Source organism: Antechinus flavipes, chromosome 3 (assembly GCF_016432865.1).
Source record: "Antechinus flavipes isolate AdamAnt ecotype Samford, QLD, Australia chromosome 3, AdamAnt_v2, whole genome shotgun sequence".
NCBI classification, from domain to species: domain Eukaryota; kingdom Metazoa; phylum Chordata; class Mammalia; order Dasyuromorphia; family Dasyuridae; genus Antechinus; species Antechinus flavipes.
This window is the reverse complement of record NC_067400.1, coordinates 66703659-66847837: the sequence shown is the minus strand read 5'-3', so window position 1 is coordinate 66847837 and position 144179 is coordinate 66703659. Positions and strand designations below refer to the sequence as shown.

Genomic DNA, 144179 nt, shown 5'->3' with positions numbered 1-144179 from the left:
TCTGATGCTCTAATTATAAGGCAAGCTAACACCCATGTGTTGGAGTGGGGCCTTGAGGGAGGGGTTGCTATCGTGAAATTGAGGACACAGACTTCATCAATGTCACAACAGAATGACCAGTTCAGTCCACATGAAGGCAAGTCTTCCACATGAAGACAAACTCAGACAGGACCCACTTGCTAATTGGAAGAGACATGTTTTTTCCCCACTCCAGTCCCATGGGTGAGCATTGATTTAGCTTGTTGCCAGAGACACCCGAGATGGGTGACGTCTTCTGGTTTTGAAAGAACTCAAGAAACTGGTTTTTCTCAATGCAGCCAAATCCTTCTCTAGAAGAGTCACAGAATGTTCTGCTCACTTCCGTGGCCCCTGGGGTCTTGGGAAGATTTGGGATCATTTAGAGGTTTTAGGGACAGGAAAATGCTTCATGGGGAGGAGGGAAGATGTTGAAGAAATGAGATCTAAGAAAAGAAAGGCTGTAGGGGAAGAGAAACAAGATGAAGGGAGTCCAGGACACGTAAAGGATGAAAGGGAAGGACAGAATTCAAATATCATAAGAATCATTTTAACCTCCAAGTTTAGCAAAAAGTAACCCATTTCCTCAGTGAACCTCTTGTTCCCCAAGTGAGGAAGTTCATGTGATTGTAGATTTGTAGAGTGGAAATGAACCCTGTGACAGATGCCAATTATCTAAATCTCTATTTTCAGGCAGAAATATTCTTACATCTGCCTAAACTTATTTATTTCACTTTTCTCCAAACTATAGGTAAAGAATAGTAGTAATTCCGGGCAAGATGGACAATGTTGTGCTAAAAAAAATGATCACCAGTAATATAAGAAGCTGGGACACCATTAAGCAGAAGAGGTTTCTCTTTTTGTGATGTAGATATAATATTTTAGGATTCTATGGAAATTAGCTTTTCTTGAGACATCAGAATCCAGAAACTGTGTCATCACTTCCCAGTCTAGGAAGAGGACAAGAGTGTGTGTATTCATTAGGTTGGGGGGTGGGAGGAGAAGTCAGATGCAAATGAATGTGGAAACAGCAGAAATGACTTGTAAATTCACTGAGTGTTATTTGTTCAGGTGCATATAGTGGAATGACTTGGACATCACAATAGAATTTCAGTCCAGGTTAATGGGGTGCCAAAGCCAGATCTGTTGCCACTAATTTTCATGGGAATAGAGGGAAAAGCAGATGAATCTGCTGCCACTTCCTCTTGCCCCTACCACACAAAAGAAAAGGGGATGGGGGAAATAACTTATCACTGAATGTTTTTTTTCCCCATTCCTACAGAAAAAAAATTGAACTTAAGAAAAAATTTACCAACTTAAATTACATCTCACAAAACCTTTATCGCATTTGTGCATTCTCACCAGGACATTTAATTAGCTTAACTCAGTTAAGCTAATTAACTGCATTTTACCTATTATAATTGTCTCCTTTTAACAAGTTTTTGTTGATATCTTTTGTTTTCATATCATCTTAATTTCCCAATGTTTCCTTTTTTCCACCTTCCACTCAAATTATCTCTTATAACATATAATAGAGAAGAAGGGGGAAAAGGATAATTATGAATTTCTTCAGAGCATGGACCAATGAATATCTTCCTACTCCTTTTTTGGGAGACCTTAGCTATTAGCAAAATCTAAATTTCAAGTGATTTTCCCTAGGTTTTCTGGTAGGAGTACAAAGTCAGAGACAATAAGAAAAGAGCCTCATTCCTCTCTTTAGAGGAGAGTTTGTCCAGATTGACCTCTATATCCGTATGAATACAGCACTCTGTGGTCAAATGGCATGGAAATTTTAGTCACTCTCTTGGCAAAGTTCCAAATTATTATTTTTTTTTTGAATAGTTGGACTAATTCATAGTTCTTATAATAACTTACTAAGTGGTCTCCTTTTTTCTTATCTTTTTCCTTTCCAATTTATCTTCCTTCCACAGCTGCCAAAATAATCTTACCAAGGCATCAGTCCAACCACATCAACTTTTAGCACAAAAATCTTCAGTGGCTCCCTATGACCTCTAAATTAAAATATATACTCCTCAGCCTGACAATTCCTTCACAATCTTGCTGTAACTCATCTTTCTATCTTTATTTCATACCTCTCCTTTTCACAGATACCATATTCCAGCCAAAAGAGATGACATGCTTTCAGCAACATATATTCCATCTCCCATTTCCACATCTTTGCATGTACTATTTCCATCCCAGAATGAACACTTTTCTCCCTTTTCTTAGAATTCTTAAACTTCAGAGCTCAGTTGAAGTGCTATCTCCTATGGGAAGTCATTTTTGATCCCCTCAATGTTAATTCTCTGTTTCTATCTCTATTTCTGTCTCTGTCCCTCTGTCTTTTTCTCTGTCTCTCTGTTTGTCTCTCCCCTTCCCCCCTTCTCTGCCTTTCCTCCCTTCCCTTCTGTTCTCTTCCCTTCTCTTTTCCTTTTCTCTCTCCTCTCCCTGTCTCTGCCTATGTGTCTGTCTCTATCTTTGTATGCATGTTATATTCTGTAGTAGAATATAAGTTCTTTGAAAGTAGGAATTTGCACAGTGCCTTAAAACTAGTAAGTGCAAGTTTAGTTGACTAATCCTTGCAACCAATCAGCCTATCCACCCATGTATCCATCTAGTTTCAGACATTGTAATGAGTGCTGGGAAAAAAAATAAAAATGACACAGTCCTTGTTCTCAAGGAGCTTACACTGAGCTAGGGAGACTTTTTATTCACAAGGCTTCTGAGGTAGATAATACAATTATTTTGCAGATAAGAAAACCAAAGATCTGAGATGACTTTGTTATGCTTTCATAGTACCATTAGTAAGAGTCAGAACAAGTTCAAGGTTTCTTCAACTTTCTCCATTACCATGAAACACTAGGTCTAGAGAGGCTATAGAATCAACTACTTTTCCTGGATCCTTTCCATTCTTAGAGATATCTCATCCTCCTGTGCTAGCTGGAGTTAGTAAAATTACTAACTCTTTCATACATTGCCTCTCAGTTGAGAGACTATAAGATGATTACCTGTTTATTTGGGGCTGCATTCTTTTGTTGTTTAGGAACACAAACCTAAAGTGTTTGGGGATGGGGGAATGGGAGTGGAGAGGGAAGGTAAATAGTGGAAGGAAATGGCAAGGAAACAGCAGAGAAGCAGGAAAATAAGGGGATTTTGATCATGAGCTGCTCTTGCCTAGTATGTCTCTAGCTCCTGCTACAAATTTGAGGGGAAGGGCATGTGAGAACAGGCTGAGGACTGCACTGACTTGAACTCTCTGCTTCAAACATGTTGAGCTAAATTCAATTTGCTCCCAAAAATTTCTTGATTTTTAGACAAAGATCCTTTTCCTATTACTTTCCTAATCTGCCCTTTGAAGTGATTAACAGTTCAGATTTCATTTCTACCTGTGTGACCTTGCCCAATGCTCTTCACTTCTCTCATTCCTCAATCTCCCCATCTGCAAAATGAGGACTAGATGATTTCTAAGTTTCAGTTGATAGTCCATGATTTCATGAGCCTATAACGCGTTGTACTTATGCATTTATTATTTATTATTATGAATTGTGGCTATTGGTGCATGTCTGTGTCTTATCCCTTTACGATACTACAAATTCTAGAAGGACAAGTCATTCTTATCTAAGAATTCATTTCCTCCCCTCCTTCAAAACATTTCCTAAAAATTCATTTATTTCATGAAGTTTCCTGGACATCAATGCCAACAAACCTATCTCAACTCCTTTATCCTTGACTACCTCCAAGCATATGTTTCCTTCCTACCTCATACTATAGGGTTCTGTTAGTGGGTACTTGTTATATGAATCACAAACCAGTAGTTAAGTATATGAAGGTGGGATGGGGAGAAAGGATAAGCATTTATAGAGTATCTACTATGTACCTGGAACTGTGTTAAGTACTTTATAAATATTATCTCATTTGACCTTAAAACATAAAGATCTCTTGATTCCAGAGCTACGAGATCTTTTTGCCCACCTAAAAAACCTTCTTTTTTTTAAACCTTATTTATATTTTGTATCAGTTTATCTGATAAATATATCAGATTTATTGATATAAAATAAATGTGTAAGATAAAGCAAGATGAATAAAGCCAACTGTGAATATGACCTAAAATGCAGATCTGATACATACCCAATATTCAGATTTCACTGAGGCCAGGAATCATCTTGCTTTTGTCTTTGTATCTGCAGTACCTAGCATAGTGCTTAATAAATGCTGGTGGTTTATTAATTAATTAACTGGTGTTGTGGCAAGAATATCATTCTAAGACTCAAGAAATCTTGAGTAGTTTCACCTCAGTCCCTTTAGCTCTACAGTGAGGGAATGGCATTCACTCTTTTAAAAACATTTCTTCCAAAATTCTAAGAGGCTTCAGAGATTTCTGTGACTTGCTTACTATTATTTCATGAGGAATTATTTCCCTCTTTATCTCTACCTTCTCTAGCTCCCTTCAAGACTCAGTCCAAATCCTACTTTTGCAAGAGGCCTTTCCATGTCTCTCCCTTCCTTACCTCCTCAGTTAGTGCCTTCCTTCTGAGATTACTTCCAATTTACAATGTCTAGATCTTGTTTGTTCATCGCTAATTGCATATTGTCTCCCTGTAGGACGGAGATTTCCTTGAAAGCAGGGATTATGTCTGTCTTTGTATCCCTAGCATTTACCATACTTGGTATACAATAAGGATTTAATAAATGTTAGTGGACTAATAGACTAAAATATTTTTTACCTCGAGGCTAGTATCAGAAATACAAAATTCATTCCTGAATCCAGAAAAGCAGGAAAGGCTGCTGGGAGGGGAAGAGGGGTAAAATGAGAGGAGGGCAGAGTATTTATTTCTTCCAAAGCTTTTATTCTTATTTTGAAATTTTTAAGCAAGCCAATTTTAAAATTCCTATCCAATCTATGTTAACATAATTTCCCTGGTACAAGCTTCCATCGTGTGTGTGTGTGTGTGTGTGTGTGTGTGTGTGTGTGTGTTTGAAAGATTCAGAGAGACAGAGACAGAGAGAAGGAGGAAGAGGAGCAGGAGAAAGAAGAAGAAAGAAAAGAAGAAGGAGGAGAAGAAAAAAGAAGGAGGAGGAGGAAAAGAAGGAAGAGGAGGAGGAAGAGAAGGAAGAGGAAGAGGAGGAGAAAAGACAAGAGAGAAGAGAGAGAGAGAGAGAGAGAGAGAGAGAGAGAAGAAGGGAGGGAAAGAGGAAGAGGAGGAGAGGGAGAGGGAAAGAGAGAAGGAGGGAGAGAGGGAGAGGGAAAAAGAGGGAGAGAGAAAAGAATAGGAGGAAGAGAAGGAGGAAGAGGAGGAAGAAGAAAGAGAAAAGGAGAGGAGACAGAAGAGAAACAGAGATAGAGAAAGAAAAAGAGAGAATAGAAGGAGGGGAGGAAAAAAAACAACCCTTGACAAATATTTTCTGTTAATACATTCCATTTTGCTTCTAAAAAGTTTGCCAACTATCTAAGCAGGAAAAATATTTTGCATACCCCAGCAAACTGTTGCTGAAAGGTTACTCTGGCCTGCCCTCAACAACTGTTTCCATAACCTTTACAGGAGGCAAGCCAGAGGCCCTTGTGGTCTTTCCCAAAGGAGGGATGAACAATTATTCTTTTCCCAGTAGGGGACCCAGGAAAACTCTGAAGTGTCCATTGCCTGACTTGTGGAGAAGCTCACATGGCCCCATTTCAATCCTATCTCTCCTTGGTTCTCTTGCTCTCCCCCTACCAAGAACTGGAATTGTTTTAAAGGAACAGCTTTAGCCCCAGCATGTACTGGCTTATCCCACCACCCCAAGAAATAGAAATTCCTCTACTGTCCTGTTCTCTCCTGTTTTGTCCTGTCTTGTTCTGTCCTGTCCTGTTCACTCTTCTCCTTTCTCTGCTATCCCCCTTCTATTTCTCTTGCCCCTTTTCTTAATTTTTCTTTTCCTTCTTCTATTCCTTTCTTTCTTCCCTCCCTTGTCCTTTCTTCTCCACAGTTCCTAAACCAGGTGGCTATTTTGTCCTTTGGGAGAAAGAGTCTTTTAATCTCCTGTTTGGTACTGCTCACTGATGGACCTTTCCCATCACCCTTCTCTGCTCCCAGGTACTTGCAAATCTGAATATTGGGTGTGTATCAGATCTGCATTTTAGGTCATAGTCACAGTTGGCTTTATTCATCTTGCTTTATCTTGCACATTTAGAACTGAGGTCTCTTAAGGATCAGGCAAGCCCATTAATGCTACAACTCATGGCCTCCTAAATGTTTGGTCACCTCCTTATTTGGGAATATTTAGACAAAAGGGCAGCATTTGTTAATAAATATCTTTTTTTATAGACCTGGAGAGCAGAATTAGGCACAATTAAAAGTTTGAATGACCAGTGGCTTCATCAAGGTTTTCTCTGAAGCTAGGGTGATGTAGGGACACTATTCCTGGCTTGGGTATCAGGATACCTGGTCTCTAGTTTGACTTTTGCTGTTAAGTGGAAATCTCTCTGAGGCTTGGTTTCCTCTTTTGTTGGAATAAATGATCTCTAAGGTCCTTTCTGGATCTAAAGTTTTATAATTTTTTTCTTGGACTGGTGTCCTGTCATGACTGAACTCTTCTCTGCCATATTTAGAGGGAATCTGGTTTTCATAGCACTCTCCTCCCCTCTCATTTCTATTATGAAATAGAAGAATCTTGAATAAGCTGTTCTGCCTAGAACATCTAACAAGGTTTTTCTCATTTAATTTTCCCATTTAGAAAGATTGGTCTGGGAAATTCAGAACCACCTTTGGAAGTTTTGAAGGGATTCAAGAATTAAAAAGGTCATAGAATAAGAGCATGCACATTCAAAAACATTGAGTCAGAAACTTTTGAAGATTCATTTTATCTCCCCCCTCTTCCCCACTCCCTCAGGCCAGAAAGTTGATTTTCTTTTATTCAAAAATATTTTGAGGTTTGGAGATACTACAATATTTCCTGTTTTTCATATGTCTCATTAAAAAGAAGTTTCTACTAAACTCTGGCATTCTATTGGCCAGTCATGGAAGCTCTTCCCTGCCTTCCCTGCCTCTCTTTGTTATCTCTACTCAGAGTTAACAAAGACAAACTTCTAGGGTATTCTTGGGGGAAAAAATGCACCTTCAATCTTACTGGTTTCTTTTGAGACCAAACCCTTTTGCTGTCCTTAAAAACTACATTTGGGACTGAAGCAAAAGAAAGGCAGATAGCCTGGATTCAGTCAGATTGCTTGATAATTAAGAGTTTGGGGTTCCTTTCTTTAACACTGTGTAATTGTGGGAAGGGAGGTAGTTGTGAAAGAAAAAATTGTCTTATTCATCTGATTTGTCTGAGGCTCCAAGTCATTGCATCATTACAACAGGAGAAAAAGAAGGGGGTGAGAAAGGGAAGGAGAAAGAAATGGAAAGAGAGAGAGAGAGGGAGGGAGGGAGGGAAGGAAGGAGGGAGGGGGTGAACAAAGACAGAGAGGGACACAGAGAGACACAGAGAGAGGGAGGGAGGAAAAATGAAGATAAACAAATCAAGCCTGAATTAGGGATAGACCAGAAGAGAGACAAAAGGGGCTGGAGAAAGAGAGCCCAGGAGAGTGGAAGGAGGAAAGGAAAGGGAGTGATGGTGTCTATCAGTGGAGACTTGCAAGTGAACTTAGGGCAGGTCACTCCTGTGCTAATCCCAGATTCCAGGCCAGGAAAGCCTCTTTAGGAGGTTTAGAATTCCTTGTAGCTCAAGTGTGCGGTGTGGCCTCTGGCCTATAGATTCCTGTCACCCCTCAAATCATGAAAAGGCTGAGAAGTAGAGCCTATGGGGAAAGATCAAAGAGACTGGAATTGTTCTGCCTGGAGGAGGGGCCTAGAAAGGACTGAAGCCTTTCCTTAAATGAAAGGCTATTGAATGGAAGATAATAGTTAACCATTTTCTATCTCTACTGAGGAGAAAACTGGAAGAAATGAAGATGAAATGATAGCCTGAAGGATTGGGGCTGGACATCAGAAAGCACCCTGTAGCTCTCTGAAACAGCTGTTGTAGGTGTTTTCCTAAGGCACGAGTCTGATCATGTCACACACACTCCTCCCACCCCCCACCCCAATTTAATAAGCTCCAGTGGTTCTCCATTGCCTCTAGGCGAAAATATAAAATGTTCTGTTTGGCATACAAAGCCCCTCTCATCTCTCCAATCTTTTTATACCTTAATTCCCCAATTCTTCAATCCAGTGACAATGGCCTCTTGCCTGTTCCACAGGATACCCCATCAATTCTAAGCATTTTCTTTTCTATTTTCCCCTCCCCTTCCCCGACCCCGGGAAGGAATAGAGATATAAGTGACTTGCCCAGGATTCCATAGTCAGTATCTACGGTTGGATTTGAATTCAGATCCTCCTGTTTCATCTGCTGCACCACCTAGCTGAGCCCTCCAAGCATTTTCTCTGCTATCATCCATTCCTGATAAGCTCTCCTTCCTTCTCTCTGTCTTGTACCTCCCTGATTTCCTTTAAGTTCCAACTAAAATGCCACTTTCTACAAGGAGCCTTCCCCAAAACCTCTTAATTCCAGTGCTTTGGCTCTTTTAATTATTTCATATTTTTCCTGTATTGGGGAAACTAGGTGGCACAGTGGATAGAGTGCTGGGTCCTGGAGTTGGGAGGACCTGAGTTCAAATTTGGCCTCAGATACATACTAGCTGTGTGGTCTTGGGCAGGTCATTTAGCCCTGTCTGCCTCAGTATCCTCATCTGTAAAATAAACTGGAAAAATAGCAAATTATTCTAGTATCTTTGCCAAGAAAACTCCAAGTGGGATCACAAAGTCAGATAGGACTGAAATGACTGAATAACAATTTATCTTGGTTATATAACTTTGTATATATTTGTTTATACATTATCTCCTCCATTAGACTGAGTTTGAAAGGAGGAAGAAAGAGACACAGAGAGAAAGAGACAGACAGAGAGAGAGAGAGAGACAGAGAGATACACAGAGAGAGGTAGAGACACAGAGATAGACGAAGACAGAAATAGAGAGAGACAGAAACAGAGACAAAAAGAGACACAGAGACAGAGACAGAGAGAGGAGAAGAGAGAGGGAGGGAAAGAGAGGGAGAGGAAGAGACAGAGAGATGCACAGAGAGAGATAGAGACACAGAGATAGACAAGGACAGAAATAGAGACAGAAACAGAAACAAAAAGAGACACAGAGAGACAGAAACAGAGAGAGGAGAAGAGGGAAGAAGGGAAAGAGAAGGAGAAGGAGAGACAGAGACAGAAAAAGAAAAACAGAAAGACAGACAGACTTTGTCTCTTTTTGATCCCCAGGGTTCAGTATAGTGCCTGGCACAAAATAGGTACTTAATAAATGTTTATTGATTTGCAAAAGTAAATGTTGAAAATTATTTATACATATGTTTTGAAAATAAAAATCTTTCATTTAAAAATAAATGTTTATTGAATAAATGAATGAATGAATAGAAACCTTTGAAATAGAATTGGAAAGGAGTGCAGAGTAATACAGTTCAACTCCCTCGTTGTACAGATGAGAAAATAGAGGATCAGAGGAGCTAAATGATTTCTCTGAAGTTATACAAATAGTGAATGGCAAAGCTAGGATTCAAATCTGGGTCCTCTGAGTCCAAAGTCATTTTTGATGCATCAAGATTTTCTTATCTGACTGGAGACCAGTATCCTGTCAGTAATTGGGAAATGGAGCAATCTCCATTTAAAATGTCTCATTCCAGTAAGAATGAGGATGAGGATGAGGATGAAAGGGATGAAGAAGAGGATGATGATCATAATGATAATTCCAACCACAATGGAGAGAGAACTGGTTTTGGAGATGCAGTAACTTTAATTAGATGGTGAACTTCTTCAGGACAGGATACATGTTTTGCCTTTCTTTTTAAATTTCCTTTCTTTTATCTCTTTTAAATCTTCTTTTTTCTTCCCAATACTTAGCACAGCACCTGGAATACAGTATGTGCTTAATAAATGCTTTTTGATGACTTCAAATTCCTGCCCTCCCACTGCGCAAACTTGGTTGGTCATTCACCTTCTCTGAGCCTCATTTTTTTCTTTATCTATAAGATGGGAATGGAGGAATGATGGTGAGACTAAATAACTGAAGTTCCTTTCAATTCATAGTGTTTTACAGTTTGAAAAGTAAGTTTAAGACAATAATTGAAATGGAATGCTGTGATGGGAGTCTTTTAGCATTCATCCCTTGAGGATAACTTTTCCTATACAGATCCCATGAAATAATGGGTGATGCTCAAATAGTTTTCTAAAAGGGTCTCTCCCTGCCGAGCTTGTCTGGAGGCCAAGGTACCCAGAGGCAAGCCTGCCAGTGGTACTTTTTGGAGGGAGGGCTAACTTCCTCTGGGGATATCTCAACCTTGCTTTTTATGGCTACAGGCTGCATTCCTGCTTCATGCATGAAGAGTCAGGCATGTGTACTCTTGTCTCTCCTATGAGCAAGAGGCTGTCTTGGGTGATGGCCTCAGGGTGAGGGGAGTGGAGAGTGGAGAAGGGCAAGGAGGAGAAAGGAGAGGGGGGAGGAGAAGTAAGACAGGGAAAAGGATTGTTTATTTAACCCAGGGGAGACTAAACTTTGGTCCCAAGGTCAGACACTCATTTTTGACTCAGTCTCTGAAACCATAAATGAGATGGAGAGAATCTTTGAGAGAGATTCTTCAAGAGGGGATTGGGGAGAGTAGAGGGGAGATGGTCTTGCTCTAGTAGTCACAATGATTGGACTCTGCCCTTTATTTCTAGGCAGCCTTTAAATCACAGATTCCTGAGTGTCAGGCCCCCCCTTCTGTTTTAAGTGGGACTTCAGCATTGAATGTCCAAAATAGTGGATACTGCTACATGATCTGGCTTTTTTGCATTTGCATTGATGTCATTTCAGGGTATACAGGAATCCTTGATTTTCAGAGAATGACGTGGAGTGAATCTGAAACCATCCTAAAATCACCCTATTTCCTTTTAAAAAACTAGAAACCCTACTAGATCCAGAGCTAGTTAAAAATAGACCCCCAAGGGGCTAGTTTATGCTCTTTTTGATGGAAAGGAGGCAAAGCAGAGGGTAGAGGAGAGATCCTAATTAGCCCTCTCCAATTGTGCTACAAATCTTTTTCTGTTGTAGTATCCTGTGGCCATCTAATTGGTTCACAGGTTTGCCTTCTCCTTAGAAAGTCAGGGTAGAGAAAAATTGTTGTCGATGTTATTGTTTGTCCTTCATTCTTGAAGATAACCAATGACACCAGGAAGGCAATGTCTTAACTTACAAGTGAATTGGATTTAAGTGAAACAGAGCTGTGCAAAGTCATGAGCCTCTCTCTCTTCTCCAGAGTTATCAGAGTTCAGTGGCAAGACATAAGTCAAAATGACCACTGATGGCTTTGGATATAGTGGGAAACCAGTAGAGAAAAGTGGAACAAGAGGAAAGGATGAAGAAGGGGTGAGGGCAAAGAAGGGAAGAGAAAGTCAGGCATGGTGGTGGTGATGGTATATACCTGTAGACTTGCTACTGGGAAGGCTGAGGCTGGTGAATCATTTGAGCACTGGAGTTCTGAGATTTAGCAGGGCCAAAACTGATTGAGTATCTGCATTATATCCAGCACCAACATGGTGGTGGTGTAGAAGAACCAGGTTGCCTAAGGTAGGAAACAAAACAAGTTAAAGTTTCTATACACATCAACAGTGGGGTAGAATCAGTGACAATCCACTGGAATTCCAGCCTAGGTTAGAGAAGGAAATCTAAGGAAAAGGAAAAGGGAAAAAAAAGAGAAGGAAAGGGAGATAGAAAGGACAAAAAAAAAAGAAGGGAAAGAAGAAAGTAAAGAAGGGAGGAAGGAAAGCTGGAAGGAAGGAAAAGAAGAAAGGTAAGGAGGAAAAAAGGAAGGAAGGAAGGAAGGAAGGAAGGAAGGAATAGACAGAAAGAACTAGACTTCTAGATCTGAGCTGCTATATGACCTTGAATAAAGTCTCTTAGTTCAATTTTTTTTTTTTTTGGTCCTCAAGAAGTTTATATTCTAATGCTTTTTAAAAATATTTTATTTTATTTTATTTAATAATTACTTTATATTGACAGAATCCATGCCAAGGTAATTTTTTTTACAACATTATCCCTTGCACTCGCTTCTGTTCCGATTTTTCCCCTCCCTCCCTCCACCCCCTCCCCTAGACGGCAAGCAGTCCTATATATGTTAGATATGTTGCAGTATATCCTAGATACAATATATGTTTGCAGAACTGAACAGTTCTCTTGTTGCACAGGGAGAATTGGATTCAGAAGGTAAAAATAACCCGGGAAGAAAAACAAAAATGCAAATAGTTCACATTCATTTCCCAATGTTCTTTCTTTGGATGTAGCTGCTTCTGTCCATCATTTGTCAATTGAAACTCAGTTAGGTCTCTTTGTCAAAGAAATCCACTTCCATCAGAATACATCCTCATACAATATCGTTGTCCAAGTGTATAATGATCTCCTGGTTCTGCTCATTTCACTTAGCATCAGTTCATGTAAGTCTCTCCAAGCCTCTCTGTATTCATCCTGCTGGTCATTTCTTATAGAGCAATAATATTCCATAACATTCATATACCACAATTTACCCAGCCATTCTCCAATTGATGGGCATCCATTCATTTTCCAGTTTCTAGCCACTACAAACAGGGTTGCCACAAACATTTTGGCACATACAGGTCCCTTTCCCTTCTTAGTATCTCTTTGGGGTATAAGCCCAGTAGAAACACTGCTGGATCAAAGGGTATGCACAATTTGATAATTTTTTGGGCATAATTCCAGATTGCTCTCCAGAATGGTTGGGTTCGTTCACAACTCCACCAACAATGCATCAGTGTCCCAGTTTTCCCGCATCCCCTCCAACATTCATCATTATTTTTTCCTGTCATCTTAGCCAATCTGACAGGTGTGTAGTGGTATCTTAGAGTTGTCTTAATTTGCATTTCTCTGATCAATAATGATCTGGAATACTCTTTCATATGAGTGGTAATAGTTTCAATTTCATCATCTGAAAATTGTCTGTTCATATCCTTTGACCATTTATCAATTGGAGAATGGCTTGATTTCTTATAAATTAGGGTCAGTTCTCTATATGTTTTGGAAATGAGGCCTTTATCAGAACCTTTAACTGTAAAGATGTTTTCCCAGTTTGTTGCTTCCCTTCTAATCTTGTTTGCATTAGTTTTGTTTGTACAAAGGCTTTTTAATTTGATATAATCAAAATTTTCTATTTTGTGATCAGTAATGGTCTCTAGTTTATCTTTGGTCACAAATTTCTTTCTCCTCCACAAGTCTGAGAGATAAACTATCCTATGTTCCTCTAATTTAACGGCCATACCACCCTGAACGCGCCCGATCTCATCTTAGTTCAATTTTAACAAATATTTTTTTAAGTGCCTACACTGTGCTAGGTGCTGAGTGAGGCAGAGAAAACAATCTTTATTTGCAAGTTACTTATGGTATTACAGTAAAACAAGAGAAGGTTGAATTAAAAAAAAACCCAAACAAACCAGAGAGCAGGACTAAATTTTATTGTGCAGATTATAAATGGGAGATTATCGAGGGCCAGTTCAGACAGGAAGGACTTCATGGAGGAGGCATATCTTGAATCAGACCATGAATGGGTATATGCAATGAGGCTAGTTGAAAAGCAAGGAAGGAGATAATGCACATTTGGATAGTGCCTACTTTGTGTCAGGTACTGTATTAAACACTTTTTACAAGTGTTATCTCTTTCAATCCTCACAACAACCCTGGGAGGTAGATGCTGTCATTATATTTTATATTTGAGATAACTAAGGCAAACAGAAATTAAATGACTTTGCCCAATGTCATCCAGCTAGAAAGTGTCTGAGTTTGGGTTTGAATTTAGTTCTTTTTGACTCCAGGCCTAGCACTCTAATCCACCATCAGGTGCCTCTAAAAGTCCTGGGAAGATGCTAAAATGATCATGAGAAGGGATTTAAAATCAAGGTGTGAAGGGAGGGCAGATCTCATCCATTACTCAGCCCAAGTCCTTGTGGAAGAAACCATTTGATTTGATTTGAGTTCACTGAATGATGGGAGGCAATGGGATTTTATGGGTGGAGAAGGGATGTATTTTTGAGGGCGTTGGTGATCAAACAGAATTGTCAAGATCAAATGAGATCATGTGTAGCAGTAGTGTGAGAAAGCACAACGTTTTCTGTGAGGGTTGATTGTGGGATGTATCTAGTGTGGAAATGTACCTATTTGGAGATAACTAATCTTTAATTTATTGGAGGCATGGGTTATTGTTGTTTTGGGGGAAGTTAAGTTTAAAGACTACTCTGCTCTTAGGGTCTTAGAAATGATTCTCTGTGGATTGGCATCCCCTGGGCTCTGCCCCTGGCCACCTGTGACCTCTAACCTGACATAGGTTGGACAGACTCTGGGGGGGAGGGGGAGTCTCTCCAGTCTGTCACATGGAAAGTAGGAAAGCTTTGCTCAGGAAAACTTAGGGAAAAAAATTACACAGGTCTTGCCAAGGAATGAGAGAACATTGTCTGAGGCAATAGTCCCCAGGGAAATTGAAGGGATGGGCTGGGAAGAGCTTGGCTAAAACTCTAGAACATTTTGCTCAGGGCAATTCAATTTACCCCCAAGGTTTCACTTCTTACTGTACAATCATTCCAGACAGACAGAAGCTAAAGAACAGATTCTGCTGAAGAAAAAAATCACGTGGGATACTGTCACTGTACAGAGCCTAGTGATGAAGGAGGAAAGCTTGGACAAATCCTCTGTGCTCCTGTCTCCTCCCCAATCCTTGTCCAGCCTCCCGGATGGGAAGGAGAGGCCAAAGGGAGGAAGTAGGGAGGAGAAAGACAGAGGACAATTAAAGCAGAGAATTAGAAGTAAAATGATCTGGAATGGAAAGTATAGAAGAACATTTGATGGTCTGTTCTCCTTTTTTTCTGCAAAACTGATGGCTTAGATTAGAAGACCCTGGGAGCTAGAAGTGATCATTATCTATATTTTATAGTTGAGGAAACTGAGGCAAACAAATTATGTGGCTTTCTATTTAGCACAGTGCCTAGCATGCAAGTAGAAAGGAAGAAAATAAGCATTTATTTCATTTCATTTATTTATTTCAGGTTAGGCTTTTATAATCATGATTTCATTTGATCCTCACAACCTCGGGAAGTAGGTGATAGCACCTATTATTGTCCCCATTTTACAGCTGAAGAAATGGAGGCAGATCGAGATGAAGTGTTTTGCTAGAATGGCATGAAGTGTCTGAAGTTGGATTTGAACTCAGGACTTTAATTCTGGCTTTAGTCTCAGTCCTCTACCTACTGTGTTATCCATCTACTTCTAGAAGGGGACTGAATTCATTTTACTGAACTTAAAAAAAAAAAAAAAAAACATGTGAAGCTAAATCCACAAGAAGTGATTTGCCTGACACTCCCAGAAGAAGGTAAGCTCCTTAAGGGAGGGTCTGCTTTTACTGTCTTTCTAACCCTAGTACCTGGCACAAAGCAGGTGCTTAATAATGTTTATGGGATTGAATAGATCGAAACCTGGGGGCAGGGTGGTCCTCCCATTTTCTAAATAGAGGTCAATTCAAAATCTTTATATAATCAAACTTTTCTGAGGTACTGTAATAACCTGCTTCTTTCCAGAAATATCTGGTTCAACTCTTGCAAGATAACACAATTTTAATGGCCTCTTGAATTCCCTTGTAATTAATGCAGGAAAACAGAAAGGGCTTCAAGATGCCTAGTGGACCAGTCAGAGGACCCAAATCTGTGAAGTGATTCTTAGTCATAGAAATCCCATAGAGTCCCTTTAAGTTGGGTTTGATTGCCTCTTGGGAGTGTTGGTAAGGAGCTACCAAAGCCCCATGAGAGATGGACAGATAAGTCATTTTGGAGGGCCCAATGGACCTCTTTATTTTGGCCAATGTCCCTTCTTTTATCAACAGGCAGTGGAGTCAAGCCAACAGAGAACCCATAATGGAGCCAGCTTCTCAGCTGGATTCCACCCAAACCACAGCTGGACTTTGATGCTATCTCAGTCCCTTCCACAGTGCCCAGTCTTTTTCTTGTTCCTTCTCAGGACTTAGGAGATATTATTCCTCAGGCACTCCAGGAGGTTGGAGAGAGATATTCACCTCCTATCAGCCATGGAATTAGGGAACGAGATTGTGTCGCAGCTAGTCTAGTTCAGGAAAAATGAGTTGTATCATCATAGATGAGAGAATGGTGGGTTCCCCAGGATTCCCCCCCTTCTCTGAAACAGCTTTTACTTTCATCAAATCTTACATTATCCAATCATTATTTGATGTCTCTTAAGCTTGAATCTCCAGCTGGTCCAAATTTTTCTAGATTAAGCACATGTCCTAATTTTTTTTTTTTAATAACTCCCTCACCTCACCCTCCAGTAGTTAGGCCAGTCCACCAAGGGCTTACTTAGTTAATGTTCTTTAACAATTAATTGTTCATATTAACATTCATTAATAGTTAATGTTTAATATTTATGTTCATGACTGTCATTGCTCTTGCCACTGTGAAGATCAAGAGAAGATGAGGGTATTGTGTGGGGATAGGATAAGGTTGGTAGTCTTTCTGAACCAATCTACAAAACAATAGTAAAATTTCATAAAACTCAGTAACAGTGGGTAGGGAATAAAACTGAAAAATGGTTTGACCAAATGGGTGATTAAGATAATTTGATTTAGAATTGGAAGAACTTAAAACAAAAAACAAAAATCTTTGATTTAGAACTTAAGCATTATTTAGTCCCTCATTTAATAGGCTAGAAAACTGAGATCCAGTGTTCTGAAATCACACAGGTGACAAGTAGTACAATAAATATTTGAAACAGGGTTTTCTGCCTGTTGGTAAGAACCAATGGTCTTAACAACCCTCCATGTTGCCTTGAATAGCTTAAACTGCAGTGAAGAAAGGAGAGAAACTGAACCCCCCCCAGTGGGGTCCTTGGATGAGTGATGAGCTTAGATCCGAAGCATTTTAATACTCGCAAAACATTGTAATAACAGATACTTCTGTTGTACCTCTTTTCTCCAGCTATCAATCCAAAATAGCATAGAAGATATAGATCAGAATGAGTGGAGATGGGAGAGAGAGACACAGACAGAGAAACAGAGACAGAGACAGAAATAGAGACACAGAGACAGAGACAGAGAAAGATAGACACACACACACACAGAGGGAAAGACAGAGAAAGACAAAGAGACAAAGAAAGAGACAGAGACAGAGAGAGAGACAGAAACAGAGACAGAGTTAGAAAGATAAAGACAAAGAAAGAGAGACAGAGAAAGACAAAGAGATATAGAGACAGAGAGACAGGGAATGACAAAATGAGAGACAGAGAGACAGACAGACAGAAAGAGACAGAAAGACAAAAAGAGACAGACAGGGAAAGACACACACAGAGAGAGACAGAAAGACAAAAGGAGAGGCAGAGACACACAGAGAGAAGACACAGAGAAACAGAGAGACAGAGACAGAGTAAGATATGAGAGACACACAGAGAGAATTTAAAGAAGGTCTATCTTGAGAGTTTGTAAAAGCAGACACATTAACAGGCAGCTCGACCTCCAGGGAGGACTGACTGAGGTATTAACAGCACCAGAGAATGGGGTGATGAATACAGGGAATCTGCAAGTTTATCCAAAAAGTCTCAAGTTGGGAACATTGTGATCCTACCCAAGTTGTCCCTCAGACAGATGCAGGGTGAGAGAGAGCCCTGAGAATGACTATGACCCCAGTGAAAGTTTTTAAAAGTGCAGGCCATTCTTTTTCCATCTTAGGTGAGATTTCTCAGACCACTGGTAAACCTTCACCATCTCTCTGGGTTTTATGTACCTCTGCTTCTAATGGTTAATGAGTAAATGAATGAAGAAAGGCTTTTTATTAAACTCAACCTGTGCAAAGCACTGTACTAAATGCTTTGGAATGCAGTTGTTTGTTTTCAATGAGACAGCCTGTGCTCTCAAGAAGCTTATATTCTAATGGAAGAGATAGCATACATAGAGCAGAGGTATCCAGAGAAGGGAATTATGGTCTGGAAAAACACAAAGACAGCAAGTGAAACAGTAGGGCATTCATTGACAGAAGGCAAGGACAGTGCTGATTAGATTACATTTCACAGAGGAAGAGGTGGAAAGGGAACCTCAGTAGGATAGAAATGTCCAGGTGAAGAGGAAATTGCTTGATTCCAAGGAGAATTTAATTTAGGAGCTTTAACTCCTAAGAATGATTTCTAAAGGCAGGAGAGGAAGTGGTGTAGAAAAAAGGAATTAACTCAGAAAGTTTTTTTCCTTAATTTTTTTCTAGTTACATTTGAAAAACGAGGATTTCCACTTTAACATTTGTTTTTAAATTTTTGAGTTCCAAATTATGTTTGTTCCCTTCCCATTTCTTAAGAAAGCAAGCAATTTAATGTAGTTTATACATGCAACAACAATTTTCTTTTTTCTCCCTTTCTCTATTCCTTTCTTCTCTCCTTTCTTTCTCTCTTCCTTCCCTCCTTTCTTTCTTTCTCTCTTCCTTCCTTTCTTTCTCTTTTCTACTGGGATTAAATAACTTGCCCAGGTCAACTTGGCCTTGCTCAACAGTATCTAAGGCTGGATTTTATCTCAAGTCCTTCTGACTTCAGGGCTGATGCTCTGTCCATTATACCATCTAGCTGCCCCGTAACACAGCAATTTCCAAAGGTTTTTGGGAGAGTGCCTACTTTGGCATCAGTTCTAGGTTCTTTCCTCTAGATATTGTCTGGTTTTGGGTCTATTTTCCAGTGGCTGCCATTATAGCCTTCTTATTACAGATCTGACCATCTTATTCCCCCCTTTCAAAAATCTTCAGTGATTTCTTCTAGTCCTGAGGATGGAATACAAACTTTTCTGCCCACTCTTCAGGCCCTCCACAGTTTGAACCACAATATCCAACCAGAATTTCCAACTTTATATCACATATTACTCCTTGAAGCACTCTATATTTCCCCCATTCCCCACCCCAAACTGACTGCTAGCCATTTTCTGGTCTTGCTGTATTATGTCCCGCCATTGTACATTTGCACAGGCTAACCTCACACCTGGAATGCCCTCCCTTCCTATCTCCCCACTTGAAATCTTCCATCAAACCTCAATTCAGCTGCTTCCCCTTCTCATCCATCCAACTGAAAGTACTCTTTATCTCCTTAGATTTTTTTTTTTTTAACAGCACTTGGCTTTCTTTGTTGCCTTTATCCTACTCAGCATTGTCTTACACTTCTTTGTGGATTCCAACAACCTTCATTTTACAGATAAGGAAACTAAGGCTTAGAGAGATTGCTCAAGTTCATTCAGGAAGTAAGTGAGAAAGGAGAAAATGATTTCAAAATCCCAACTTCAATGCATTTGCATTTGATTGTCTGCAGCTATAATTGTATATCTCTTTCTATCACGGCCTCTAATATGTATTTTGCAAAAAGTAGATGTTTAATTTTTTAAATACATTCTATTCAATTGAATGGAAATCCTCTAGTTGAAAATAATATAGGTTTTTTTTTTTTAGTATATCAACCCAGATCCCAAGTGGACCATCGATTTCAGCACCTTTGCCTTCAGACATTTCTTTTAATTCATAATTTTTATGCTTAGTTGTTTTTAGTCCCTTCTTTTTTCATAACTTTACTCTGATGTCTTTTCCCTAGATGGAGATATGTGAGTTTGGAATGCTTTAGGAGCAGGGGCTGCCTCATCAGAGCCAAACTCTAAGATCCCTTCTGAATCCTATGATCTCATAAAACTTAGACAAGAAAGAAAAGAAAAGAGGGAAGCAAGAAATGAATAAGAAAAAGGGAGCCTGGAAATAAGAGAAAGGGAAAAGACAAGCAAAAAGACAAAGGACAAATACTGATGGGGAGATGAGGTATATAGTGTCATCAATACACCTGTTCACTCAGAGAGGCAAACCTTTATCTTGAGAAGATAGCATGTGGCAGAGAAGGATGGAATCCCAGGCTGAGTCAACATTATGAAAAATAATATCTAGTCCCAATGCTTCAGGGAATTCAGGGATCATCCTGATATGGCTCCAGGAGAATTATAGAGGAATATAATACTAAAGCTGGAAAAGACCTTCAAGGCAGCAAAAAATGGGGGTCGGGGAATCTTGACCTCTGGATTAAATAATCTCAAGGAGATCTTTTAAGGCTTTTCCTAAGATTCCAAGTCTATAAAATGCCTTCCCTGCTCTTGTTCTCACTCTGTCTCTGTTTATCTGTTTCTCTCTCTCTCTCACTGTCTCTGTCTTTCTGTTTCTTTTTCTGTGTCTCTCTCCCTCCCTCTCTCTGTCTCTGATTTTGTCTCTTCTCTCTCTCAGTATGTCTTTCAGCCTCTTTCTATGTTTCTCTTTTTCTGGATGCAAACAAGGGCATTCCTGTCTGTGCAATTGTATGTGCATGTGCGTGTGTGTGCACGTATGTTTAAAAGATTCTGCCAGTGTGAACCCAGTGTCAGAATAAAGCTGGGATCTTTTTATTTCCTTCTTGGGCTCATGACCATGGATATCAATGTTCTTGGAAAACTTGACTTCCAGAGTGAGGAAAGGGAGATACTGCTGTCTCTGATTGGTTGGCTTCTCTTTCTGAGGAGGCTTTTGGGACTCAACCAAAGGCGAATGATGGGGAGATGCTTAAAAAAAAAAAGTAGAACCAAGGAGAAAGAAAAGGACAAGGGCTATAAGCTCAAGTAAAAGAGATGTAGCCAGGTTTGAGAGGAAGGGACAGAGAAAAATGGAGGTCAGGGAGAGAGGCAAGCAGAAGGAGGGTTAAGAGGGCAGGCTTGGGAAGGATTTTCAGACTCAGGTACCAATGCCTTCCCATTTGGATTTAAGTAGGTTTTTCATTGGTGAGATAGTATAACTTTCTCCTGAAAACTCTATGATGATGGAATCTTTCTTCCAGGTCATTAAAACATACAAACAAACCATAACAGGTCTATTTCTCCATCTTCTTTAATCACAGTCGTTCCTCCAATCAAGACTTTATACCTTTTTCCATGAAGCCTTTTTTGAATACTCTATGCTCCTTTGGTCAGCATTAATAATGGGGGCACTCAGTTCAACACTTCATTGTTAACCTTATTCTCTATGAAATTCTCTAGTTGCTCCATGGATCTTACCTTTGTTAGTTGAAAATACCTGGACCTTAATTTTTTTTTTAACCTGTAAAATGGGAGAGTTGGAATAGATGACTGCAGAGTTCTCTTCTTGCTTTATAATTCTTGCCACATTATTTGGGCTGGACATCTGAGGGTTTGACCTCTATTCTGGCTCTATAACAACCTCCCTTGATGGTAATCTAGGGTTAGACTAGTCATCTCAGTCAAATACGGAGAATTGGTCTTCCAGTTCTAACTTCCTTTGATTCTAGGAAAATAAAAGCAAAAACCTTGTAATGAATATGCAGCCAGGCAAGATGATTTTCTCCCTTGGCCATGTTCAAAAACATGTCTCATTCTGTACCCTAAGTCCATCATCTCCCTGTCAGGAGAAGAGCAGCATGCTTCATGAGTCCCCTGGGACTTTGCTGGTTGGTCCTTGCACTGGAGCGTTCGAGTCTTTCAGAGTTGTTTGTCTTAACAACGTTCTTGTAACTGAATAAATTGTTCTACTGGTTCCACTCATTTCTCTCTGTATCGGTTTATACACAAAGGTAACTTAGGCGATTGAGCCAACCCAGCCTTCCTGTCCTGTGACTCATGCCCCTGCTTTTCCCCCTCCTCCCCAGTAAAGAACCTCTGCCTTCTCAGGAAGAAACTTGTTTTCAAGAGCCAAGCACCAGATCAGGAGTAAGGGAAGACTGGGGGCTGGGTATAGAGGGAGAAGTGAGAACAAATATTTAAAGAATGTTAATGACAATAAAATTAAAGATGGATACCCAGCAGCCAGTTTCCTTGAACCCCATGAATCTCTTCTGTCCCCCTCAGGGACAATTTGTTTTTGTTTATCCCTCCCAATGTTATTTGTCTGTCTGCACTTCTGTTGAGTACGTTGACTTAAAGTCTTTTCACTTTTTTAGAGGTGATTATGTCTCTGTGTATTTCTTTATCTTTTACTGTATACTTCCTCCTTTACCTTCCTCTTTATTTTCTGACTGGTTTAAGGATGATCACCACAGAGTTAATAACTAGATCTAGAGTCCCATTCTATCTAGGATCAGATTACTGAAGTGGGATAAATCGGTCTACAATGAAGAGATGATGTCCATAGGTCCTTTCTTCATTGAATCATAGACTTAAGGCTGGCAAGGATTTTCCTATTTATACTGTTTGTATCTTATATGAATGATTTTTTAAAATAAATTATTTCCCCTGTTAGAATGTGACCGTGATTTTTATTTCTCTTTGTATCTCCTATGCTTAGAATAGTGCCTGGTACAGAGTAAGTGCTTAATAAATTCTTGTCAACTTGACTCCATGTCCAGTGCTTCATTCATTACAACTACTTGCCTTCATGCCAGCTCCATTCTTATCATCGTGATCGTGGTAAAGTTTTTGGGCCTTGCTTTTCTTATTTTCCCAATGATGGACTTGATTTCTAAGGTCTCGTATAGCTTTATTATTCTATGCTTCTGTGAAAATACCAATACTGTCAATTGCTTCTGGCCCTAAGCTTTCTAGCATACCTTGCTATTCTAGCTCACTTAGAGACATGTAAGATATATAATATAGAAAGGGAAGGACCTTGCCAATCCTAAAACTATGATTCTAATAAGAAAGGACCCCTTGTTTCTTCTGAATGGTCAATCTGTGCTTTGATATCATTTCTTTTTTTTTATAAGCTCTGACATATCACTCTAGTAATCTGATCACTATATCCAGCATTATGGGAGAAAGGGACCCAACTCAATAAAAGCTTATGATGATCATCCTTAAACCAGCTGTATACAACATATAACAATATTAATGCTATGCTATATATAATAGCCATTTAAATAGCACTGTCAAGCTTTTGAAACATGTTTCATACATTATCTAATTTCAACTTTATCCTGTGTGGTAGGTAATGCTAGCATTGTTATTCCCATTTTACAGGTGAAGAAACTGAGGTAGCAATTTACCTATGGTAACAAGGAATTACATCTGTATTTTCTGGAATTCGATCATTGAATGCTCTCCATAAAGTCATCTTCCTGGCATTATGAATGGAATTTCCTTAGCAGGGGGGAGGATGAGGGAAAATATAAAATAGAGATTGTTATTGAGATAATGAACACATACTAGTTTTGAAGTTCTATCTTCTGTGTGCGATAGCATTACATTCTAATGTGTCCAATAAGTACTTATTCAGATGTGTACATAAAGTCATTCATTATTTATTAAATGCTTACTATGTTCCAGGCATTGTACCAAGTGCTGGGATTAAAAGAAATGTAAAAGGACAATTCCTACTCTCAAGAAGCTCACAATGTAGTGGGGGAGATGATTTACAGAAAAGTATGAACAAACACATTGTATATAGGAAAAACTGGAGATAAGAAACAGAGAGAAAACATTATGAAGGGGGATCAGACTTCTTGTAGAAGGTAACATTTTTGCTTGGATTTGAAGGAAGATGGGAGAGCCAGGAGGAAGTGATAAGGAGGGAGAGCATTCTGGGCATAGTGGACAGATAATGAAAGTGTCTGGAACTGGCTGATAGAATTTCTTCTTTGAAGAGCAAACAGCAAGGAAGCCAGTGTTATTGGGGCTAGATTGGGCTGGACTGAGCTAAATAAGATATAAGAATTCTGAAAAGGTAAGACTGTGACAGCTAGAGAATTTGATATTTGATCATGAAGGTCATGGCTATGTGTTTTCTCTTATTGACTAAGAATACTGGAGCATAAATGAAAATGAATCAGCAAAAAATCATAAAAAACAACCACCAAAAGCCCTTCCTAAATTCACCAGCTGTCAAGCACAATTGTTTATGGAAGTAAGTCTTGGATACTAATTTCATTTTTAAAAATCCAATGACGATGGACAAACACAATATTTTAGCAAAAATGAGAATTGGACTCAGAGGCAGAAGATTTGCTTTTGAGTCTGGCTTTGAAGCTCATTGGGTCATCATGGTTATATTATTGGAATTCATGGGACTTAATTTTTTTCTCTGGTGAGTTTTCAGTTCATAGAATACCTAATTTTTTTTAATCTATGGAGTTTGGCTTTACCAGGGAGAAAACAGAGGAAGATTTAAAAATAAAAGCTTTTGGAAAGGACATAGGTCAAGAATTGGGACTCCTGGATTCTATTATTGGTATTACCATTGCTCTGATATTGAATGATTCAGGACTATAAAAATAGTGATTCCAAGTTTCAAAATCCTTTATATGCATGATATAACTAGATCTTTCCAACCACCCTATGTAGGTAGCATATCACATACTTTAAGTTACATTTTAGAGATGAAGAAATAAGCTCAGAGGGACTGAGAGATATGTCAGAGGTCACCCAGATACCCAATGCCAAGATAGAATTTGAGCCCAGCTCTTCTAACTTTGAATTCAAAGCTCCTCACTAAATCACCCTGCCTTCTTCCAAAAGAAACCAAGGCTTGTATGTTAAAATGTTTAAGATAAAATAAAATGTGCGAGTTTTGAAATTTAAATATAAAACAGAACAGAGACCATCTGAAGGAAGTAGCAAGAGGAGATGTTTTCAGACACCTGAATGGAACAGATGATCTCTTTTGAGCAATGAATTTGGCTCCGAGTTTCCTGGCAGTTACATATTCAATTTAATTTCTCTGGAAAGAGCAATTCTGACAAAAGCATCATTAAAAGTAACATTCCCCCTTTCCACTCCCTCCCCAGCAGTAGATATAAATCCCCAAAAGAATTTAGCATCTGGCTCCTTAATTAAGGGATATATCAGTAGTAGAGTGACCAATGCCTTTAGCTATAGTTTTACATGACACAAATTGCTATTTATCTGGACATTTATTTTAAGAATCTTTGTAGGAATTGTGCATATGCTATTGCTATGGATTATAGTTATCTAACTATGCTCTATGGCCTACTGCCAGGCTACAAGTGCTGTGAGGGCAGAGACACCATCTTATTTATATTTTACATCTCCTGCAGCTGTTTAGTTCAGCAATGCCCTGTATTCAGTGGGCACCTTATACATGTTTGTATTGAATTGAACCCACCATAAAGAGAGGTCATAATATTGAATCATACTCAAAGAAGGCATTTCATGAGAGAAGGGCACCATTAAGAATATAGGTACAGATGCTTTGTTTCCTGATGTTCTCTTAACAGAGCAATAGAACTTGGAAGATTTAGATGGATGATTAGATAACACAGCTGTTAGACAATGCTTTTCTCAAATAGCTGTATGATAGATCCTAGGACTCAATGGATTCACCATCAAATCCTCTTGCAAAATCCTATAAGTATAGAAAGGCTGTTTTCTTTGAAATGGGAGCCATATCTTGTCTATAATAGAAGTAAAAGAAGTATAGCTGACATTCTGTTATGAAAGACTAAGGACTGGATGTATATTCTTGCCCAGATAGAAGTCCACCTATTTCATTATGATCACAGGAATCAGAAATCGATAAAGGTATAAAATGGATGGACACTTCATCTTCTCTTTCTCTCTTTTCTTTCTCATTTTCTTCCCTCCTCCCCAAATCTCTCTCTCCATTCCTCTCCCTCTCTATCTCTCATGTCTCTCCCTTTTCCCCCTCTCTTTCCCTCCTTCACTTCCTTCCTCTATTCTTTCCTTCCTCATTTTTCCTCCCTCTCTCTTTTCTTTCTTTCTTCTCCCCTCTTTCCCTCTCTCTTTTTTATTCTCCATCTTTCACTGTTTTTCTGAGATTTGAATCTCCTCAAGCTCCCCTCTTGGTGATTGATTGAAGTAATTAACTTTATTACCTGAAAGAAATAACAACCACTCATTTTTGTATGCAATGCTGGAATGAGGACCTGCATAAAAATTTCAGGATGTTCTCACTAAAATCTCGGTCTCATGTCAGAGAATTTCAATATCTATCTTGTTTGTCCCTCCAAAATGGCTCTCAGTTCCCTTGAATGTACTCAGGATAACAAGACATTAAAATTAGAAAAAGATTCTATGAACACAACAAAAGATAGAAAAGATTTGTAACTGAGTGCTTAGACAAGAATGTGTTCCCCCTTCCTTCCACAGGGACCTATATAATCCTAGATTATAAGACCCTGTGTGGTTCATGACTGCTAGAAAATTGGCTCCACTCACACCAAACTTAAACAGCTTCTGTGATCACAATTCTACCATCTCAAAGCAAGATGTGAGTTTGCTTGCCCAAGTCATGGTTCTAAGACTCATTGCTTTTTAGCTTCGATGCCTTCTCTGGTTCTCTTTTGCATGCTTCTCTGCTATATCAATGTTTCTTTCCATTGTAGTATTCTGTTACTCTGATGCCATTTCAACATCCCATCTGGCCCAAGCTGCTTCTCTCTGGAGGCTGTGTGGATGAAGCACTCTTCAGCACAGATTTGTCTCCAATTCTTTCTCATGAAAACTCCTGTTTTCTGCTTGCTGCATTGAATTTCACCTCCATCTGTGACTATATCTGTGCCTGTATAGCCAGGTCCACATGAAATGCCTCCTGACAACGTCTGCTTTCCCTAGCTTGATAGTGCCTTTTAAACAGAACAATCCTCCTCATCTACTTGGGCCTGGCTTGAATTTCTTTAATGATGCCCCTGCAATTTGTTTTGGTCTCAATGATGCATGACAATAATTTTGAGATCAATGTCTATAACCTACAACTATCTTCTTTGTCTATTGGCCCAGCTTCTAACTTCTTCATCCTCTAAATTAGTTCTAAATTGCTAAAGGGATGTGCCATAGCTCTGATTTCCCTGATCAAAACCCCACTGCACCTATAAATAAAGCATCAGTTTGATTGAATTCAGTTTCATTTTGCTTAAGAATACAATAGGAATACTGTGAATAGCAAGCTAGGATCCAGTCCCTACCCACTTCATCTATTTGGCTCCTGTAAAGGACTCCAGGAGAAAAGAAGCAAGTGGCAACACTGTGGTAACAGTGGCCAGGAGAAAAGAAGCAAGTGGCAACAACAAATCAAGCATGTTGGCTCTTCAGATTTAAAAGGGGATCCTAAGCAATTTGAATTTGTTCATTTTCTAATACTAGAAGGATAGAAGGATTTGTTGAGGTAGTATGAATGAGATGTAAAATGAATCTAAGGAGCTAGAATCTAAGATCTAGGTGTGCTATAGCACAGGACATAGAGTCAGAAAGACCTGAGTTGAAATTCAGCCTCAGTGAAACACAGTTACCATCTGTGTCACCTGGTTAAGTCACTTAATTTTTGTCTGCTTCAGTTTTCTCATCTGAAAAATGGGCATAATAATAACACTTCCCCCCTCAGAGTTGTTGTAAGGAATAACTAAATTCATCTTTGTAAAATATTTTACAAATTTTAAAGCACTAAACTCTAGCTCTTAATGTCTAAGTGACTTATTTCCAATTATTCCAGGAACAATCTAGGAAGATTCCAACATCTGTGATGGAAGACTTCAGAAACCATCTTACTACACTAGTTGGCCAATGACACAGTCCAGTAACCCACATATATCACCGATAGTGGGTATAAAAAGATATAAATGTATCTCAATTACTTAACTTCAAATAAAAAAGCCAAAGTTAACAACAGTATTCCAAGACAAGAATTAAAGATGACCTAGATTGTTTGTTAAGCAGCCAATAATTCTCAATGTTTAATTTATGCAATGGATATTAGATTCCTATCCAAGAGAGAGGTAAGAAAAGACTAATTTAATGGCCAGTTGGATTTAACTAATTTGAGCTATGTTATCTTTGGGACAGCTGCCATTTTCTAATAATGAGTGGAAGAAGTAGTTAGAAATACAAACTACCTAGAGAAGATGATGTGCCTTGATGACTTCATTGTGTTTAGGAAGACTCTGGGAGAACCTAGGGAAAATTTGTTAAAAGTATAGGATTGTCTTGAGGAAAATGGTCTGAAGCTTTCATTGACAAGTGTCAGTATAATAGTGCTTTTGTCATTTATGTCAATTAAGACACTGATTCAGAGATGATAGAACCACCCCTAATGTATCCACAGGACTTTTGAAATTTTGTCTAGCTTTGGTGGTTATAACAAATTGTTCAAAACAATTTGAATGACTTAGCTATTCTCGGAAATACCATGGTCCAAGACATTCCCAAAGGATTTCTGGTGAAAAAAAGTCCATCCACTCCCAGATGCTGCTGGCATCTTAATATAGACCAAAGCATACTCTTCCTTCCTTCCTTCCTTCCTTCCTTCCTTCCTTCCTTCCTTCCTTCCTTCCTTCCTTCCTTCCTTCCTTCCTTCCTTCCTTCCTTCTGTTTTTAAGCTTGATTCCCCCTCCCCAAAAAAATCACTAACAGAAATGTTTTACATGATTGCATCAATATCAGATGGCTTACTATTTAGGGGAAAGAGAAAGGAAGGGATAGAAATCGGAACCCAAAATTAAAAAAAAAGAACATTAAAGATAATTTTTAAATATAATTGGGAAATAAAATATTATTTTAAAAATCCCACTGCTTCCATTGCTAGATCTCTGAATAACCTCAGTCATTACATATATGATTGAAATCAGATTGAGATGGCCAAGAATGGTCAAATTGCTCTAAATTCTACCAAGATATTTGGAAATTGAAGGATAGACAAGTATAAATAAGCTTTCAAAGACTTGTTCAGCTGCTTCACTCTTTAATTGGAATTGGCCTATGCAGCTCCAGACAAACCCTTTGTCCTATACACAGATACAAGCCTGGAAATAATTCTGTATCTAGGGATTGATGGTCACAGAGACCAGTTCCATTGGCCATCAGATGGCTTAATGACAGTGAGATTTGCTACTCTGTACTCAAATTGAGACGCTGGCCTTGAAATGAAGTTATGGCAAAGTTAAATGACTACATGCATAAAATAAAATTGCACTTGTGAACCAAGAACAATCCTCTTACCTGTTTTCTGAAATATGCTACATTAGATGCTATTTGCTATAAATGGGTAGATGAGTTCAACATCCATTTTTGATCAGGGAAGACTAAACATGAATGGATATGTAGATACTCTGTCACAGGCAGGAGACAACTAGTTTTGATTCTTAGTCTTGCCCCTCTTACCATTTGGACTCCAGCAAGAATCCAAAGAAATGATGGAACCCAAGGAGGCAGAAATAGAGAAGCTGATACCAGGAGGGGTGATAGAAGGTTGCTTACAATTAGGACTACTGATTCCAGAGTTATGTGAATGATGCATTAATAACTCATAGTTGGGGGTAAGACCTAGACACTGCTAGACTCGATTTAGTCTGGAGACATGACAGTGACCTTCATCTTCCTTTTCCTTTTCCTGTCTCTCCTGAGAAGGCAAGTGTAGGAGAGATGTTTAAACCTAATACTTCCCTTGAAGCTTAGAAGTGATTTATTTATATGTATCTATGTTTTTTTTTTCTGATTTATCCGGTATTTGTTTGTACAAAGTTGTTGGCACACATTGTCTCTCCCACTAGACTGTGAGTTCCTTGAAAATGAGGGCTTATTTTTATTTATTTATTTAGTCTTTTCTTTGTATCCCTGGTATTTAGTATGGTGTCTGGCACATAATAGGTCCATAATAAATGCTTGTTGACTTTAAAAGTTTACTTTGTTTCTTAAACTAGAAAAAGGTGATAAAGCTGTTAATGAAATTGCTAGGCTTGTGGAAGGGGTGGGAGTAGGATATAGCAGCTAGGAGCTGCAATACAGAGAACTTTAGAACCAGAAAGATATCTTTATAAGTTCAAATCTCACCTTTAGACATTTACTGGCTGGTGACCCTGAGCAAGTAACTTAATCATATATACCTCAGTTTTTCATGTGTAAAAGGAGTAGAAAAAGGAAATAGCAAACCATTGCAGTAGCTCTGCCAAGAAACTCCAAATGGGGATTTGGAGATCACTGAATGACTGAAAAAATGATTGAACAATACTAAAAACTTCATGAGCTATGAAATATGACCTGGGGATGGTGTGGAGTAGAGGAATACTCTGATTGAGAACAACTTTGCAGGAAAGGGACATTTAAAATGTCTGTATCCAAAAGATTAATGGCTGAGCGCTCTTAGAGAAAGGAGAAAATTTTTAGCTTATTCTAACTACTTCCCAGAGCAGAGAGAATATATTCACTGTGTTTCTCTGGGTATAAAAATGAGGGAGAAATAGTGTGGCAAGCTGACTAGACAAGTCAGGAATCCACCATTACCTCTGGCATGGCTTGAAAGGAAATCATACTGAGAGAGAAGATAGGCTAAAGGAATCTCAGAGAAAAAGTCACACCCCAAGGGAGGAATAGCTCCATCCACAGAATAGATGAAGAGGAAAGTGGTTGTTGACTTTACCTGCCTACTCATTTACTTCAAACAAACATCATTTATTTTGCATAAAATCTGTATTTATTCACCTGTGCCCATCTTGTTTCCCTCCAAAGCAAGTACTGTTTCCTTCAGTCTTTGGCATGCAATAGGTATTTAATAAACACTCTTATAATTGACAAAGAATTCTAACAAAGATTTCAAGGTAGTGACTAAAAGCTTCAGATGCTGTATCTGAAGTCAACAAATCTGAGTATAAACAGTTACTGTGTAAGTTCAATTGGTTTTATTGATGGTCAAGGTTAAGCTTTTAATAAAACATTAAAAAAAGAAACTAAATCTGCCCCACACTCAGACCTACACAGAATGAAAATTAAGGCGAGAGCTGAGGAGAAAAGAGCAGGAAGAGACCTAGGTACAATTTCCTAGCAACTCACTGCATGGTAAGCGCCCACATGCTGTTTCCTTTTGGTAACTGTTTTGTTGGAGAGAATCTGGAAGACTTTCTTCCTGGCAAGCTAATCAAGTGATGATATGTCTTGTAAGGAAAGTATTGTTTTTCTTAATGGGAAACAGATCAAAAGAATTGCAGGTAGGAACAGATACAATGTAGTCTAGTTTTGTTATTATTTAGTTGTTTTCAGTCATGTCTAATTCTCTGTGATCCCATTTGGTATTTTCTTGGCAAAGATACAGGAATAGTTTGTCATTTTCTTCTCCTGGTCATTTTACATATGAAGAAACTGAGGCAAACACAATTAAGTGATTTTCCTGGGGTCATACAGCTCTTAAATATCTGAGGCTGGTTTGAACTCAGGTCTTCCTGGCTCCACATACTGAGTGCTAATAGGGAATGTTTTTTATTCATAGATAGCTGAGTTTAAGAGAGAAGAGCTCTTGCCTGGGTGTCGGAAGAACTGAAGACTGGCCTGATTCTAGATGAATAGCTTTAAAAAAAAAAAAAACCCAACCTCAACCAAAACAGACTTTTATTTCTTAGTTTCCCCATTTGTAAAGTAGGAAGATTAGAACTTTCATTATGAACCCTTAGAGATTATTGTGAAGAATGTGGACTTCCTAAATCTTAATAATAAGTTGTTATTATTGTTATATTTTATAATAGTGAATAAGGTGTTTTATGCAAATGTAGGTGCTCAATGATAAAAACAGCTATCTCTTATTAGGGAAAAAAATCCCCAACAACTGGAATTTTTAACAGGGAAGAATTAGATAGTTTCTATTATGATGACAATTATTTAAGAGAAAAGTTTACAAGATGCTTTTAAGAAACCAACCTTAAGATAATATATTTAAAGCTCAGAGGGACTTCATGTAATCAAACCCACCCATTTTACAGATTAGATAACTGAAGATCAGTGTTAATAAATGACTTGCCTAAAGTCACACACATAAAAAGTGACAGAGATGAGATTTAAACTCACCTTTCACTTCAAATCCAGTGGTCTTTCCACTCTCCTGCGCTAAATCTTTCCATGAGGAAAGGAAATTTACATACACACATACATCTATATTATGCATTTATGTATGTATGTAGATATGTATGCAGATTTGTGTACACAATGCATATATGTATATATGTATGTGCCTATATACCCATGCACATATGTATGTATATATACATACACACACACACACACACACACACACACACACTAAACAACAGACTGGCTTCTACTTTTCCAAATAACTTCCTAACAGCTTCAGACTTTTGTGATGTAAAACTGGGGTCTTTATTTTGCATTTGCTGGAGGCTGGCTGCTTTCCATCCCTAAGCTTCCAGGTTGGTGCACATTGTTAGCAGAAAACATTCTGTCCGTAGACTTTAATAAACTGATGATAACTTTATGTAACAGGAAAAAAATTTTTCATTTAAAAATCAAACCACACTGTGTACTTTGTCTGGGGACATAGAGGTCCATTGTTGCAGTTTGGGGACTTAAAGGACATTTTCACTAAAGAATCCGAGAGGGCTTATTGCTTTGTCATAGTGGGTTTGTAGAATTAGCAAGCTGGACCTAAAGTAAAAAAGGCCTGGATTCAAATAATTGTCTCAGATATTTACGAGCTGCATCACTCTGAGCAAATAACTTAAACCTCTCTAAACTTTACCTTTATTTCTCGAAAACACAGGTTTTGGACTTGACCTCTAATTATGGCTTAAGAAAGGTTTAAATTTAAATGAGACATTCAGGGCTGGGGGAGCACAGTTGGGTGGGAACATGGAAACAATAGCAAGGGAATTGAGTAGAGCCAGGGAGCTAATGGGCGTCTGATACATTTGTCTTCAGATTTTGGAGGAGCAAGCACTTAGCTTATTCATTTCAAGAGAAGCAGAGGAGAAAGAAAAGAAAAAAAAGCAAGGTTTAATTTGCAATGTGCAGATCATTGCATAGAGATCAAATGAAATTTGATCAGATTGTGAGAGGTCACACACACAAACACCATGGACAACTAAATACTTTTAAGCAGTATTTTTAGACTTTGCTTATGAGTGAATGAAATAAAGGGGGAGTACAGGAATTACATTCACTCTATGAGATGGTTCATGGGTTTAATGTTCAGAATTAATTACTGGAGCACAGTGACTTCTAAGACACATGGAGCTATCCTAGAAAGTGAATCAGCTATAATTATTCATGACTTGATGTACCCTTAGTTTAAAATGGCAATGCTTCCAGAAACAAGGCCCCTGTGATAATTCACAAAAATTTTCTGGTTTGGGGAACCTTTATAAGACCCATAAAGCTTCTAACAATAGACTGCTTCTGCTTAATGCATGGATCTTCATCCTACCTAGCATCTCTGGTCTTTTCTGAAAACTTCCATATCCCATGCCTATATAGTAAGCAACAAGTATGTATTGTGTATGTATAATGTATTATATATGTATACATTTCTTTTTATTCAAATGTATTCTAAACAGTTTGGTAGTGGAGTGGGACCAATTTGAAAAATTGGAGTATTTAGTAAAGAAATCCCTGTCAATGGAAATTAGGCATTTGTTATGAAGGAAAGGGGAATTGAGTAGATAAAGTGATGGTTACTATGGTTACTACTACTCTTTCTGATTAAAAGGAGATCTTGAGCTTTTCAAAAAATATTTTGATGTCTATATTTTAATTGGCTTCCTTTTATTTTGCATTTTAAAAAATACATGATTTTGAAAATGGGTCTACAGGCTATCAAAAGGGACCATGACACACAAAAAAGATGAAGAATCCTAGTTTCATACAGACTTGAGGGAAATACTTTTGTCTTTATTTTTTCTTTTTCTTATCTAAAAGATAAGATGAAAAAATATCCTCATTAGAGCTTTCCCTGAAAAGCTAGTTTTTTTCCTAAAAGAGAAGACATAAAAGGAATAAAACTCACACTAATACCTGAGGCTTTTTAGCATCAAAAGTATTTAAGCAGATAGATCATGCCTATATGCCTAGCCTTTTTCAATTATGCATCCTTAGAGAAAGCCTGATCAGGTAGCCAATATGATCAATGACCAAGCATCACTGTTCACCTATTGGCAGTTTTTTAACCTATAGGCTTAACACCAAGAAGGAAATAATCTCTCCAGTCTAGCTTTATAATATCAGACCTATAGAATCATAATAAACATCATATTATGCCTTATACAGTGAAACATAAAAGTCAGTGTTCAAGATATTTAAAATCATGTTTATTTTTTCTATTTTGTATTGTGAGATGATAAAATAAAAGATGGTAAATGAAGAGTTAAATAAGGAAGGCAAAGAGAAATCTTAGTTTTGGCACATAGCAACAAGATAATTATAAAGATAAAATAATATATTTTAAAAATACTCTCCATATTTTTACACCTCTCAAAAAAAAATTATGTCAAATAAGTCTTTTGAAACAAACAAGAGAAACATTTTAAGAACCATTTGCAACAATTGCTTAACAATAACATTGTAATTTTAGAAAAAATGAAACCCAAAATTATCTGAGTATCTTAAGGTATATAATGATCAAATATTGGCTTATATGAAAAAAAACAACACCTTTTTTTTTCAGTCAAAAGACTTTATTTTCTCTCCTTCCTAACTCTCTCCCACTTTAACAGCCATTGGAAAAACAAAGATAAATAAAATCTCTGTAACCTCTATCTATATGCATCAATATTTGTAGTTAATTGTCACATTGGCCAAGTCCAAAAATATGTCTCACTTTGCCAATTGAGTACATGTTGGGAGGTGAGTAGCTTGTTTCATCTTTGTCCACTGGAATCATGATTGGTCATTGCATTGATCAAAATTTGTAAGTGTTTTATAATTGTTTATTTTTATACTATGTTCTTAAATGTTTTTCTTGCTCCCTTCACTCTGTATCAGGTCATATACACTTTTCCATTTTCCTCTGCAACCATCTCAGGTCTAGGTTTATGAGGCTTTATAAACTTTATATTGCTATAGGAAGTAATTGTGACACATTGAAAGAAAAATTGTCATCTCTTGGGACTTCAGTTTCCTTATATATAAAATGAGACAGTTATACTAGATAATCTCTAAAATCTCTTCAGTGCTATAATATAATTTCAAGTTCCTCAATATAAAGAGAAATTTAAATTTTATACCAAAAAAAGTTTAAATCTAGACCCACAATACAGATAAATAACTTTGGACGTTTTATGTCTACTACAAAGACAGAGAAAATAGAAATCAGGAAGAGTCATTTATTGCATAAATAGAAGTGAAATGAAGTTCAGGCAACCATTACTAGAAAGAATGTTTAATGGAAATTTTTTGAGTATGAAGACTATTTTCTATTTCTGTCTTATTACAACCGTGCCTTGCATGTATTAGGCACAAAATACATGCTTGCTTAAATGATTATGTCTTTGAATTGACATATACTCTGAGTGATACATGTAAACTTTTTTTTTTAATTGAAAGTCCCCATTTAGAATTGTAGAATCTGTGTATGTTCAGGGAATTTGATAAATGTAAAAGTATGTGTGTGATTGTAGAACTTGGGTTTTCATTTTGTAATATTTCTCTACTACTTTTGATGATAAATAAAAGGTGTTTCCCCTCCCTTAGCCATTATAGATGTTAGTTATTGCAGAAGACAATTAATAGTATCAAAATACTTGTAAAAAGCCATCCACAAGCCAATGTATTAACTTTTTTTTACCTTAAGTAAAAAATGGTAAAGCAAAGTGGAACTGCACTGCAGGTAAATATTCAATAACCAGCTTTCCCTTTCCAAAAACATATGTATAATATACTTCAAAGCCTAATCCACATTATTAACATGTTTGTCATAACTTCCCTAAATCTAGATGACCAATAAAATAAATCAAGTCCTGATTTTTATTCTTTACCAATTTAAAAAACCCAAACGATCACTGAAAATTTAACACTACTCACATGAACTTGTTCAAGCTAGATCTAACATGTGCGGGAATGCATATTTGAAAAGGTTCAGAAAGGAGCTAAAAAGTTGGGACAGAAAAAGTGGGAGAAGGGAAAGGCTGTAGGAGGATCAAAGAAAGATTCGGATTTTCTTTCTTTTGACCATGCGACAAAATGTCTTGAGTTGTCTTTTTAGTAGACAGCAAGTAAAAATCAGTAATTACTTGCAAACTATTAACAATGACATAAAGAATTCTCCAAACTTCTTCTAACAATAAGAGAAATTAAAATAACAATAACTCTAAGATTTCATCTTAAGCTGAACAATATGGAAAAGATAAAAGATGGGAATAGTTAATGTTAGAGGATTGTTGTAGAAAGACAAGCACATTAATGCATTATTGGTAGAACTGTGAACTAGTAAATCATTCTTGAAAGTAATTTGGGATTAGATAAATAAAGTGACTAAAATTTACATATTATTTGACTTAAAGAGTCTACTAGGAGGCATATACTCCAAATAGATCACTGACAAAAAGAAAGGTCCATTATACATATAAATATTTATAGCAGCACTTTTTGAAATCACAAAGAACAGGAAATAAAGAACATAATCCTTGACTGAGGAGTGGAAACAAATTGTGGTTCACAAATGTAATGGAATTTCACTGTAGCATAAGAAACAATGAATATGATGAGTGCAGAAAGTTATGAAAAATGTGCATGAAGTGATGCAAAGTGAATTAAAAAGAGCCAGGAAAAAATGTACACAATGACTACAACAATGTAAACAGAACATTTTCTGTTTACCACAAAAATGTGAAATGGAATATTGTGAAATTATTTAAGAGCAAGTTTTAATCAGAAGACAATTAGATCACATACCTTTCACAGATAAGGGTGGGTGATGTATTAATCACAAGAGGTAAAGGCAATTGTTAAAGATAATATTGAAAACTTTGATTACATGAATCTGAAAAGCCCCAGCATAAACAAATGAATACCTCTTGAATAAGAAAGGAATAATGGAAGAGGGGGGAAATTATTTGTATCAAAGGACAAATATAGCTTGAAAGAAAAACTATAAGGAATCACCCTCTCCCCCATCACTTTGTAGAGGTGGAAGGTCCAAAAGTATTCTATATTTCCCACATCTTTGGAGTGTTTTTAAAAAAAAATTATCTCTTTTTTGTTTGTTTTTGTTTTAGTCTTTAACAAATACTCTTTGATAGATGGGATTGTTTTCTGGGAGGAGAAGGGGAAATATACTTGGGGACATTATGGTGATTAAAAAAAAAACCACATTATCAATGAAAATAATTTAAAAAGAAAAAAGAAAAAAAGTTCAAATAAACAAAAATGTAAGTCAAGCTGGGCTCCAAAGAGGAGATATTAGAAGACACCTTTCCTTGCCCCTTTTCAGTGGTTGGCGTTCACAGGGTTAGAGCATTGCATATAACATCAGATTTTATTAGCTGTGTGGATGGTTTTTATTGAATTCCATCTCTCTCCCCCATTTTTTCTCTTTAAAATCTTTTGTTATAAGAGATGACTGTCTGGCAAAGAGAAAGGAGAAGGAGACAGGCAAAATCTATGTCATGTAAAAACAATAGATACCAATAAAAATCTATAATAAACAGTAGTCAGGTCAGGATGAATGAGTATACTGATGGTTGAGCATTATATTTTTCAAGTTTAGTATGGTTTCATCTTTTACCCAGTACCATACAGTGAATCATTATGAATTGCAAAATAACATCTTTTCTTTTTGCATTTTTCTTGACTCCTAAACTCATTAAAATTTCAAAACTTTTTCCTGATTTAAAAATAAATAAATAAAGAGGACGTTTAGCTTTTTTCCCCTTAAAAGTAAGATTTATATAAATTGCCTGTTTCTCATGTCATAATGTTACAAAGCAGGAAGGGGACAGAAAAGTCATTATTGTATGTAATATGTTAATTACTCTTCATGTAGCACTATAGATTTTTAATCTGACCATGGCAAAAAATTACAAGAAAGCCCTATATTCAAGCTCTGAACCTCAAGCCAAATCTAAGTCTCTAAGGTTTAATGACATATTGCCTTAGAGCAGAAGTTCTTAATCTTTTGTGGCAGTATTGACCCCTCTAGCAGTCTAGTGAAGCCCCAGAATAATATTTTTTGATGCACAAAACAAAATGCAATAGATTATAAAGGAAATCGATTATATTGATGAAGTAATAGAAACATAAAAAAACCACACAACAAAATAACCCCCAAATCACCAAGTTTATGAACTTCAGATTGAGTTCCTACTTTAGAAAATAGTGAATAAACAAACCTGTCCTGACTCTAGTAGTCTTGGCTACCCTGGAATTTGGGGGTTTTAAGCAGAGTTTTTGTTTTCAGAAAAATTGGGAATCTCAAGATCTAACTTCATCTTTGTTGCTTAATTTCTGCATGATTTAGAGCATTATTATTTATATGATTTAAGCTTCATTTTCTCTAAAGTGTAGATAATATTTGCCCTACTAATCTTACTATGTGGATATAAGAATAATAACCCTTTACCTCTCTCTTCCACTGTCAGTCACCTTCCCCAAACTATGGGAAGAAGTATAAGAGCAAAGGAGGCAATGAATGAATATCTTTTTAAGGGTAGAGGAACTTCAGGATGATCAGAATTGTGGGAACTGACATTTTCAGAGGACTGAACTGGCTTTGGGCAGGGATATAGTCCTCTTGCTTCCATATATCACATATACATGTATGCATGCATAATTGCAAACAGAAGGATATTTATACTCTTTAAAAATCTTAAATTATATCATTTCACAGGATTTTTATAAGAATCAAATGCGATGGCATATTTAAAATACTTTTCAAGCCTTAAAGTACCATATCATTTCACAACATTATAAGAATAAAATAAGATAACAAATATTGAAGGGGCTCCAGCCCAGCACATAAATGCACTGTTGGTTCTGTTATTAAACTGATCATCCCATTTAACCCAACAATGCTACAACCAAGCCTACACTCCAAAGAGATCAAAGAAAGAGGAAGAGGACCCATATTTTGTCCATATAAGTCTTTATATGTATAGTTCTTATTGTAGTGCTAAGGAACTGAACATGAAAAGGTGGTTGTGAACTGGGGAATGACTGAATAAGTTATGACAGAAAGGAAATGGAATACTACCATACTGTAAGAAATGAAAAAAGGGATGGCTTCAGAAAAACTTGGGAAGACTTATATAAACTGATGTTTACATAAGTGAAGTGAGCAGGACCAGGAAAATAATTTAAACAATAACAAAAACATTTGAAAGATTTAAGTATTCAATGCAATGACCAACCTAGAGTACCAGAAATGAAGTATACTATCCTACCTCCTGACAGAGAGGTAATGGACTCAGAGTATAGAATATGAAATTTGTAACTTTTGTATCTAGTTAATGTCAGAATTTTTTTTTTAATTTCCTAAATATATTTGTTTAAAAAAAAAGTTTTGCATTCTCTCTCTCTCTCTCTCTCTCTCTCTCTCTCTCTCTCTCTCTCTCTCTCTCTCTCTCTCTTTGTTTTTCCAATGGGGGAGGGGAGCAGTAGGAGGAAGATAAAATAAAACTTGTTAATTTAAAAAATTAAATTATATTTTTGAAAGAGGAAATAGCATAGTATATTTAAAGTGTTTTTCAAACCTTAAAGTACATTATAATTACTAGTTATCAGAATGATAATAAGATTTTATAACAGAAGGAAACAGAACAGCTATCCATGAAGGAATTATATAACTATTAATTCTATTAGGATGAGTTCAGTTCAATAGACATCTATTAAGCAACTTCTTTGTTCTAGGCACCAGGAATGCAAAGATGAAAACTAAATAACTCCTCCCTTAGGGACTTTATTTTCTCCTGAGGGAATGCAATCCACAGATAAGTAAACATGAAACATATACAGACTAATACAAAGCCATTTCAGGAAGGAGAAAATGCTAATCATTGCCCATATGGGGACGAGAAAAGGTCTCATCTAGGAGGTGGCACCAAAATGATTGAGGACTTTTTTGCAGTAATACCAATTCTTAGAAGCAAGAAATCAAATGTGAGCTTTAAATAAACAATGATAATTGGGCTTACTTCTTAAAAAAAGTCTCAGGTCAAAAAAGGCCAGGGTTGCTGGAAGAACATTATGGTGATTCCATCAAGTAGGTTAAGACTAATAACCTTGTATTATTCTTTTAAGAATGGAACAGAAGTTATACGAGACATTATCTCATTTAAAGAGAAATTTAGTTCAATTCATTAAGCCTTTATTAATTATTTATTATGTGCCCTTGTGCTGTGCTATTCCCTAAGTACACACAAAACCCCCCCAGAATCATAATAGTCCCTCCCCTCAGGGAGATTATCTTTTATTAGAAAATGTCAAGGATTGTTTGCAGTAACAATGAAAGGAGAGTCAGTTTGGGGTTTAGATGGAAGCTGTGAGCTCATTACACTTAATATAAACATTAAATAGAGTTGTAATATGGAGAGTATACAATTGACTATGCACTAGTTATTTTTCTATTAGAAGATAGAGAAGAGTTTTAGTTGGTAACTATAGAAAGAGTAACCATAAAGTTGATTTGCATTCTCAAAGTAGAATGTAATATGAAGTAGGAAAAAATGTTTTAGGCGTGGGAAGCAAAGAACATAGCAATTACCTTCTACCAAAACTGGATAATGTATATTCTTTGGAGGGAAGAAGGATATACATTGTGAATTTGCTGCATAAGCTCCTTTAATATATGTGAATTTAACTTTATATGTGAATAATAACAACAATGATGATGATTTTGTGTTGTTATTCAAATATGTCTCACTCTTTATGAACCCATGGATTATAGCATACCTATACTGCCCATAGAGTTTTCTTGACAAAGATACTGGAGTGGTTTGCTATTTCTTTCTCCAGATAACAACAACAACAACAACAACAGCTAGTATTTCATAGTTAATTAAGGTTTGCAAAGCACTTTACAAATATTATTTCATTTTATTCTCATAACAACCTTGACTAAGAGATACTATTATTATCTTCATTTCATAGATGAAGAAACAAAAACAACAAAAAAGTTTTAAAAAGAGCAACAAGAGGGGAGGATTCTAGGAAGATGGTGGAGTAGATTGGTAAATTTCCAGTTCTCCTGATTTCTCCCACAATAGAACAAATTTGCACCTTAAGGAGAATATAGACTGGTGAAAATTCAAAGAACTTAAAAAAGAATTTAAAAAATCAAATGAGAGGTATTGAGAAAACATTTTTTAAAAATCATCCAAGAAAAACAAGAAGATTATGAAAAAATGTTAACCAACTAGAAAAGGAGGTACAGAGTCTCAAAGATCAAAATAATTCTTTGAAAATTAGAATTGGGCAAAGGGGGCTAATGAAGCTATGACAGGCCAAGAAATAATAAAACAAATTATAAAGAACAAGAAAATAGGACAGAATGTGAAACATCTTATAAGAAAAATGATCTGGATATATATTTGGAGATCTGGAGACCAGATAAAAAAGAGAAAATATAATAATAAATAATAGTAATTGGACTGCCAGAAAGTTGTGACCAAAAAGAGAACCTTGACACAATAATGTAGGAAATAATCCAAGAAAAGTATCTTGGAGTGATAGAACATGAGGAGAAAATGGAAATACAAAAAATCCACCAATCACACTACCTCAAGGAGATTCTTTGTGGAAAGCACAAAGGAATATAATTACTAAATTTTGAAACCCCCAGATCAAAGAGAAAAATTTGCAAGAAACAAGAAAAAACCAATTCAAATATGCTGGAGCTACAATTAGAATTGTGCAAGACTTATCAGTAGCTACAATAAAAGACTGCAGGTCCTGGAATTGTATCTATTGACAATCAAAAAGAGTTAGGCCTGTGACCAAAAATATATCCAGAAAAATTATCTATAATTTTGAATGAGAAAAAGATGGACATTCAATGAATTTGTAGATTTTCAGGACTTTCTATCAATCAAGCTTGAACTTAACAGAAAATTTAACATATAAGAGCTAATATCAAAGATCAGTTTTAAGAAATTTAACCTGGACAAACTCTTTTAATATGAACAAATTATTTATGTTTTTTTAATTTACATGTGTGTGTGTATATATATGTATACATACATACATACATACATACACACACACACACATACACACACATATATATATATATATATATATATATATATATATATAATATGTTTAAGATTCACATCAATAGTTCAAAAGAAAGATTGATAAAATTAAGGTAAAAATAGTAATCATGTTATACAAATGAGGTATAGAAGAAGAATAGATACAGAAGAATTAGAGGAGGGAGGAAGGCTTGTAGTTTTGAAAACCTATATATATCAGGAATGGGTTCAATAGGCAACACCACTTATGTTCTATGAAAGATACTTGTAAAAACTGAACTGAAAAACAGATGGGGGTCATTCAATTTAAGAATCATTTGTTTTGAAAAACACAATCAAATATAAAGAAAACCTATCCTTTTTTTTTTTTTTTTTTTGGCCATTACAACTTTTTGAACATACCATGTTGTACTTTATGGGTGATTAATTTTAAGGGTAATTTTGGTTATATATGTTCCCCCCTCTCCACCCTAACTCCAGTGTGTATGTAAGCTGTCCAGGGACTGACATTAAAATAGACAAAAGCTGGAAAGCTACCTAGGGATGTAAGACAAGGCGAAGGTAGCAAGAGGGAAGATAAACAAGATAAATTTTAAGGAGTGGTAAGAATAATAAGCAAAGGAAAACAGATAAAGTAGCAAGGGATGAATAGAAGATTCATTTCAGCAAGAAAACAACAGGGAGACGATAGCTCCTGCTGAGAAAAAGAGACAGGGCAGACCTCCCCTAGAATAATCATAGCTTACATTTATTTATATCACACTTTATTGTTACAAAGCATTCTGCCATATACCATCTAATGAGATAATGTATGTAAAATGTTTTGCAAGCCTTGAAGTGCTATATAAATCATAGCTATTTTTAATGATTTTGTTTGATCTTTGTAACTACATTGTGAGATACTTAGTATAAGTATTCTAATTCCTAAATTTTTTAGGTAACAAATAGAGATTTATTTTGTTCACTTATATCATTACCATGCTACTTCAGATCCTCATCACTTCTTTCCCAGACTATTGTAATAGTCTATCAAATCAGTTTTTCCACTACTCCAATTCACCCTTCATTCAACTTTCATAGTAATTTAGCTAAAGTGTGGGTCTGACCATATCCCTCCTTTACTCACTAAATTCCAATGGCTACATGTTATCTCAAAGATTCAAATTTTAAAGTCCCACATTTGGCATTAAAGTTCTTCATAATCTGGACCCTTTGCTCCTTTCCAGGCTTACTCTTTGCTTCCTATGCTATGTAATTATTGCCCAGGTGTTCCCACATAAATACTCCCTCTCAACGAGTCCAGGCTCTTCCTCTAGATTTCCAACTTAATGCTATCATGGGGTCATAGATTATAGGCCCCAAAAAGCCTGGAACTAAGAGATCTGTTATATAAACCAGGTCCCATAACTTCCACTTCACTACTTATTCTATCCCAATCATGATGTAGTAGAACCAAGATGATGGAATTATTCCTCTTGCTACTTGACCATCCCACTTCCTTTCCACTTATACTACACACACACACACAAACACACACACACACCCACACACACACACACGTATGTATATGAGAGAGAGAGAAAAAAAAGAGAAAGAGAGAGTTCATAGCTTCTCAAGCACGGTTCTTCACTATTTATATGTACCATATATATTTCCCATTCTCCTAGTCACCAGGCTTGCAATCTAGATGTCATCCTTGACTCCTAATTTTCTCTCATTCCCCAAATCCAATGTAATACTAAGGCTTATAGATTTTACCTTAAGAGCATCTTTCAAAAATGTCTTTTTTTTTCTTTTATTACCTAGTATCATCACAGGCTTTTATCACATCATATCTATACAATTGTAATAACCTGCTAGTTGGTCTGCTTTTCTTGTCTTTTCTCATTCTAAACCATCCTTCAATCAGCTCTAAAAGTAATCTTCCTAAGGGACATTTCTGACCCTGCCACTCCCTTTCCCTATTTAATAAATTTCAGTAGCTCTTTCTCACTTCTAGGATAAAATCTAAAGTTCTCTATTTGACATTCAAAGCACTTCATAAATTGAATCCTTCTAATCTTTTTATAACTTACCTTACTCTATGCTCTCTTTGAACCAGTGGCACTGGCCAGCTTGCTGTTTCTCAAACATTTAATGTATTTCTATTTTCAGTCTGGTTTTACACATACTGATATGAAATTACTCTATCTCCCAACTCTGGGAATTTTTACTCATTACTTTCTGTACCCAGAATATTAACACTTCTCATCTCCATTTTTCTGGCCTCCCTCGCTTTCCTCCAGTCCCAGGAAAACAATTCTATCTTTTAGAAGCTCATCCCCACTTGAGCCTCCTTATAGCAGTGAAATTTCTTCACTCTCTGGGTCAGTACCATCATTTAAGGCTTGCTCCAATATAATTAGAATGGCTTGCTTTTTTTCTGAGTTCCTCTTGTCTTCTCAGTGATTTTCTTGCTCTTTAAGGTTGTTCAATCATTTTCAGTCATGGCCAACTCTTTGTAACACCATTTGGGGTTTTCTTGGCAAAGATACTAAAATGGTTTGCCATTTTCTTCTCCAGTTCATTTTATAGATGAGGAATTGAGGTAAATAGGGTTAAATGATTTGCTCAGGATCATACAGCTACTAAGTGTTTGAGGTCAGATTTGAACTCAGGAAGATGGGTCTTCTGAACTCCAGGCCCAATACTCTATCCACTGTGTTATTTTTCTCTTTAAGGAAATCTTATTAAATATCCCTTTGTACTACTGCCATTTATGTCGCATATTCTTACATGCACCTTCCTTGCATGTACTCCCTCAACCCTCAAAATGAGGGCAACAAAAAGGAGTCAAGCAGAGACAAAGCTACCTCCATTGACTTATCCATTCACATTCCTGGAAATTCTCTCCTCTACTGGCTCTAGAACTATACAAGAAAAGTCATGAAATTGTTCATATTCTTTGATTCAGTGATCCCATAATTAGTTTTATATATCCCAGGAGGTTATTTACAGAAAGAAAAGAACAATCTGTACAAAAATATTCATAGCCACACTATTCATAATGGCAAAAATCTGGAAACAAATTATGTGACCAACAATTGGAGGATAGCTGAACTAACAGTGGTATGTGAATTATTGTGCTGTAAAGAATGATGAATGTGAAAAATAAAAAAAAAACAAAAAGAACCTAAGTGAAAAAATGAGATCCCAAAGGACAATACATGCATTGACTATAACTATAAAAATGAAGACAACATTAAGCCACAAAATTCAATTTAAATACAAGAGCTGTTGTTGGTATCATATTGCAACAAATGGCAAGTTGTAAAATTGTACAATTGAATATTTTACAAGATTATTGTACAAATTGTACAATTGCATATCTATGAGTAATGGTGCTTTGGTCAATATTTACCAACTGGCTCTTGGAGGCAGAGAATGTATTCAAGACATATTTTTTATGTCTAATCTGCATTGTTATAATTTTTTCCATCATTTTACATCTAGAAAATTGATAAAATAGTCAATCAAGACCTGATTTGTAGTTTGCAAATTTCCAAAATGTAAGTGTTCACACAGAAGACAATTGATTCTCTTGAGATGGGTCTAGTATACCTCTGCCTATGAGATCTAACTCACGTCCCATTATTGCAGTTCACATTATTCATTACCCATACTTATACCTGTAGGTGTAATCATCTGAAGCCATGCATTTTATTATTGACTCTCTTTTTCAATATAATCTCCTGGAAATTATTGTTTCCATCTACAAAGACCATTGTAACATTTTAAGTAAAATATAGACGTCACCTTTCTTGATCATTTAAATGATAATAATTGAAATTAATCTCTCAAAAGCTGGGAAGTATGGAAAGGGGTATGTGACTTATAGAATAATAAAATGTAAGAGCTAAAAGGAACCCTAAGCTTGTTTTGCAGTGAGGAACAAAACCCCAGAAAAGTAAAGTGATCAATTGAAGCCATTTTATGAGTCATAAGAAAGTTCAAGAACTCATCATTTCTTTCCTGGACAACTATAATAGTCTCATTTTATTTTTATTTGCAACTTTAAAAAACACACATACAACATATCACCAAATAAAACAAGCATTTTGCTATATGTGTAGAACAGAAGGAAGAGTGTGTACATAAAATTGTAAACCTTGTATCAAGCTCTATTTTTAAAAAAGCATATAATAAATTTATCATATAATTTTAAAACTACCCCAACTATGATTCCTTTTTGTCTCCCTCTCTCTCTCTTTTTTTTTGAAATTTAACCCTATATTCCCATTTCCTACCACTTCCCTAAAATCACTTTAAAAAAAGGTAAAGAAAAAAAATCCCCAATAATGTATATTCATTAGTCAAACAAAACAAATTCCCACATTGCTCACATCCAAAAATATATGTCTGACTCTCTATCTCAAACCATCACTTCTCTGGGAAATGTGCTTCATTGCTAGCCCTCTGGAATTGTGGTTGATCATTGCATGAATAAGAATCCTGACATCTTTCAAAGTTGTTTGTTTTTGTAATATTGTTAAATAGTTTGTTCTGATTCTGCTCACTTCAGTATTTATCATTTCATATAAATCTTTCTAAGTTTTCCTGAAATCCTCCCTTTCATCATTTTTTTTATGTTCCATTACATTTACATACTGTTGTTCAGTTATTACCCAATTTATGACTATCCTTTAATTGTCAGTTCTATATCACTACAAAAAGAGTACCTATCGATACACACACACACACACACACACACACACACACACACACACATATATATATAAATCCTTTTATTCTTTCTCTGATTTCTTTGATATACAGGCTTAGTAGTGATATCATTGGATCAAAAGGTATATACAGTTAGGTGATTTTGGGATGTATAATTTCAAATTGCTTTTTAAAATAGACCAATTCACAATCTAGTAACTGAGCATTAATGCAACAGCTCCTTCATAGTCTCTCCAGCACTTGCCATTTTCCTTCTTTCTTTCTTTTCCTTTCTTTTCTTTTGCCATCTTTGCCAATTTAATGTCTATGATATGAAATCTCAGAATTGCTTTACTTGAAAAATTTTAAATTATTAGTGACTTGAAATATTTTTCATATAGCTATTGATAGCTTGGATTTTTCCCTTTGAAAAATATTTGTCCAACAGCCAATAACTTCAATAATCTAGTGTATGACAAACCTGAAGACCCCAGTTTTTGGGATAAGAACTCACTGTTTGACAAAAATTGCTTGGAAAATTGAAAATTAGTATGGCAGAAACTAGGCATTGACTCACACTTAACAGCATACACCAAGATAAGGTCAAAACGGGTTCATGACCTAGGCATAAAGAATGAGATTATAAATAAATTAAAAGAACATAGGATAGTTTACCTCTCAGAACTGTGGAAGAGGAAGGAATTTATGATCAAAGAAAAACTAGAAACCATTATTGACCACAAAATAGAAAATTTTGATTATATCAAATTAAAAAGTTTTTGTAAACAAAACTAATGCAGACAAGATTAGAAGGGAAGCAATAAACTGGAAAAACATTTTTACAGTCAAAGGTTCTGATAAAGGCCTCATTTCCAAAATATATAGAGAACTGACTCTAATTTGTAAGAAATCAAGCCATTCTCCAATTGATAAATGGTCAAAGGATATGAACAGACAATTCTCAGAAGAAGAAATTGAAACTGTTTCTAGCCATATGAAAAGATGTTCCTAGTCATTGTTAATCAGAGAAATGCAAATCAAGACAACTCTGAGATATCACTACACACCTGTCAGATTGGCTAGAATGACAAGGAAAGATAATGCGGATTGTTGGAGGGGATGTAGGAAAACAGGGACACTGATACATTGTTGATGGAATTGTGAACACATCCAGCCATTCTGGAGAGCAATTTGGAACTATGCTCAAAAAGTTATCAAACTGTGCATATCCTTTGATCCAGCAGTGTTACTACTGGCCTTATATCCCAAAGAAATTTTAAAGAAGACAAAGGGACCTGTATGTGCAAGAATGTTTGTGGAAGTTCTCTTTATAGTGTCCAGAAACTGGAAACTGAGTGGATGCCAATCAACTGGAGAATGGCTGAATAAATTGTGGTATATGAATATTATGGAATATTATTGTTCTATAAGAAATGAACAGCAGGATGATTTCAGAAAGGCTTGGAGAGACTTAGATGAACTGATGCTGAGTGAAATGAGCAGGGCCAGGAGATCATTATATACTTCAACAACAATACTATATGATGATCAATTCTGATGGACGTGGCCATCTTCAAAAATGAGATGAACCAAATCAGTTCCAATAGAGCAGTAATGAATTGAACCAGCTACACTCAACAAAAGATCTCTGGGAGATGACTATGAACCACTACATAGAATTCTCAATCTCTCTATTTATGTCCACCTACATTTTTGATTTCCTTCACAGGCTAATTGTACACTATTTCAAAGTTTGATTTTTTTTGTACAGCAAAATAATTGTTTGGACATGTATACATATATTGTATTTAACTTATACTTTAACATATTTAACATGTATTGGTCAACCTGCCATCTGGGGGAAGGGGTGGGGGGAAGAAGGGGAAAAGTTGGAACAAAAGGTTTTACAATTGTCAGTGCTGAAAAACTACCCATGCAAATATCTTGTAAATAAAAAACTATAATAAAAAATAATAAAAAAAAGAAAAATATATTTGTCCATATCCTTTGATCACTTTTCATTTGGGGAATCTCTCTTATTCTTATCATTTGAATCAGTTCCTTATATGTCTTGGAAATGAGGTCTTTATTTGAGAAACTTTCTGTTAACATTTTCTTATTAACTGGTTCCATTTTGATCTGCATTGATTTTGTTTCTGTTAAAACTTTAAAAAATTTTATGATATCAAAATTGTCCATTGTATTTTCTGTAAGCCTTTCTACATAATGAATTCTTTTTGAAAATTCATTTTTTCTTTGTTTCTCTAATTTCTAAATGATATGACATTTTATATCTAAATCATGAATAATTTGAAGTTGCTCATTATATAATTTATTGCTCATTAGCATTTAAGATCTGGTACTACTAGGCTTCTTCCTTACTTCTCCCCTCCCCACATTTCCCCCTCAAGAATCTTTATATATAGCTCTTTCAGATGAATTTAGTTACTTTTCCTTGTTCTATAAAATAACTCTTTAGTAACTTGATTGGTATGTCATTGAACAAGTAATCAATTCAAGTAGCATTGTCACCTTATTACACTGGCTTGGCCTGCACATCTTTTCCCACTTAGTTAGGTAGAACTTTATGTCTGTGTTTTGAGGTTGCATTTTTATGACTTCTGTGGATGATTTGGTAGGTAGATTCTCAAATATTGCATATATTTTCTAGTTATTTTGAACTGAATTTCTCTTTCTGCTTCTTTTATTGGGTTTTATTAGTAATATACAGAAATTCTGATAGCTTATGAAGTAATTAGTTATTTCTGCTACTTGTAGTTGCCTCTTTAGAGTTTCTTTGGTCATTTTTTCATCTTCAGAAAGTGATGATAGTTTTTTTCCCCTATTCCCCCAATTCCTTTTCTTATTTTACTGCTATATTTAGCATTTCTAGTACTATATATTAAATAATAGTGATGAAGATGAATATCTTTGCCTTATCCTGGCCTCATTGGAAAGAACTTTAATTTGTCTGTTGTCTATTATACTGTCTTTGGTCTTTAGACAGATACTATTTACCACACTAAGTAAAAATCCATTTGTTTCTGTGTTTTTCAGTTTAAAAAAAATAAAAAACAAAAACAGGTGTTAAATTTTTGTGCATCTATTGCTATAACATGTGATTTTTATTACTTTTTAAATCAACAAGATCTCTTCATTGATAGCATTTCTAATATTTAATTTATCCCAAATTCCTAGTAAAAAAATCCAACCTGGTCATAACATATAATATTTTTTTATTTCTTGCAATAGCCTGGTTGGAATATTTTATTTAAGATTTTATTGTTAATATTCATAGGTATATAATTTCATTTCTTTGCTTTGTCTTTTTGTTTTTAATATCAAGTCCATATTTGTATCACAAAAAAGATTTTTAGATCTCTTCTATTCCTGCTTTTTTGTAACCAGTTTATGTAATATTAGAATTATTTGTTCTTTGAATGTTTAATAGAATTAGCTTATAAATTCTTCTGGTCTTGAGAGTTTTTCTTTGAGTTCATTAATTGCTTATTAATTTTTCTTAGAGTTGATTACTTATGACCTCTATTTCTTATTTTGTTAATCTGAGCATTTTGTATCTTTGTAAATATACATCCACTTTATTTAAGTTTTCAGTTTTACTGGCATATAGTTGTCAAAACTATTTCTTTTTCTAAATTATTTTTCTAAAATAATTTCTTTTATTTCTTCTTTAATTGTCATGAATTCCTTTTTTTGTTGTTTTTTGATGTTAGCAATTAAGTTTTCCTTTTTTCTTTTTAAAAATTAAATTAGCAAATAGTTTTTCTATTTTATTAGCTTTTAAAAGTTAGCTCTTGTTTTAATTTACTAATTCTGAAATTGTTCATCAGTTTTGTTCATCTCTTCTTTGATTTTCAGAATTTCTATATCAATATTTAGTTGAAATTTACAATTTGTTATTTTCTATTTTTTTTAGTTGCATGCCCAGATCAGTGATCTGTTCTTTCTCTCGTCCCTTATTCCCATAAAAATATCATCAATGAGTCCCCTTTTGCTACTAAAATAAAATCTTTGAACTGGCATTTCAATTTATTCATAATTTACCTCCCATTTTTCTTTTTAATTTTCACATTTTAATCAACTCTTCTTTATTAATTATACATTCTAGCCAAAATGGATTACTGTAATTCTTGTATTCCATTCTATATCTAGCATCTTTATTTTGCCCAGTTGAAATTGCTTTGCATTATTTGTATATTCTTTATATTCACTTATTTGTATGCATACTATATTCTTCCCAATTGAATATAATTTATTTGAGAATCAGAACTTACCATTCCTTCCTTCCTTCCTTCCTTCCTTTTTTCCTTCCTTCCTTCCTTCCATTTTTCCTTCCTTCATTCCTTCTTTCCTTCTTTCCCTCCCTCTCTCTCTCCTTTCTTATCTCCTTTCCTCCCTCCCTTTCTCTCTTTTTTCTTTCTTCCTTTCTCCCTTCCTCCTTCCTTCTTCTTTCCCTCCTTTTCCTTCCTTCCTTCTCCATCCTTCCTTCCCCTTCCTTCCTTCCTCTCCCCTTCCTTCCTTATTCTTTATTCCTCCCTCCCTCCTTTCCTTCTTCCCTCCCTCTCTCCCTCCTTCTCTTTCTCTCTTTCTTTCTTTTTCTTTCCTTTTTTGTATCCATAGCAACTATCATTGTATTGATATGCAATAGGTACTTAATAAATGCTTATTGAATTAAGTTTTGAAATAGTCAGTAAACATTTATTAAATATATACTATACATTGTACAAGGAATGCAAAGAAAAATATGTAGTTGAAAGGTAAATGGCTTATATATAGTATATCTCCCCCCCTTCCTCCATGCCCATAGCTCACATATACAATACTAAGGGTAGGGCCTTGGCATGATCCACATTAGATTGTGCTATTTAATATGCTTATGTTGCGATGATAGGAAGACAAAGGAGGACAATAGCTGAGGGCCAAGCTTTGAATCCCATCTGCTGTTGCTGAAAGTGGTAGCAAAGGAACATTTTGCTGAAGAGAGATTTCTAAAAATGGAAAGAAGAGAGCTATGGAAATGTGGTAAAGAAAGGGGCAGAGTGGCTAGTGTTTAAGCTGGGATTAAAACCTCTAGATCTCCCAGCAGTCCAAGTAAATTCCTGTTATAACAGGAAAGCATTCCAAATATCTGAGTAATGAACAAGGATCCGGAAGTCCTGCTGGACTTTCAGGATGCCAGCAAGTGACGGGAGGTATTAAAAATGATACTGTGGTAGCTTGAAAAGAAGAGGAAAAAGACTAAATCTTGGGAAAGCAAAATAGACATTCCATTCTACAGGAAGACTCAAAGGGAACAGCAACAGGAAAAAGTGGGCTGAAGATAGTGGGGCAGAAATAAGCAAAGCTAAAGAACAAATGAGAGGAGTTTGCAGATGCAATGAAGGGAGAGGAGATGATGAAGGTTCAGTGAGATAGAAAACCCACTCCACTGCTATCACAAAGTATGCAAGAAGAAAAGGCAGAATAGTGGTGGGTGCCCTTGAAGGACCTTACTAGGTCTCTAGTATTTAGGTCTTTACTATTTGCTAATAGTAAAAGAGTTTTTCACAGAGGGGCAGGGATATGGGTTGTCCCTAGAGTTACAAAAGGAAAAGATGAGGAGAAATTAATAACAGTTACTGATCTCTCAAGAAGCAGGCAAGAAATGTCTTCTGCCTTTTTATCCCCCACACTTGTCACAGTAGCAAGCACATTGTAGGTGCTTAATAAATCTTTATTGATAGGTTGAATTAGGGAAATACTTGGCACATGAGTTCTTTCTATTTGACTTTTGAAAGCTTTAAATGCTTTTAAAATGTACTTATATTGATACATTTTGGTTTGATATAACAGACTCCTGCCAACAAATGACCAAATTCTCCCACAAAATATTTGAGTAGAATATGGAGGAGAGGAAAAAAGCAAAAAGAAAGTAATTGAGCAATGAAAAGAAAGGCAAAGGAGAAAAGTGAATTCATGGAGCAATTGGAAGAAACAATTACTCATATTATATATGATATAAGCTTCACCTACCACCTCAAACATTTACTAATTATGTGGCAAATGGGGATTAAGTGTCTGAAGCTGAATTTGAACTCAGATCCTACCTGATTTCAGACCTAGAATTCTATCCACTGTGGCACCTTGTTGCCATTCTAAGATTTCCAAAATGCTTTAAATATGCTATCTCAACTGTATAAATATGTATACATATATTGTATATAACATATACTTTAACATATTTAACATGTATGGAACTACCTGCCATCTAGGGGAGGGGGTGGGGAAAGGAGGGGAAAAGTTGGAACAGAAGTTTTTGCAAGGATCAATGTTGAATGCATATGTTTTATATATAAAAAGCAATAATAAAAAATAAAATAAAATAAATGCTATCTCAATAGATTCTCATAATAACTGTATTGTATTATTCACCTCTTTTGCAGAAAAGGAAATTGAGATTAAGTGACTTGCCTATGGTCACATATTTAGTATCAAAGGATGAATTTGAATCCAGGTCCCTTCTGAGTATAAAAATTCTAGTTCTGAAGGCAGAGGGCTGGGGTTGAATTACCAATTTTATTACCTGTGACTTGAGTGATTTTGGGCAAATCACTTAAATTCACAAGCTTCATTTTCCTCATCTGTAAAATGAGGGGATGTGTTGGAGCTATAAAGCCCTTCAAAAAAATGTAGTCCAACTCCTTTGTCTTATAAATAATAAACTCAGGTCCATTTGTCCATAGAAGCATCAGGACTCAAACCAAGTCTTCTAATTCTGAATTTGGGACTCTTTGGAATATTTAATTATATATTCCTTTATTTGAACCACAGTTATCTGCTGCTTTCCACAATAGTTTTTCTTTTGGGGGTGGTGTATTTTACAGTTTTATCTCATTTGATTCTTACAGCAACCCTAGAGCACTTTAGGGTCTGCAAACCATTTTACAAGTTATCTTATTTGATCCCCCCAACAACTGGAGAGGTTGAGGATATTATCATCTCCATTGAACAGGCAAAACTGAGACACAGAAGGAGACTTTTTACATTCACAAGGCTAATAGATGACTGAAATGGGATTTGAACTCAGGTCTTCTTGAATCCAAGTGATCTTTCTTGCCCACTGCAGCATTTAAATTGCCTCTGTCACATTTACTCCTTTTTTCTCAATGACTTTAATACCCTGATTCATAGTTTTCTTCTTTACACTAGTTCCTATCATCATTTTTACTAGTTTCAATATCCATGTTAGTATCCCACTTGATCCCTATAAACACAGTCCTGTTTTCCTTTTCTCCAAAGATTTTTATACCACTCTTCCTACCCATCAGATATTGGATTGTTGTGCTCATGCTCAAGATGTTGAATTTAAAGCAATCTCTCTTGAACTAGCTTATGATGTTGGCAGAAATCTACTGACCACATAGCAACGCTCTTGATCAAGGCACCCAGATAAAGAAAAGAGAAGGAGTTTCTCAGAAAATAGCCATTCTTCAGTAGCTCTCAAGAAACATGAGCAGCAAATGCAAATTTTTAGCTTTATCAAGTCTAGGAATTGAACAGACTTCTCCAGTGATCTGTTAACTCTGCCTGTGTTTGTGTTTCTGTCAATGCCAAGAAATAGCTTACAGATAAACAAAATTCTAGTTGGCTTCTCAGAGTAGATGGTGAAAGGGCTAGAGGAAATCCTCCTTGTTCTCAAGCTTATTGGGAGAATGAAATGTTCCTTAAGAAAATGGAAAAAGTGATTAAAATGGATGACCAAGAGGAAAAAAATAACCAAAGATGTAGAGAGAAATCCAAACCTCGGTCAGGAGGTTGGAGAGTGGAAAAATGTAACTGAAAAAAGAAAGAGTAAAAGGTTCTTTGGACCTTTGGAGCTAATCATAGATTTGACCCTCTTCCTCCAGGGTGTGGAGCTGGACCCTTTGAGGAGGAAGCATCTTCTCAAGCTTCACAAAATGATTATCAGGAGATAATCAGAGATTCTGGTTTCTTTTCACCCTTGTACCTTCTTTAGTGTTTCAGAGACTTTCCTCCAGATCAGACTGACCTCAAAATGCCATTTCCTGTTTCCCATCTGGACTCCCCCACATCTGTTCAATATCTGTTATAAGGAGGGACTCTTGGTTCTCACAGAACACAACAGCATTGTTTGCTATAGGTTTTAAACACAGAAGAAAGGTTTTAAACAGTCTTATTAACTGCCTTTCTTAATGAACATCTCTATAGTCACCAATATACTGCCAGGACACATTCCTCAGTGATTAGCATACTCCTAATTCTCCACATTTTCCTTATCCCAGTGATTCTGAAACCCTGGCTGTTGCTGTGCAGAAACAATTGCTATTTGCATTCATTCTGAGTCGATCAGGGGCCAAACAAAGACCAAGTGGGGCCTGGCCTGGGACCTTTTTGTTGGCCAATCAATGAGAGCCAGAGTGATTTGTGATTAAGGCATGATCCTTAAAAAGGAAATCTAACCCATAAACCCTAAAATATCTTTTGAGGTTTTAGTGAACAAAATTTACATGTCTTTGGGCAGAGGCCATCCCCAGTGGTTCTGATCTATACATTTCCACTGAACTCAAATAGCTCCGGAGGAGAAAGTGAGGCTGAGTGATTTAGAGCATTTTTTCATATGATTATAGATGGCTTTAATTTCTTCATCTGAAAACTGCCTGTTCAGATCCTTTGACCATTTATTAATTGGGTAATGACTTGTTTCTTATAAATTTTACTCAGCTCTCTCTATATTTGAGAAATAAAATCTTTATCATGAACACTGGCTATAAAAATTGTTTCCCAACTTTTTGCTTTCCTTCTAATCTTGGTTACATTGGTTTTGTTTGTATAAAACCTTTTTAATTTAATGTAATCAAAATTGTCTGCCTTGCATTTCATAATGTTCTCTATTTCTCATTTAGTTATAAACTCTTCCCTTCTCCATAGATCTGTCAGATAAACTATTTTTTGCTGTCCTAATTTGATTATGGTATCATACTTTATATCTAAATCATGTACCTGTTTTGACCTTATCTTATATAAGGTGTGAGATGTTGGTATATGTCTCCTTTCTGCCACACTATTTTTCAATTTTCCCAGCAGTTTTTGTCAAATAGAGAGTTCTTAAGCAAGAATGTAAATTCTTTGGGCTTATTAAACAGCAGAGTATTATAGTCATTTATTACTGTGTACTTGTGTATGTAACTTATCCTACTGATCCACCATTCTATTTCTTAGCCAGTACCAAATAATTTTGATGGTTGCTGTTTTATAATATAGTTTTAGATCTGGAACAGCTAGGCCACCTTTCTTTGCATTTTTTGGGGGGTTATTTCCCTCGATATTCTTGATTTTTTGTTCTTTTAGATGAATTTTGTTGTTGCTTTTTTTTTTAGCACTCTAAAATATATATATATGTATATATATATATATATATATATATATATATATATATATTACGGTTTGGTATGGCACTGAATAAATAAATTAATTTTAGTAGAAGTGTCATTTTTATTATACTAGCTCGGCCTACCCATGAACAATGGATATTTTCTAATTATTTGGGTCTGACTTTATTTGTGTAAAAAGTGTTTTGTAATTGTGTTCACCATAATTCTTGGGTTTGAATGACAGATAGACTCCCAAGTATTTTTTATTGTATACAATTATTTAAACTGGGATTTCTCTTTCTATTTCTTGCTGCTGTGCTTTGTTGGTAATATGTAGAAATGCTTATGATTTATATGGGTTTATTTTATATCCTGCAACTTTGCTAAAGTTGTTGATTATTTCAAGTAGTTTTTTTTACTTAATTCTATAAGTATACTCTCATATGACCTGTAAAGAGTGATAGTTTTGTTTAAGCTAACATTTCTAGTACAATGTTGAATACTAGTGGTAAAAATAGTCATCCTTGTTTTATATCTGATCTTATTGAGAAATCTTCTATTTAATCCCTAGTATAGATAATACTTGCTGATGGTTTTAAATAGATACCATTTATCATTTTAAAGAAAACTCCTTCTTATGCTCTTGAGTGTTTTTAGTAGGAAATAGTGCTGTATTTTGTCAAAAGCTTTTGCTGCATCTATTGAGATAATCATATGATTTCTGTTAGTTTTGTTACTGTTATGGTCAGTATGATGACAGTTTTCCTAATTCTGCATCAGTCTTGCATTCCAGGCATAATCTCATTTGGTCATAATGTATTATCCTTACAATAAATCATCATAATCTTTTTGCTAATATTTTATGTAAAATTTTTGCATTAATATTCATTAGGGAAATTTGTCTATGATTTTCTTTCTCTGTTTGGTTTTTCTTGGTTTAGGTATCAGTACCATATTTGTGTCATAAAAAGAATTTGCTAAGATTCCTTCACTCATTTTTCCAAATAGTTTATATATTATTAGAATCAATTATTCTTTAAATGTTTGATAGAATTCAATAGTAAATCCATCTGGCCCTGGAGAAGTTCATGGATGACTAGTTCAATTTCTTTTTTCTAAAACTTGGTTTTTAAAATGTTTTATTTCCTCTTCTGTTAATGTGGAGATTATATATTTTTGTAAATATTCATCTATTTCACTTAGATTGTCAGATTTCTTGGCCTAGAGTTGGGCAAAACACCTCCTAATTATTGCTTTAATTTCTTCTTCATTGGTATTGAATTCATCTTTTTCATTTTTGATACTGGTAATTTTGTTTAATTCTTTCTTTTTTAAAATAAAATTTCTTTTTGGAAAGATTTGTATCTTTTATTGTTTTATTTTCATAAAATCAGCTCTTAGTTTTTTTTTTATTAGTTCAATGGTTTTCGCATTTTCAATTAATTTTATTAATCTCTCTTTTGATTTTGGGAAATTTAATTTTGTTCTTACTCTAGCTTTTTTAGTTGCATGCCCAATTCATTGTTCTCCATTTCCTCTATTTAATTCATGTAAGCATTTAGAGATAAAAAATTTCCCCTAACTACTGCTTTGACTGCATTCCATAAATTTTGGTAAATTGCTCATTATTATCATTCTCTTTGGTAATATTGTTCCTATCATTTGCTGTTGATCCATTCAGTCTTTAGGATTAAATTATTTAGTTTTCAATTAATTTTTATTCTATCTTTCCATGGCATTTTATTTTTTTAATAATAACTTTTTATTTTCAAAATATATGCAAATAGTTTTCAGCATTCACCCTTGCAAAATCTTATGTTCCAAATTTTTCTCCCTCCCTTCCCCCAAGCTCCTCCCATAGACACCAAATAATCCAATATATGTTAAACATGTACAATTCTTTTACACATATTTCCACATTTATTATGCTGCAGATCAGCATAATAAGAAAAATCAGATCAAGAAGGAAAAAAAATGAGAACAAAGCAAGCAAATAACAACAAAAAAGATGAAAATACTATATTGTGATCCACATTCAGTCCCCACAATCCTTTTTCTGCATGCAGATGGTTCTCTCCATCACAAGTCCATTGGAATTGGCCTGAATTGCCTCATTGATGAAAAGAGCCATGTCTATTAGAATTGATCATAGCATAATCTTCTTGGGCACAATGTTCTCTTGATTCTACCCACTTCACTTAGTATCAATTCATGTAAGTCTCTCCAGGCCTTTCTGAAATCATCCTCTTGATCATTTCTTAGAGAACAATAATATTCCATAACATTCATATATCATAACTTATTTAGCCATTCCCCGACTGATATCACTGTTTCCAGTTCCTTGTCCATGGCCCTTTATCACAGGTAACTTTTATTGCATTATGATCTGAAAATAATGCAATAAATATTTCTGCCTTTTGGTACTCACAAGTGAGATTTTTATTCATGGTCAATTTTTTTCTGTAGCATGGTGAATAGAGAACTAGCTATGGAGCCAGGAAGACATAGGTTCAAGTTGTATATCTGAGCACATGCTGATTGAATGAACCTCTCAGTGCTCTAGACACTTGTCAATAATTACATGTCATTGACAGAAGGAATTTTCTCATTTAGAAGATTCCTATATCTATGAAATTACAGGTTCTTTTTCCTATCATTCATTAGATGCAGTCCAACATTCTAACCTATCAAATTCTTTCTGGAATATTGAATTATTTCATTTAACATTTAAACTCTTTCCCTCAACTTTATGTCCCATATCACTAACTATGCCTATATTCATGTTATTAATAATAGTAATAATAATAAAAACCAAAGATAACCAGGCAGAATCCAAAGGGAGATCACAAAAGATGTGATGTGCGATATGTGTGTGATGTTTGGGGATTGCTGAAAATACTGCATAATTTCCCAGATGTAATCCAGCTGGCTCTTGTCTTTCTGTTTGATTTTGGGGCTATTTCATACTTCATTTTCAATGTTGATTCAAAATATATGCCAAAATGGACTGACTGAATGGGTGTGGCTATTCAGCTGCATGTAACCATTTGGGCAATATGTTTTCTATATCCTTGATTTTCCCTGCATGACTTTTAAGTTGATTTCTAATGTATGAATCTAACTAAAAAGACACTGTGGTTTTCTGAGACTTGATACAATCAATAAAATGTTGCTCATGAAGAAATGTTGCCTATTTAGCAGGAATAGAGAATCATAATTTTTAGTTTCATTTCATTCAGGCAAGTACATATCTCCTTATTTGGTATATCTTATTCTGATAATCAACATTTCTGAATAAAGTTATCTTCATTATTGCATCAATTAAAGAATCTTGTCAAATATTTGTAGGCATCTAGGTAGTATAGTGGATAAGATTCTGGTCTTGGAGTTGGGAAGATCTGAGTTCAAATCTATCCTCAGATTCTTCCTAGCTATGTGACCTCAGAAAAGTCACAACTCTGCCTCAGTTTCCTCAAATGTAAAATCAAGATAATAAAAGCATCTGTCTTGCAGGATTGTTATGAAGATCAAATCATATAATATTTGTAAAACTCTTAGCATAGTTCCTGGCACATAGTAGGCCATATAAATGCTATCTTTTAGCATTACACATCTATGAGAAATATCTTGTTGGGAATGAATCTTTAAGGCTGGCCCTTGCTCTTCCTGGTCATATGCTTTCTATAATCAATAAACAATAAGCACAGGAGGATTTGTCTTCTCTGTACTTTTTTAGTCAATTTTGTATCTGTAGGGTTTTTGTCGAAAAAGTCTTCCTGTTTCCTTATGATATTTTCATTAAGAAGATCCTTGATACATATCTAGTCTGGTTTAATTAAAATTTAATAGAAATGGAAAAGAAGGGATATTGGCCAATGTTTGATGATGTCTATCTGCCTGTCATCAACTGTATTTTCTACTGGACAATGATACTTTCAGTGGCTTCCCCCATATTCTTTTTGATATATTCTTCCTGATAGATTAAAAATTGATCCCTGAGTACCTTCAAAATGGTAAGATCTTTAGCACAGATTCCTGCTATTTGCAGTACCAGTTACTCTTTTCAAAAACAGTTTATATTTTTTTAATTATAGATTTAATTAATTTCTAAAGAGAGAACATTTCCATATCAAAACAAAAAATGAGGATTGTGTGTGAAATTGTAAATATCAATTACCTACAACTTGCTTTTAAAAATGTATAATGAGATCATATATGTAGTATTCAAAGTTTTCTTTACCATCTGTTCCTTTTTGAAGATCTTTCTGTTCTTTTCTCTACAATCAATAAACATTTATTAAATACCTACTATATACCTCTGGAGATACAAGGAAAGACAAAACAATCCCTGCTTTTAAGGAGCTCACAGTCTAATGGGGAGACAAATAAAATTATTTCAGTGATTCTTTCTGGCAACTCTATGACCAAATTTTCTCTTCTTCTCATGGGAAAAATATCTGTAGCAAATAGAATTGTCAATGAAAATATATCTACAATTTACCAAATTCAAAAATAAATGTCTTATTCTGTATTCATCATTCCTTCTTATCTGAAGTGAGTAGTGTGCTTCATTACTGGTTCTCTGGAGTCATGATTTCTTATTGCATTAATTGGAATTCTTAAGGCTTTTGAAGTTGTTTTTCTTTACAGTGTTATTTTTACTGTTTAGATTGTTCTTTTAGGTATGTTCACTTCACTCTGCATCAGTTCATAAAAGTTTTCTCAGTTTTCTCTGCCAACTATTTTTAAAAAATACTATTTTCACTTTTTCAGTGACACATACTAGCTCTGTGATTGTGAGCAAGTCACTTAACCTCTCAGTATCCAAGGCAACTCTCTATAACTGTAAAAAATTTAAAGTAGATTTTTATTGATATCTTTTGTTTTAAAATTGTCTATATTTCCTCCTACATATCTTCCTTCTTCCTTCCAGAGAGTAAAAATCCTTATAACAAAGAATTTTTTTAAAAGAGAAAATAATTCACTAAACCCAATTGAGACATATTAAAAAAAAATCTGACCTTTTTGGAATGTAATCCATCCATAAATCCCTACTTCTGCAAAGGTGCAGTATGGAGGTGGTCTTTTTATAGTACCATATTTATGCATCAAGATTATAAATTATAGATAAATTACCAGTCAGCATCAATGGAGAAAGTTTTTTCACCAAGGGTTCTCCTCATCCATGAAATTATATGTTAGGGCCATATAGCATATGAGTTCTGAGATGCGCGATTCTATATGTTGGAGCCACTGTAGAAATAGACAATATAAATGCTGGGGGGGGGGGGAGGGGGAAGGTGTATTTTTTTTTTTACTTATTTTTTATCCTCTTTTTAGAATGAATTAGGTTAGTTAGATTTAAATACTAAGGTTGTTTACTTCTTCTCTTCCTTTTTGCTGATGTCTAAGCTATTAATGTTCATAATCATCCACTCTTTTCCTCTTTAATATTTTATAAAATGTTTTATTCATATCCTCTTCTTCTATCCTTAAAAAATTGCAACTTCCTAAAAACTTTTCTCTACCACCAAAGAACTGACTCTTGTAACAAATAGTTACAGAAAAGTAAAATAAATTGACATATTGGTCACCTCTAAAAACATCTCTACTGACAGTCTTTCTTCTAATAGAACTTTTAACATTTATTATTTTTGTCTTTTATCATCTTGTCAATCTGGTATCAGGTGAAAATCAATATTTCCTTAATTTGCACTCCTTTAATTATTAGTGAGGTGCTGTCTTCTTTCCTATAGTAGTTGATAGTTTCTCTTTTCTCATTCTAAGACTATTGTCTGCCATCTCATTGCTAAGAGGTATCAGGGAATAGTTGGTCTCCTACCAAGAGATAGGTATGACGGCTTTTTAAAAATTAATTTAGTATTTTCCCCCAGTTACATAAGAAAAGCAATTTTTAACATTTAAAAAAATGAGTTTGAGTTCTGGATTCTTTTTTTTTCTTCCTCCTTCTCTCTTCCTTCCCCCCCATATTGAGAAGGCAGGCAATTCAATATGGGTTATACATGTGTAGTTATGCAAAACATTTTCATAACTGCCATGTTATGAAACATATAAAAACCCCAAATAAACAAAAAATGCTTAAGAAAAATTAAAAAAGTAAAAACAAAAAGATATCATCCTCCTTTTTTAGATATGGATAGCATTTTTCATCATAAGTCTTTCAGAATTGTCCTGGGTCATTGTTCTGTGGGAAATTGTTATGTCGTTTATAACTAATCATCTTACAATATTGCTGTTACTTTGTATACAGTATATTTATTTCCCTTTGTATCAGTTTATGAAAGTCCAGGTTTTTCTGAGATCATTTTGTTCTCCATTTCTCATAACACAATAATATTCCATCATATTTATAGGCAATAATTTATTCAGCTATTCCACACTTTACAAATATCCTCTTAATTTCCAATTCTTTCCCTTACAACAGAGCTCCCATAAGCATTTTTTGGTATGTATATGTCTTTTTCCTTTTTTAAAATCTCTTTTTGGATATAGACCTATATATATTTTTAGGTCAAAGGGTACGTTAAGCATGGTTTTTTACAATCCTTTGGGTATAGCTCCAAATTGCTTTACAGAATGGTTCAGTCAGTTCACAACTTCATCAAAATTACATTAATGTCTCACTTCCCCCTCCTCCACATCCTCTCCAACATTTGTCATTTTCCTTTTCTGCCCTATTAGCCAACTTGATAGGTATATAATAGTATTTTTAAATTGTTTTAATGTGCATTTCTCCAATAAATAGTGAGTTGGAGCATTTTTTCATATGGCTATAGATAGCTGTGATTACTTCATCTGAAAAATGTTCTTATCTTTGCATCATTTATCAATTGAGGAAAAGCTTGTATTTTTATAAATTTGACTCAATTTTATATGTTTGAGAAATGAGGCTTTTATCAAAGAAAATTGCTTCTATGGTTTTTTCACAATTACCCTTATCAACTGTATTTCCTCTGTCTTATTTTTTTCTCTCTTTTCACCCTGTCCCTCCTCAAAAATATTTTGCTTCTAACTTCTCCTCCTCCAATCTATCCTTCCTTCTATCACCACCCCCTCCTTATACTTTTCCTCTTCTAATATCCTGTATAAAGTAGACTTCTATATCCAATTGAGTGTGTATGTTATTCCCTCTTCAAGCTAATTCAGATAAGAATAAGTTTCACTCAATTCCCTTTGCTTTCCCCCTCTTCCCCTCCACTGTAAAAGCTATTTCTTGCCTCTTCCATGCATGATAAGTTATTTCATGATACCTCTCACTTTCCCTTCTCCCAATACATTCTTCTTCTTCCCCTTAGTTTTATTTTATTTTTTTTTTAGATATCACCCCCTCACATTCAACTAACATTCATATCCTTTATATATACGTCTTCTAACTGCCTCAATAATTAGAAAGTTGTTATGAGATACAAGTATCATCTTCTCATGTAGGAATACAAATAGCTCAACTTCATTAAATCCTTATGATTTCCCTTTCCTGTTTGCCTTTTTGTGCCTCTCCAGAGTCTTGTACTTGAAATTCAAATTTTCTATTTCTGGTCTTTTAATCAAGAATACTTTAAAAAGTTTTATTCATTGACTATCCCTTTCACTCTTCCCCATCCCCCATCCCCCGGATTATACTTAATTTTGCTGGGTACTATAATCCTAGCTCTCCTGCCCTCCAGAATATCATATTTGAAGCCCTCTAATTATTCAATGTAGAAGCTTCCAAATCTTGTGTGATCCTGTTCTTTCAATTTCGATTTTACCCTCTGGTTCCAGCAATTTTCCTTGACAATTTCTTAAAATATGGTTAGCTAGGCGCTCTCTCTCTCTCTCTCTCTCTCTCTCTCTCTCTCTCTCTCTCTCTCTCTCTCTCTCTCTCTCTCTCTCTCTCTCTCTCTCTCTCTCTCTCTCTCTCTCTCTCTCTCTCTTTTATCATGGCTTTCAGGTAGTCAAATGATTTTTAAATGATCTCTTCTTTCAGGTCATTGAGATGTTTCATATTGTTTTCCTTTTTTTTTATTCTTTTAACTTTGTTTTATTGTTTTTTGATTTCTCATAAGGTAATTAGTTCCATTTGCTCCATTCTAATTTTCAAGGAATTATTTTTTTCAGTGAGCTTTTGTACTTCTTTTTTCATTTGTCCAAATCTACTTCTAAAAGAGTTGTTTTCTTCAGTGAATCCCCCCTCCCCAATTTAACGAAATTCTACTACTCAAAACATTCTTCTCTTCTCTTTCTTGGCTTTTTGAACTTCCTTTAGCATTTGTCCTATTCTGTTTTTTAAAGTGTTATTTTCTTCAGTCTTTCAGTCTTTCCTGGTCTTTTAAACCAAGCTGTTGACTTGTTTTTCATGATTTTCTGGCATCACTTTCATTTCTCTTCCCAATTTTTCTTACTTTTAAAAATTCTTTTTGAGCTCTTCTATGGTCTGAAACTAATTCATATTTTTCTTGGAAGTTTTGGATGTAGGATCTTTGACTTTGTTTTCTTCTGATTGTGTGTTTTGATTTTCCTTATCACCACGATAACTTCCTAAGGCCAGATTCTTTTTTTGTTGTTTTTGTTTGCTCATTTTCCCAATCTATTACTTGACTTATAACTCTTTCTAAAAGGAAGCCTTTGCTTCCAGAGTAGAAGGTGCACTGTCCAATGCTTCAGGGATTTTGTACACCTGTTTTCAGAGATACTTCTAGGACCTGTAAATTTTCAGTTCCTCTAAAGTGGTGTGATCTAAAGAGATAGGTGTTTACTATTCTCTTGACCTGTGCAAGCAATCTTTTCTGTGCTGGAACTGTGAGAAAGGCTCTCTCTTGTAACTGTAGCTTTGGCATGCTAGTGTTCATTGTCCTGGGACTGTCACTCAGGAGTGCAACCCAGATCCAAATATAGAATAAACAGCAATGTTCTGCCTCAGGGCTAGCAAAGAGAGCCCTGTAATCTTTTTTTGACCACTCATTCAATCTCCTTATTGAATGTGGGCTAAGAACTTTAGAAGCTGCTGCTGCTACTGCTTCTCCTGATTTGATACCTTCCAATGATTGCTCCAGGTTTGCTGGCATGACTCATGATGGATTGTGCTCTACTCTCACCCAGCTGTGACAACCTTTCCTCCCAACTTTCTAAGTTGTATTTGGCATCTATAGGTGAGAAAAGTGGAAACCACCTCTGCTGCAATTGATTCAGCCACCCTGAAGCCTTCTCCTGGTTTATGAGGGCAGAGGCTATACTGTTGTGATCTGCGAAGAACACTCTTACTCTGATACAACAGACCTTTCTTGATGACATTTAAGTTGTCCTGGGCTAGAACATTGTTTCACTCCATTTTTTTATTGCTTCTGATGCTTTAAACTTTGTTTAGAATGTTTTAAAGGTTTATTTATGTTGTTTAGAGTATGTTTAGGTATTTGAAAGGGTTTGGGTGAGAACTCAGGTGAGTCCCTGACTTTACCATTTTGGCTCCATCTCCCAATGGCTCCCAAAGACATTTGGCTTCCTAACACATCTTTTGAAGCCATATTTCTGGCTACAGTGGTCAGTATTCTGAAGTTTTTCAATATCGTTTTCTTTTACATTATTATGGTCACCAAGAAGTTGTTCTCTAAATTATACTGACTTTCCTCTGTATTAATTTATACAGACATTTTCAGTTTTCTTTGGAGACATCATATTCATCATTTCTTATGAAACAAAAATATTCTAACACCAAAATTTGCTTAGTTATTCCTTAACTGATAGGTATCCACTTTCCATTTCTTAGCTATTCTAAAAAATGCAGCTGTAAATATTTTGATGTATAAATGATTTTTTCCCCTTGACTCTGACCTCTTGGGAATGTTGTAGTAGTGGTAATATTATTGGGCCAAAAAGCATATACAGCTTAGTGGTTTGGTTTGGTTTGGTTTGGTTTTAATATAAATTCAAATTATTCTCCAGAATAGCTGGACCAGTTTATATCTCTACTTCTAGTCTTTTTTAAATAGTTTTTCTAACATTTATCCTTTTTGTCTTTTTCTTGCTAATGTAATATGTATCAGATGAAAATTCAAGATTGCTTTAATTTGATTTTCTTTTATTATAGTGATGTTTAGTGTTCTTTCCTGTGGCTGATGTTTCCTTTTCTCTTTTGGGAACTGAGTATTTATATCCCTTAATCATTTATTCAGTGGCTCTTGTTTTTATATATTTGAGTCAATTATCTATAAATATTTCATATGAGGATATTAGTATAGATATTTCCCCAAACAAAGTGCTTCTTTTCTAATTCTAGTTTTGTTGATCTTGTTCATGCAAAAACCTTTCAATTTCATATTAATGAAATGGAACATTTCATCTTTTATGATCATGTCTATCTCTTTACCATTTAAAAATTCACTTTCATAGTTTTAGGAACATGACTTGTTTCATTCTCCGCTTTTCCTCTTTTTATGTGATCTGTTATATTTATGTTTTATATCCATTTTAAGAAGCTTTTAAATGAATACTTTTAAAATTGAGTATATATTTTAAATCAGTATTATCCTTGGAAGTCATACCTCTTTTACTTTTCAAGGAGATTGGTTTCTGAGATCTTTTGGCCTTATGACTATGGTGATAATTTTACATTGCTGACACTTTTCTAAAAAAAATGTGGTAATCATTTATTTTGTTCCATTTCCAATAGCTTGTTTGAATAGGTCAGATTAAAACTATAAGTTGCATATAGCTTATCCTTTTTTCTCCCTCTTCTATGTTGTTGATTTTGACCTCTGCTTTAATTTATCACCTGACTGCACAAAGACAGTCTGTCAATAAGCATTAAGGGTGCACTATGTGGGAAGCACTATGCTAAACACTGGAAATACAAATATAAGCAGAAAGACAACTCCCTACTTTCAAGGAGCTTATACTTTAATAGGAGAAGACAAAACATAAAAAAGAGCTGAAAAGTTGGGAGGAGAGACTGTCCCAGCATGGGGCTATCATAGAACTATATGGAAATGACTTAACAATGTGGCTTGGAGAGGAAAGGGATGAAAATATCTTTAACCCGGTCTTCTTCCTTAAATGGGAGCTTTAGTAAAGAACCAGCCAATCACAAGTGGAGAATTCTTTTGAAGTGAGAAGTAGTCCAGAGGAGAATTTGTCATTTCAAAGAAAGTCCAGTGAAGATTGATCAGAAGTGCCATCTGGAGAGAGATGAAGACAATGACATGACTCCCTACATCAGTAATCATTTGTTTCTTTTCTGGAAAATATAATCAATTTGTGTTTGTGTGAATGTGAGTGTGTATGTGTGTTATTTTGTTTGGTATTTGCCACTATTGGGGAATTCCCCACACATTTCATATATTCTAATTCTCTTTTTTTTGTAGAGGGTATTTATGATATACTTGCATAAAATTTCTCTCATTTCCTAATTCCAAACTATAATTTTCCAGCATTTTTTGTCATTCTCCATTATGTCCATCTTTACATAAAAGTTACCACGTACCAAGGTATAGGTTGATTCAAAGTAGAGAATTTCATCAAGTTCATCACAGAATTTTTTTTTTTTACTTTTTCATCTTTTGCAACAGATGTTAGTGTATAAGCTGCAATTATCTCCATGGTGGTCTTTTTGTTTACATTCATCATGAGCCTTGCAAGACAAGATGCTTCTTGTTGCCTTTGGGCACATGATGAAACCAACTCTGCTAACTCCTTCATTTGCCTGTCTGAAGAGAAGCTGGGAGCTAGCTTTCCATTTCATCTTTTTTATGTCTTCTAGTTTCCTTTGTAGTAAGAATGTCAATATTGATATAGTTCAATTCTTCCAGTAGTATATCATTTCACTGGACATTGAACAAAGAGCTTACATCAATTAAATTATCAATGATTAAATTAATATTTTAGACCAGAGGATCTTAATCTGGGACCCACGGATAGAGTTTAGACAGTCCAGGAACTTGCTTTATAAAAATATTTTTCAATTCAATTTTAATATAATTAGTTTCATTTGTAACCCTTTGTTTTATGCATTAAAAACATGATTTTAAGAAGGAATCCACATACTTTATGAGATTGCCGGAAAGGTCCATGACACCTATTAAAAAATCCCTGTTACAGATGTTCTGAAAACTGTGATTTTTAACATTTCTGCTTCCTTTTACCACACTCTGTCAGAATCACTTCAGAAACATCAGTAGGATACCCAGGACTGAGGGCCATTTGGTATCTTTTTTTATCTCTTTTAAATTCTTGTAATCATATAATATATTTGCCTAAATGGTTAGCCCATTCTCAATAAAAATAGCTAGCATTTATATAGCATTCTTGTAAAGCACTATCTCATTTGATTCTCATAATAACCCTTCAAGATAAGTGCTATTATCACCCCCATTTTGTAAGAAAAGAAACTGGCTAAGGAAAGTGAAATGATTTGGCTAGAGTTATATAGCTAAGCAAGAATCTGAAACAAAATATGAATTCAGGTTTTACTGATTCCAGGTCCAACACTCTATGCACTGTGCCACCTCTTAAAGTATTTTCAGCATGTTAGGACCTACCAGAGTTTGTGCTTTCTTTCTTGAATAATCTTTGAGAATCCAGAACCATCTCTAATTCGTACTGAAGTATTGTGTTCCATCTCAAGTGTAGTGGAAAGAGTGAAAGGAAAGAAAACATTTTGGAACATCAAAGGCCTAAGATATTTACTCTCTCTCTCATCTGAAATAGGAAGGAAACAAGCATTTATTAAGCATCTACTATGTGCTAGGCACTGCAGAAAGAAGGAAACAAACATTAATTACCTATAATTTGTCAGACTCGGTACTAAGTCCTTTATGAATATTAAATTTGATCTTAACACCAAACTTAACACTGAATACTATTATTTTTATCACTTTTTACAGTTGAGAAAATGGAAGAGACAGAACTTTTTAAGTGACTCATTCAGGGTCATATATCTAGGAAATCTGAACATTATGTTCACTACTAGTATGGAATATGGTTATTTGATGGAAAGCAACATTAGTCAGTGCTGGTGGTGGCTTGAAGACTAATGGGACATACTTACTGGATATATATAGAGAAATAGTCATAGGTCATGTTTTATGGAATGTGTGGACTCAAATCACAAAGTACAGAAAACAAGGATTATCCGGTACTTGGGGGAACCCAAAAAAAAGTACTGGGTGAGGAGGTAATCCTCTTGGAAAAAAATGGCATCCTGTCCTGGCTGTGAAGCACAAAAATATTTACATATTTCCTCAGCAAAAATCTCTATGACTAATCTCCCTAACGCAAATTGAGTTTTGTTGGGAAGATGAATGACTTCAGTGAGATAGATGTTGGAAGACCTCTGCTCCTCAGCTCTGAAAACAGCTACGAATACAGTGTAAAAAGCGGAAAGGGAGAATTATTAACAAGGGGTCCTATCTTGGTCTGGCCCCACTAAAAAACAACTTTTCTCAAGTAAAATGGGGTTTCCCTTCCTATGCTCTAGGACTGAGAGTGGGCTGGAATGAATAAAGCCACAGAAGCCATCTGGAGAAGGCAAAAATGATCAGAGTTAAGTCGGCTTAACCCAGAGTAACACAAGTTATTTACTTAACGTGGCTGCCAAGAATTCACTTAGTAGAAGGAGGATGATATGGAAAAGAGCTGGTTTCCAGTTGCCCAGGGAACTAGAGATCTCTTTCCAGGCTCTTCAGGCTCAGTCTTTCTCATCTTAGTCCCTGTTCACCTTGAGATGTACTGGGAGGCCTCTTTCCATCCCTTCTCCCATCACATTTTGTTCAGTTCAGTTCAGTCTTTCAATAGTTTCTTTGACAACTATATATTAAATTCCTATTATGTTCAAGGCATTAAGCTGTAGAAATTACAAAGACAGGAGAAAAGGGCACATTTCCTGCTCTCTGGGAGCTTCTAGTATTGTTGGGAGAAAACATGCATACACAAAAAATTATAATACAAAGCAGAATGTAGCAAGTGATTTAACAGAAGTATAACACAAGTTCTGGGAGAACTGAGCATGAGGAGAATTGACTTGGAGGAGGGTAGTATTGCGTTAGGTAAATCTTCCTGGAGAAGGTGACATCTGAATTGGGTCTAGAAGACTGGATAGAGTTTCAATAGGCAGGAACAGATGGGAAAGCAATTCAGGAAATTCAGAAAAGCACAGGAATCAGAACTGAGAAATGGTCTAGTTTGGCTGAAGTATAGGGAAATAGTAGGAGATATAGCTAGACTGAAATGGGGGTCAGTTAGGGCCAGATCTTAGAGATTTTTGCTGCAGAAATATAACTAGACAGGATGACCACCTCCAGTTCTGATTTATATCTTGCCACTGGACCCAGATGGTTCTGGGGAAGAAAGTGAGACTAGTGACTTTGCACTGCCCTCTACTCAAATCCTATTGCATTTCATCACCTCCCCCATGCCATATACCCTTGAGAAAAAAGGACAAATTAACAACATGACTAGACATTTTGGTTAGGGTCAGGTCATAGAAGTCCTTGTGGTAGAGTCTTAACAATAAACAATTACTAAACACTTACTATATACAGAGCATACAGTTTTAATAAGACATACTCCAGTGAGACTTATTCTTACTGGCTAGTTTGGAATAAAGGATATGAACACAGAAAATTATAATGACAAACAAAGTAGGACCAGCATTTTAGAGAGGTACCAAGCAAAGAGCATTGTAAAAGTGGATTTACTTGATGACATAAATCACTGAATTTTTTTTAAGCAGGAGATTTATAAGAACAGAGTGTCAAGCAGATAGGATCAGTCTGACATTGTATATAATGAGTTAGGAAGTAGAGATAGATGCCAGAGATAAGAAGATGGGCCGTATAATACAGTGGTAGAAAACCTGTCAGTGAAGGACCAGAATCTACTTTAATGAATATGGGCAAGTCATTATTTTGCTGACTGGGGGTTTGTTGGAGTCAGCTCTTTCTGAATTGATGAGTTAATTGTTCAGGGTGAGCTTTCACACTTCGGAAATCAACAAACCAGGATTTCATTTATTGTCTTGTTGATTGTCTAGACTTAAGAAAGTGTCAGTAATGCAGATTAAGCTTAAAAGTGTGCCTACATAATTTCCCCTTCCCCCACTCTCCTTGAATGTTAAACTTTTACAATTCACCCCAGTCCGTGGCCTCAAGTGTCCTCAGGTGCACAGCAGGAATGGGGGTGGGGAGATGGAGGGGGTAGATAGGATTCAGTGAACTCAAAAGTCCCTAGAGCTCGAAATTTGATGATTCCAACATCCAAATGGATTAAAAAGTTGGAAAACTCCAGGCTTGAGGTAAAGGGGAACCTGCACGAGGCCATCAATAGTCAAAGAGAGAAATTTTGGGGAAACTTATTTGCATCCTGACTAATCCAAGGAATGCCTTTCCCTATGTGCCTCTTGGTATTTTCTTATATTCCTATCCTCCTCTTCCTACACATTACCACCAGTCTTAGTCTCTTCTGAACAACCATTTTTCTGTTTATTTCCTATTTTCCACTTTCCTCTTCATTTAAATATACACCAGAGAATGTTCTTCCCAACTTCTAGATTTCCACTTTGAGAGAGATATGGCACAATGCCTATCAAATATTAGGCTTGGAATCTGAAAAACCTCAGATACTTAATAGCTAATTACTCGACCTTTCTAAAACTCAGTTTCCTTATCGATAAAACGGGGTTAATAATATTCTCTTAGAGGGTTGTTTTGGGCTCAGGGGAGATAGTTATATAAAGCACTCTTAGTCTCAGATACCATTAAGATATGCAAAATAACACTTGAGACCCCATACCTCACTCTGAAATACACCATCCTAGGTCCAAGGCATTTTGCTGATGCCCTATGAGTAGGAAAAAGAAATGAAAGAAAGAAGCGGCAATCCTCAGAATATCAAGTCCCGGGGCCAGGATCAGAGAGGGTGGAAAAGGGAAAATGGAGCCGAGGAAAAGGGAGATACAATAGATAGGTGGGCAATAAGCATATATTAAGCACCTATTATTTATTTTTAGGGCACTGAGAGAGAGAGTGAGAGGGAAGGAGGGAGGAAAAGAGAGAAAGGGATGAAGGAAGAACAGAAGGAAGGAAGGAAGAAACTAAACCCTAAACAGTATTAGCCCAAATAGTATCTGAGATGGGATTGGAATTCAGCTTTTTTTTTTTTTAATTTTTTTATTTAATAATTACATTATATTGACACTCGTTTCTGTTCCGATTTTTTTTCCCCTCCCTCCCTCCACCCCCTCCCCTAGATGGCAAGCAGTCCTTTATATGTTGGATATGTTGCAGTATATCCTAGATACAATATATGTTTGCAGAACCGAACAGTTCTCTTGTTGCGTAGGGAGAATTGGATTCAGAAGGTATAAATAATCCGGGAAGAAAAGCAAAAATGCAGATAGTTTACATTCGTTTCCCAGTGTTCTTTCTTTGGGTGTAGCTGCTTTTGTCCGTCATTTATCAATTGAAACTCAGGTCTCTTTGTCAAAGAAATCCACTTCCATCAAAATATGTCCTCATACAATATCGTTGTCGAAGTGTATAATGATCTCCTGGTTCTGCTCATTTCACTTAGCATCAGTTCATGTAAGTCTCGCCAGTCCTCTCTGTATTCATTCTGCTGGTCATTTCTTACAGAACAATAATATTCCATAACATTCATATACCACAATTTACCCAGCCATTCTCCAATTGATGGGCATCCATTCATTTTCCAGTTTCTAGCCACTACAAACAGGGCTGCTACAAACATTTTGGCACATACAGGTCCCTTTCCCTTCTTTAGTATTTCTTTGGGATATAAGCCCAATAGAAACACTGCATTCAGCTTTTTTTGAAACTTCAAATCCAATATGTACTCTATGCATTGTGTAACACTGTTCCTCAGGAAAGAATATCTCCAAAGATTTGGTTCCACTGGGGCTCAAACTCAGGACTTGTTTTGTGAAAGGCACACCTAATAACCCTGACACTAGCATTCATTCCCTCATGACATTGTATTAGGTGCTATGAGGGATATAATAAAGACACGGAAGACAAATCTGAACCTCCTGGACTTCAAGAAGCTTATTGTCAAGTTAGGGAGTAAAAGCAGATACACATGACATAGTATGGAAGACATGGACCAAGTTTCTTAGCTCCAAATCTCTATTCCCCCCCGCATTGTACCATGCTCCTTTCTCCTCTCTAGAGAGATGATAATGGGTCTAAGGGCTACTGCAGAAATACAAAAAAGAGTTGTTGAGGTCTCTATTTTTACTGAGGACAAAGCAATTGGAGTAAACCAATAATTTGCATGTGTAAAATATTTTTCAGATCTACGGAGTATTTTACAAACATTATCTCATCTAATAATAATAGAAACCTAGAAAGATGAAGAGGGTTGTTTAAGATAACTTGCATGGATCGTGGCAGAGGAAGGACCAGAATCCAGTTCTTCTTGCTTCCAGATCTCTTTTTTTCTTCTTTATGAAGTCAAAGGTGGAGGGGTAAGTGAAGACTCTAAATTTAACAATACCATTAATAGCAACATAGAATTTTAAAAAAATAATGTAATTAGTTTTCTTAGGTTCACTAGGAGTGTGTGAGTCAAAGGCATTTCTTTACATAATAAAGTTTGAGCATCACATTTTAGGAATTGAACCAGTGGCCACAAGACTTTTATATAAATCCCTGAATTTGTTTTATTCCATCAAAAGGACTCATGTATGTTAAATAACTATTGAGTTAGCTTTTCTACTCTTACTATGTAATGATCAATTGAAGAAACTGGGGATAGCTAGCTTGGAGAAGAAGGGAAAAAAACTTAGGAGAAACATGCTCATAGATTCAGAATTCTAGAACTAGGGTTCTTAACTTTTTGTGTATGTATGATTTTGACTTCTTTGGTAGGGAGAATAAATCTAAATCTCCTTTCTACTACCAACCCTCTCATCTCTTGAAGACAACGGTCAGTTCCCTCTCTCCAATTTCTTTTCTTTTCGGACCAAAATGTCTTAATTTCATCCAGCTGATTATTACATAGTAAAATCTCTAGACTCTTTCTGCTATTTCTGAATGCCTGATAACTTCTTGACATTCTTCCTAAATATGATTCTCCAAATTGAATATAACAAACACTCTGGATATTGGCTATTTAGGCAGAATTATCACTCGTTTGACTGTTACTAATATGTTAGTACTTAACAACCAGTATCTCAGCGGAAAAAAAAGGTATATACATAATTCATTTTTAAGTTTAATCTTTAAGATGAACATTTTCTTTATCACTTTTTTTAAGCTGATAAATGACAAAATAGTAATTGAGCCCTGATTTTTAGTATTGGGGAATTTCTGAGGTGTAAATGCTCGTTTTGAAAGCATGACAATCAGTTCTGGTTTGAGCTGGCTCTTATCTATAATATACTGGGTTTTAATTCACATTAATTCATATTAAATGATTATCAGACTCTAATGGATGATGATTCTTAAATCAAATCCCAAATCCAGACCCAAACTCTCAACTGACCTCCAGTCTTGCATTTCCAGCTGCCTATTAGACGTCTTAAACTTAATGTCCTATTAAACTTCATATGTCCAAAGCAGAATATATTTTTTCCTCCAAAAAACCTTGCGGCGGTACCTTTTAGAACTCTGAGGAGCAGGAGTCAATCAATCTCTGGGAATCTGCTCTGTCAGTTTGAATGAGGATTGGGGAATTAATCCTTGCAGATTCCTTCCATTCTAAAAATCAAAGTTGATCTGATAAAGTTAGTTCTCTAGTTTCATAGCAGCAGCTAAGTGACAAAGCGGGTAGAGTGATGGCTAGTGGGTAGAAATGGCTAGAGTTAGGAAGACTCATTTTCCTGGGTTAGAATCTGGCCTCAGACACTTACTAGCCATGTGATCCTGAGCAAGTTCCTTAATCCTATTTGCCTCAGTTTCCTTATCTGTAAAAATGAACTAGAAAAGGAAATAGCAAACCAGTCCAGTATCTTTGGCAAGGAATCCTCAAAAAGTGTTACGAAGAGGCAAAAACAACTGGAAAAAAAGCTTCATAGATCTCTATGCCCCTTTATTTTTTCTTTCGAGTTATTTATTTGAATTTAAATTTGTTCAACTTGGTCCTAAGTAGGAGCCATAAAATTATAAAATCAGATTCATAAAAAATATAGAAAGTACAAAATAACAATCAGATTTAGGTTCCCCATTAGGAAATACTTTTTAACAATTACAGTTGTGTTAGAATTTTACTTTAACAGAATGAATTGGACTTCCTTAATAACGTAAGGAATTCACAAGAAGTAAATATCCTCACAAGAAGCGTTCAACCTAGCCATATATAAAAGAAGTCATGGAAGGATTCTTATTCTGATTTGTAAGATGAACTCTGAGGTCCTATCTCTTCAAAAACAAGATTCTTGTGATTTCAATCAGTGTTTTCGTATGGAATTGCATAGATGAGAGAAAATCTGTGCTTTCATTGTCTGCTACATTTGGCTTCCATACTATCTTAAAATCTTTCATCTGTTTCATCAAATGCTATTTAAATCTTGTATTGTTATATAACCTTTTATGTGTTTGTATTTGATCTTCTGAAATAATTTTAAGTTTCCTGATATTGAGGACTAGATTTCAATAATCTCTAACTTACAAGCCCACTATAGTAGATACCTTTTAAAAAAAAAAGGTATTGATAGCTTTTGTTTTGCATTTTTATAATGCACACACATATACATTTGCATATGTGTGTATGTATGTATGCATGTCTGAGACGTCCTTCCCAGAAAGCTATAACTTATTATAAAGAAACCAACCAACATGTCCAAAAAAAAAAAAAAAAGTCTGACATTGCTTGCAGTATCCTTCATTTATAGTTTTCTATCTCTTCAAAGAAGTAGAGGAAGAAGTGGCATGGGGTTATTTCTTGAGACTAGATGACCTCTTTGTTTTCTTTCCAGCCTGAGAATGTAATTATCATAAAACAGAATAAAATAAAATAAAATAAAATGAATCTATGGTTTCTGTCTGGCAAGTATACAAAGGAAATAAAATGAGGTTTACCTTTTACCAAATTTACAGGAAATTCTTAACTTGTCCTGGAGACAGATTCCATCTCCCTTCACAATCTTCCCCCTCCCCTTACATTGTTACATTTCCATCCTTTTCCATGGATTTTTTTTGGGGGGAAATCCTAAGAAATTTTATCCCTCTTTACCCATCTCCTCTTTCCCTTTCCAGCTTGTACCAAGAACTCTGAAATCTCAATTAAACTACCAGGCAGGATTATCCCATCAGAGTCCCTGACAAATTTCAAATCCCACGCCCTGAATTAAGCAAGCCTAAAAGCGTCCCCCAGTCCCACCAAACTTCTGGTTTTTTTCTCTGACCTTCTCCTCCCCCTCCCTTCTCCCTTCTTAATCCTCCCAGTCTCTGGAAACCAGTCCAGGTGGCTTTTTAATTCCCTTGGTGCTCTTGGCTTTTGCCAGAGCTTGCCTAGGATAACTTATTCCATATGTCTGTTCCCCTTTGTCACCCAATTCCCTTTCTCCTCCCCTCCCCCAGCCGCCCACCTGCTTTTCTTGCTCAGATTTCTTCATTTTTTTTTTTTTTTTGAGCCTTTCCTGTTGCATGTCTGGCTTGTGTCCTGGCTCTCCAGTCTCCTTTGCTCCCTGCTACCTTAACAAAGGAAAGAATAAGCTGGATCTCATGGTATTGATTAAATTTGCTCATTCAGTTTTTGGAATTAAAAACAAACAAACAAAAAAAAAGGGCTAGCATTGCAAACTATTTCTGCTGAATTGAGCTGTTAAAAGAAGAAAAATCATAGGCTCCTATTGCTGAAGTAGTGAGACCTCACATTTATATAAAACTTTAAGGATTACATAGCACCTTTCTCACAACTTGCAAATAATTTTGCAAGAATTATTATCTCTCTTTTACAAAGAAGGAGACACAAAGAGGTTGGTTGTGTTGCCCTGGGTAACACAGCTAGGTCTTGGGTGCAATCATCTTTTAGAACTTATTATCAAGCACCTCAGGGACAATCTTTTGCCTGTAAACAGGAGAATACTTCCAATTTTTAGCACAGATTCTCTTCCACAAAAAATACTTGTTGCATAAATTTCATTTTCATTTGGCTAAACCACCTAAGATAATAACAATTCATATGGATAATTCATATGGGATCTTAGAGATTTTTCTTTTTAAAGACTTCTATATTGGAAATACCATGCAAGATCACAGAATATAAGTATTGCCAGAACCCCATTGCACAATTCATCCAGTCGTATCTATATGAATAAGAATTTTTCTAAAAGTTCCTGGATCATTACCCCCTAAGACAGCTCATTCCAGAAGAGAACAAGCACTTATTATGCACCAGCTAAGTGCTTTAGAAATATTATTTCATTTGATCTTCACAAACAACCACCCAGAAAATTAAGTGTTATCCATCTTTCCTCATCTCTTCCAGAATTTGTCATTTCTGATTGATGTGGGGTCTTAACTCAGGATTGTTTTAATTTGCATTTCTCTAATCAATAGGGATTCAGAGCATTTTTTTCCCTTATGGCTAGAGACGATTTTGATGTTGTCTTCTGAAAATTGCCTGATCATATTCTTTAGCAACTTATTAATTGGGGAATGGCTTTTTTTTTGTAAATTTGACTAAATTCCTTTTTATTTGAGAAGATAGACCTCTATCAGAGAAATTTGCTGAAAGTTTTTATATTACTTCATTGTTTAGGATACCTTTTATCAAAATGCAGTTTCCTTGATTATCTTTTAAAAATTAGATCTATTTTTGCTTTTGCTTTGTCTGAGATCATGATTTTTTATTCCTGCCTTTTTTAAGTTCAGCCGAACCATTACGCGTCTGTTTGCTGTCTTTCTTTTTCAAGCGTTTATCTTATAAACAATATATTGTTGAATTCTGCTTTCTAATTCATTCTGCTTTATACTTCTATTTTTATGGGTGAACTCATCCCATACACATTCACAATTAAGATTACTAAATGTATATTTTTCTCCATCCCATTTTCTTCGTTTATCCTTCTCTCTCTTTTTATACTATTCTTCCTAAAAAGACTGTTTTGCTTTTGACCATTGCTTTCCTTAATCTACTTTTTCTTTTTATCATCTCCTCACCCTTTCTCTTATCCCTTTCCTCTCCTATTAACTTGTTGGGTAAGATATATTTCTAAACTCAACTCTATGTATGTGTTTGTATTTTTCCCTCTTTGAACCAATTTCAATGCGACTAAGGATCGAACATTGTCCATCTGTTTCCATTTTCCCTCCCACTGTAAAAGCTCTTTCTTGCGTACCTCTTTTATGGGCTACCTTTCTCTTCTCCCTTCTCCCTTTTTCTCATCCCTTCATTTTTTTGAGATCATCTCAACATAATCAACTTACACCTATGCCCTCTGTCCATGTAGATACATCTATAATCATCATAATAAAAGTTTCTAGGAATTATATGTATTTTCTTCCCAAACAAGAATGTAAACAGTTTAAATTTGTTGAGTCTCTTTATGATTTCTCGTTCATGTTTACTTTTTTAATGCTTTTCTTGATATCAAACTGTATTCAGCTCTGTTCTTTTCATGAGGAATTGAAAATTCTCTATTTCATTAGATATCCATTCCCCTCTCGCCCTGAATTATACTCAGTTTTGTTGAGTATTCTTGTTTGTAATCTTAGCTCCTTTGCCTTCAGGAATATTATATTTCAAGCCCCCTACTCCTTTATTATGGAAGTTTGCTAAATCTTGTGTGATCCTGACTGTGGTTCCATGACTTTTTAATTGTTTCTTTTTGGCTGCTTGCAATATTGTCTTCTTGACCTGGGAACTCTAAAATTTGGCTGTATTATTTCTGGGAATTTTCATTTTAGGCTTTTTTCAGGAGGTGAATGGTGGATTCGTTGAGTTTCTATTATATCTTCTAGTTCTAGGATGTTGCGGCAGTTTTTCTTTATAATTTCTTGAAATATGTTTAGGTTATTTTTTTTATCATGGCTTTCAGATAGTTTAATAATTTTTAAATTATCTTTAGGTTGATTTTCTAGATTAGCTATTTTTTCAATGAGATATTTTACATTTCCTTCTATTTTTTCATTCTTTTGATTTTGTTTTATCATTTCTTGATGTCTTATGTAGTCATTAGCTGTCACTTGTCTAATTCTAATTTTTAAGGAATGATTTTCTTCACTGAGCTTTTGTACCTCATTTTCTATTTGACCTATTTTGCTTTTTAAGGAATTGTTTTCTTCAATGAATTGTTGTGTCATTCTTGGACTTTAGCTAATAATGTTTTTTTTAGGATGTTGTTTTCTTCAGTATTTTGTGAGTCTCTCTCTTTTTTAACCAAGATGCTAATTCTCTTTTTACAATTTTCTTGTGGTATTCTTAATTTTCTCCCCAATTTTTCTTCTACTATTCTTATGTTTTTTTTGTCTTTTGGTCTTCCAAGATTTTTTTGTTGGGCTTGGATCCAATTAATATATTTTTGAGATTTTGGTTATAGTTTTCACATTGTAGTCTTCTGAGTTTGAGTCTTGGTCTTCCTTACCACTTTCGTATATTTTGATGATCAAATTATTTTTGTTGTTGTGGTTGCTTGTTCATTTTCCCAGTCTATTTCTTGATTTTGAACTACATGTTAAAATTGGAATATATTCACCTGAAGGTGGGGAAGTACTCTCTCAAGCTTTAAGTTTTATTGTGCTATTGTTTTTAGAGCTAGTTCTGAGGGTTTTCAAGTTTTCAGTGCATCCAAGATTGTGTGATACAGGCAGAGGTTTAGTCACTGCTCTCTTGCTCTATGCTTTGAACCCAGAAAGGGCCCCTGCTTCTCTTCAGCCACAAAGTGCTAGCCCTTCAATTTATCTTGTGACTGACCACAAACACTCCTTTATGCCTTGGAACTGTGCCCTAGAATGTCTCTGGACTGAGAACTCACAAAGTTGCTGTTGCTGTCACTATTGTGGCTGCCTCCAAGGCTCATAATTATGAGCTGCTGTGAATACTCTTGGCTGGTTCCCACTCTAGTGTCAAGTACTTCTCCTGCCAATCTCCCAAATTGCTTAAACTAGAAAAATGTCTCATGTTGACCTTTTATTGGCTCTACCACTCCAAAATATGATTTGAGGCATTGTTTTAAAGTTGTTTTGAGGGGAATGTTGGGAGTTTGCTTGAGTTGCTATCTGCAATCCATTATTTTGGCTTTGTTCCTAATGGAATCACTTAGTACAATTCTTTTTTCCCCCTATTTTATTTTTTCTAAATACATGCAAAGATAGTTTTCAACATTTACCTTTGCATTCAACATTCATCTCTGCAAAATCTTGTGTTCCAATTTTTTCTCCCTCTCACTCCCACTTTTCCCTCTCCAAAATAGCAAGCAATTCGATATAGGTTAAACATGAATTATCACAATTCTTTTTTAAAAATTTCAGCACAATTTTTGACACAAAATAAACATTTAGTAAATGATTTTTCATTGAAAACCCTCTAAAATTTGAAACTGCTTTAATGAATCTCTTTATTCCTATAATCACCAATATATTCTTTCTGGTAAATGCAGTGGTCTATTCTCTTTTATATACTGATTATTATTCTCAACCTCTTTGCAATATTTGATAGCTTTGATCACTCTTTTGTTTTTGAAAATATTTACCAGATTCATACCCTTTGAATGCCTATGACTCTCCTAGTTTTCCTTTGATCTCTTTGACTGTCTTGTTTCAGTTTCTTATACTGGAACCTACTTTGTGTAAGCCCCCAAATCTCAGTACTCAGTTTTTATTTGTTTCCTTTTTGTTATACTATCTTTGTTTCCTTAGATATGGCTTTTATCATTGTCATTTCCCTGCTTAAGAAGATAAAAAAAAATTTCTTCTTGCCTAGTGGATCAAATCTAAAATTTTTAGACTAGAATCTATTAGAATAGATTCTCTATTACAGTTTCATAATTTTTTTCACTGCTTTAGTTTCATTTAAGTGGTATTCTTTCATATATTGCCTTATTAATTAGATTGTAAACTCCTCAAGGTCATTTTCTAATTCTTTTTCTCTTATAGCATCTAACACAATGCTGAAAACATAGGAACACTCAATAAATGCTTGCTATCAGCATAGAGTAATATGTTCATTTTACAAATAACTGAATGATATTGATATCTAAATCTCGCCTCATATTGCAACGGTACACAAAGACAATCCTTTTCTTTCATGTCATGTGAAATTGGAGCGCAGCTGTTCAACATTCTCCTTGAAAAAGTCTTGGAGACAGTTGAAGTCTTTCCCTCAGACTTCTGGCCAAACAACTTCAATTGCTTTAATTACCCCTCCCTCCCCTTACCCTCCCCAATAGATCTCATTTTTTAAGCCCTTTCGTAATTTAGGAGGGAAAAAGAGATTCCTATAAACTAGAGTAGGGATCCTCCAGCCTTTCATTTTTTCCTCTAGTGGATTATGTAATTTTCACTTTTCAATGGAATTGAAATGATCAGTTAAAAAAAATTCATGGGATCAAGAGAAGGTGAACATGATTGAAAGGGATATGTGTATAACCTCTGAGGTCTTTTCAAATTCTGAGATTAAATTATTAAAAAATGAGATACAATTTCTAAGGTGTTTTCTATAAATTTCCGCAAAATTTCTAGCACTTTATAAACTCTAGCTATGGTTTATTATTATTATTCAATGAATAAGCCTATCAAGGTCATTTGCTTGACATGATAGGAAAAAGGGTTGTTTTGGTATTTTTAAGTCATATCCTCCATTTCCAAGAGAAGTGTCAGAAAAGGGGCCATATTAATTGTCAGTTAATGATAGGCCAGGTCTGATTTGAAGATCGAGTAGGATAACCTAGTAAAGATCACTGAACCAAAATGTCATAGGTTTCCCTTGTGAGAGCTATCTGGGATCAGATGCCAACTCCTTTGGTTGTGTCTCAGACTAAGATCAAATCCCACCAGCCAGAACTGAGATGGAAAATCAATTTTAGACGGATGAATACATCTTTCCCAGGACCCTAGTCTTCTCTCCTCCCAAAAGCAGTTTCAGTGAATTTGGGAATGTAGGAAGGCATCTGCCCCCACAATACTAGCAACCCGACGGCAGAACAGTCATAAACAACTACATGCTGTGCTTATCTCTGCAAATATTGACTCTGCAGAATCAAACATGTACTTTAAAAACAACAATATTTTTCTATGGACAGAAGGTTCTGTTCCATTCATCAAAGACCAAGTGGGGACAGCTGATAGGAGGAACACCTGAGAGGTGAAGGCCTTGAGTGAATAACTGCTGTTCCTATTCTGGAGAGCCTTACTGAATTATTCCAGCTGAAAGTGTGAAAACAGCCTGTGCTGGAGACACTTGAGTGTATACATAGACACTGTGGTGTGCCCAAAGTTGCTTAAATAGGAGAATTTCTAGAAGAATGATAGGCCATTTCTCTATGTTGCTCCTTAAACTGTAAAAAGTGCTTTCTTCACAATAACCCCATCTTAACAGATGAAGAAACCAGTATTCACAGAAATTAGTAACTTACTCTTGGTCATAGAATTCCTAAGTGTTGGGATTCAAACCTTGGGTTTCCTAAGTCCAAATCCAACATTTTTTCCCCTGACTTTACTGGAATCGTAATGATTATTACAATAGGTAACATTTATGTTACCTCTGTACTAAGCATTGTGCTAAGCACTTTATAATTATTATTTTATTTGATCCTCATAATAATCCCGGGATTTAGATGCTATTGTAATCCCCATTTTGGACATGGGAAACTGAGGCAAAAAAAAGTTAAGTGACTTGAACTAATTTTAGGCTTAGGGCTGTGCCTCAAAAAGAGAAGTTGATAGCTTTTCCAGGACCACCAACCTGTTTCTCAAGCACACACACACATATATGTATATAATACTTATCTTTTATAACTTTAAAGGCTCTATCACATGATTCTTAATCCTTGATCAATCTGGATTGCTCTGATGACTCAGTGAGAACCCAGAACACAAGTCAAGTTGTATGACCTGAATGAATCTCTAAGATTGTCCATGATGGGTCCTAGGATCCTGGAATTTAGAATTACAAGAAGCAAAGCTAGAATTTGAATATATTTTCTAATGCAAGTGCATATGGGTAGGAAGAAAAAGCTACACGCTAGTGATTGTACGCACTTACCTAAGGTTACCTAGAATAGATGAACCTGATGGGAACGGGTCCAGAGATATGTTAGCTAATGGCACTGTACTGAAGGTGCAGGTGTGTACGCGAGCTGCGCACGTGTGTGTGTGTGTGTGTGTGTGTGTGTGTGTGTCTATGGGAAATTGGTAGGAAGGATGACTAGAGTAGTAGTGATAGAATCAGGTGACTATCCAAAGTTTCCCACACTCCATTCAGTGGTTCTCAAAGTGTGGTTAGTTTTTTTTTTTTAATTTATAATAAATATCTATTATGTAACCCATATAAACAAAAACTCTTTGGACACATTCTCAATAGTTGTTAATACCATGAAGATACTGAGAAAAAGAGTTTGAGAACCACTGCCATAGATACTCTCCCAAACCAGCAATCACGGAAGAAATCACAATTTCGCCATTTTTAGATAAATTAGGGCAGAACAATTGGATGTAATGGAAGAGGAAAGGACTGGAAATAAAAATACTAATGAAGATAATAGTGAACATGAAAAGGAGGAAGAGTAGGGAGAAAATTCAGCTGAAAGATTCTGTGAAAAACAAATACAGAGAGGAAAAAAGGGAAAGAGAGGCACAGAGGGGGACCAAAATGCTTTGGCAGGAGGGCAGAAGAGAAATTGAATTGGGGGTGGCAGTTGGAGAGAGCAGGGTGGGAAGAGAGCAGACACATAAAGACTGTGGAAGTGAGTGGGTGAGGCAGTGGGGGTGATAGAGGGGGAGGACTTGGGAACAACACACAGAGATGGGAACAAATGGGAGGTACCCCCAGACAGTTTCTGTGCAGATTTTCTTCAGGCACCAATAGCTGAAAGCAACGGGAGACATGAGAATTACAGAATTTCAGCATTGGAAGGGATTCAGGAAGTCACAGGATCATAGATTTGGAAATATAAGAGAAACTTGGAGAACCTCTAATTTAGATGAGAACACTTGGGTTAAGTGACTAGTCCAAAATCATACATGTAGCCAAAAGTAGAGCTGGGATTGGAACTCACATACTCTGATGCCATATCCAGCTTTCTTTCCATGATTTCAGAAACATCCACAACTTCACTTTACTCTCACCCTTTGGCATTCTCCTTCCGGACAACCACTGTCCCATCTTCTAGTCTTGGAGAAACTTTTGCCTTAGAGTTTCCTCTCACCTAGTTGACCATCACTCCCAGACCACTGGTTAAGGAACATTTCTAGTCATGCTCCTGACTTTTTGACCATCTCCTCCATGGCCTTGTCAACACTTCTCCCCCCACCCCTTCCCCTCTCCAATTCTGCAACTCTTGAGTCATGATAATTTGCAATTGTTCTTGGATAGAACGAATCAACCTACTTCAGAAATTCTATAACCTTGTCACCAGTTGCCTTTGTATGTAGTATGTTGTATATTGTCTCCTACAACTTTCCTTGAGGTAAGAGATCTTTAAAAAAAAAAACAACTTTATCTCTAATGCAATGCTGGGCTCACTGTAAGCATTTTTTAAAAAAATGCCATTTAATTAATTTATTCACTATATCAGGCTGCCTCTTTCTCATATAGTTCAACCCAAGTTGTTGTTCAGACATTCAGTTGCATTGACTTTTTGTGACCCCATGGACTGACCATAGGGTGCCAATACTGACCAGGTGGTTTTCTTGGCAAAGATACTAGAGTAGTGTGTCATTTCCTTCTCCAGTGGATAAGACAAACAGAAATTAAGTGATATGATTTGGGGTCACATAGCTGGTAAGTGTCTGAGATCAAATTCGAATTCAGGTCTTCCTGACTCCTGGCTTAGTGCTCTATCCTAGCCCAAACCATGCCCCAAATCCCTTTTAGAGCATCTCTGACCAGTGATTATCCATTATCCATCTGAAAACCTACAGGGGTGTGTTTGGAGAAACCGTTACTTCCCAAGGCATACCATTCCATGATTAGACAGTCCTAACTATTATGAATTTTTACTTTCCTTTTAACCAATATTGGTTTTTCTGTGACTTCTTCAACTTTTCTGCATATATTCATACAAATACATATATATACATATAATCTGTATGTATACATACAATGTAACATATATACATATAATCTGTATGTATACATACAATGTAACATATATAAAATAACATATACATACAATGTAACACAATACTTATAATCCATCTTCTTTATGAAAATCCTTCAAAAATCTGGAAAAAAAATCTCATCAGGTTCCCCCCTTAGTTCCTCCTCTCCAGAAATCTCTAATATTTCAGCTAAGCCTTTTATAGCATAATTACCAATTTCTTTGCCATTCTAGATGACTGCTCTGGTGATTCTTGTCAATAACCAATGTGGCTGTCAGAATTGAGCATGCATTATCCAGACAATCACACAATTTCATCTCCCCTACTCCTTCCTCCTCATAGGTACAAGAGAATTCTACTTAATGAAGTCATTAAAACTCACTAAAATGCTCTCAATTATCCTCAAAGTACAAGCTTGTGATTATCTGCAGGAAGGACAGCAGCTATAAGCTGTGATAGGGAATTGTTGCCATCATGCAGAAGGGAATATGAAATTTAGGAAAAAGCAAACGGGATTAGCCTAACTTGCCAATGAAGACTGGTCAAATCTTTCCATGAAGCCCGGTAATAATTCTAAAATTCTAAAAGTGGATGTCCCACTCCTCTGCCCTCCAAACTCCCACAAATGGTCTTCCTCCTTTTCTTTGCCATAACAAATCTAGCTTTCCTTCAAAGTCCCTAAGAGAGAGGATACCTGGATTCTGCTTTTATCTTCCATCAAGTAGTAATCGTGTGGCCTGAGACAAGGAATCTAATCTCCTGCCCTCAATTATCTTATCTGTTAACTAGACATCATAATGTACTCAAAACAGAGATAGGTCTCATTTTGGATTTGTTTACTCTCTGTATTTCCCATCTTGGCATCTGACAATATTCTATTCTCTAGTTGCTTTCTATGTGTAAGACTAGTCTTTATTTTAGAGTTCTTAGGGACTGAAACATCTTCTAATTCTTTTGTCTCTCCTATATCATCTAGCACAGAAAAATGTACCTTTAAGAGTCACTGATTGAATTGAATTCTTTCCTCCAAATGTTTTTCCCTCCATTGCCCTCCCCTAGACGGCAAGTAATCCAATATATGCAAACATGTGCAATTCTTCTATAGATATTTCCACAATTATCATACTGCAAGAAAAACAGGCTCAAAAAGGAAAAAAAATGAGAAAAAAATGCAATCAAAGAACAACAAAAGAGTGAAAATACTATGTTGTGATCCACATTCAGTTGAATTGAATTCTTTTTTCCCTTCTCACCTTCTTGGGGAAAAAAAAGTTAGTTATCCAACAGAGTATACATATGCATGTTCACCCCGTTGTTAGATATAAGACTATAAAGGACCTTAGAGGACATCCCCCTCCCATTCTAAGTCACAGAGAAGAGAAATGGCCAGGGCCAACGGTCAAGTCATCTACAATTCTTTCCATTAATCATCTATGTCCAGGGTTAGATTTGTGAAGACAATGAGTTCAGTAATTGCTTTCCATGGTAAGAACAAGAGTTCATATTTTTTATAGCACTTAGATTGTAAAGAAAGCAAACTTTACTATGTGAGGTCAGTTACGTAAATGTTATCCATTTTATATCCAAGGAAACTGAAGCCAACAGAAATGAAGCTACTTTTGGTTTTTACAATTAGTAAATATTCACATGAGACTTGAAATCAGGTCTTTGTTGACTCCAAGTTCAATCCTTTTTCCCTCATGAATGAGTGGAGGAGGCAATTCAGTTTTTCTTGTAATTCAAAAAACATTATGGGAAAATTTGAAGGACAGAAAAGACTTGGTTCCTGCCCTCAGAGGGTTTAAAGTCTTAGAGAATGAAGCATGGATAGGTTGGGACAAAGTTAAAGTATAAACCCCAAATTAATTAGGCTGTCATGTTCTCACTATTCATAAGTGGGAGAAAGGGATTTGGGAGTTTATTATGGCAAATGAATGGAAAGTGGTTAATTTAAGAAGGCTTGATAGAAGAGTGTCTTTCTGAGGGAGAGAAAGAAAAGCACACTTTTAATGAAGCAATCTCCCCAAATTCAGCCTTGAAAAAATGAGCTGAGTTGGGTAGCAGAAGGGCTGGGGAAGGGTCCCACATTCCTTTTAGGAGAAGATTAAAATTTTCAGAGTGCTGTAGAGGAAAGAGTTGGGATTTTGGAGTTAGGAGGCACAGGTCCGAATCCTGGATTTGTTAAGAAAAATCTGCATAATCTTGAGTCCTTCTCTTTTGGGGCTAGGGTTTCTGGATCCCTCTTAATTCTAGTGTCTTCTCTCTGTTGATCATTTCCATTTTATCTCGCATATAGTTTGTATGTACAAAGTCCTTAGCATGTTGTCTCCCCATGAGTTTATGAGCTCCTCAAAAGAAGGGGCTGTCTTTTACTTTTCTTTATTCCCAGCACTTGGCATAGTGCCAGGCACATAGTAGGGACTTAGAGATCTCTAAAACCCTTTCCAGTTTGTAATTTGTAATCCAGGGTTCAGTTTTCAAATTGGATTCTACAAGGATCTGCCATTTCTTGGTTTACCCTTAGGTCCTCTTCCACTTTTCTTCTCCCCCTCCCCCCAATCTCAGAGCTGAAGCAATCTCACAGGCTGGCATTGGATCTGTGCAGAGAGGCTCCAGCTTAATTACAGAGTGAACAAGACTTGCCTGTAGAATGGGGGTCTATAGATCATTCTCCTAGGCGGGAAATAGCTTGGGGATGGGGGAGGGTGGGGGTGGAGGTGGGGAGGAGAGCACAGAAAGCTTAGTAGCATTTCAAACTGATTTTTCACAACAGAAGAGTTTTGCAAGAAACCATTTTGCTTGTAGCAGCTGCTTTGCATGCCATTAAACTCCTCTGATGGCTCCTGGGGAAGGATGCCTTGGGGACAGGAGTGGGGCTGGGGGAGGGATGAGATTTACCCATGTGGATCAATGTTGCACAGATCAGTTTCCCATACCTCATGTAGAGTTGTTTTTAAGACAGGGACAGCTGCTGACCAGGCCTTTGGGAGGGAGGGGGGGAAGACTTACACAGGGTTTTTATGTTCAAAATAGTGATGAAGGGGGGAGAGACAATGGGTGTGTGTGTGTGTGTGTGTGTGTGTGTGTGTGTGTGTGTGTGTTTGGTAAGGCAGTTTAGTGAGACAAGGGAGAGGTCCAGGGAGGAAAGCAAGCTGAGTAAATTTGCTTGGGATCTTACATTTTCTTCCCCTTGGAGAAGTTGGCAGCTTTTTTCTTCTATTTGCTTGATTTCTGCCTACTACTCCTTGGGACTAGAATCTTGGGAGTGGGCGGAGCCAGCAAGCAGGGATGAGATAATGTGTATGTGGAAGGACTAATTTACTTAGTAAGTAATCTGTGTGGCTGGCTTTAATTGAACCAACAAGAAAGAGAGAGGAAAAAAAGAAGGAAGGAAGGGAGGAAAGGAAGGAGGGAGGGAGGAAGAAAAGGAGTGAGAGGGGGAAGGAGGGAGGGAAGGAGGGAGGAGGGAAGGAAGGAGAGAAAGAAGAAAGACAGGAAAGAAGAAATGAAGGAAGGGAGGAGGGAAAGAAAGAAGGAAGGGAAGGAAGAAAGAAAGAAAAGAGAGAAAAGGGAGGAGGGAGAAAAAGGAGGGAGAGAGAAAAATAAAGACAAGATGAGAAAGAAAGAAAGAAAAAGAGGGAAAGAGGAAAGGGGAATGTTATCAGGGAAGGAAGAAAGGAATGAGAAATAAAGAATCAGGAAGAGAGGGATAGAAAGAAAAGGAAGAGGAATTCAGAATAGAAAAGAAGAAAGAAAGACCAAAAAGGAATGAGGGGCACCAAGCCAGGAATAATTAAATGTAAACTCCCCAACCCTCGAGCCAGAGACTCTTCCAGCTGAGAAGAGAAGGTGGCCATACTCTGGCACCCTGGCAGAGGCTGCATAATCTCCTTCTAGCACGGAGAAAGAGAAGATGGAGGGCGGGGGTCCCAGGCTGCGGGGTGGGGGCAGGAGGATAGTGTGGACAGCTTTAGGATTAAGAAGTCGGCTCTGTTTCAGAAGCTCTAGGGTCCGGATAAGATGGAACTCTTGTTCCGCAGGGTCTGAAAGGTTTATTTCACCATTCTAGATAGGCTATCGCCAAACAGATGTAGTCTTGTTCCTCGAAAGAAAAGCTCTGACTGGGAGGAGCGGAGCAAGCACCGCTCTGGGAGGCAGCAGCCGCGTTCAAAATTTTCACAGATGCTCCAGGGTTTCTAGAAACCTTTTCAAAAGCCAATTCTCCATCCTTCCCTCCCTTCCTCTCTCCCTCCCTCTGGTCACTTCTCTTATCCCTTGTAGCCAGCAGCCCCACTCCTCCATCCTCCCTTTCTCCTCTCTTTCCTTTCTCTGTCCATGTTCCCCTCCCTTTAAGAATCGCCAGGGAATTCTCTCCCCCTTCTTTCACCCCCTGTACTTTCTCAAAAATGGTCTGAGAGATAATCGCTCTGGCCTAGCTAATAGAATCTCCTATTCTCAAAGGGATCCTTTGCCAGTCCAAAACTCTCCTTTTCATAAGTGGGGAAACTGAGAACTTGCAAGCTGAAGCTTATTCAAGGTCACAAAACTGTTAAGTGACAAGGCTCAATCTTGAAACCTTTCTCTTGTAACTTCCCTGGTGCTTTCCCTCAATATACCAGGCTTCTTCCTATCTAGGTAATGTGACCCCAGGAATGGAACCTCGTTTTGCCGAGAGATGGGATGACCCAGAAACGTGACTAAAATTGGAAAGGTTGTTAGTAGTTTTCTTTGTCTTGTCATAGAAGAGAGAAGGAGACCTGTGATTGGGTTCCCTTAAACCCCCCAAAAGAGGAAAGATAATAGAAGCAAATAAAAATGCAAAAAAGAGAACAGGAAGAAGCCCCGAAGAAAACACAGACAAGCAGGACAGCTTTGAAAGTTAAACACTGAATTTTATTATTTCCTTTGAAAGGAAAACAAGCTGTATATGAAAAGAGATTCAAGGTTTCATCTATAACCCTCTTTTTCTGTTCTACTTTGAATGTAGAACTGCTCATTTTATTTGGTGTTTGTTATGTTCAAAATTTTAAAAAATAAAAATAAAATAAGGATCAATACTTTAGAGATCATCTGGTCTGTTTTTCACCTCTGGCCACAACCCTATTTTGCAACATTGCTGACTATTGTTCTTCCACTTTTAAAAGCTCCAGTGATAGATGCTTCACTACATAATCCATTCCATTTTAGAAAAGGTTTCTATTCAAATCAGTTCATTAAAACAACAAAGCAAAACACAGTTTTAAGCTTCTACCATATGCTAAGCTACAGATTAGATGAAATTAATCATTTATTGAGCACCTACAATGTGCCAGCACTGGGCTAAGAACTGGATGCCCCCAAAAATCCAAAACAAAACAACACCACAAAAGTTCCTGCTTTCAAGGAGCTTACATCTAATAAATCAGTCTATCAAAAGTACTCATTAAGTATCTCTGTGTGACCATGATAGAGATACAAAAGCAAAAATGAAGCTCCTTCTGACAAAAGGTAAATCATTCTACAGAGGGAGGCAACATGTGCAGATTCAAAATGCTAGAAAATTCTTATCAGTAGTATATTACAGGAATAATTAGCTATGGTGTTATTATTAGTTATGGTGCTATGGTGATAATTGCAGTGTTCCTGTTGAGGTACATATTCTTCAACTTCTGATATTCCATTTTCTTTAACTTTTAAATGACTTCATTCAAATGACAATGGTCAGCTATCATTTTGTCATTCAGCAATAGCTGTGATATAATCCCCCCCCCCCAAAGAACACAGAAGTATTTCTCAAAGAAGATAGAAGTATTTCTTTCTGATATTAGAAGATTTGTTCTGTAAATTCTTTAAAATATGTTATCTAAATTTCACAAGCTTAGTATCCCCCATCTGGCAAGGAAAACTCATTAAAAATAAGAAAAATAAATAAACTTCCAAGTCTGGGAAGTTGACTCAACTAAGCAGAAGGTCTGAGTATTTGGTGCTCGAATGAAAAATAATATTTTTAAAAGTCCTTTAAAATGTATCTCTAAGATCCCTTATGGACTAAGGATATGAGCGTTCTGGGGGCTTCATTAAGGAACGAAGAGAGAATGGATAGAAACTGGGGGCCCCGCTCAAAACTCCCTCCTGTTAATTGGTTAACTTTTTCAACATTACACTCTGTTGCCCCCTGGGGGTTAGAGATTCAATCACCTCAAGAAGTCAGGTCATTTAGTGGGCAAAAACTGGAAATGGAAGTGAATAGGACACTTTAGGGAGGGATATAATAATATGAGATAGTTAAATGGGGTCCAAGCAAGCCTCATATCAATAATATAAATTTTGGCGGCCTCTTTTACAGGGAGAACTACTTCCAAATACCAGTAAAATGGCCTTCATTAAGATAAATACTTCTTGATATTAGAACCCTATAGGTCTGATTTTATCTACATGTAGGGTTGAGACAGACTTATATATTAAGGATCTAGACTTACTTTCCCAATCTACAGGTTGGGTTTCCAGAATATGGCTGGCTACATCTTCTTCTCGAGGTGCTCTTGAGAGGCAATAAGATTCTTCTAATACTATCACCTTGAATATTCATTCCTGTCTGTTTTCCCCAACGTGATAACCAATGATTAATATTCTAATATCACTGAATTCATTGATATTGTTTTGATATCATGGATAACCAATTAATACCAATTAGTTATTACAAGGAGATATCTACTGAAAACCTATAGCAAGAACTAAAGTAAAAGCTGGGGCACAATCTCCCCTCTGCCCCTTTAGTCCCTAGAGAGAATGGGTCCAAAATAAAGGGAGCTGTTGCAAACATTTGCCTAGTCAATTTTACTTGTGAATGTGGCATAGAAAGTGGACTGAGGTATTTTCTTCCTTGTAGGGTGTGGTATCTTTGTTGCCCAGTCTGTTCGCTGTTAAATCAAGAAGATTGCTCTTCCCCCCCTCCATTTAATAGTATTTAACCCCCCAATTACATGTAAAGATAGTTTTTTTAGTAAGATTTTGAGTTACAATTTTCTTCTTCTTTTTCTACCTCTCCCTTCCAGAGATAACAATTTGATATAGGTTATAATGTATAATCATTTAAAACATATTTCTATATTAGTTGGTTATGAAAAAAAAAATCAGAACAAAAGGAGAAAGCCGTGAGGGAAAAAACCCAACAAAAATGTGAAAATAGTATGCTTCGATCCAAATTTAGTCTCTATAGGTTCTTTCTCTGGATGTGTATAGCACGTCTATTAGAATTGTCTTGGATCACTGTATTGCTGAGAGGAGCTAAGTTTATCAACTTTGATCATCATACAATCTTGCTATTACTGTGTACAATATTCTCCTGATTAAGCAGATTGCTTTAGGGTCTCACTTACCAATGGGTTTGCCCAATGGCAAATTATAGTATAGACTTCAGAACCTGACCCTCGGCTAATCTTTTGAAGTTCAAGGCCATGGCCTGGCTTTTTTTCTTCTCCCAATACTCATTCATGAGATAGAACAGAAAGAACAAACAAAAAAGGCAAGAAAACAGCAGGTCATGTGTTCTGAGCCACATGGAGGTCTGGGGTAGGAGATAAGGGCTCAAGGTCTCTTCCCACCCAGAGGCTTATAGCATGCATTCCCTTGCCAGATTAGTCTTTTTTTTTTTTTTTTTTTTTTTTTAATACACACTTAGTTCTGGCTCAGAAGCTAATAAAAAAAAGGATTTTATTCACAATTCAATAAGCAGATAGAAAGTAGTTACAGAAGACCTTTGCATGTTCTGAACTGGGGAGCAGTTATATACATGAAAAAACAGGCTGACCATAAATTGGCTACAATGAAAATCTACTTCTCATATTCCCAGGAATGGGATTTTATTGGAGAGACCCTATTATACTTCAAATACCTCAAACATATCCCCTTCTCTCTAGTTATTGAACCCTTTGTCCAAGCACTTACCAATTCTGTACTAGACTAGCATCCTCCCAATGGGTCTTCCTGTCTCTCTCCAACTCAACTTTCTCATAGATGCCAAACTGATGCTCCTGAGTTATTAGGGCTGATCAAGTCATTTCCCTTAGTTCATGTAGCTTCAGGGGATTCTAGTACCTTCAGGATAAATTACAAACCCTTATACTTGATTGATACTCAAAGCCCTCCAAGTCAGTTTTTGTGGACTCACTTTCTCTTAGTTTCCCTCATTCACACTATGTTCTAACCAGACCACTCTTACTTGTTTGTTCTCTGTACAATAGATTCTATCTCCTGTCTCCACATCTTTGTACAGGATATCCTTGAATTTGTTTGATCTTCATTTCTGAATTGGCTGTTTTCAAGGTTTAGCTCCAGACTCTGCCTCCTATAGAAAAAGCTTTTCCTGATTAATCCCTCCCCCACCCTTATAACTTTGTACATTCTTCGTTTTTACTCATCTCTGCACATGTTGCTTCCCCGTCCCTATTCCCTTCTTCCTGAGAACCGTTCCCCACAAGATAAAATTCTTTTAGGTAGACACTGTTTTTACATATATAAATATATTTATTATATATATTTTGCAAATATGTTTTACATAGGTATATGCATGTTTACAAAATAGAGATTTATAAAATACAAAATACATTACAAATATAGATTATATATAAAAATATAGAGAACATATAAAATCTATGTATATAGATTATATACAAAATATAGATTGTATAACATAGATTTTATATAACACTTATTTACATTATAAACTATATTTTATATAAATATATACATGTTTACAAAATATGAATTTATACATAAATATGTGTACATATATGTATATATTTGTATTTACAAATATAATGGTATCCCATTCTTAAAACTGTGCCTTTTAAGTAGGAAAGTGTTTAAAACATATTTGTTGACTTGAATTCTATTATGATATTTATCACTTTTCCTCTTGGTCTTTTACTTAGTCCCCAGAAAGTATTTAGTTCAAAACACCTCATTTTACAAATGAAATTTTGTGTCTCAGGAAAGGTAAATGATTTGTCCCATTTGGGATTTTATTGGCAAAGAGACCGGAATGGTTTGCCATTTTTTTTCTCCGCCTCATTTTACAGATGAGGAAACTGAGACAGACAGGATGAAGTGCCTTGCCCAGGTTGTCACAAAGTTAGTAAATGTCTGAAGATGGATTTGAACTCTTGAAGATGAGCCTTCCTGACTCCAAGCTTGACGCTTTATCCACTGCGCCATCTAGTGCCCAATTCTACTAATGCAATATACCTTATAGCTCATTACCCTCTGTAAAGTTACATTTCAGTTCCAAGCTGTTTCTTTCCTTTTCTCCCGATCCTATACTAGAGAAGGCCAACATTTGACAGATATATACATATATATATACACACACACACACACATACATACATATATATGAAACAATTCAATATATATTTCAACATATCAGTTCTTTCTCTAGAGGTAGCTAGCATATTCCTTTATATGTCCTTTGTAGTTGATTTGAATATTCATATCTCTTAGAATAGCTTAGTCATTCACATTTACTTTTTATACAATATTCCTGTTGCTGTATATAATATTCTTTCAATTCTGCTCATTTCACTCTTCATAATTTCATGAAAGTTCGTCCATGTTTTTCTAAAAGGAAACAGTTCACCATTTCTTTTAGCTCAATAGTATTCCATCATAATCACATACCACAGTCTGTTTAGCCATTCCTCAATTGATTGGCATCCTCTCAATTTCCAACTTTTTTCCCCACAAAAAAATCTGGTATAAACATAAATAAATAAATATAAAAACATAAGTTATTTCCTTTTTTACTGTTTGCCTTAGGAAATAAACATAATAGTGGTATTGATGGATCAAAGGGTATATACATAGTTTTATACTTTTTTGAACATAATTCCAGATTGCTCTCCAAATTGGCTGGATCAGTTCACAGTTCCACCAACATTGTATCAGTATCTTAATTTTTCCGCAGTCTCCCCAACATTTCTCATTTTCCCTTTCTATTGTGTTAGCCAATCTGATAGGTGGTGAAATGGTATCTCAAAGTTGTTTTCTGGGGAAAGATACTGGAATAGTTTGCCATTTTCTTCTCTAGAGGATTTTTTTTTGGGGTCAGACAATTAGAGGTTAAATGACTTGCCTCTCATTACACAGCTCGGAGATATAAGACTGGATTTGAACACCTTCTTCTTGACGCCAGGCTTAAGGTTTGAACCCAGGGTTGTTAATCTCAATCTTTTTATTACACCATGCAAATTTTTGATTCTCCTGTCTTTGACTTCTAAGCTTACTTCTGTGCTCATTCCAGAACTCTTAAGATACATTGACACTTTTAAGGGGGTGTTCTAACAAAGAGGATTGTTTGAATAAAATAGTCAAACATTCTTTTTATACAGTCATACACAGAATATTCTTTCTGTGCCCTCTATATGTCTGGCCACACCACATCTACCTGATTTAATCCAGCAAGCCCCTAGAAAGCAGGATCCGTATCTTTCTAAATCACTCCCTATAAAACCTGGCCCTGGTCCACATGCAAATAGGTGCTTGTTAAAAACATTTTGACAACAAAGATGATGAAGATGAGATAAAAATGTTGGCAAAATGCCTGGAATATAATCAAGAGGTGGCCACGTTTCTTCCCCAGCATCTCAGATATGTGTATGTGCCTGCATTTTTATTTTTAAACTTAGATCTCATGCTGTGATGCTCCTCAGTGTTCAGCAAAGAAATTTTCAATCAGGGCATTGGCTCAAAACATTGCTGGGCTAATGAACTTTAGCTCCCCTTGACTTTATGTCCCTCTGGATATTAGGGACTGGGGAAGAAATCAGTGGAAGTAGGTTCCAAATACCAGGTAGGAGAAGAGAAAGGAGGGCAGGAAAGTGGAATCACCCCCAGCATACTCTCATTTTATCCCTTTCTCCCCTGAACTTTTGTCCTTCATTATTTTCTAAGGAAAAGGCAGAGAGAGTGACTAGATGGAAGGCGCAGACAATCTAAGCAAGTTGTTCTTTTAAATGGACTTTCAGTTGCAATTTGACTTTGGAAAATATTTTTTAGACAAGAATCACGAGATCCTCAAGTAAGCAAAAAGCAGAAGAACTAAAGAGGGAATCTTCAGAAAGAACCTCAGTGGCCCTATGTCCTAGTTGAAAAAGAAACTCTCCCACAACTGGTCTTCCTGCCTTTGCCTCAAGATCTCTCGATTGAAAACAATCCCATTACGGCTGAAGAGCTTTAATTTTCCTGAAACCAAGCCGAAATCTGCCATTTTACAACTTCCACCAGTTATTACTAGTTATGCCCTTTGGGGCTAAACAGAACAAATCTAATCTCTCCCCCCTCTCTCCCCCACCGTCCCCCCTCCACAACCCTTCACATCTTTGATAACAGCTGTCATGTCTCCTCCTCCTCTTCTCTTCTTCTTTGAGCTAAACAAATCCCATTTCTTTTGACCGATCCTCATGTGGTCCTTTACTATCATGGTTGCCTTTCTGTGGATACCGTCCAGTCTAACAATCTCTTTCTTAAATTGGTTCCTAGACTTAAACACGTTGTGCTAGATGGTATCTAAGCAGGCAGAGTACTGGTAGACTATTATCTCTTTATTAATGGAAAACTGAATCTCTGTTAGTTCAACATGTGATTTTCCTAGCTCTTTTGGTCTCCCCATCTCACTATTGACTTACAATGAGTTTGCAGTTCACTAATTCTCCCCCCACTGCTTTTAGACTCCCAACCTTCTCCCAACAGTTGTTTTTATCTTCCTCATCTTCTCCTTGTGAAACTGATTTAAAAAACAAAACCAAACCTCTGTTATAAGACCTTACATGTAGCCTAACGCGGTACTTTTCTGAAATGAGAACACAAGATGGGGACTGAAGTTAATCTCTTGAATATGAACAAAGTTAGTGAGCAGGGATTTTGGAAAACTGCTCAGGTCCATCAGTATAGTTTGCTTATATGTAGTATTTTGGATTTACAAAGCAGCTTACTCGCATTATTATACTGATCTCTATGACCGGTGAGGTTGTTAGGACCAAAGAATGCTATACTCAGCTCACAGATGTTGAAGCTGAGGAGTTTCCCCAATATTTTATAATTATTAAAAAAAACAAGCTGAGAGCTGTATCCACCCACGTTTTTGATTATGAGTCCAGTGCAAACATGAACTGGTTCTTTACCTCTACTCCCATTTCTGGGAATCTAGGATCAAGACTAATAGCTTTTTTGAAAAGGTGGACAAAATAATATCCAGAAAGCTGTCTAGTCAAGAGATTAGGATGATGTAAATAGAATGTTAGCCCCGAAGGACAAAATCCTGACATTGTCTCATTTTGATCACCTACAAAATGAACTCGATAATTAAAATCCCTTCTATCTATCTCTAAATATTATGTTCATGAAAAAGTCTCATTTTTCCCGCCTTCTCTCCCCCCCTCCCCCCTTTGTTCTTTCATTGGAGCAAAACAGACTATTGGACAATGTCTTAAACCTCTATATGGGTCCGGATCTTGTTAGTTTTTTTTTTGGGGGGGGGTGCGGGGAAAAGGTGCTGTTGTGATTGAGGTTGGAGACACACAACTTAACCTTACAAAGGCAAGGGATCTTAACGGGGAAACGAGCAGTTGTAGGGCACTTCGATATTAAACCTAGGTAGTGAGCAGTTTAATGGATCTCCAGATATTAGAGCTAAGAATAGGAATTCTTGACAAGGGTCTTTGTTTGAGCCATTCCCAGGGAGTCTGAGAGGTAATTAAGCAGGAGCCTTGCCTGGAAGGAGAGTAGGAGGGATGATTCCATAAATCAAAGTGTACAATGAATGGAGACAACCCTTGTCCATCTGCTATTGTTGGGTTTTGGGGGGAGTTGTAAACGACAGATCCCTTGGGCTTTCTCTTACACCTGGTAGAATGAGATGACCTCTCAAGGACCTTTTCCAGTGCTGTGGTCTCTGGAGTCTATAATCCGACACCAATGACTTCTGAATTTGGGAGCACTGAGGGGAAACTGCCCATTGGAATGGGGGAACGATTCTGTTTAATTAAACCAAAGGAGTACCAAATACCACATAAAGAAAGGGAGCAGGACATAGTTCTTTTACCGCGAAAAATCTCCCTGCATGACCGCGGTGGAGAGCAGAAGTGTGTCAGGAACTATCAGAATTCATGAAAATCCAACGAGTGTTGGTTAAGCACCTACTATGTGCCAGGTTCTATACTTGACGCTAGAAGTACAAGTAAAAGAAAAAAACAAAAACAAAAACAAATTCTTCCCTCCAGGAACTTCCATTTCATGGATTGTAAAAGTTTAAAACACATGGCGGTCCTTGGCGGTGTCATTATGCAGGGGCTTGGCGGGATAAAGTTAACTCATTTCGTACTGAAGATTCAGTATGTTTCAAGAGTAACTTTCTTGCTTATCCAGCTCGAGAAACTGCGGAGAGAGGGGGACCCTAAAAGTGTGAGGCCATTATGGAGGGACTTAGAGAGATAAAATTAGCTCATTCCGTACTGAAGATTCAGGGTAGGGTCCAAGAGTAACTTTCCCGCCCATCCAGTTCGAGAAACTGCCGAGAGAGGGGGACCCTAAAAGAGTGTGAGCACATTATGGAGGGGCTTAGGAGGCTGAAGTTAGCTCATTCCGTACTGAAAATTCAGGGTCGTATCCAAGAGTAATTTTCCCGCCCTTCCAGCTCGAGAAACTGCCGAGAGAGAGACCCTAAAAGAGTGTGAGCACATTATGGAGGGACTTAGGGGATATAAAGTTAGCTCATTCCGTACTGAAAATTCAGGGTGGCGTCCAATAACTTTCTTGCTTATCCAGCTCGAGAAACTGCCGAGAGAGGGGGACCTTAAAAGGGTGTGAGCACATTATGGAAGGGCTTAGGGGGATAAAGTTAGCTCATTCCGTACTGAAAATTCAGGGTAGGGTCCAATAACTTTCCCGCCCATCCAGCTCGAGAAACTTGGGAGAGAGAGAGACCCTAAAAGAGTGTGAGCACATTATGAAGGGGCTTAGGGGATAAAGTTAGCTCATTCCGTACTAAAGATTCAGGGTAGGGTCCAAGAGTCTTGCCTGCCCATCTAGTTCGAGAAAATGCCGAGAGAGGGGGACCCTAAAAGGGCGTGAGTGCCATTATGGAGGGGCTTAACGAGATAAAAATTACCTCATCCCGTACTGAAAATTCTGGGTAGGGTCCAATAACTTTCCCGCCTATCCAACTCTAGAAACTGCCGAGAGAGCGGGACCTTAAAAGGATGTGAGCACATTATGGAGGGGCTTAGCGAGACTCATTCCTTATTGAAAATTCAGGGTAGGGTCTAATAACTTTCTCGCCCATCCAGCTCGAGAAACTGCGGAAAGAGGGGGACCCTAAAAGAGTGTGAGCACATTATGGAGGGGTTTAGGGGGCTGAAGTTAGCTCATTCCGTACTGAAGATTCAGGGTAGGGTCCAATAACTTTCCCGCCCATCCAGCTCGAGAAAATGCCGAGAGAAAAGTACCCTAAAAGAGTGTGAGCACAATATGGAGGGGCTTAGGGGGTAAAGTTATCTCATTCCGTACTGAAGATTCAGGGTAGGGTCCAAGAGTCTTTCCCGCCCATCCAACTCAAGAAAATGCCGAGAGAGAGGGACCCTAAAAGGGCGTGAGTGCCAATATGGAGGGGCTTAGTGAGATAAAAATTACCTCATCCCGTACTGAAAATTCTGGGTAGAGTCCAAGAGTAACTTTCCCGCCTATCCAGCTCTAGAAACTGCTGAGAGAGGGGGACCTTAAAAGGGTTTGAGCACATTATGGAGGGGCTTAGCGAGACTCATTCCTTATTGAAAATTCAGGGTAGGGTCCAATAACTTTCCCGCCCATCCAGCTCGAGAAATTGCGGAAAGAGGGGGACCCTAAAAGAGTGTGAGGCCATTATAGAGGGGCTTAGCAAGATAAAGTTAGCTCATTTAGTACAGAAGATTCAGGGCAGGGTCCAATAACTTTCCCGCCATCCAGCTCGAGAAGCTGCAGAAAGAGGGGGATCCTAAAAGAGTGTAAGCACATTATGGAGGGGCTTAGGGGGATAAAGTTAGTTCATTCCGTACTGAAAATTCAGGGTAGCGTCCAATAACTTTCGCGCGCATCCAGCTCGAGAAATTGTTGAGAGAGGGGGACCCTAAAAGAGTGTAAGCACATTATGGAGGGGCTTAGCGAGATAAAGTTAGCTCATTCCGTACTGAAGATTCAGGGTAGGGTCCAAGAATAAGTAACTTTCCCGCCCATCCAGCTGGAGAAACTGCCTAGAGAGGGGAACCCTAAAAGTATGTGAGTGCCATTATGGAGGGGCTTAGCGAGATAAAGTTTCTGAAGATTCAGAGTAGGATCCAATAACTTTCCCGCCTCTCCAGCTCGAGAAACTGCCGAGAGAGAGGAACCCTAAAAGGGTGTGAGCACATTATGGAGGGGCTTAGGGGGCTGAAGTTTGCTCATTCCGTACTGAAGATTCATGGTAGGGTCCAAGAATAACTTTCCCGCCCATCCAGCTCGAAAAAATGCCGAGAGAAGGAAACCCTAAAAGGGCGTGAGTGCCATTATGGAGGGGCTTAGCGAGATAAAAATTACCTCATCCCGTACTGAAAATTCTGGGTAGGGTCCAATAACTTTCCCGCCTATCCAGCTCTAGAAACTGCTGAGAGAGGGGGACCTTAAAAGGGTGTGAGCACATTATGGAGGGGCTTAGCAAGACTTATTCCGTATTGAAAATTCAGGGTAGGGTCCAATAACTTTCCCGTCTATCCAGCTCGAAAAAATGCCGAAAGAGAGGCACCCTAAAAGAGTGTGAGCACATTATGGAGGGGCTTAGAGAGATAAAGTTAGCTCATTCCGTACTAAAGATTCAGGGTAGGGTCCAAGAGTAACTTTCTTGCTTATCCAACTCGAGAAACTGCCGAGAGAGGGGGACCCTAAAAGTATGAGGCCGTTATGGAGGGACTTAATGAAATAAAGTTAGCTCATTCCGTACTGAAGATTCAGCGTAGGGTCCAATAACTTTCCCGCCTCTCCAGCTAGAGAAATTGCGGAAAGAGGGAGACCCTAAAAGAGTGTGAGCACATTTTGGAGAGGCTTAGCGAGATAACGTTAGCTCATTCCGTACTGAAAATTCAGGGTAGGGTCTAATAACTTTCCCGTCCATCCAGCCCGAGAAAATGCCGAGAGAAAGGCACCCTAAAAGAGTGTAAGCACATTATGGAGGGGCTTAGGGGGATAAAGTTAGCTCATTCCGTACTGAAAATTCAGTGTAGGGTCCAATAACTTTCCCGCCTCTCCAGCTCGAGAAATTGCGGAAAGAGGGGGACCCTAAAAGAGTGTGAACACATTATGGAGAGGCTTAGCGAGATAAAATGAGCTCATTCCGTACTGAAAATTCAGGGTAGGGTCCAATAATTCTTGCTTATCCAGCTCGAAAAAATGCCGAGAGAGAGGCACCCTAAAAGAGTGTAAGCGCATTATGGAGGGGCTTAGGGGGATAAAGTTAGCTCATTCCGTACTGAAAATTCAGTGTAGGGTCCAATAACTTTCCCGCCTCTCCAGCTCGAGAAATTGCGGAAAGAGGGGGACCCTAAAAGAGTGTGAGCACATTATGGAGGGGCTTAGCGAGATAAAATTAGCTCATTCCGTACTGAAAATTCAGGGTAGGGTCCAAGAGTAACTTTCTTGCTTATCCAACTCGAGAAAATGCCGAGAGAGGGGAGCCCTTAAAGGGTGTGAGTGCCATTATGGAGGGGCTTAGCGAGATAAAGTTTCTGAAGATTCAGGGTAGGATCCAATAACTTTCCCGCCTCTCCAGCTCGAGAAACTGCCGAGAGAGGGGAACCCTAAAAGGGTGTGAGCACATTATGAAGGGGCTTAGCGAGATAAAATGAGCTCATTCCGTACTGAAAATTCAGGGTAGGGTCCAATAACTTTCCCGCCCATCCAGCTCGAGAAAATGCCGAGAGAGAGGCACCCTAAAAGAGTGTAAGCACATAATGGAGGGGCTTAGGGGGATAAAGTTAGTTCATTCCGTACTGAAAATTCAGGGTAGGGTCCAATAACTTTCTTGCTTATCCAGCTCGAGAAAATGCCGAGAGAGAGGCACCCTAAAAGAGTGTAAGCACATAATGGAGGGGCTTAGGGGGATAAAGTTAGTTCATTCCGTACTGAAAATTCAGGGTAGGGTCCAATAACTTTCTTGCTTATCCAGCTCGAGAAAATGCCGAGAGAGAGGCACCTTAAAAGAGTGTGAGCACATTATGGAGGGGCTTAGGGAGTAAAGTTAGCTCATTCCGTCCTAAAGATTCAGGGTAGGGTCCAAGAGTAACTTTCCCGCCCATCCAGCTCGAGAAACTGCTGAGAGAGGGGAACCCTAAAAGGAAGTGTGCACATTATGGAGGGGCTTAGGGAGTAAAGTTAGCTCATTCCGTCCTAAAGATTCAGGGTAGGGTCCAAGAGTAACTTTCCCGCCCATCCAGCTCGAGAAAATGCCGAGAGAGAGGCACCCTAAAAGAGTGTAAGCACATAATGGAGGGGCTTAGGGGGATAAAGTTAGTTCATTCCGTACTGAAAATTCAGGGTAGGGTCCAAGAGTAACTTTCCCGCCCATCCAGCTCGAGAAACTGCTGAGAGAGGGGAACCCTAAAAGGATGTGTGCACATTATGGAGGGGCTTAGCGAGATAAAGTTAGCTCATTCCGTACTGAAAATTCAGGGTAGGGTCCAATAACTTTCCCGCCCATCCAGCTCGAGAAAATGCCGAGAGAGGCACCCTAAAAGAGTGTAAGCACATAATGGAGGGGCTTAGGGGGATAAAGTTAGTTCATTCCGTACTGAAAATTCAGGGTAGGGTCCAATAACTTTCTTGCTTATCCAGCTCGAGAAAATGCCGAGAGAGAGGCACCTTAAAAGAGTGTGAGCACATTATGGAGGGGCTTAAGATTCAGGGTAGGGTCCAAGAGTAACTTTCCCACCCATCCAGCTCGAGAAACTGCTGAGAGAGGGGAACCCTAAAAGGATGTGTGCACATTATGGAGGGGCTTAGCGAGATAAAGTTAGCTCATTCCGTACTGAAAATTCAGGGTAGGGTCCAATAACTTTCCCGCCCATCCAGCCCGAGAAAATGCCGAGAGAGGCACCCTAAAAGAGTGTAAGCATGTTATGGAGGGGCTTAGGGGGATAAAGTTAGCTCATTCCGTACTGAAAATTTAATGTAGGGTCCAATAACTTTCCCGCCTCTCCAGCTCGAGAAATTGCGGAAAGAGGGGGACCCTAAAAGAGTGTGAGCACATTATGGAGAGGCTTAGCGAGATAAAATGAGCTCATTCCGTACTGAAAATTCAGGGTAGGGTCCAATAACTTTCTTGTTTATCCAGCTCGAGAAAATGCCGAGAGAGGCACCCTAAAAGAGTGTGAGCACATTATGGAGGGGCGTAGGAGACTGAAGTTAGCTCATTCCGTACTGAAAATTCAGAGTAGCGTCCAAGAGTAACTTTCCCGCCCTTCCAGCTCGAGAAACTACTGAGAGAGGGGGACCCTAAAAGGATGTGAGCACAATATGGAGGGGCTTAGGGGGATAAAATTAGCTCATTCCGCACTGAAGATTCAGGGCAGTATCCAAGAGTAACTTTCCTGCCCATCCAGCTCGAGAAACTACTGAGAGAGGGGGACCCTAAAAGTATGAGGCCATTATGGAGGGACTTAGCGAGAAAGTTAGCTCATTCCCTACTGAAGATTCAAGGTAGGGTCCAATAACTTTCCCGCCTCTCCAGCTCGAGAAATTGCGTAAAGAGGGGGACCCTAAAAGAGTGGGAACACATTACGGAAGGGCATAGCGAGATAAAGTTTCTGAAGATTCAGGATAAGGTCCAATAATTTTCCCGCCTCTCCAGCTCGAGAAACTGCCGAGAGAGGGGCACCTTAAAAGGGTGTGAGCACGTTATGGAGGGGCTTAGGGGGATAAAGTTAGCTCATTCCGTACTGAAAATTCAGGTAGGGTCCAATAACTTTCCCGCCTCTCCAGCTCGAGAAATTGCGGGAAAAGGGGGACCCTAAAAGGGTGTGAGCACGTTATGGAGGGGCTTAGCGAGATAAAGTTAGCTCATTCCGTACTGAAAATTCAGGGTAGGGTCCAATAACTTTCCCGCCCATCCAGCTCGAGAAAATGCCGAGAGAAAGGCACCCTAAAAGAGTGTGAGCACATTATGGAGGAGCTTAGCGAGATAAAGTTAGCTCATTCCGTACTGAAAATTCAGGGTAGGGTCCAAGAGCAACTTTCTTGCTTATCCAGCTCGAGAAACTGCCGAGAGAGGGGGACCCTAAAATATGAGGCCATTATGGAGGGACTTAGCGAGATAAAGTTAGCTCATTCCGTACTGAAAATTCAGGGTAGGGTCCAATAACTTTCCCGCCTCTCCAGCTAGAGAAATTGCGGAAAGAGGGAGACCCTAAAAGACTGTGAGCATATTATGGAGGGGCTTAGCGAGATAAAGTTAGCTTATTCCGTACTGAAAATTCTGGGTAACATCCAATAACTTTCCCGCCTCTCCGGCTCGAGAAACTGCGGAGAGAGGGGGACCCTAAAAGTGTGCGAGTGCCATTATGGAGGGGCGTAGCGAGATAGTTTCTGAAGATTCAGAGTAGGGTCCAATAACTTTCCCGCCCATCCAGTTCGAGAAACTGCCGAGAGAGGGGAACCCTAAAAGGATGTGAGTGCTATTATGGAAGGACTTAGGGGGATAAAGTTATTTCATTCCGTATTGAAAACTCAGGGTAGGGTCCAAGAGTAACTTTCCCGCCCATCCAGCTCGAGAAACTGTGGAGAGATGGGGACCCTAAAAGTGTGAGGCCATTATGGAGGGGCTTAGCGAGATAAAGTTGGCTCATTCCGTACTGAAGATTTAGGGTAGGGTCCAAGAGTCACTTTCCCGCCTGTCCAGCTCGAGGGACTGCGGAGAGAGGGGCATCCTAAAAGGGCGTGAGTTTAGATTTATTTGGAAGCTAGAGGCAGCTTCCAGATTTGTGTCGGAGAACTGTGTTGAGAGTGGAGTTTTTGAAACGAGAAGGAATGGCAGATTTGGGTCTTCTCGAAGACGATCTATAGCCATTCCCGATTCTCTTTCCCGATCTATGTCCTTTTGGTATTGACCCATAGGGAAGACACAGAGAGAAGTAGACAAGGCGAGGGCAGAGAATGGAAGAGACAAAAGACGTGGACAAAGAAGCTGCATAGGTGGAGGGCAGAAGGAGATTGGGGCTTGATGGTGGTGCGAGGTACGTGAGCGCTTCTGGGTCGGTTCGCATAACACTGGTGAAGAGGGGGTGGTCTCCAAAAGGGGGAGGGGAGAAGTTCGGGGGGCGGGGAGAAAAGAGGCCCTTTAGGACCCGGCAGCACCCGGTGGGGAGGAGAAGGACCAGAAGGAGGCGGCTCTAGAGCTCCGGAGGTTGCCACCTGCCTCCACCCCGCCCTCGTTGTCACAATTGCCAACATGCTGCCGAGGCTGAGTGGCCCCGCGTTGCTGCTGCTGCTACCTCTGCTGCCTTCGCTGCTGGCTGGAGGAGGGAGCCACGGGGCCCTAGCCGAGGTGCTGTTCCGCTGCCCCCCGTGCACCCCGGAGCGCCTGGCCGCTTGCGCTCCTCCAGCAGCAGGGCCAGCTGCGCAGCCAGCGGTGCCCCCAGCTGCCGCCTCTGCCGCCGCCGCCGCAGTCCTGCCCTGCACCGAACTGGTCCGGGAACCGGGCTGCGGCTGCTGTCCGGTCTGCGCCCGGCTGGAGGGCGAAGCGTGCGGTGTCTACACCCCTCGCTGCGCCCAAGGGCTCCGCTGCTACCCAAACCCGGGCTCTGAGCTGCCCCTCCAAGCGCTGGTTCAGGGCGAGGGTACTTGCGCCAAGCGACGGGACACCGAATATGGCACCAGCCAGGAGCAGGTTGCAGGTAACGGAAGGAGGAGGCTGTGCAGACAACTATTTTGCAGTGGGAAACTTGAGGGCATTGAGGGGCTGCCATTCTACTCTTGTGGAGAGAATTGGGATGGGAGGTGGGAGAAAAAGAGCCACGATTTCCAAAGATAAATTTTGGTTAGGACGAGGGCACTTAAAACTCTTTTTAGGTGGGAGGGTGGATGGCTAGGGGAATGGCAGAATAAAGGCAAAGGGAGGGAATGAGTACGTATACAGAACCTACTATGTGCCAGGTAAGTGCTTTCCAAATATTTCATTTGGTAAAGACGCGGAAAGAGTAAGGGTTTTTACAATATAATCCTAACCTGGGTTAGTTACTTTTAGACAAATTATTTGATCGCATCCTTAGTTTTCTTATCTGTACAGTGAAGGTGTCGGACTCGTAAAAACGCCTTTCAATCTAACTATCCATGAAAACACACACACACACAAACTTTATTATTTGAGGGAAATATGGGGGGGGGCGCGGGAAGGACAAGGAAGAGTTATCCTCTTCATGTGGGGAGTGGTGCAGAGAGAAATTGGGATATAATTTGGAAATAAAGAACCTTCTTGGATCCGAGGAAGGACCTTAAATACACTGCTTGTGTGGGTGGAGGAAAGATTCTTGCCTACCTCCTTTGGAAGGGATGTTGAATGGGGACAAAGGTGCTCCTTACGCTTTTAAAGGTTTTCTCACTTTTAAAGGTTTTCAGAGTCGGGTGCTCTGTCCACTAGAAAGTACGCTTTGCTCAATGTCCTGCCTAGATGAAGGAAAGCAAGAACGCTTACTATTTACCACTGTTGTAGTAGCAAGAGCCCTGGGTTTGGAGTCAAAAGACTTGATGTCTGCTTACAGCTATTTACTTGTGTGACCTTGGAAAAGTCCTTTCCGCTCACCAGGGCCCTATTTCCATTATTTGGTAAGATGAAAAAGTGCTTACTAGTTAATAGATTTAGATGATAGAGATAGGAAGAAAAAGACATGGCTATTATTTTGGAGGGAGAATCGCTTTTTAAAAAAGGCAAGACTTCTATTTTGGGAGGGAACAGGGAGGATACTTCCTACAATGTTGGAAGCATAGAAAGGAGGAAACATTTAAGTGGGAGAGAGAAATGCTGCTCTTAGGGAAGACAACGAACATTCGTGTTCTGGATAATTGGGTGAACACTCTTGGGAGGTGGTGGGGACAGTAGGGAGGACCAATCTAACTTTTTAATAAAAGTCCCTCCCTTCCAGATGGCAGAATAGCATGTATACTCTGTGGGGGTGGGGGAGGGTGCAGATTAGCTTTTAGGCATATTTCAGGGAGGCCATGTGGCATAGCAAAAAGATCTTCAGATCACAGTCTGAAGACTTTTATTCTAATGTTCACCATGCTTAATTTGGTATGTGACCTTGGGAATAAATGACCTCACCGTTTCAAACCTCAGTTTCCATATATTGAAAAAAGGAAGAATACTGATCTATGTGATTTCTAATGCCATCTTCTAGACTCCCCCAATTCTTATCTATTCCAATCTATGGCTTTGTGCCTCTGCCCACATTTCAGGAATCTGAGAGGTGCAATTAAGTCTCAAACAATTTACATTTATTGTTCAACTGGGAAAGTCCTTGAAGCTTCATTCAAAAGATGAAAGTAACTCATAACTTTTTTTTTTTTAAGTGATGGTGGGAGGGAAACATTTTCCAAGTCATTATCTTCCTTCATTAGAGAGAAAACCCATTTCATTATTAAAACCTCATTTAAGCAATCTGTAAGTGTGATTTTTTTTTTAAAGCCCTCAACCACCCCAAACAATGAAGCTCAGCAACCTGCTCAGGTTAGGTTGATTTACTTATTTTATTTTATTATATTGCTACCTGCCCTAGTCACCTGGAGTAAGATGTCTAGGAAATTGTAATTCTTTTCTCCCCTAAAAAAAAAAAAAAAATTAGGCAGTGCCTACATATCTGCTGCATCAGAACAGAGTGGGAACAGGGTTTCAAACTTTAAAGAGCATAAGACCATGCAGGCTTGCTTTCCCAGACTTTCCTTCCAGTCAATCTCTCCCCTTCTTTGCAATACTCCTCCCTCCCCCACTCCATCCTCCTCCTTCTATTGTTTTATATTTTTTCCCCGGCTCTCTCTCTGAATGGAATTACAGAGGAATTATGGGTCAGAGTTGAAATCTTTCTCCTACTTCTATAACACATTTTGATCTTAACTGAGGAACCATAGGACCTCCTTTTCTTTCTCCCCTTATCCTTTGCAGAAATGCCTCCCCCTTCCCTTTTCTTTGCCTCAACTTTCAAGTAATTAAAATGAACCCTCCATAGTACAGTATTTCTTGCATTCTTTCTTTTTTAAAGGCCTATCCTTCTACCCATTTTACACCTGCCCTGCCCTTCTCTCCCCTCCCCCACCTCCCCCGCCTTGTCCTTCCCCCAGACTCATTCATTTCTCAGGCTCTCTGCAGTTGGGGTAAAGGCACTGTGGTTTATGAATTGCACTTTTAGACAAACTAAACATTTTCATTTGGCAGGTTGAGCTTTACTAAGGACTCTGAATGAAAAGAATTATTTGAAATTTAATTGTTTTAATGATATGTACTAAGTATTTTGTTTTTTTGCTTCTTAAATGTTTAATTACAAAATAAGGTATATTGCCTTTACCCCAATCTTGAAACTAATCTCCCAGTCCCCAAATACCATAAAAAGTTAGGGTGTTGAGAAGGGAACAGATGTAGGCTAATTCTATTCAGCCCTCTTGCAGCAGGAAGGGGGGAGGGGATGAGGATGGGGGTGGAAAGGGAAGGAGGGACAATGGGGTGAGTTCATGGGAAGAGTGTCGCTCTGGATTTTCTGTCTGGGCTATGGGGCTTCCTTCTGCCAGAGAACTCCAGCTGCTGCCTTCTCATCCATCCATCTAACCCTGAGGTCCAACCTGAGATTGCCTTTTGGTCCTAGGTGTCTGTATCTCAGGATGGATTGAGGAGAGAGGCAGCAACCGGGTGTGAAACTGGAAAAGAAGGAAGAGGCAGGGATAGAGCGTTCGGAACTAGAGAAGGGGCTGGGACTGGCTCCTCCGTGTTCCCAGAGTCATATTGTATCCCCATTGTCACAAACTAGGGACACTGAAGAGAAGGGATAGGACACAATAGGAGAGAGCCTGGGACTGGTAGGTACACCGGAGGGATAGACGTTTGGGACTATTGGGACATTGGGCCAAGAAAGGTAAAGGTATAGAAAGGATATCGGAGAGAGAGGAGTTGGGGAATTGATACTGGGATAGAGAGGTTGGAATTTGAAGGAAGAGAGTTCGGATCTTAGGGGAGACCTTAGAAGCAGGATTGAGAAAATGAATACTAGAGAGAAAAAGAAAAACTGAAACTGTGTGGGGACACTGGTCAGAGTCTGGAGATGGAGCAAGGAATACTGGAGGGAAATGGGCTGGAAGGGACACTTGGACAGAAAGAACAGTGGTTGAGAGTGGGTGGAGAGGACAGGGAATGCACCACACTGGGGAGAGAAGGGTTTGGGAGGGGCTGGGCTCGGGAAAGAGTGTATGTGGGGAAATATACGCTAATTGTGAGTGTAGTAAGGCCCAAGGGGCTGAATGGAAGGATCCAAAGACTTCCTAACTCAGGACTGACTGTGAGCTTGGGAAGACATCAAGGTTCAGCCTTGAATACTACTTGTCAGCTCTAAGCCGGCTCATCCTTTCTCCTGCCCCCTCAGAAGAACAAACCCTGGGAGCTTAAATTCCTCTCTGAGCAGGTTGCTTGCAAGAATTTTAAAAATACCCTCTTATTTCCAGGCAGCAAAAACTCAGCAGTTCCGGCTCTGTGCTCGGTTCCTTTGTCTTTGTTCCCAGGACTGGGGGCTGCGGGCGCTTGCTTCCGGATCCCAAGCCTGAAAGAAGAGGACAGAATGGGATAGCGTGGATCTGGGTTGGGCTGGGATAGGACAGGGCTGGACCGGGACCTCATGGGATGGGCTAGGATGGACTAGGATGGGCGGATAGTGGAAAGGGAAAGATTTCAAGCAGAAGAAAGAACAGGGGTGTGTGTGTGAGGGGGGGGGCTTGATAGAGACAAGGAAAAAAGAATGGGGGGGGTCAAGAGGAAGAGAAAGGGAATGAAAAAGGAAAGGTAATCTTTGCGGAAGATGACAGGAAGTAAAGTACCCCTCGGGGAAACTGGGGAGGGGAGAGGGGTCACCTCCTTTAGGTGTGTGGGGGAGGGGTGGGGCAGGAAGTGTCTGGGAGAGCTTTGGAGTTCGGGGCCAGGGTTTTTTGCCCCAGGCTTGGCTGGGTGATTTCACCCTCCCTCCCTCTCTCTCCAGCCTCAGTGTACAAAGGGGGGGATTATGCTGAGGGGAGGAGCCAAGCGAAGTAGCTGTCTGGCCCGGTGCTGATATAAAGGTACTATAGAAATGCTAAGTAATTCAAAGTCCCCTGGCCAGCCTTCGCTTCTGCCGTTGCTGGGGGAGAATAAAAAAAGGGGGGGGGGAAGGGAAGCGTTCTGATTTACAGTGGTTGCAGCCTTGCTTTTCTTTAAAAAAAAAAAAAAAAGGCGCCCGGACTTTTGGCTTAGAATGCTCCTTTACATCCCATCTTGCATAAATTTGCATACCGACTTCTGGAGCTTGTAGGACTTCAAAGATGTGAATGAATGGAACTCAGTGACGCTGACTCCCTTCTCTTCTCTCCCTCAGCCCCCACCATCTCCCTTGTCCTCCCCATCATGGGTTTCCAGACAGGACGCCCCGAACTCTCTCTCGCTGCTCTCCCTGACTCACCACTGCAGGTTGGAAGCGGGCGGAGCTGAAGGCTGCTGCCCACTGGAGAGACATGGAGTTCCTTGGCTGAAAGGACAGCCAGGGTGTGGCCTTGGTGCACTCGAGGGCCGGGCTGGGGCCCGGGAGAGCATCCCTGCCTACACAGCCTTAGGGCAGAGAAGTTCTGATTTCTCCAATTAGGATACTTTGTGTTCCAATCCAGAGACAGCTGTTTTCCTGGTTGGTAGATTAGGCCACCTGTGAATTGTAGCAGGAGAGCTCGAAGGTTTGCCCAACACATAGGTCTTCTGTTGGGGTGGTCAAAACTTCTGTGCTTTGGGATTGAGACAGCCTCGGGAGGTAAATGAAGGTTTTGTTTCATGTCCCTCTGAGCCTTACTTTGCTCATCTGTAAAACAGAGATAGTGACTAACTACTGGGGTTGTTGGGAAGAAATTTGAGAATATAAAGTCTATGACTTTACTGTCATACTACTGTTGTACTGGAAAGGAACTTAGAAGTAAACTCGTCCCTCTTCTTCTCCGTTTTATTCATTTTTCCAATTCAGTAAACAAAGTGCTTGGCATGTAGAAGGTGCTTAATTATTATTATTAATTATGAAATTATGACTATTATTGCCTTCCCTCCTATGTACAATAAAGATACAGAGATAAAAACCAAATAGTTCCTCCCCTCAAGAAGCTTATAGTCTTCTATACATTTAAAGCATAAACTAGAGGGAGAGAGTATTAACAACTTGGGCAGTTACTCCCTATAGATGGCACCTGAGCTGATCAATTCTTCCTCTCTCTATTTTAACCTAGAGCGAATAATTAATAATCATAATAATAGATCATATTTATATAGCTCTTTAAGGTTTGCAAACATCGTGGTTATATTCTTTTGATCCTCTTAACACTTCTGTAAAGTAGTTATTTTCCCCATTTTTGCAGTTGAGGAAACTGAAACTCAGAGCAATTAAAGATTAGCTCTTCCAGCTAGCACTTCTATGCTATGTCACCTATATTTTGATAGGATTTCAGAGGCCATCTGTCCCAACCTTTATATTTTACAGTAAAGAAATTTATCCTAGGTCACAAAAGTAATAAAATGGCAAAGGTAGGCTTTTTTTTTTTTTTTAAACTAGGTTTTCTAATAGTCATTCAATGCTCTTTTATCTGGCTAATCAGATTAGCTAACTGGCATCCAGCAGAGATGCCATTAAAAAGATATTCATTGAAAAGGTAAGTTTTGATATGCAAAGGTAATGAAAGTGATTTATGAAAATGAAGTAATTTACTTGGAGTTGGAGAGAGTAGAATGTGGGCCTTGGGATAGGGAGCTAGTAATGCCAAAAAAGGAAGGGTAGGGAACATAACATAGACTTCACCTTCGTCATTAACATTTATTATCATTATTTGACTTTTTCTTATTGATACTTTTTGTCATTTTCAGATATGTCTACCCCTTCACCCCCATCCAGGGAATCCAACCTCATAACAAAGAAAATCAATTAAGTAAAACGCACCAATGTAGTACCCCACGCTTCTAAAAGTGTATGTCACATTACAAAGTGACAGTCTCTCTCTGCTCCATGGGAAAAGGAGGGAGGTGTCAAGTTGGTCATTAAAATTACTAGCAATTCAAGCATTGACATTAAAAAAAAAAAAAAAAAAGAAAACAGGAAAGAATGATTTCTGGATGAGACAGTGGGTGTCAGGCTGCATGAAAATCTGCCTCTCTTCCTCCCAGCTCCCTCCTTCTTTATTCCTCTCCCCACTGGCACTCATCCCAAATACATAGTGGTCCCTGCTGTGGCCAGTCTCTCCTGGGAACAACTGGTTGGGATCTGCCTAAGTGGGCTGGGACCATTTGCCCCTTCTTGTACCCCCTGTACCAATTGTCTGTTGAGAGATAGAAGTTGAAACTATTTAGTTGAAAATAGATTTTTATATCAACGAAGAATTATTGAGTTATTTCTTTGATCAAGGCGCATTTAGGTGTTAGGTAAAATGTATTATCATTGGCTCAGAGCATAGCGTATTGAGCTTGAAGATCTGAGTTCAAATCTCACCTCAGGTTTTTATTTGCTTTGTGACTGTGGGTCAGTCACTTAATCTTTCTGAACCTCAGTTTTTTTACCTGTAAAATGAAGAAGATGTTTTATGGTATTTAACTCACAAAGCTATGGTGAGCTGTAGACAAATGAGCATACACATAGTCATTGTTATTATATTATATTATTATAATATAATATTATTATATTATAGTTATTGTTCTTCATGAATCTATTTAAGTGTTTTTTTGTTTTTTGTTTTTTGTTTTTTTTTTTTTGCTAGATACTGCAGTGATTTGCCATTTCCTTCTCCAGCTCATTTTATAGATGAGGAAATGGGTTAAGTGACTTGCCCAGAATCACACAATTAGTAAGTGTCTGAGGCTGGATTTGAACTCGGGAAGATGAGTCTTCTTGACTCCAGATCTGGTGTTCTATCCCCCGTGCCACTTAGTTGCCCCCCCCCCCCATATACACAAATATATTACACACACACACACACACACACACACACACACACACACACACACACACACCACGAATGCATATATGAATATAGAAGTAGAAATACAAATGTAAGTTTAATTTATTGAGTGATCTCAAACATCGAATGATCTCAAACAATTTCGGGTGCCTAGATCTACATGACAATGAGTGCCCATTAAGTGAATATGGAAAGGGGAGACAAGACACACAAATGGAGCATGTTCCCAAGAACTCAGACAATAGAAACGTGGAATCCTCATTCATGATTATCTGAAGGAGTGAGAGAGGGAGGAAAAAAGAGAGAAGGAAAGAGAGAGAAGGGGAAGGGAGGGAGGGAGAAAGGGGAAGGCAAAATAGGGAGAGAGAAAGAGAGACAGAGACATAGAGACAGAGAGAGACACACACACAGAGACAGAAAGACACAGAGAGACAGAGACACAGAGACACAGAGAGGACAGAGAGAAAAAGAGAGAGAGAGACAGAGACAGAGACAGACAGAGACAGAGAGACAGAGACAGACACACACACAGAGACAGAAAGACACAGAGAGACAGAGACACAGAGACAGAGAGAGAGAGAGAGAGAGAGAGAAAAGAGAGAGAGAGACAGAGAGACAGAGACAGAGAGAGAGACACACACAGAGACAGAAAGACACAGAGAGACAGAGACACAGAGACAGAGAGAGAGAGAAAAAGAGAGACAGAGACAGAGACAGAGAGACAGAGAGAGACACACATAGAGACAGAAAGACACAGAGAGACAGAGACACAGAGAGAGAGAGAGAGAGAGAGAAAAAGAGAGAGAGACAGAGACAGAGAGAGACAGAGACAGAGAGACACACACACAGAGACAGAAAGACACAGAGAGACAGAGACACAGAGACAGAGAGAGAAAAAAAGAGAGAGAGAGACAGAGACAGAGAGACAGAGAGAGACAGACAGAGAGACAAAGACAGAGAGACAGAGAGAGACACACACACAGAGACAGAAAGACACAGAGAGACAGAGACACAGAGACAGAGAGAGAGAGAAAAAGAGAGAGAGAGAGAGAGACAGAGACAGAGAGAGACAGAGACAGAGAGACAGAGACACACACACAGAGACAGAAAGACACAGAGACAGAGACACAGAGAAAAAGAGAGAGAGACAGAGACACAGAGACAGAGAGAGAGAGAAAAAGAGAGAGAGAGAGACAGAGACAGAGAGAGAGACAGAGACAGAGAGACAGAGACACACACACAGAGACAGAAAGACACAGAGACAGAGACACAGAGAAAAAGAGAGAGAGACAGAGACACAGAGACAGAGAGAGACAGAGAGACAGAGACAGAGAAAGAGAGAAACTATGTGGTAAAGTGGCTAGAGCACCAGTCCCAGAATCAGGCTCTGAGTTCAAATATGACCTCAGATATTAGCGGTGTGAGCCCAGGCAAATCATATAACTCTAATGAGACATTCTGACTTCTAGGCCAGAGATCTTTCAATTTAGCTACACTGTTCAATCTTAAGGAGTCTTAAAGAGCTGTGGGATCTTGCTTAGGTTAGTGGTGGACTAGATCTCAGGGCTTTGGCCCAATTCCTTTGATTGATACGTCCTGCTGTTCCTCACAGCATCTTTACTCCACAACTAGAATCTGGACAGAGCTGATATTTCTTATATTTCCCTCTTGTGTAGATAGAGATGTTGCTCTTCCAACTTAAAGTTTTCTCCTCTTTCTTTTTTCCTCCCTTCTCCTTCCCCCCTCCTCCAGCACACATACCCTCACCCTGCTCTTGGCTCCCTGGCTCTTTAACAAAGCCAGAGAAGGTCCTTTCTGGCTCTGATCCCGAATGTCAGTCACAGCTCAGAGGGAGATCTTGCTCAGAAAGCCTTCTCCCCGGGAAAGGAATACAGAGTCGGCTGCAGTCAGGAATTTTTCCCCCCTTCTTTTTTCCTTGGGGGAGGTGTTTGGCAGCCATGTCCCTCTTTTGGCTTAGAGCCGCCTCATCTCTTCCTGGCTGTTGTGAGGTAGGGCAAGGGTGGGAGATTGGAGAGAGGGGGCAGGGTTGGTATTCTTCCAAGTTTTTCAAGAGGGAGTAGATGAAGAAGGGGGCAGAAAGGAAGACTGGCCCACAGGCTCTCCTATTAAGCTCTCCTTGGAAGAAGCCTGAGGAGGTTTCTAATTAGTGGATGGGTATAGGTGTGTCAGGCTGTGTTCAGGAGAAGGATTTAAGAGCAAAAATTTTCTGCCAAGCTCTTGAGTGATAAGAAATGTTATGGGGTCCACGAGGGTTCTCTAAGCTTCAGTTTTCTTGTCCATAAAATGGAGATAATAATAGTACCTACTTCCATTATGATTGCAAGTTTTGAATGAGATAATACTGTTTGTTCATTTCAGCTCAGGCCAGAGAAGAGAGAGAACCCCCCACCCCCATCCCCCTCTCCTTTTTTTCCTACTTAAGGAAGGATTTTCATTAAATTTTGGGGAAAGTTTTCCTGGATCATAAAATTATCAAATGTCAAAACTACTAGACTATTATTGTAGCTAACTGTATTTATGATATTATTATAGCTAAAAATCATTTAATAATAGCAAAGATTTCTGTAGGACTTTTAATGTATGAAAAGCAGGTTTCCCACATTGTATCACTGAAGAGGAGCAGGTTAAGTTTCTTAAATAACTACAGGTTCATATGTAAAAAAGATATGATATGTGTGTATATGTGCACATATTTAAGTGTATATATATACATACATATACACATACATACATATATATATAGCTATTGGATCATGTATAAAGAGTTTCAAGAGGACTTAGAAGTCATCAAGTTATAGTATATTATTATCTCCTTATATTATTGATGAAGAAACTGGAGGCAGGCCAGACATTTATCCCCATTTAACATAGTAGGAAACTATAACCATGTATAGACATGTATGCACCTTGTTCATAGGAGTTAGATAACGTAGAATATCAACAGACAGCAAGGCTTTGATCTCACAGGTTCTGACACTATTACACAGTCCTGCTTTTCTCTAAAAGGGGATTTTGAAGTGATTGAAGCCCCTCCTTTCTTAGTATCTCAGAAGATGATAATCAAGTCACCATTCCAGTGATGGGTTCATATACATAGGAGTCATGATTCTTCCTTCTTTCTAGTGGGTCTCTCTCTCTTTTTTTTTTTTTTTTTTGAGAAACCAGAGGGCTGGGTCCTTTTGTAAGTCAGGAAGAACAGTGATTCCCATGCTGACTTTAAACAAAAATATTTAATTTTTATATTCTTCTCCCCTGGAAGAACTGTTTCAAGCTTGAGGAAGAATGATTGAGGCAAAACTGCAAGGAAGCTTTCCTCATGCAAACTGGGAAGTATCTGTGGGGTCCATTTCTATCACCTCTGAGTGTGGAAGCCAAGAGGTCTTTGGAGGATGAGCTTTTCCTCTCAGTGCTGGAGATTGATAATATGAAAATAGCAACTCCCCAGCAGCAGCCAGATCAATCTGTAGAGTTTCCATAGCAACTGTGGCAGAAGGTGTATGGGGGACAGTTATGGGGGGGGGAGTAGTAGAAGATCTTATGGATCACAAAAGCTTTTGAAGTTGGATGGGGCCAGCTGGTGGATGGATGACTGGAGTATTTGTTCTTTGTACTGCCTGAGATTGTGATTGATATGGGGGGGGGGGGGAAGATAAGAGGAGCTGAGAAAATGGAGAAGGCCAAGATGGAGATCAAGGATTTGTGGTGAGGGAAGTTATTAGATCCTGGAGTTTGAGAATTTCAGAGGTAGAAGAGATCCTCATGGAGGGCATTTAGCCAGAACAGGAATCTCCTCTATGAGGTAGTGGCTGCTGGTCCATCCCCCCTCCCCGTTTGGAAAGTGGTCATCCAGATTCTGCTTAATGACCACTAAGTAATGGCAAGCCCATTCCATGGGATAATCTTTCTTCTAGTAACTTCCTTAGTCCTCAGACTCCAGACAGCATAAGATCTTTCTTTCATATCTTAACCTGTCAAATCTAGCCATGATTTTGTTTGTTTTCATATTAAATACCACCTCAACTTACCAATTTATGGCACAGTGGAACTCTATCTAAGCTTTGTTTCTTCCCTCTGGCTCATGATGTTTGAGATTTCATGGAAGATTTTTGATCATCTCTGAAAGAAATGAGGTTTTGCTTTTGAGTTTGCTTCTAACATATGAATAGTTTGATGAGGATTGGGAGGAAGAGGAATATACATGATATTCAATAGTCCCTCAATTCAAAGAGAATTGTGAAATTGGAAAGTACCTCATTTGGTCCAAATCCAAGCTGAAGGACGAATCCTCTCTAAAAACATAATGAAAAAATAGTCATCCAGCCTCTGCTTAAAAGGTCTTAAGTAACAGGAAGTCATACCTTATGAGGTAGGTCATTTTTGGGGGGATACTCTTAATTAATTATTGGTTTTTAGGAAGATTTAACCCCTTAATGTTGATTTAGCATCTGCTTCTCGGTGACTTTAATTCATCCATTGGTCTTGGTTCTAACTCTGCAGCAATATAACATGTCTAATCTCTTATACATCTGATAATCCTTAAAATGGTTGAAGATAAGTGTCAGGTTCCTCTAAACTTTCTTTTCTCCAGTCTAATCATCCCCAGTTCACAGGTTCATACACTTAGAAATGGAAGAACTTTGGGGTCATCTATCGCAACCTTTTCATCTGGTAAGTGAGGAAATTAAGGTACAGCTGTGACATCTGTTTTTTTTTTTTTTTTTTTTTTTCCAGGTAAGTACTTGAGAAAAGCAACATGAACTACTTAACTCCATGATAACTAATGTAGTGTAACCACTGAGGCAGATGGTGGCTCCTTGAACCAATCCTTGTAATATCATGCTTTTGAGAGCTTTCCCACTGACTAGCCACCTGAATGTATAACAGACTCCCAATATTCCTCCTCAAATGTGCCTGGAAGAGCTCAGAGAGTACAAGAGAATGAAGAGCCAGCATCCTTATTCTGGATCTTCTGCTTTTATTTATGCTTATTAATCTCTAAAAATTCTAGACAATAATTTCCAGAGGAGCTCCTTAACTGAGAAGTGTTCAATGGGACACATGAAATAAGACACTCTCTTGAGGAGTGATTCTCATTATGAGCTTGTAAGCAACTAATTGCGAACAGTTTCTAATTTATGTCCTACTGAGGTCAGAGTTCTCCCCAGAGTTAAGAGGCTATATTGGTTGTCTCTTTTCTGCTGCCTCTTCAGCCAAAAGAGTAGAAATGGGTGAGGCAACTAGCCTCACTCATTATTTTGAAAGAAAATTAGTGAACTCTTAGTAGCCAAGAATAAAGGAAAAAGAGTGGTGACCCATTTAAAGACACTTATTTATATTCAGGATGCTCCCTGTGCTGGTTAGAGAGAGGGTGCAGTCCTGAACATTTTTGCAAGTTTTCTGATTCTTTGCATTCTCTCTATTCAATTTAATCAGACCAGGGCATCCGGGAGCAAGCTTCCACTTTGTTTGTGGTCATGAAGGAAGCTCCTTGAGTGAGGGAAAGGAGATTGGTTTGAAGGGTATGTGGGGGACAGGAAGATCAATCTAATTTTTCTAAATGTTTTTGAAACTCTTGGTGGTTAGATTGAATCATTAAAGTAATGCTTTATGACCTATGATAGGGATGCTGCCTTAATGTATCATAAGATACAATATAAGATAAGATAATGGAAAAAATATTGGAATTGGAACCCGGAGACCTGAATTTGAATCGTAATTCTAATCCTAAAAATTTCATATCTGTGAAATTCTTTGATAAATAATTTCCCTTTTCTGGGTCCTAGTTTCCTCATTTGGAAAATGAGGAGGTTGGGCGATAGTTAAGATATTCCCTTAAAGTACTTTCCAACTCAAGTCTTCTCATTCTTAATCTAGCTCAGTAGGAGAAGCACTGTGTAGCAGAAAGTGTGTTGGGTTTAGAGTTTGGCTATTTATTTGGGATTGAGTCCTAGTTCTGTTTCTCTATAGTTAGTTGGGCAAGTCACTTAAGTTCTCTGTGCCTCAGTGTCCTTGTCTGTAAAATAAGTGCTTGTAAGATCCCTTTAAACTATTTTTCTATGTCCAAATAATCTCCCTCCTTCTGTCATCAGTTCCTGATAATATGGCTCTTGGGAAGGGGGTATGCCCCACAGTGGAACAATAAGTTAATAGTGAGGAATTTAGAATGTAATTGCCAAAAAGAAGAGATTGGGCTGATAAAGTTCTCTTTTGACAGTATCTTGTGCTCTTTCACACAAAGTCCAATCAATACATGTTTACCAGGTGTGAAGCAGCATGCTAAGCTGTAGGATCAATTGCTTTTTGATGGGGGAAGAGAATGGAGTTGAAACCTTGAAGGAAACAAGAATGAGCGTTTTGAAATAGAAAATCACTTCAGAAGAATCCAGAGAGTGTATAGCAGTACATGCAAACCATTTGCAAACAGGCAACCCTCTCATAAGATCATAGAAATCATATGTTTTCATCCTCAGTTATCTAGAAAAATCTTAGGACATGAATAATATTAGGGAACAATGATTTCTTCTGGACTCAAACTGTATGGTGAACCCAGTCACAGATGCAGGATTAATTGCTCTTCTCTGGCCATTGTCTACCATAGTTTTTGATTTTAAAAGCGCCATCCAGAAGGAGACTCCTTCTTGATGCTTTTTCTACTTGGAGAAGCAAACTCTTTCTTTTGCAGAAAGAAGTATGGGCTTACTGAGGAATGAGTGGATCTTTGGTTCTAGTCGGCCCTGTCATTTGTTAACTATGTCACCTGGAGGGTCATTTCAAGGTTTTAAAGATTTCTTGGTGTCCTCAATCTGTAAAATGGGAATAGTAACTGGATGCTGTGAGGATCACTTGAGATTATAGCTAAAAAAGCACTGGGCATCTTGGAAAGGGCTATTTATAAATGCCCTAAATTGTTATTGAAATCCATTCATAAGGATTTGACACTCAACAATACATTCGGTGTTTTTAACAGATAATTCTATGGGAGTTTTTCCACTTAAGAACCTTCCACTATTGTTAGGAAGAATGGGCAAGGACTCACAAAAGACAGAGCATTTGGTACAGTGAAGAACAGTTCTCTCTCCTGCCTACTGTGGAATTGGAGAAGAACTGAACATGATCTGTTGTAAAATTCCCCCCTTTCAGAGACTATTCACTGTATTCAGCAGGTGCTCTCAGTAATAATTAATGATGCATGGAGATTGATCCATCCCAAAGTTTGTCCTTCTCCAGTCTAAATCCCAATAACTTTTTTCTCATTTTTCTTCCTAAGTCCAATGACTTAGTCTTTCTATTCCACCTGGGGCTTTACTTTGGTCTCCCTTCCTCAGTTTTTTTCCTGGACTCTAGAAAGTCACATAGAACTAACCTCGCAACTGTGATCCTGCCGTGGGACTGGGAGTAAAGGATCTAGCCTGCCCAGCCCAGCCCAGCCCAGCCGTGCATTCACCTTTTAAAAGTTGGATTGAATGTCTTATCCTTTAGCTTCCAGTGTCCTATCAGGGTTGGTATTCAGCAAGCAAGGACCCAAGAGGAATCAGCCTCATACTCCTTTTGCCCATTTGACAGATGGAGAGGTGGATGAAGGGCGTGGAAGGAGTGGGAGAGAGATGGCAAGTGAGCCTTCTCCGGGGTCACCCGGATCGTGGGCAGCATATTTGGAACGAGACACCAAAGGTCTCAGCTCCCCTCCCACTCAGTACTCTAGCACACCGAGTCACCTTACCAGGATTCCTGGAGAGCTTAATTTTAATAACAGCTGAATATCAGGGGGAATCTCCCTCCTTCCACCACTCCCCATTCTTTGGAAGACATTGCAGCTGATAGCACCATTTACCATCTTCATATTAATCTCTCCTAGCACTTCAAGGGCAGAGCAGCCCACAAGGCCAGAGAAGACCTTGGCAGAACCAGCTTGTTTTTGTTTTCCCAAATGACCCAATCTCCACCCCTTTCCTAACCCCTGCCCGAACACCCCCTACCCCCACCCCCATGCCTTCCAATTCCAGGAATGACTCTGGTGTTTATAGAGCAGCCATCTGGAGAGCACCCAGCCGGGCTCCTGAGATGGCTGGCATATTTAGCTTGCTAACTGGGGGGGGGGGGGGGGGGGACTGAGATTGCAGTGAGATAAATACACTCACTAGCAGCCTCCGTAGGGTATGGGCCAGGAAGGGCTTTCTTCCCTCTTTATGTTTGTGTATGAATGCATAGGTTTGATTGTGCAAATCTGAGCTTGTAACACATGTTCACAAGTGAATTATATACATGTGTGTAATGTGGATGGATGGATGGATTGGATCCTTTAAAAAAGTATAATTTCAGGTGATATGACTTTCTGGGAAACCTAGATAGAGGATGATTAGACTTAGTGGACATCAATTTTGCAGAGTTTTAGTTGTGAGGGGCTCCTTAGAAGTCATCTGTTCTAATCCCCTCATTTGTTGGTTAAGACAATGAAAAATTCATTGCCTTGTTTAGGGTCACACTCTGTATCAGTGGCAGAACCAAAATAATACCGAGGTCCTTCTCAGCCAAGGGTGCTCTCTATAAGGGGAAAAACTCCCATAGAATTATCTGTTAAAAACACTGAATGTGTAGTGGATAGAGCACTTGAATTAAAATCAGGAAGGCTCATCTTCATGAATTCAAATCCAGCCTCAGATGCTTATTATCTGTGTAACTTTGGGCAAGTCACATAATCCAGTTTGCTTCAGTTCCTCATTTGGAAAATAAACTGGAAAAGGAAATGGCCAACCACTGTTGTATCTTTGAGTTGGCCATGACTGAAAACAATTGAACAACAACGTGACTCTGATTGGGCAAAAGAATTATAGGATTCATTTCAGTTCAGCAATTGTGCAAGGTTCTGTATCTAGGATTTAGATTGACAGCTGGAAGGGAGTTTAAACATGAGTTCAATCCCTACATTTTCCAGAGGAAACTGAGATCTGGAGAAGTAAAAGTGACTTACTCAGTGTCGCCCACCATAATGATGGTGACTAATAGTGATCCAGTGTCTAAAGGATTTAATGGCCATGAATTGCTGTTACCTTTTAAAGAGTTTCCTTTGAACCTGGAGGCTAGCAATAAAGATGTGTATCTATATAGTCTAACATCTGTCTGAAGAAGAGACTTTTTGCTAGATTTGGTAAATGAATCTTGAAAATTCTGGCAGCACATTGCAGAATTGGGATCCTAGTGGCAGCTAAGACATAAATGAACGAGTGGGATGAGGAGAGGGGCTATTTGAGACCCTAGCTCTTGGGAATGCAAGGCAATGGAAGATAAAAAGGATGAATAAGAGTTGTTCACTTTTAGTTAAGTTGAGATTCTCTTCTTTCCCTTCTCATACTCCCATGAAAGTATGGGTGATCACACAGTAGAGAAAGGACTGATGGTTGAGGATAACTCCAAAAGTATTTTCTAGGTATGAGCTGAGTTCTAAGGGGGACAAACTAAAGGGTTTGACTAGGACTCAATGGAGAAAACACTGGGGGGATAGCAAGAGATGGGGTGTTTGGGAAGGAGTATAGGACATGGGTTAGGAGATTGTCATTACCAGTTGGAATTTGCCCTGGATGCCAGCTTAAACTTAACCATCCAGTCACATACTTGCAAATGCTAACATACACAGTTTGAAATTTAAGGGTGACTGGGTTTTATCTACTGTCACTGAGTGATAGGTTGACTTTTTTTTTTTTTTTTAGTTTGGGAATTATATAAAAGCAGTAAATTTGAGAATCTCTAAGTTAAACTTTAGCCAATGATTAACAAAATCTTTCCTCCTTTCCTTCCCACTTTTTATGGATCCTATACCCTCCTCATCCCTTGTGCCCCATCGACATGAATCAACAATTTACTCTGTGGGTGAGCTGTGCTATTGAATGTAACAGTCACATTCAAGAATTTGGCTGCTCCACTGGGGTGACCAAAGGAACTGTGTCTGAATTCTCGCAGTTTTTTAGTGGCTGGTGAGCTTAACTATAGGCTCCACCCTTATGTGCAAATCAATTTATGAGCTACTCCCTATTCTTGCCCTGTCCTTTTGCTCATTATCTTTGTTGTTCAAGAAATTTAAATTCCCAGTGACCATGTTATCAGAAAGTCCTTGAATCTGACTGTAGAATCAAGAAACTGATTTCTAGTCATTATTCGTTTTCTCTTTAATCTTTCCCTTGATGGTTCAGTTTACCCATTTAGAAAATGGGAGAATATGTCCCTATTCTTTATTGCTCTACTAGAATGCTGGGAAGACACATTAACAACTAACAACAACAATGATAATATGATATGTCCTTTCCAAGTCCCTTGAAAATCTAGAATTGACATCTGTAATTTTTTTAAAACCGTAATTTGTTTAGGCACTAATGGAAGCAGTAGGCCATAGAGGAAAGAGTGAGTCTGGAAAAAAGAGAGCAGAAGAGAAAAGAAACTTTATTTGTTTGTACTAGGGAGGGGGCCATCTTGCCAGGGTCCTGGGGGATGATGGGTGGGTTGAAAAATCCATGGAGGGCCTGGAGTGGATAGTTTGAATTGTTCCTATGCTGCATTAGTAGGCTGGACTGGATGGCCTCCAGAGAACCTTTCTAGTGCAAGGATTCTTTGACAATGAAATGAGTGCTGGCTGCCTCTAAAGGCATCAAATAACCAACCTCATTCTCTTCCCTGAAGTATGGGTCCTTGGAGGGAGGATGTTTCTATCCAAACCCCTGTATGCTCCATTTGTGAAGCTGGGTCCAAGGTCCCAGCCCCAGGTGGGAGAGCTGGAGTTTCCGGCAATGATACCTCTCTAAGGGGCAAGAAAGAAAAGGGGAGCCAAGATAAATGCTGTGAAAATGAGTCTTGCATTTCTCTAATTTGGAGATTCCCAGCTTTTCAGAGTTGCGACACCCTGTTGTTTGTCTGATTTCACCATACCAGTTCTCCAGCTCTGTCCACCTCCCCCCGGAATTGCGTATATTTATTTTGCAAATTAAAGTGAATTATTAAAATTAATCTTGATTGGATAATTTGAGGTAATTGGACACATCCTGGGGTGTTGTGAAACTGGGGTTGGGTAGCATAGACCAACCACTTTTGCTCTGAGAATTTCCATATCCAGGATCTTGGGTTCCAAGTAGTTCTGTCACATGGAGTGGGAAAAAATTATTGCTTTATGTGATAAACGGAGAAACTAAAGGTACTTTTCTAAAGTCTTTTAGCTGGTTATCAGTGGAGTTAAGAATAGAATCAGGCCTCTACATTCCAGTCATAATTCTTTCTCTTATCTCCGGATATCTCAGGATAAAAGGTTATATTATAGAGGCAGTCTTTGCTAATTTGTGGAGAGCTTTTTAAAAAAGCTCTCAAGCACTATTTTGCTTTCTTTATTATCTTTTTTCAATTAGATTTCTGGCCTCAGTTCTGGCATTTGAAAGATGGGAATATTCTTCTCTGATCCCATTTTTGTTGAGGGAATATAGAGACATCATCTTCTACTCTACATTTTGGCTTTTAGCCCCAGGTTAGGGAATTGTACAGATGTCATTACCAACTCTTCTCACATGTGCATCTCTACTGTTCCTAAACTTAACAAGGATCTCATATTCTCACTAAATGTCTCCTTCTAGGGCCTTTCTGAGGCAGGAAGTAATACTTTATGTCCATCCTTGAACACCTTTTCTCAATTGTTGCTTAGTGAAAAGAAAAAAAAAATAAATCCAAGCTGTTGTCCTCCATTATAGTAATCTCTGAAATGACCAGAAGACTAATGAAAATCCCCATGCCTGCTTTTTTTAGGTTAAGGAATTGTAGTTCCAGTAAGTGGAACCAGATAGAGGGCATGAAAACTTGCACTGGAATCAGAATTTGGTAGATGCTACAAATCAGGCCTTAGTTGATTGTTTTGTTGATTGTCTAAGCCAGACTTATCAAACAGGTGTTCTAGTCATCAACACAATAGTATGTAAGCCAGAACCAAAATAGTTAACAAAATAGTAAGAACTTAGATCACATGATATTTAGAAACTAAGTTAATATGCCCAGGGATCTTTAGTCTATATTAGTGGCCCCATTTCTAGTTGAACTTGACAGTTCTGACCTAGACTTAAGAAAGTTATGGAAAAATGTTAATAATTAAATTAAATTTAAAAATATGGATAATCAATTGTCAGATTTTTACTAGCATAGGTCTGGGATGAAGTTCGAAAACAAATATTGTGCCTAATCAGGTTCTCTTAGCAAATTCTATCTATATGCTCAAGTTCTAGAATTTCAAGGAACCAGATTTCACTTCTTTGAGTTCCCTATATACTAGCCAGCTCAGTGCACTTCATCCCTTGTAAATAAAGAGTCTGTTCATGGCTATGAAGTGATGTTTGTAACTGTAATCTGGGGAGCCAATAACACTACTTCAGGTACCATATCTGAAGTATTCCAAAAGTATTAATGACTGAGAGATTTTATATTAGAGCAGAACAAGGGAGTTGGGACTTCTTATTGATGGGCCATTGTAGATTAAGCAAATCTCAAGCACCTTTGAATTCATCCTTTGGGAATAAGCCAGATAAAGCTTAACACTAAGACTGGTAAAATGTCTTCAGAATCAGGGGCTACTCTACTCATGGATATTCAACAGTCATACTAGCTGTCTCCCTGCCTATATTCTAACTTCTCTCTGAGCGAAGGGATCTGATTTAACCAGTCTAGATAAAAATTAGTTTGGCACTGAACATTAGACTTTGGTACTAGGATCTGACCCAAAAGGGAGGAATGCCCTCAGTGCCAGCAGGAATAAAGTTATAGAATTAGAATGAGAAGATTAGAGATCTATCCAAACCCTTCGATTTACAGAGAGGGAAACTGAGGCCTAAAGGTATCCAGTTAACTTGGGCCAATGGTAGTGGTGGGTTTCCACTTTAAGTTCCCTGACTCTGAGACCATCACACCTCAGCTGCACCATCTGCTTCTCAGACTAAACACTGGCTAGATCTCAAGAAATTTTCAGATGAGGGAACTGGTAAAGGGATTACTCTCGAGCCAGGTGCCCTCCACGAGACTGGGAGTAAATTTGTCCTTCAGCCCAGAGATAATGAGGCATCTCAGAATAGAATACCAACATGTTAGTCATGTGAAAGGTTGGAAGCAAAAACTGGGCTGGGGATAATGATAAGAAGTTCCGTATGTCCAGCACGCTCAGTATTTGAGTTTGGCAGACATTATTTTTGTCTTATCAACAAGCAATCTTGTAATGATGAGTTGGGGGGACATTTTAAGGAAGGGCAGTAGACTATCTACAGAAGACAGGGCCCCAAAGCTAAATTTATAAATGGACAAAGGAAAGTTCATGGGGAGAATTACCTAGGTGAGCTTTTGAAATTTGAAAACTGCAATAGCTAGAGCTGTCAGTAATTGAAGGAGAAGAAAAAAGAAAAGAAACACATTGAGTGAGCAGATTTTCAATCATCCTTATCTCTGATTATGTCATCTTTTAATTTGATAGTTGCTAGTCTGGGAGGGTCTTATGAGTACTGGGAAAGGTGTTGAGGTCTCCCAAAATTGTTCTCCTCTCCCACCACAAAGTGAGATAGTGTTTGAAACTGTCTGGGCAAGGGGTGGTGGTGGAAGCTGCATGAAATGAGGTCAGTTGAGGATGTGATATCTGGTGGTTGAGGTGATCATGAGGGTTTTTTCTGCACACAAGCCATTTTAACATAGGGCACGTATTCTGAAGAGATAGTCCTAAATTAGCTCAAATAGAAGAGTTTGAATCCTAGAGCAGGGATAATGCTTTTCCTCCCAAGTTCTAGAGTTATTCCTAAGAAGTTTCAGTTATTATCTGCCTAGGAGCTCCTACTGGTGTGCTTTCCATCTTCATTATTAATTGATTAGCAATTTGTCAGGAAGGCTTAAGTAGTTTTTAGAAAAAAGTATTTATTAGGATTGTATAATAAGAAGAGTTTGTATAAATAATTTCCCCAAAAGTCAGTAGCATCCTCTACTGGTACATATAGAACCCAGGGGAAAGTGGGCTAAGTTTGGGGAACATGTGTTGCAAGGAGTAAAGGTCCTGGAAGTCCTTTTGTAGGAGTCCTCAAGATCTTCCCCTTAAATGTTATTTTCTCCTAAACTCTTAGACCTTTGAATCTGCATCATTCTTGGCTCTCAGTACAGCTGGGAAGATGGGAAGTCCTCTGGCAAAGCTCATGAGATCCTTCTCTGATTAAAGTGAGGAGGAAGGAAATCTGGTATCAAGGCTTAAGGGAAAGGTAATCTCCCCTAAATAGTTTTACCTCTGGGGCTTTCCTGGAAAACTATCCTGACTCGTGGGTGCTCTTGGATCTTCCTTGGACCCAAACTAGCTTGTATCTTCGAGACAACCCCTAGAATACGATTGAATGTCCTCAGCCAGTATTCAGACTGTTCTATCCAATGTCACTTCTAGTTCATCTAATGGTTCATTGGAGACATTTACATTGATAAGGTCTTTTCATACTTATCTGCATTGTCTTCAATCATTTCCACCCAGCTAAGGTACTGAGTATAGCATTTATCATTTTCCTTAGGGAGAGTAAAATATTTGATTGATTTACTCAGTTGATCTTTAAAGTCTTCCCTCAGTTTAGCTAATTTGCTGTTCCCAGCAAATCTACTGGAGTATAAAGTTTCAAATGCCTTTCTCAATGCTCCAGGAAAAGTCTACATGGCACAGTTCATAATCAAATTTGATAATTGACATTTTTTAATTCTTTCAAATACATGGTGGTATAATTTAACAAATTAATGCCTTTTTACAACTCATAAGTTACTAACCATGTTGGTACTTGTAAAAAGGCCTTCCCTTAACTAATACGATTAAGAAAAAAAAAAGGAAAAGAAATCAAACATTTCTTATCAGAGAAAGCCTAGTTCTTTATAGCATTTCCTTAGGACAGGGGGCTCTCCCCACAGGAATTAGGAATCCTAGATTGACTGGAAGTCACCCTTTCTTCTTCATCTGGGAAACCAAACAAATGTGGCTTTGAGCTTGCATAGCAAAATTGGCTTAATGCATACATTTGGGGCTTCCTTGTGTTCTCTCTTTGCTTAAAGAGAGCAGAACTCAAGGTTAATTCAGCTGCCAAGTGCTTCAACAAAAGTGGTACCAGGTCTCAGGGGGACTGGGGTATTTTACTCTCTCCCTTTCCCACTAAAGGGCTTTTTTACTCTAGAATTATGAATAAAGTTTGTTTAATTACAGACTAACTTAAAAAGAAAAAGAAAATCAAGTTTCCTAATTCAAAAAGAAAAGCTTAGTTCCTAAGGATGAATTAATGACCTGGTGTCAATTGGAAGTCCCTCTCTTCCTCAGGTGAGAAGCCAAATTGTCCTGCCTAAGAACTCTTAGATGAGGCAGTCAGTCAGTCAGTGAGCAAACCTTCATTAAGCATCTGTCATGTTCCAGGCACTGTGTTAAGTTCTGGGATACAAAGAAAGGCAAAAAGATAATTCTTGTTCTCCAGAGGCTTGTCCCAGTGGGGGAAAAGCAAACAATCATGTACAAAAAAGCCACATAAAGGTAAATTGCATATAGTTGGTAGTGGGAAGGTACCAGAAATAAGAATGTTTGGGAAAGGTTTCCTATAGAGCAGGTGTGATTTTAGCTGGTACTTGAAGGAAACTGGGAGACAGGGAAGAGGAGACATATATCAGGCATTGGAACAGTCAATGAAAATGCTCAGAGCTGGGAGAGGGAGTGTGTTGTATGAGGAACATCAAGCAGAGGCTAATGTTACTGGATTGAAGAAAAGAGAGAGAGAGAGAGAGAGAGAGAGAGAGAGATAGGTAGATAGATAGAGAGAAAGACAGAGACAGACAAAGACAGAGAGAGAGAGAGAGAGAGAGAGAGAGAGAGAGACAGAGACAGAGAGATAGAGAGAGACAGAGACAGAGAGACAGAGAGACACACACACAGAGACAGAGACAGAGAGAGACAGAGACACACAGAGATAGAGAGAGATAGAGAGACAGAGACAAGAGAGAGACAGAGACAGACAGAGAGATAGAGAGAGAGAGATCTTCATAGATTTTCTGCTTTGGTGTACAAACCACCAGAGCTTCACTGAAATAGATTTCAAGAGTCCAGAATCATTTCCATATGATGACTAGATAAGTAATGATGTAAGACTTTGACAGAGATAGATGGAATTCAATTGGCAAAAATGTCAACCCACACTTAGATTAAAAAAAAATCAACTGGACTAATACAGTGTGTGGGATCCTATTGACAACTCATGAGGAAGACTTTAGTGAAGTACAAGCTGCATGTGAGACAAGAGTGTGAAGTCATTGTCAAAGAAGTTAATGTGCTCTAAGCTTGTATCGGTGTAAATAGAGTGTTTACCAGTGTTTACCAGGGGAGGTGATATTGTTCGTTATTCAGGCTCCACTGGATAAATGGCAGATAGTCCATGGAATCTAAAAATCGATGAGTGTTTCTGGGCAGTGATCAGCACATTACCAAGGCCCTGGGTTTGATAGCCTTCCTTTTCCATGTTCGATCTTCACTGTCTCTTTATGGTTGATTATGATGTTGTAATACTAAAAGATGACCTTCCCTGGCATAAAAAATTAGAATTTAAAGGGCTCTGGTTCAGGTTTTGACTTGTTCTTTCCAAGGTTGAAAAGGTAAGGGTTGAAAAAGAATCTCTATACTCATCTTCAGGTTCAGCAAATATTGTAAGGGGTCCATGTCTTTCTGCTATACACCCTGCTTCCAGGGATAGAAAGAAGAAAGGAATACTGGGATCTAGCAGCAATTGATAACTTGGTTTACATTCAGTGGAAGGAGACCAATAATACCTTGTAAAGGGATTCAATCACATATCGCTTTCAGAATTACAGGATCACATATTTAGAAGGGAACTTAAAGACTTTAGCACATTATAAGCATTCCGATCATATATATATATATATAATGTATTTCACAAATTAAGAAACCGAGGCCCTAAGAAGTCAAGTGACTTTAACAAAAATAATAAGAGAGTTGGGATTAAAATTCAGATCTTTTCATTCTCAAACCCAGTGCTCATGGCATTAAAACATACTGTTTGTCTTTGATCTGGGGTCCTTTTCCTCCCTTCTTCTCACTGTTGTACTAATGGTCCTCCATTGAACAGCTTGTTAGTCAAAATCTATTAAATGCTAGGCTTTGTGCTGTGGGCAGCTAAGTTATTCAGTGGATAGAACACCAGGTCTGACATCATGAAGATCCAAATTCAAATCCAATCTCTGACCTATATTAGCTGTGTGACCCGGATCAAGTCACTTAACCCTGTTTGTCTCAATTTCCTCATCTGTAAAATGATGTGGAGAAAGAAATGGTAAACCACTCCAGGATCTTTGTCAAATGAAATCATGAAGAATTGGACATGACTGAAAAAATGAAAAAAAAAAACCCAAAAAACAAGAGGCATATTGTTAAATACCAAGCATACAAAGAAAGGTAAAAGATAACTCCTGCCCTTGAGAAGCTCCTTTTCTTTTTTACTTCCCCCGCTTATCTATGGTTGAATGAGAAACTAGAAACTAGAAAATTTTGGAACTATCTGTATTAGAACCATATACAAATACCTGAGAGGATCTTGAAGGAATAAATTATGAGAGCTTCAGGCAATGAACTTTGTGATGTCTGCCTTGACTGAATTTTTAGTTCTTGGAAATCTTCTGAGTAAGTGAGGTTGCCATGAAAATTACATTAAATAATGAATGGGAAAGTGCTTGCAATAGAAACTATTGGCATTCCTATTATTATTTACTATTATTAAATGAGCCACTTATACCAGGGCTCCCTTGTGTCAGCAATGCCCAAAACTCCTTTGAGGCCCTTCTATATGTCAAGGCTAAATTCTATATATTAAGACCAATGTCAGTAATGACAATACTTTATACTAAATTGATCAAAAAATGGAAAAGTGAATATATCAAACAGATTAGAGGAAGAAGAAACGAAAACAATAAAACTCAGTAATAGAGTTTAGTAAAGTTAGGATTAACAATTCTTGGAGAATTCCCTATTTGATAAGAATTGCTGAGAAAATTAGACAGGATGATTGTTAAGTTCATAATAAAATAATTTCAATAAAAAAGAAAAATGGATCTGTTTGGCAGCGACAAGGTTTACAACGTACTACAGCAAGGTCAAAATGGATATATAAATTTAATATAAAGACCGCATATTTTTAAAATAGAAGAATATCAGATCAGATAATTTTCATAGCTATGTCTAGAATAATAATCATTAACCAAACATGGGACAAGAAGTGATCACAATGTTGCATGAGATTAAAAAGCTTTAGCGTAAGCAAAATCAGTAAAACAAGGATAAGAAGAGAAACTGTCCATTGGGAAGAGAGAGAGTAGGTGGGGAAATGAAGGGATGGGATCTTTGCATCAAGTATCCCTGAATGGATATATGGTTAAAAGATTTGAACAAATAGTTCCCAGAAGAATTACAAATCATTGAAATTATGTATTCCAAATCAGTAATAATGAGAACTACAAATCAAAACAACTCTGACGTTCTGACATTTTTATAGCCAGCAAATTGGCAAAGATGATATTAAATGGACAGAGTCAAGGTTGGAGGGGCTGTGGAAATACAGGCACCTTAGTACACTGTTGGTAGAATTGTAAATTGGAGCAACCATTCTTGGAATTATACTAAGAAAGTTTCCAAAATGTCTATATACTTTGACCCAGATATATCAACATGAGATATGTATCCCAAGTAATTCAAAATATTTATAGTAGGACTGTGGTAGAAGAAACTGAGAATGAGGGGATGATTAAATAAATGTTGGCACATAAATGAGTAGGAGAGATAGGAGAGAATATGTCTTGAGATGAAAATAGTATTAAAACAGAATTTACCAATTCAAACTTAAAATAATTAATACTTATTGCTCACTTTACAATCCATGAAATACCTTTTTTTAAAATTACATAACTGTGTTATAGGAAGGTACTACTCGGTAATTCTCATTTTACAGATGAGGAAAGTGAGGCTTGAGGCTAAGAAGTCACTGATCTGGAAGACTCCAATTCAGGTCTTTTGATTTTCTAGGTTTTTTCCCTTTTCATACATCACATTGTATCCTAAATCTTTTTCTCATAATCTATCTGTAAAGAACTAAAAACTAGAGAAAGAAGGTGGTTGAGGAGGAAAGAAAAGGTTTAAGAGAAGATGTACTTGGAAGGGCAAAAGAGTCTACCACCAAACTGATTCCTTTTCCAAACTTGGTTTCTTGTTGGGACCTGTCAGGAGAGCAGATCTGGGTGGAAAGTCCTGACTTGCTCCCTTGCTACCCATCCTGCTGCTTGGACTAGGGGAGGGGGCTGGGCTAGGCTGAGCTGTTCTCTTCCTCACATTTTTCATGGGGACCTTTTGGGCCTTGCTCAGGCATGTTGTCCCCAAGTTGTTTCTGGCACATATTTTGCTGTCAAATCTTGCCCTTTCTCACTACCCTGGGAGTTCAGAGCCAGAGTGAGCACTAAGAGGCAAGGAGAACACAGATGCAAATATCTGATCCTTTCCTTGTTTCCCTAGAAGCAAGACAGAGGCAGTGAAAGGTTTCTATCCTCATTGAAAGGCTGAGGTTGAAGAAAAGTCTTGACTATGACTTTATAAGAGAAAAAAATGAATGAGAATGAATATACAAAAAATTCTGATGGAAACTTTAGGGAGTGAATGATAAGTTGTTTTTACATATATGGGTATTTTATAAAAGTAAATTTATCCAATAATAAAAAGGCACAAATTAAGTTTAATTAGTTATTGAAATTTAGTATTATTTATACTGTCATTTAAATAATAATAATAATCACATAAAAGTGAGGGATGCAATGAAAGAATATTAGAGATATGTCTCTTCATTCCTTCATCTTTTCTACCTTTTCCTTATTCTTATCTTGTGCTCAATAGTCCCAAGATCCCCATCTAGCAAGATATTATTTCATGAATTCACTCAGTTGCTGGTCAGCTAATGGAAAAACATTTATTAAGTGCCTATGGTATATAAAGCATTACCATAATATGGAATCATAGACTACCAAAGGTTATCTTGTTTAAGTCCCACATTTTCTGAGTGGGAAAGTTCAGCAAGGCTAAACGGCTTCTTAGTGGCATGATCAGGACCAGAAGCTGGGTCTCCAGATCCTCAGTTCCATTTCTCCCATGCTGTACTGCCTCTCCCCTTGTTCCCCCTTTCCTCACATCCTTCCCTTTTGCTGTAACTCTGGAGAACAGGCACAAACGAACTAGCCCCGATGGACATGGGGAGGACATGAATTTGCTCACAATGGTCATATGACCAAAGAGGGTCTAAAACCCAGATGTGCTTAGAACAATCAGCCACACAAAGTTATTTCCTTTGCTCAATAATGTGCTTTGGGGAATCTCCTGTGGCTGAATCTTGCAGTTTTCCTTTAGCCTCAAGATGTTTCCCTACAGATTCTTGGCCAATTGGAGGATGATGTTCAAGAATGAGAAAAAACAAAACAAAATACTGCAATGTTGTTCTATGTCTGAATGTTTCTTTGGGTTCATTGAGTTCCCATGGATTCAGTGATCCAGGGAATAGGATAACCTAGATTAGAAACTCAATTATCAACCCCTCTTTTCCCTCCTTGCTCCATGAATTTGGATTTAAATGAGGACTTAAGCATTATAGGAGAGGGCAATGGATGTGCATAAAGATTGAGATGTAGGCTAACTATAAGAGGGGAAAAGAAAAAAAAAACCTCAGTCCCCAATTTTTTGGGGGAGAAAGGGAGTCTACACTTGTGATATCATCAATGTGGTTAACTCCCAGTATGGAAACATCTTCCATGGAAGAAGCAAACTTTCTATGATTTCAATTATTAGAAGGTGGCCTTGGATACTGAGAAATTAAATGATTTGTTCAGGGTAATTTACATAGTCTGTTTCAGGAGCAGCTCTTGAACCCCGATATTCTTTAGGTACTTCTCTATCCACTATACCAAAGGTATCAAAAACAGGATGTATGGCATTTATCAACATTCCCAAAGTTTTGCCTGAATCAGATGAAAATGCATTTGGGAAAAATTTAACAAAATAAATGAAAATATAATAGAATATAGATAATGTTCATGTGTGGTTTTCTAAGTCAATCCTTGAAGAGCCTTCAAGGATTCCTCTGTAAGATTTAGTGTCTTCCCATTAGGCTTGACATATATACCATGCTGCCCTTTGAGATTTTTTAGACTGGAGAAAAAGTGATGGGAGAGTTTTTAAAATTCAAGGTGTTGAGTGGCTGCTCCATCAAAGATTGATCTATAATTTATTTTACTCTGAAAAAAGAGGCAATGTAATCTAGTGGTTGGAGAATTAGATTTAGGTAGTCCTAGCTTGAAGTTTAATTTTCAGTACATTTTAGATCACTAAAATGACTTTTTTAAGCCTCTGTTTGATCATCCCTGAAACTGAGGTATAGAATCATTGTGGTACCCTCCTGAAAGGATTGTTAGAAAATTGAGATAATATATTTAAAGTAAATGCTGCAAGAGGAAATTGCTTTATGTTGTCACTTCCTTTGCCATAAAAACTTTAATTCCCTTTGGATTAATCAGTGGCACCTTGTAGAGTATGGAGGGCACTTCATCCATGTCATTTACTGATTGAATTGGAATAGGATGTGTTTCAATTAGACATAAAATGTAAGCTTGACAAAGGGTTAAGAGATACCAGATCCAGGCAAGGAGTTAGAAAAATTGTATAGTAAGGTAGTTCTTTAAGAAGAGAACAAAACACAAAAACATCTCAAGGGGCTTACGGTAGGGTCTTCCTTCCCTCAGGGTGGTGGAGGAAAGGAAATCCTTACCAATTCTCATTTTCTTTTGAATTTCCTTCTCCCTCTGCTTCCCTCAAACCCTCAGAGGACTTCTACCAGTGAGAACAAATAATTCTGGTCCTTAATTATCTCCCCCTTAGAAATCTTTCATTCTTGAGTACCTGTCCTGTTCATTACCAATATTTGTTTTCAAAATAATTGTGTTCTGAAATTCAGAAAAGACCACTCGGGCTGCTGGTGAGACAGTGAGCTCTACCTGTTCCCACATCTTCCACTTAATATCTTGCACACTCTATAACTAGGAGAATCACTATGACTCTATTGTTTGGCTCTCCATTGAGGGCTTTGAACAAGGGAACCTAGAAAGAGATCATCTTTAATTTTTAGGACATATATTGATGGGTTTATAGGTTTTAGGAAGAACAATATCCCTAAGTGAGACATGAGGCAGAACTTTCTGATTTTGACATTTGAAAAACCCTGGAATGGCTTAATCCAGAAATCTTTAAGAATAGGATACCAGCTCTTTCCCTTTTCCCCTAATCTGTCTAAACCCATGTTCTTAACTTTTTTTTTTTTTTTTTTTTTTTTAAGTAACATGGACCTTTTTTGGCTAATTGGAGAAGCTTATGTACTCTTTTGCGGGATGTTTTTAAATTCATAAAACCAAGCCTATAGAATTGCAAAGAAAACCAATTATATTGAAATAGTTGTTCAAATAAGAAATGAAAATAACTTTACAGATGGGAAGGTAAAGGTCTAGACAGAATGCCAGAAGTTGGAGAGGATGATGCCCTGAACAACTTTTAAAGCTACCTACATATACAAAGTAACAAACAAAATAACATACTTATTATAAATCTTGTTTGGAAAAATAGGAGTCACATTTTTCCTTTCTCTTTCCTCTAGATACCATTGATGACTCGGATGGCGGACTGGCAGAGAACCACGTGGATGGGACCGTGAGCGTGCTTGGGGGTGGCGGTCGCAAGCCCCACAAGTCGGGCATGAAGGAGTTGGCAGTGATCCGGGAGAAGGTCATAGGACAACACCGCCAGCTGGGCAAAGTTAACATGCATCATCATATCCATGAAGACACCAAGAAGCTGCGCCCTCCTCCTGCTAGGGTCAGAGGAGAGGGGAGAGCAGGGTGGATGGGAGAGGGGAATCGCATATTGTTAAGAATCTCCACACATAGACAAACTAAATTTCTCTGCATTAAATGTCATATGGATGGTGTACCTGATAAGAGAATTGTGGCAATAATGTACTAGGAAGACTAAGATTCTAACTCCTCTCTTGGTCATTTAGTGGAAGTGTGACTTTGGGCAAATTACTCTGAGCCTCAATTATCTTTTCTGCACAGCTGGGACAATGATAGATCCCGCTGCTGGATCAGCTACTTTGCTACTTGTGTGATCTTGGATCCCAGCCTCTCTGGGATCCATGTGTAAAGTGACAGAGCTTTACATTTGTTATCTCATTTGATTCCCGTCACATTCTTGTGTGGGTGCTGTTGTGGACAACGCCAGATGTGGAACTTGAGCCTTAGAATAGTGATTTGTCCAGGGTCACATGAACGAGCACATGCCCAGGGTAGGAGTCCAAGAACTTTGTTCTGACTCTACATCTCGTGCAATATGCCATATGACAGATGAAGACACGCTAGTTAGCCATTCAAACTCTTCAGTTATCATTTCTTCCTGTAAATGGTTTTTCCAAGCTTCTGTAGCCTCCCAAGCCCAGTCCTTTTTTAGTCCACCAGAGCCTTTCCCCAGAGCTGTGGCAATGCCAGGGAGGGGAGAGAGAACTCAAGCTTGTCCCCTTGTCTGCTGTGTGGGAGTTGGCTCCCCTCCTTGTCGGTCAGCAGACAACTTCTCCACCCCCAGCCTTCTTTTTCTCTGTCCCTTCTCTGAACTTCCTCTCTTTCCTTCTTGGCTCTACATAGACCCCCTGCCAGCAGGAGCTGGACCAGGTCCTGGAGCGGATTTCTACCATGCGCCTCCCAGATGAGCGGGGACCCTTGGAGCATCTCTACTCCTTGCACATCCCTAACTGCGATAAGCAAGGGCTCTACAATCTCAAACAGGCAAGTGGGCACCTAGAAAGTAAGGATGGATTTGGGGGTACCATGCTTAGCCCTCAGGGTGGCCATTTTCTATCCAGCTGGACACTTTAGAGGCCAAGAAGTTAGATGGGAAGATAAAGATCTATAAATAAAGTAATCCTGATTCATCCCAGCCCACCTTCCTCCTCTCTCCCAACTTCACTCCAATGTTATGTTCGCTCAAGTTGTTCCTCGTTAATAGAATTCAGGTGAAAACACTTGGTGCATCTGAGGAGGAGGTTTAACTTACTGACCACTGGACGGAGTTTCAGAGAGCTAGTCTTCTAAGAGTTGTTTGAAATCTTAATGGATGATGCTGAAGGTGATGATTAACTCTCTTTCCCATCCTTCCTCCTTTTCTTTCCTCAGTGCAAGATGTCTCTGAATGGTCAGCGTGGGGAGTGCTGGTGTGTGAATCCTCACACTGGCAAGCTGATCCAGGGGGCTCCCACTATCCGAGGAGATCCTGAGTGTCATCTGTTCTACACCGAACAGGAGGCTCGAGGGGCACATGCTCAACGAATGCAGTAGTTGGGAGCCCACTTGTGCCCTGATGCCATCTCCTCTCAATCTTCCTCCCCAAAAATCAGCAGAGAGAGGAGAGTGGCTGGGAGGGTGGGAATACTGGTGGTGGTTGGTGATGGTGATTCTTCCACAAGTTTTGACATGTGTATTTATATTTGGAGAGAGACCAGCACCTTGCTTGGCATATACCCTAATTTCCCCCTTTCCTGCATGAAATGCCTGCTCCCTGTCCCCTTCTCTTTTCCCTCGTTGGGGAGGGAAGGAGGTGGCTGGGGGTGTGGAAGCCAGTGAAGGTCTGGGGAGGGGAGGAAGTTTTTATTTTTGAATCCCTGTGTCTCTTCCACTTAAGATTAAAGAAAGGAATAAAAAAATAAAAAAAAAATTGTGTCTTGAACATTTCTGGGACTGGGAGAAGAGGCTATCTCTAGACATGGCAAAGTGGGACCAATCTGGGAGAAGGAGGATTGGGATGGGGTCTTCTCTGAAGTTGTACAACTTCTCCAGTAGGCCCCAGCATATCCAAATTTGAGATCAAACCATACCTAGTCAAGAAACTTATCTCCTTCCCTCTTTTTTGGACTATGGGATTGTGACCTCTAGCCCTATTTTGCCCTATTTGTCCTACAGGAAGATAGATAGCTTTATTTATGGTAAATAATCATTCTCACTTTCTTTTTGCTCTACCAAAAAAGAGAAGGGAGAATTTGAGGACCCAAATTACAAGAACTTGTTTGTGAAAGGAAAATGGGGAATTTGGAGGTAGTTGAGGAACATGAAAAATAAGAATCCTCAAACACTAAAATTAAAGTTATACTCTTGTTTTATTACTTTAAGAGCCTGAGAACCAATCAACAAACAAATAAACAAAACTATTTCCCTATCATCAAAATGCAGGGTTTGGGGTTCTGGGGCACGTCAGTGATGTAGAGGCAATCTATCCAAGGGGGCCTGGATGGTAGGAATGAATGAGCTGATTTCCAGTAAGAGAGGGAATGATACCCATTCAGGCTACCAAGTGTGCCCTCTTCATTGCCAGCAGGAAGTAGCATTGCCATTAGGTGGCATTATTAATTCTACTGCCAAAGACAAATCAGCCAGGATGCCCTAGGATAAGAGGAGTGATGGAATGGATTCTCTAATGGAATCATTTTACATAGGAGGAAACGGGTTTAAAAAGAGGAAGGAACGGGCTCAGAATTGTACAGGTAGTAGGTAGCAGGACTGGATTTGAACCCTGAATGCCCCTTGACAATAAATCCAAGACTGCTCTAGACTAACCAGGTCTTCATTCTTTCAAGCCATATTTGGGGGGAGGTTTACTAGCCTTCTTCTTTCTTCCTCCCTCATCAAATCCGATATCTTCTCAAATCATAAAAAGCTGGAAGGAACTTAGAGCTCATCCCACTCATTTTACAGATGAGAAAACTGAGGCTCAAAAAGGAAATTGATATATCTACAGAATAACAGCAATAACAACCAGTGTTTATTTTGTTAATAAGTTTAAAACTGCATCAATAATTTTGAGGCACCCTATATAATGCTTTAAGATTTGTAAAGCACCAGCCCTGAAGTCAGGAACCCCCGGGTTCAAATCTGGTCTCAGACACCTAACACTTCCTAGCTGTGTGACCCTGAGCAAGTCACTTAACCCCAATTGCCTCAGCAAAAAAAAAAAAAAAAAAAAAAAAAAAAGAAAAGAAAAGAAAAAAAAAAGATTTGTAAAGCACTTTATAAATGCTCTTTTGTGTAGGTGCTTTTATTATCCCCACTTATAAATGCTCTTTCAAATTGTCCTCATAACAACTCTGAAAAGTAAGTGTTGTTAATGAAATGACTTGACCAGAGTCATACAGCTAAGTGTTTGAGACTGGATTGGAAATCAACTTCTCGATTCATTTTGTCACCTATCTGCCTGCCTTCTAGTGGCCATGGAGAGAGGACATTGTTAAGGACATGTTTTGGGTACCATTTTTTTTTTTAAATTAGTTCACCTAAGCCCATCTTATCACCTCAAGGGTCAAACTATTTAGCAAAAAAAAAAAAAAAAAGCTATATCTTCCCAATTTCATCAGTCCCCTTTGGAGGGGGTCTCCAATGAGTTGAAGGGTGGGAAACTGAGTATACTCTGGTACTTGTAAGTGTATGTAGATAGTTTAAAGGGATAAGTGTACATCAGTGGTAGATTTTGAAATTGGAGAAGCTTCAGCTAGTGAGACGACTGAGCCAGAACACAAAGTCCATGAGGGAAAATGCTTGAAAATCATTTATACAAAACTAAATCTAGACCTTCTGAATACTCAAAGTGGGACTGTGCTGCCATCTTGTGCCAGGATCAGAAACTCCAACTGCAGTTGTCCAGAATTCAGGACTATTTGCCTTTATTGGGGGAAATGGTGTGGGGTGGAAAGATTGACAATCTAAAATTTTTTGGTTTCCATTTTTGATCTATTTCTTTAATCCTCTTCTTAGAAAAAAGACTGGGCAAAAAAGAGAAGGGGATATTCAGATTTATTTGTATTGGTCTGTAGAGGTTTTTAGAGTCCCCCCCCCAAGCTTACCTTGGGTTAGAACCTGAAATATAATGGAGAATCATTTAAGCCAATGGTTCCCAACCTATGCTATTGTAAGAGGTCAAGATTTTGATAAGGTTAAAAGTGTTCCTCACCCCAAAAAGTGATTAAAAAAACCATTCCAAACCTAAAAAGTTATGGGGCAGTATAGCACAATGAGATGTGCATAGAATTTGAATGAGAAGACCAGGATTTCATTTTTCCCTCTGCCATCTACTTTCTATGTATTTTTGAGCAACATAAATTTCTTGCATTTCTTTTTCCTCAACTCCATAAGGCATCAATTGTACTAGATGAGCTTTATAATCCTTTCCAGGTCTAAATTCTTTATTTTATGATGATTAAATGGAACAATTGACTCTCCCTACTGGAAGAATCAAAAGTTGAATTTCAGAGCTGGAATGAATCTCAGCAACCATCTGGTTGTTTGTCCTTCATTTTTCAAAGAGGACCAATGACAGTACTGAGGGATGTCTTGATGGAAACATGATTTTGAGTTAAGTGAGTCAGTTGCACAAAGGTGTTAACCTCACTCTCAAATTCAGTGGCAAGACAAAAGTCAAAACGACTGGTGATGGTTGGGAGAGCTCTTGATGTCTTTGATGACTAATGAAGCTCTAAGAGTGCCACGAGACCTATTTTGGCTGCCTTTGTGGCCACTGGAATAAATTGTTCTCATCCACCCATTTTGCCAGGGCAAATCTTCACCTACTTGGGGTAGACACCCCTCTATCACACCAATGGGTTTGTGGTTATCGCCAATCTAGTTTAATCCACCTCCCAAGGCAGTTTACTAGGATTTGGCCATGTGCATGCCATAGCTTCTTGGAGCCAAAGGTGAGAGTTGGGTAACAGATGGACACCAAAAATGGATGAGCAGCCCTAAAAAAGGTTCAACAGTCCTCCCACCAGTAATACTTCCTGAACATCCCATAGATCCTATCAAGTCCAACTTAAAACTCCCAAATAATTTCTTCTATGATATATCCAACAAGTTGTCATGCAACATTTGTTTGAAGATGTCACTGTTGCTATATACTGTTGAGACACATTTCACTTTGGGGCAATCCTAATTAATAGAAACTTTTAAAAAATGAAATCAAATCTAAATTTTTCTCTTTATAACTTTTCCCTTAGTTCTAGTTTCTGGGATCAAATAAGTCTTATCCTTTTCCCTGATGCCATGAAGATTGATAAAACAAAATAACAAAAGCAAAAACCTATCAATCATCTTTCTCCTGAGTCTTCCCAAGTTCCTTCAACCAATCCTTGTTGGATAACAGCAACTGGAGCTTCTTCATATATTAATTACCCTCCCTCTAGCTTGTGATTTCCTTCATGTAACCTCTCAAATTAATAAACATATTTAGATGTGTTTTGGTTAGGGTAGAGTATATTTTCTAGGAAGTTATGCCTCAATTAAAATTGTATTTGTTTAGCGTTTTTTTTCCTACAGTCAAATCATATTATTAATTCATATTGAGCTTACAGTATACCAAAACCCTCAGTTTTTTTTACAGATTGTTGTCCAACCATACCTCCACCATCTTATATTTGTGAAGTCAGTGTTTTGAATAGAAACCTAACACTTTGCATTTTGCCCAGTTTCATCATATTAGATTCAGCCCAATGTCCAAGCTCGTTAAAACTGTTTTGGATCTTGACTTTGTCACTCAGTGTGTTAGCTCTCCCTCCCAATTTGTGTCACCTGCAATTTGATGACTGTACCATCTATGCCTTTATCTAAGATATTGATAAAAATGTGAAACAGTATAGGCTAGGCTCAGATCCCTGAGATACTCTTCTTCATTCTAATGGACACTTCCTAAGTTGATCTTGATCTCTTTTCTCCAACTTCTTCATGGTAATTTCCTGGTGGCTTCGAGCCCTCCTTCAGTAGAGGGATAGAGTTTGAGAGATTATATGGTGCTAGTATAGCTGAAACTACTTTATGGAAACAATGTTGTTCTGAATCATGTGAATAGGGGTTCAATGAGAAACTTTAGTTTCTTGGCTCCATTTCCCCCATGAAATATGTGATAATTCATATAATGGATAATAAATATATAATTGTCAAAATTCTTCTTATGTGCTGTAAGAGAAGACTGTTTCCAGTGCAATGGATAGAGTGCTCAGGAGGACCTTAGTCCAAATCCAGCCTCAGATACTTAACTGGCTTTGTGACCCGGGACAAGTCACTTAACCCCTATTGATTGCCTCCTCCCCATAAAAAAGATAAGAATCTTAATGTTTCAAGTTAAGCTTGAAAATAAGTTTCTTCTCCATGATATTCCACCAAAATTTTCATAATTTTCCTTTCTCCCCCTTGTTCCAAATGGCATATCCTTACCTCCATACATCTTGGATCAGCATAAATGTGTTACAGCAATAGAATTTGAATCCCCCAGTGCCTTGTGGTCAGCCAGGGAAAACTAGGAAGAGTGAAAGCACTAGACTTGAATTAAACTTGGGTTCAATTCCTGGCTCTTACTAAATATCTCTCTGTGTGAATAAATCACATGCCCAAGGTGACTTGGGATTACTTGAGTATTAGTCAGGAGACCTGGCTTCAATCCTGCCTCTGCCATTTGCTATTTAGGGCACCTTGGGCAAATAATTTTCTGGACTTAAGTTTCTTTATTTGTAAAGTTAAGATGATAGGATCTTTTAGGACTCTTGCAACTCTAAATCTATTTAGATTCTGTAATTCTTTCAGCTTTTTCATCTATAGAATAAGGGGATTTGATTAGACTCTTGGGATCCTCATACTGCTAAATTTATGGCCTTTCAAAGCTGTGATAGCGATTTGTTGAATGTGTTGTGGTGAGCACTCTTTTTGTGTATATACTAGATTAATGCCAAATTAAATTTCATGATTCTGATTACTTCGGCAGGCCTTGATTTCTTCATGTTTAAAATAAGACTAGATACGTACTTAAGATGCTTGTATCTCTAAATGTAGGACCCTGTGATTTTTCTCTGTCTCAGTTTCATCATCTAAAAAAATAAAGAGATAACAAGTTGTCTTCTGTAGTACTTTCCTTGTTACTCTGAAAGATTTAAGCAATCTCAAGAATGGTATAAAAAGGGATTTAGAAACCTGAATGGAGATGGAACTAGTTGAGCTCTTTCATTTCTGACAATTGGGGTGATCTCCATGCCCCATTCACTAGGCAATTTCATTAAGCAAGAATTCTCCTACAGTCATTGTCCCATCTGCTTCAGCATCCTGAAGACAGGAACCTTGTGATGGGATTAAGAATTCATAGTTTGGAGCAGTATATTCTCTGCAGTCTTCCACAGAAATGGATGGATAAATGCTTCCCATTTCTGGGCTTTGCTTTCCTCAAGGGTTTGGGAAATTCTTGAGGGGACTAATGATAGTACACATAGGGAGAGATAGAGGAAGTCATCAAACTGAATGTGTCAGATTTTAGGGTCCATAAAAGGAAGTAACTGGGGAGGGGCAAGGAGATATGGCGAGCCTCTGAAGAAAAAAACTTGGGTGATTCAGTGTAAAAGAGAGTAGTTTAGAGGATTCAGAGAATGCACAAATTTATTGTCCAGTTATTTCCAAGACTTTTTGACCCATTTGGGGTTTTCTTTGCAGGGATATTAGAATAGTTTTCTATTTCCT

The 144179-nt window shown here is 37.9% G+C and overlaps 1 protein-coding gene across 2 annotated transcripts; it reads left to right on the top strand.

The window, feature by feature from the left end:
• Window positions 1-73494: 73494 nt before the first annotated feature.
• Window positions 73495-138354, top strand: IGFBP2 (insulin like growth factor binding protein 2). 2 transcript variants are annotated; one of them, XM_051983576.1, is made up of 5 exons: window positions 73495-73529; window positions 105411-105529; window positions 136250-136467; window positions 137289-137429; window positions 137817-138354. In XM_051983576.1, exons 1-5 carry the CDS (start codon window positions 73510-73512, stop codon window positions 137976-137978), a joined length of 660 nt encoding a protein of 219 aa, XP_051839536.1. In that variant the 5' UTR covers window positions 73495-73509; the 3' UTR covers window positions 137979-138354. The 2 variants fall into 2 exon arrangements, with proteins under 2 accessions (XP_051839536.1, XP_051839535.1); XM_051983575.1 differs by lacking the exons at window positions 73495-73529; window positions 105411-105529 and adding an exon at window positions 105656-106189.
• Window positions 138355-144179: the final 5825 nt, after the last annotated feature.

Bases quoted from the DNA above. Each gene is read 5' to 3' on its own strand.
- IGFBP2 (XM_051983575.1), top strand. From the start codon at position 105,745: ATGCTGCCGAGGCTGAGTGGCCCCGCGTTGCTGCTGCTGCTACCTCTG. The intron at 136,468-137,288 runs GTCAGAGGAGAG...GGCTCTACATAG, and splicing joins TGCGCCCTCCTCCTGCTAGG to ACCCCCTGCCAGCAGGAGCT. The intron at 137,430-137,816 runs GCAAGTGGGCAC...TTCTTTCCTCAG, and splicing joins GGCTCTACAATCTCAAACAG to TGCAAGATGTCTCTGAATGG.